The sequence below is a fragment of the Nuphar pumila genome, chromosome 4 (assembly GCF_984573655.1).
Source record: "Nuphar pumila chromosome 4, dmNupPumi1.hap1.1, whole genome shotgun sequence".
NCBI lineage: Eukaryota > Viridiplantae > Streptophyta > Magnoliopsida > Nymphaeales > Nymphaeaceae > Nuphar > Nuphar pumila.
Genome location: NC_143252.1, coordinates 131592383 through 131736561, shown reverse-complemented (window position 1 = coordinate 131736561; position 144179 = coordinate 131592383). Strand labels below are relative to the sequence as shown.

The 144179-nt window shown below is 37.4% G+C and overlaps 4 protein-coding genes across 10 annotated transcripts; 3 read left to right on the top strand and 1 right to left on the bottom strand.

The window, feature by feature from the left end:
* Positions 1-1561: 1561 nt before the first annotated feature.
* LOC149841094 (homeobox-leucine zipper protein HOX11-like) lies at positions 1562-3584 on the top strand. The gene is made up of 4 exons (XM_090003586.1): positions 1562-1889; positions 1992-2311; positions 2428-2507; positions 2987-3584. The coding sequence occupies exons 1-4, from the start codon at positions 1625-1627 to the stop codon at positions 3300-3302; spliced, it is 981 nt and encodes a 326-aa protein (XP_089859712.1). The 5' UTR covers positions 1562-1624; the 3' UTR covers positions 3303-3584.
* Positions 3585-8242: 4658 nt separating this feature from the next.
* On the bottom strand, positions 8243-18530 carry LOC149841093 (formate--tetrahydrofolate ligase). Its single transcript, XM_090004659.1, has 5 exons — positions 18333-18530; positions 18058-18204; positions 9215-10390; positions 8977-9123; positions 8243-8773 (listed from the first exon to the last, which is right to left on the bottom strand). The coding sequence occupies exons 1-5, from the start codon at positions 18492-18494 to the stop codon at positions 8498-8500; spliced, it is 1908 nt and encodes a 635-aa protein (XP_089860785.1). The 5' UTR covers positions 18495-18530; the 3' UTR covers positions 8243-8497.
* A 12726-nt stretch (positions 18531-31256) lies between these two features.
* On the top strand, positions 31257-97753 carry LOC149841092 (serine/threonine-protein kinase GRIK2-like). 7 transcript variants are annotated; one of them, XM_090004653.1, is made up of 13 exons: positions 31286-31431; positions 31534-31595; positions 31744-31962; positions 35833-35907; positions 35984-36028; positions 39861-39935; positions 67623-67710; positions 68056-68180; positions 70137-70232; positions 96741-96807; positions 96965-97080; positions 97174-97252; positions 97342-97753. In XM_090004653.1, the coding sequence occupies exons 3-13, from the start codon at positions 31759-31761 to the stop codon at positions 97455-97457; spliced, it is 1086 nt and encodes a 361-aa protein (XP_089860779.1). In that variant the 5' UTR covers positions 31286-31431; positions 31534-31595; positions 31744-31758; the 3' UTR covers positions 97458-97753. The 7 variants fall into 7 exon arrangements, with proteins under 7 accessions (XP_089860778.1, XP_089860782.1, XP_089860784.1 ...); XM_090004654.1 differs by having other exon boundaries at positions 31534-31640; XM_090004652.1 differs by lacking the exon at positions 31534-31595 and having other exon boundaries at positions 31257-31431.
* Positions 97754-103183: 5430 nt separating this feature from the next.
* LOC149841091 (thioredoxin-like 3-1, chloroplastic) lies at positions 103184-107214 on the top strand. The gene is made up of 5 exons (XM_090004660.1): positions 103184-103642; positions 103751-103825; positions 104049-104115; positions 106883-106900; positions 107025-107214. Exons 1-5 carry the CDS (start codon positions 103326-103328, stop codon positions 107121-107123), a joined length of 576 nt encoding a protein of 191 aa, XP_089860786.1. The 5' UTR covers positions 103184-103325; the 3' UTR covers positions 107124-107214.
* The last annotated feature ends 36965 nt before the right edge of the window (positions 107215-144179 follow it).

The window sequence follows — 144179 nt, the reverse complement described above, 5'->3', positions numbered from 1 at the left end:
GCCCTGGTCAATCCTCATCCTCATGAAAAGACTGTGTTTATTTTTTCCACATTCTGTTGAATTTGCCAAAAAAATAAATAAAATAAAGGTCTGCTTGGCACATTTGAAAGCTTTAGTTTTGCTGTTTAATAATAGTTATTTTCTCTATAAACTTTAAAGCAGCTTGACACGTGTCTCTCATTCTTCACACAAACTTGTAGTCCATACGTACCATACCCTGAGAGAAGACAACGTTATGAGTACGTAAGCCGTGGAACAGAGGGGAACTCGGCGATTCCTCGCCAACTCGTTCAATTGTAAAAAAAAATATAGACAAAGGATGGTTTTGTCATAAGAGGTGATCGCCGCCATGGACTCCTTGGGAAACTGATAAAGGATGAGACAAGAGGGAGATGACCGTGGAATTGATTGGTCATTTTGGTCAACATCAAACGGGGAGGGTGGTACGAAATTTCCCCTTCCTTTTCATTCTTTTCTGGACTTTGTTTCTTTCCCCATATTTACCGTGGTGAAAAAAGGTGGGGGTAGGAAAAACAATGTGGCCGTTAATTGGGAAGAATCGGCGGTGGTGTAGCCATTGAAGGGAGAAAGTGGGGAGGGTGACTTGTGGCATACGCGGGTGGGCATGAGCAATTACTGCGAATCCTTCCCCCATAATAAATGTTTCAGATTGCTCTCATTTTCCTGATTATTGTGTACCGGTGGGAAAAAACATTACGTTGATGACTGAGCGCGTTTTCCACTTTTCTATAGTTTCTTCTCCATTCCCACTTCATTTCTTCCCTTTCCCATTCAATCCAGGTTGACCTGTTTAGGAAATTACTGGACTAGCCAATTGGTCATGTGACTTGGTCCAACTTGGTTGGTTTGAAGGTCCTCCTTGAGTTTGATTTGGCCAAGTTTGATGACAACAAAATTTATGTCATTGATAGATTTTGAGTGTTTAATTAAGTTTCTTTTTTGCTTACTCGGTGAAAAAAACCTCAGATCTTCCTCGCTCATTGAGGAGTATACCTTGATTGGTTAAGTTATGACTAGAGTAGCTAAGGTAACAAGGTAAACATAATGGATCTACCTTAGGGTGCAGTGTAACAAACACTTAGTTTGACTGCAATTCTTGATTAAGAAGAACCGAGTACGAACCTATATAGCCATTCTAGTTCGAGATTACGACTGAACAAAGCTTGATCTGCATGTGGTTGTACAGACATATTAGTGCAAACCAAAGCATAAGCAAATCAAATCGCTTTCGGTCTCAAACCAGCTCAAGTCGCCATACCGGCAGACTACATGAGGAGAGACAGGGAGAGGGTAAACAGGTAAAATCCTGCAAAAAAAACAGGTGTATATTTTGTTTGGAGAATTCCATAATTTTTGCCACCTTTTGCAGGGAGCTGTCAAGTGGTTAATGTTATTGTCGGTCAAACTTTCTTTCACCGTCAGGGGTAAAAGGTTTCTGGGGTTGAAAAAAAGCAACAATGTAGATAAGATTGGATTCGTTTTGTTTTTTCACTCTTCGTAAAACCCCACGGTTCCTTTCCTCTCCAAAGTGTCTCTCTCTCTCGCTCGCTCGCTCGCTCGCGCGTGCGCGCTATCTCTCTGTGGATAATTTGGTTTCCGATCGATGATGGACTTAGCTCTAAGTTTGGGGGACTCTGCAAAGCCCCTGACCTTCATGGCGAAGACCACCCACAAAAGCTTGGAGTTTAAGATAGGCCTAACCATAGAGCAACAAGAAGAGGGTGCAGAAGAAGGAAGAGGAGATAAAGAAGACGACGAAGAAAGGAGGAGTTCAACCGTTCCTCCATTGCAACTCGAGCTTCTTCCTCTTCTGCCCGTCCCTAGACACCATCCTCACCAGACTGGTTTTTCATGGCCATCCTACGATGGTAAGAGATATGAATAGTATGCAGCTTTTGGTTGGAGACGAAGAAAATATTTTCCCTTCTCTCCTTTTTTTGTCAATTTTTTTGGTGGGTTTTGCGGTTTAGGGAATTGTGAGGCGGAGATGGCGTCGTCGAAGGGGGGGTTCGATGTGAATAGAGCGCCTTGTGGTGGCAGAGATGTGGAGGAGGAGGCTGCGGACTCTTCGCCGAACAGCACGGTTTCGTCGTTCCATATGGATTTCAGCATGTATCCAAGGAGCAGAATGGAAGGGGAAGCGGTGCATCACGATGGTGAAGCGGAAAGAGCGTCTTCTAGAGCGAGTGATGAAGAGGAGAACGGGTTAACCAGGAAGAAACTGAGGCTTTCAAAGGAACAATCAGCCTTTTTGGAAGAAAGTTTCAAAGAACACAATACTCTGAGTCCGGTATGGCTAGAAATCTGTTTTTTTTTTTCTAAATCATCCATTCATTTATTCCGGTTTTTTATTGAAGGTTTTCTGAACCATCTTTTTTTTTTTGGGGGGGGGGGATGTAATTTCAGAAGCAGAAACTTGCTTTAGCAAAGCAATTGAATCTGAGGCCTCGTCAAGTTGAAGTGTGGTTTCAGAATAGAAGAGCAAGGTAAGAAGGGTGTGCAAATGTGTACCTTTTGTTTTATTTTTTTTCGTATTAAAGCTTGAAAAGCTCCTATTTCAATTCTATGGTTGGGAAGTTTTAACAATAGTTCTCTATCGCTTCTTTTAAGATTGTTTTTTACTAAAAGAAGATCTGCCATATCATTTTTATGGCCTTTATGGTTTTTCCTTTTGTGGTGGTCCTGTGCTGCAATTGGCCATTTCATGAACTTTACATGCATGCGTATGTCATTTTCTCTATCTGCTTTGTCATTTGCAAGTGTTTATGCATGGTGCATGTGTGATGTGGAGCAATAATAAGCATGTAGCTATTATTATCGACACATCTTTTTTTGATGGTAATATCAGGAATTTATATGAAGTGATAATCAATCGCTTTTGTGATTGATTGAGCGTCTGGCTTTGGATTTCTTTGAATGGGGGCATTGATGGTTTATTAACTCCTTTGTTTGTATACAATTCAAGGACTAAGCTAAAGCAGACAGAAGTGGACTGTGAGTACCTAAAGAGGTGCTGCGAGACGCTAACAGAGGAGAACAGACGGCTACAGAAGGAGCTACAAGAGTTAAGGGCATTGAAGGCGTCTCACCCGTTTTACATGCAGTTGCCTGCCACGACGTTGACCATGTGCCCTTCTTGCGAGAGGATTGCATCTTCGGCGGATAAAAACAGTAACACCACAAACAAGGCAACAGCAGCAATGCCACCATCTGCCTTCCCTCTCTCTAACAATAATAAGCCTCGGTTTTACTTCTCTCAGCATCAGTCTGCTGCCTCTTAGTGTCCTTACAGTTTGCTTAGATGAGACAACACATCTCTTTCTCTCTCTCTCTGCGTGTGTAATATACTGATATTGATAGGGGAAAACGGGGTTTTGTAGAGTTTTGAGGGGATTGTTTTGTGTGTAGGGGATTGGGGGGATTTGTGAAGGAGGTGGGGGATGTTGAACCTTTTTCAGGAGACCGAGGAGGAATAGTGTGTGTATTGGATGTATTTGTCACATTTAATATCTTCTGCAGCTTATTTTAGGCATTATTATTCAAAGGGAAATACTCTTCAAGCTATATGTATTCTTCTGTTTCTCTGGTTTCACAGTACGTGTGGTTGTTTTGATATCCTTTTCGGTCCCCAGAGGGCGTGGTGTTGCTTTGCCAGCGGGCTTGTTTCCAAAGTTCCACCGACGCACACGCCTGGAGTAGGAAAAGTGTTGCATCGGGATGTTAATCACCCTTGACTAATGAATGTTATTTTCTGAGAATGCCGGCAAAACTCTGGTCACATTCAAAAGTGAAGGAAAATGAAAAAGTATGAGTTGGTGAAATGATATTACTGTATATGGCTAATATATTGCATCCAATAAGCTCACTGTCGGCGAAGTTTTCGCATTTAATCACGAGGCAATCAACATCTCGGCAATATACTTGTGACTACGAGTTTACACCAATGTTGTCAGTATCGATGCGAAATCGTCCGATACGATACTAACCTGAATAGGCTATTTTTAATAAATATAAAAATGCTTAAAATTAAATTTTTAATATTATTTTAATAGTTTTTAACACGGGTCACGTTCTTATTGACATAGAATATTTTTTAATTATTTTTTAGACGATTCAGAACGATTTACAAAGAATCAGTATCGGCCGATTCACGTGAATGGTTGGCCAAACGATACAGGATCGATTCTGATACTGACAACATTGGTTTGGTTTACACGCATCCTCCCCGTCTTGGTGAGAGAAATCATTTGATAAACTAAGAATTTGTTTTTAAAAAAATTCTTAAAACATATCAGGTTCTCTATACGTGTAAGTTGTATCTTCTCAATCAGAATTCATAGATGCATCCACAGTAGTTTTCAGCCTTGACAGAGAGAGCGCCCCAGGGCCAGAGGTTCTCTAAAGATGTTTGTGAGGCAGTGCATGACTTCTTTATCAAAGGAAAGATCCTGATCAGTATAAATTATTTTCATATTATTTTAATTCCCGAGAAAGAAGGGGCTTATTCCTTGTCTAAATTCTTACCCATTAGTACGCGTAATTTTTTATATAAAATTATTACTAAGATAATGGTTTCCAGAATGACTCCTATCCTCCAGCACATGAATTCCCAAAATCAAAGGGAGTTTTTTTTAAAAGGCTGTAATATTCAAGACAGTATTCTGGTGATCCATGAGCTAGTCACTTCTATGGCAGGGATCAAGGTCTTTTTAGTGTTATTCAAAACTGATTTGGCTAAGGACTATGATATAGTGGGCTAGTCATTTATTGAGGACACACTTCAGAGATTTGGCTTCAAGGACCTTTGGATTCACCATATCACATGGTGTATACCCACTCTCACCTAGTTGCTAGTTATGGGTAAATAGGTAGTATGCATGCCTAATAATTAGATTGTGTTAATTGTAGGTTAATTAGCATTTTAGATATGTTATGTGGCATAATAAATTTTGTTTTACGTTTTGTATGCTTGCCTTGAGAATTATGCTGCACGTTAAGTGTTCAGTAAAATGCTTAAGCGGAAAATTTTCAGATTTGAATGCATAATGGGCATGCTTGAAAATCAATTTTTAAGCAATGATTATGTGTGTTCAAAACTCAGTTTTGAAATGATTATTGTGTATATTTATGCTATGGTTTTGAGTGTGTCATTATATGCATCATAAATGTGTATAAACATGTACGATTGTGCATAGTTAAATGGGTTAGCATGCACTTCATATTTTCAGTTTTGAGGAAGTGCTCCTGCATAGATAATACTTATAATGAAATATAGTTATATGTACATATAAATTTCAATTTTTTATATATATAATGCTTAAATGATTGCTTTATTTGCCTATGTAAAATGGTATGCTGTGCAAAATAAGTGATACTTATTGCTAAGTATCGCGATGGCCACAAGCCTATGCACATTAAAAAAAATACAATAATTATAAAATTAAGCAACTAACATTGGTAAGTGTACATGATGAAACGCATCATGCAAATATTAAAAAGAGTTTAGAGTCATGCATAACATGATTTAAATGAATAGCAATTGAAATGTTTTTATTGTTATGGTACGAAGGGCATGCTTGACATGACTTTAGAATAGCGAAAATATGGAGTGTTTTATAGGTACAGTTGACATTACACATAAGCTAAGGGTTATGCCTGTGTTTGGGGTAAACCCAAGATTTTTGTGATGCACAAATCAAATGAATGATTGAATGAAATAAACAAGTGTGAAGCATGTCATGTATAGGAATATGACATGCATATTATATTATTAGTGTATGAATTAAGTATTTCATGCATCAAGGTATGTCGTATGATGTGAGCATGCTATGAATGAACCATGCATAAGGGCATGGATAAATTGCATCATGAATCATGCATGAGAGCACAGATTAACGATGATTTGTACCATGCATAAGAGCATAGATGAATTATGTCATGTATCATCTATAAGAGCAAAGATGAATTTGTATCATGCATAAGAGCATAGATAAATTATGTCATGTAAAATTTATAAGAGCATGGATAAAATAACATGTATCATGCGTAAGGGCATGCGGTGGTTAGGAAATAAAATCATGGCACTGGAATGTGACCTGTGACCTTAATAAAAGATAACTTAGGACTATGGGTCTTTATGAGGTGTTGGTAAATTCAAGCTCTTCGAGATGGCTGGGTTCATCCTGATTTCAACGAGATGGCTGAGTCTATCATGATCTTATGTCTTCCTTGGAGAGGAAAAGGCGGTACAAGCCTCATGGGACATTGAGAGTTTATAAAGGGCTAGAGGCATCTCTCGTCCCCATTCCGCAGAGGTTAAGGGGACAGGTCTACCAGTGAGTCTTAAGCGGTAACATCACAACTTTGCAGAATTAGGAATGCATGCTTGATTTTTATCCTAATGATATATCAGGTCAAGATTGATACAAGAACTACAAGTCCATCTCTCAACCACTGCACTGCAGGGTTGATCACTCGAGATATACCCAATTAAGTCTTTAAAGAAAATACTAAAACACATAACATAATCAACACTTTGATGGTTGTATCTGGGTTGCTATACCTTCTTTTGTAGCAGATGGGTTTAAATAATTCAAAAGAAACAGTGCATTAGATTCTTAGAATCACTTTTGTCATGTGCATAAACATAATGATGTAGATATGTAAATTGCTAATGTTTACGAATGTCATTGCATATGAGTATGCATGTAAATAAAAAGAACATGCATAATTTGTCAAGAGATTGATCAAATTATTTAAGTCAAGGAGTTGACTAACATACATATGAGATGCATTTGTGTGTGTGATACACACTAGAAAGGGTCATGTGAATTAACTTGTTCTTCTTATATGAAAATGAAAGAGTGCATATTAAGGCCATGAGAATTGACTTGTCATTCTTATTTTTGCACTTAATGAATGTGAATGTTATAAATTGATACATATTTGTATGTTATGTTTGCTTGAAAAGTGTGCACGTATAATATATGCTAGAATGGTCAAATGAGATTTGATCTATTTATTTATATGCAACTTATATATGCATGTGATAGGATTGTAATAGACTTGTATGTCTTGAATTGTTTGAAAAACATTATCTCACACTGAAATGGTCAATGAGACTTGACCTATTTTCTTTATGTAATTATATATGATATATTTGAATGTTTATTCATTATGTAAATAATTGCAAAGAGAATGAATGAACTATTGAGTGAATGATTGATTAAATGGAGATGTATGACAATAGATTTCTTTGACTCATATTGTGTTGATGAAAATCACTTTATGTTTGTACCAATGCAAACTTGATTGTATTCTTCAAGTTTTAGTTTTGAGTTTCATATGAACATGTATTAATGCCTTACAATATTACAAATATCATCAAAGAGTACTAACAATGAGGGACTGCTCGTGATGCACTCAAGGGCCACATTGTTACCTCCGTTGGAGATCTAGTCTTAGATTTTGTTTTTAAAAACTTATAAACCTTGTTAATATTTTGGATTAGGATGACATTATGGATGTTTTATTTTTATATATGCAAGTTGAAGTTTTATCTCATACGATAATATCCTTTCATTTTTTTTTTCTTTTGTGACCCGCCCAAAGTCTTAACCTTCTTGAGATAAATCGTTTTCGCACTATTATCTTTAAAGGTTGTTTCTGTTAAGACTTTTCATGTATAATAAAATCCAATTGAGTTGGATTATGAGTGGTCCCATACTAGACCTGATGTTAGGAGTGCGAGCTCACATTTGCACTCATACAGTTCGTCTAGCACTTGATACAGTTGCGATATAACCGTTATTAAACCCGTTGAAAAATTACATTTCAAAAAGTTTTAACCCGCCAATGTATTAAAAAAATTACCTTAAAATTTTAAAAAATGTCAAAGCTTTTTAAATGTTAGATTTTGAGGGCTTTACATCTACTCTCCCATGTGCAGTTTTCAAACATAGCCTCAGATTGAACATTGTTAATCATGCAGGTTTCCAATATGGCCTTTCCTTGCACATAGGAAAAGATGAAATTTCGGGCATCAACATTTTATGAACACGAGGAAAAGACACTTTATAGGAAAGAGTTTGATGACCTTATTGTTCATTTTCTTCAACGACAATGAACTTGGCGGGAGATCGAGTATCAAAAGAAACTAAATGGGCTTGGTGTTTAATGATGTGAGTTGCATTGCACATCTAGTTGGTGCATTTATTTGAACTGGAGGCAAAATTACTGTGATTAATTTGGTCAGCCGGTCCATAAACAATAGAATCTCATGTAATATGGACCTTGCTAGTTGGTACTCGGTACTATGACATCTTTGAACAACACACAGGGTGTAACTTAAAGCAAACTGTTGGAGAAGATAATAAGTGCACGTACTGCAGTTGCACCAGAAGATTGAGCCAGGCATGATCCTTTATTATGCTTAATCATGAAGGCAGTCCTCAAAACAAACAAAAGGAATGAAACCTCAAGAAAGACCACGAATTTGGCCGGTTGCAGTATCAATATCAATGTCAAAGAAGCAAGGTCTTGTTGGAAGACCAGGCATGGTGCTCATTGTTCCAACCAGAGGGTATATAAAGCCAGCACCTATACTTGCTCTGACATCTCTGATCGGCAGCACAAATCCATCAGGTGCCCCCTTCAGCGATGCATTGTGTGAAAATGAATACTGGGTTTTAGCCATACAGATGGGCAACTCAGAAAATCCTTGCCTGCTGTACATCTCAATCTGTTTCTCAGCCTATAGGAATGAAAGAATTCAAATCAACCAACAAATTCATAAAAATGTGCACTTAGAGAAGCAACCCAGAAAAGAAATATCATTTCTAAAAGCAGTGGAAAGGGATGAAAATGTGCTTTAAAATGGTATGGACTGAAGGCTCAGGTCCAACTGCATAAAGAAAGGCTTTACAGCAAGTATTAAAATAGGAAGACAAAAATTACCTGTTCCGAGTATTCAACACCTGCGGCTCCATAAGATCTTGCTATTGCCTCTATTTTCTCTTTGATGCTAGCATCCAAAGGGTATAGAAATTTCAGAGAAAGCTTGTGATTCTCACATGCCCTTTGCACTGCAATGCCAAGATCAACCTGCATATTTTCCGCAAATGATGACAATTAGGCTTCTCAATAGTATCAATACTCAATTTGGTTATATTAGTCAACAGAGAAAGTAACCAACCGCGCCTTTTCCTCCATGTGCATGGTGGGTGCACACAACTGCATCAAAGGCACCTGCAGCAAGTGCAGCATTTTGTACTGCTTTCAGTTCAGCCTCTGTATCAGTGGAGAATTTATTTATTGCAACCACAACGTTCACTCCATAAGCCTTTGTATTTGAAATATGCCTTGCAAGGTTAGCACAGCCGGCTTCAACAAGAGCCACATTTTCAGCTAAGTAGGCATGGTCCAGAGGCTTTCCAGCAACCACCTCAGGACCCCCACCGTGCATTTTCAGAGCCCTTATAGTTGCCACAACAATAGCACACTGAGGTGCCAACCCACTGTATCGACATTTTATGTTCATGAATTTCTCTGTACCAATATCAGCCCCAAAGCCTGCCTCTGTGACTACGAACCCACCTGGTCCAACCATTTTCAAAGCAATCTTATCCGCAACCACTGAAGAGTTTCCATGAGCAATATTGGCAAATGGCCCTGCATGGACAAGTACTGCAGTTCCTTCCAGTGTCTGCATGAGTGTGGGGTTGATGGCATCTTTCATCAGCACAGTTAGAGCACCTCCTATCCCAAGATCGTCAGCTGTGATGGGTTCACCTGACCGACTATTACCAATAACCATTCTACCCAGCCTCTCTCTCATATCTGCAAGGGAAGTTGTAAGTGCTAGAACTGCCATGATTTCACTTGCAACAGATATGTCAAACCCTGTTTCTCTCACCATTCCTTTCTCTTCAGGACCTTGTCCCACCGTAATCTTCCTCAGAAAACGGTCGTTGACATCCATAACTCTTCTCCATGTTATAGAATCTGGGTCAATGTCAAGTCTTGCAAACTTCCTCACTTCTTCAGGAGTAAGCTCGTCAGGATTGGCCTTAGTTATTCCCAACTTATTTAAGCGTCTAAACATCACATCAGCAAAACTCCTCTTTCCTTCTTTGTTTGGTGGGCACAATCGATTGAACAGAGCCTTGTCTGACTGGGATGCCTCATGGAAAATTCTAGTATCAATTGCAGCAGCAAGAAGGTTGTTTGCAGCAGTAATTGCATGAATATCTCCTGTTAAATGCAAATTGAACTCATCCATGGGAATCACTTGACTGTAGCCTCCGCCTGCAGCACCTCCTTTGATTCCAAATGTTGGCCCTTGGCTTGGTTGACGGAGGCAGGTTACAACCTAATAATCAAAATTTATAGAACCAAAAAATACAAATAAGAAAATGACTTGCTCATATCTTTGTATCTAAAAGCTTCAGACATGTCTAATTTAAACAAAGGTAATATCACAGTCAGTCAGACATGCCAGCAAGGATAAGCTAAACTTCAAAGCATAAGGTGCTTTTCAGCATAAATTTCTAATGTCTGCTTATGTTGCTGTTAAGAAAAAACCAAGGCATATCCCACACAATCCTTCTGTCTTCCTTATAGAACAAGATAAAAAAATAATTGTTTTCAAAAGAAGACCAGAATTTGATCTTATGACTAGCATCATTATAATGTTTTTATCTTCCAGATCAGCTGAACCTGTTTCATACGCAACCATGACACTCAACATGGACACATTCAATGTGCCTCATCTGACTTGAGACAATACTGAAAGAATTGTACGTGGATGTGAAGAAAAGGTTGTACACAACCAGACTCTCTCTCTCTCTCTCTCTCTCTCTCTCTCTCTCTCTCTCTCTCTCTCTCTCTCTCTCCCTGGGTGTGTACACGCATATGTGCATGCATTCATGCAAGTGCATACACGTGTGATTTATACATGGCATACCATTTTGTTTGTCTACCTAACAGCTAGAAGCAAGAACTAAAACTTCATATACATTTCAGATGATTCATTTACTGTTTTGTAGTAAAGTTCAGTCCTCTACGACAACCTGACCTATGTATATGCTGTAGTTATGTTTGATGCACACACACGACAACCTGACCTATGTATATGCTGTAGTTATGTTTGATGCACACACACGCACACGCATACAGGTCCACATGGCCATGTGGCCATAATTTAGGGATAGAAGTGTGGCCAGATCACTTAATGTAGTTAGACATATATCTTGCTGTACTCTTTTATAATCTAATTAAAGATAGCAAAAACTGAGTTGATTATATTTAAAAAAAACAAAAAAATTTATCACAATGAAATGATTTTTTTATAAACTATAGTTGAGATTCTTTTTAGATGCATTTCTGCTTTTATTAGCTGCACTAGGTCACAGGGGATCACAAGATGATGAAAGTTAAGATGTTTCTCATAGCTCAAGAGCATGCTGAAGGAACAATGCAGACAATGTTAAGAGGCTTGCAGTTAACGTTGCAAAGCAGTTGTAGCCATCTTCCAAGATGGAAGAGAAACATCCAAAATTATTGAAATCTGCACACATTTTAGGATATTGTTTTTCATCAGATCTAGATACTTAGTCATGACCAATAGCTAAGTCATAGGGATTCGGCCAACCAGGTGCCGCACCTGACGCGACGCAATGCGGGTGCACGTGCAGGTGCGGTCAACCCAACCCTGGGTGCAGTCAACGCACCCAGGGTAAAAAATGTCCAACGTTTGGACTTAAAAAAAAGAAGCCCAATAAAAAAAAGCTGAGAGGAGGATTAGGGCAAAAAAAAATTGCCCTAATCCTCCCGACCACTCGTTCAGACCTCTCCTCCCGACCTCGATTGTGCGATGACCCGACCCCGACGCCGGTGACGACCCAACCCCGATGTCGGCGATGACCAGTCTCCCTACCCCGACGCCGGCGACGACCTTGAACGACACTGTCCGGTACGCATTCTCTCTCTCTCATTCTCTCCTTCAATCTCTCTCATTTAGATGATGCAAAATCTGTATTTTAGATGATGAAAAAAATGAAATTTTAATTGATGCAAAACTTGTATTTTAGATTGATGAAAATTCTGTAATTTTAGGTGTTGAAAAATCTAGTTTTATTTATAGATGTTCACGTTGGGTTTTAAAGCAACGAGAATCAGATTTTTTTTTTTATAGAGGTTCACGTTGGGTTTTAGGAAAAAAAAAAACTTTGTTTGACAGATGCCCACGTTAGGGTTCAAATTCAAAAAAAAAAACATTGTTTGATAGGGATTGGAATGGGTTTTAGGATTCATGCAAAAATTCTATATTCCCTTTTTACCTATGTCACATGGGTGCGGGGATTTGGCACTTCCAAAAAACCTGGGTGTGGGGGTGCGGTAGGGGCAAAAATGTAATATATATATATATAAGGGGGGCACGGAGGTTCCCCCGGTGCGGGTCCGTCTGTCGGATCGGTTCTCGATACAGATCCAGGTTCTCCAGACCAGACCTGGAACCCAAATGGGTCTGAGTCAGGACCGACTCAACGAGATTCGGGCAGACTGATCCACCCAAAATGGGTTTGGATCGGGTCCCTCATTGGGTCAGAATACCCGATCTGACCTCGGTAATGAAATCACTTAAAACTTAAAGTTCGGTTTCTGAGAAACCGAACAATCAGTTTCTCAAAAATCAAAAGTCACCAAAAAAGGGCAAAAGGCCCTTCGGCCTCCTAGTTACTAGAAAAATCGTTGGTGAAGCTATCGATAAAATGGTGACACCCGACGAAAGAAACTCTCTGCTTGCCTGCGACGGTAGTCGGATTGCTGGCCAGAGCCAAAAAACACCAAGTGTTGAAACCCCAGCGAAGAACCCAACTGATGCACGGGTTTGGGGTTTCAGCCAGCAGTATTAGTCTGGTGACAAGGAAAATCCGATGACCATCCATAGCAGCCAACGACGCAGGCAAGGCCGCCAGTGATCCACGACAAAAAAACCCTTCCAACGAAGGGCATTGGCCACCCGATCCTGCTGACAGAAACCGAAAGTGCCACTTGCGAACGGTGGTACTCCAACTCTGCCAGCGACAGCGGTGAGGCCGCCGACGATTGTTGGCCCCCTCATCTCCCCGACGAAAGCCACAATGGGTAAAGGGTATAGCTTTTTTTATTGTGCATTCCACTGGCAGCCAAAAAACTGGACCGAAATGAACCTAGGTGCGGTCAACGCACCCAGGGTCGGGTTGACTGCACCCGCGTCGAGTCGCATCGACGCGGGTGCGGCACCCTGCTAGCCAAATCCCTGTTACATAGCTTTTTACCTATATGTTGTTCGTTATTTTACCGTGCACAGGTGCAATTTAATTGTTTCTCTGTATTGTGCACGTATGCATTGCTCCTGTAAATCTGGATATGCTGTGTGTTGGGATTTTCATGCATAGCAGTAGGTTGTTTGCTTATTTTTTTTCTGTTGGCTATGTATATCTGCTGTTATGCAAACCTGTATGTGTAGAGGTACACGTGTTTCCTCTAAAAATCCTATGTACCTGCATCATTGTTGTTGCATATTTACATACAATTTTTATGATGTATGTGTTTTAAATTTTTAATGAAGAGGTACGCGCGTTTTCTTTTTGTTGTGCACATGTATATGTGTTTTGGATGATGTCATGTACATGTAGTTTTTAGTGCCTATGTACATACGGTTTTGGTAACACTTGTACATGCAGGTTTTATTTAAGAACCCTTTCGGTATTTATTTATACGTACTACTACTATATTTTTTAGAACTTATTGTATATGTTATTGACTTTGCACTCAATATTTTTAATCTTGATCGTGTGCATAATTGATTTTAATATAACCTTTTTTTTGTTTTCAGGACAAAAATATCAGATAAAGGGAAAGGACTTGGGTCATCCACATCCCCACATGTGAGTTCTACTACTAGTGTTGTTGGTAGTTGTAGTAGGAGCATTGATTTAAGTTCTTTAGCTGCAATATGTGATGATGGAAGGCCACTATGGACACATGTAGATAAGCTTGCAAAAACTGGAGGAAGTGGTGGAAACAAGAGATTTCGATGCAAGCTTTGTGAAAGAGATTTTGTTGGGTCTTACATAAGAGTTAAGACTCATTTGTTGAAGATATCAAGACATGGCATTTCAGGATGAAGAAGAGTTGACGAGGCAATACGAAAACAATATAAGAAAATATAAGAAGAATATGAGAAGAGGAAGACAATGAGTGATTCCTGTGCAATTAGTGTGTCATTTTTAAGCCACCAAGAACATGCTAAAAAAAATGGATGTAGGAGGTAGAAGAAGATGAATGATACAAGCAGTATTCAATACATATGGAAGGTAGGAGATGGATAAAAAAGTAGGAAGGTGTTTTTATTCTAGTTCACTCTCATTTCATGCAGCTAGAAATCCTTATTAGAAGGATTTAGTTACTTCTTTGGCAAATTGTAATTTGAGTGGCTATATATCTCCAAGCTCAGAAAAACTACGAACCACACTTTTTGCAAAAGAGAGGACAAATATTGAGAGATTGCTAAAGATTAAAAAATATTCACAAGAGCAAAATGGAGTTTCCATTGTTTCTGATCAGTGGACAGATATTAAAAGGTGTCCACTAATCAATTTCATTGCTTCTTCGCTTAGTGGCCCAGTATTCTTGAAAACAGTTGATGCATCTGGAAAATAAAAATGTTTAGTATTTAAAGGGGTTGTTTATAGAAGTAATAAAAGAAGTGGGTGATCAGAAAGTATCATCATAGACAACGCTCCAGTTTGTAAAAGTGCAACATTGACTTTAAAGAGTGAGTATCATCATATTTTTTGGACTCTCTGTGTAGCACACAGTTTGAATCTGACCCTCAAGAGCATCTGCAACCCTAAAGAAGAAGAAAATTCACCCGCATATGCTCTATGTTCATGGATTGAGGAATTAGAAAAAAAATGTCAAAAGCATTAGAAATTTTGTTGTCAAGCATAATCATGCTAATGATATATTAATAGGCATTCTGACCTAAAATTATTGAAGGTCACTAAAACATGTTTTGCGTCCATCATTGTGATGGTAAAGAGGATTAAAGAAGTGAATAATGCTTTTGTTAGCATGGTGACTGATGAGAATTGGACATTCTATTATGTTGATGATGATGTCAAGGCTCAAAAAATTAAGAAATTCATTATTGATGATGAGTTTTGAGACATAGTTGTATATTTTCTTCAATTTACGCAACCTATTTGAAAAATGTTGAGAGAGGTTGATAAGGATGAGCCCATGCTTTACAAAGTTTATGAAATGTGGGATAATATGATTGAAAAAAATACAAGTTGTAGTTTTCAAGCATGAAGGAAAAAATCTTGCATTGGATGATTCAGAATTTTTTAACCATATTCATTTAGTTTTAGTCAGAAAATAGGATAAGAGCAGCACTCTTTTGCATTGCATGGCACATTCTCTTAATCCAAAAGGTAGTATTGGTCGTGTCCCTCCAAATTTAGACTCAGAGCTATCAAGGCATAGAAATATGTGTATGACAAGACTTTATCCAGAATCATATTCTAAATCAAGTCACACAAGAGTTTAAAAATTTTGCATCTTTGAGATTATATGGACAAACATTACTAGCAAGAGAGGAGGATAATATAGATCCTATTACATGGTGGTCAACATTTGGATCAGAAATACATCTTCTCCAACGTCTTGCATCGAGATTGTTATCCCAACCTGTTAGTTCATCCTGTTATGAAAGAAATTGGAGTACATATTCTCAAATCTACAACATAAAGAGAAACAAACTCACCAGCAAGCGTGCAGAGGATTTAGTATATGTTCATTCAAATTTTCGATTACTTTCGCGAACCAATGATGAATGCAGGTACTAATTTGCTCTCTTAGTTATTTGACTATTTCTTAGCTTTTTCATTTAAATATACTTGTATTTAACATTTTCAAAATTTTAAAATTTTTAATAATGCAGACAAGGATCATCCAAATTTTGGGATGTAAACCTAGAAGAGTGTGACTTAGAAGGATAACATGATTTCAACATTACAAACATGGATTTATCTGAGCCAAGTCTTCCTTCTTATGATGTATTTGATGATGAAGCAAAAAATTATTATGATCCATTACCTCATCGTCATATACATTGTGTAGGATATACTTTTGGTATGTAATTATGCATTTTTTGCTTCTTTTGTTAGTATACTATATAATTTACTTCTTTTTTGCTTTACTTATTTGATTGTTGCTATAATATATTTAGGTTTATTTAATTGTGGTGTTATTTTTTATGATGTAGAATAGAATTGTAGATTGTTAATTTGATTTATTGCATTCATGATGATGAATTGATTTGATGATATCATGATAATTGTTTTTTATTTCATTATTGTTACTATTGTTATTTGCTAACTGTTAAAACTTAAAAATTATATATATATATATATATATTTGCCGCACCCCCGCACCCATGTGACATAGACCAATAGATAATTGACACAGCCAACTATGCCACTGAAGTTATGAACTGATTCATATGACATGAGCTAACATTATTCTAACAATAACTACATAAAATTCTGTATGTAGTGCTAATATTTTTTTTTTATTGCAATCATCAAAGTCTTTATGATTGGATAGTCCTCTGAAGACTAACACCCTAGCTCTGTGTTTTTCCACAAAGGTTAGAAGAGAGGTTGGCCTACCAACCCATCAGGGACAAACTTATCATGGTTCGCTCGTTCCTCACTAGGGTTTTCTTCAAGCAAAATCGATATATTATCAAACAAGGCATAGAGAACATCGAGTTTATAGGTTCTACCATGTTCAGATGTGGTAACTACATTAGAGTTCATAAATATCAAAGAATTTGGTTTTTAAGTCAAAGAATAACCGATAACAACAATCTACTGGCTGCTAAGCCTAAAAGTCTCAATGAGTAATAGACATATTTTAGTAATTACAAAGAACTATAAATGTAGCATATATCAAGCATGCATTCAGAAACAGATTTAAAAACAAAACGCAGCCAAGAACTTTCAGTGTCACCTTAATTCTACACATCAGCAAGTGTAAATTCAAAAGTCCAAAACATTCATTTCTCCATATCTATGCCCAATTATGCAGCTAATCCAGCACTAAATTTACTGAATATGAAGACCATCAAATTATTAAGTTCTCTGAAAAGTTTCAGCAGCTCATTTTGACATATTTAGTCAATACAAGGCAAAGCATTGAGCAACATGGGATAACCTAAAATACAAACCGCTGATGCATTACACACACACACAATCCTAGAGGAACTGCGAGAGTGCTCGCTCAGGTTTTGGTCTCTTTCTTGGTCAAGTACATCGCTTAAGATCTTAAACTCGCACACTGAACATGGACAACCAACTAATCCTCAAGAAAAAAGAAAAAAAAAAGATTATCCTATAATACTGTAATACCACAACAATTGAACTCATCAAGACATAATCATGAGATTATCCAAATGTTTTCCTAAGAATCACAAGAACAGAACAGTAAAACTCTTTTAAAGTTTCTCTTTTTTAACCATTGAATTTATCCAGACATAATCATGAGATTATCCAAATATTGTCCTAAAAGTCCCAAGAAGAGAACAGTAAAGCTGTTTTAAAGTTTCTTTGTCCAAATTTGCCATGAAATGCAACATCCAAATGATGAATCTCTATCTTTGGTAAATATGAAAAACAGAATTCTCCCTTGTTGATCAAATCCCATTTGTGTACGACTTTTTCATGTCCACACATACAAGACATGTATCCACCTAAAGGTGAAGAAATGATGGTGAAAATTTTCTCAGGTGTGCGTCCCATGCTTCTCATATGATAGAAAGACTCAATTTCCCTCTCAAAATTCCTACCACTTCCAAATGTGTGGGCTAGAGAAAGTACATACAATAAAAAAGGAAAGGGAAAAAGGGAAGCTGTTCACTTTCTTCATACATCAAATAAAACGTTTATTTGGCATTATGCAGATCTATAAACGAAAAAAGGATACCTTCTTATCGAGAAAAGCCCCCAGAGCCTGACAAAGCCCCACTGTGGTGGTGGACTTTCCCTCTCCAAGAGGAGTTGGAGTGATCCCACCAACCACCACATAGTACCCATCTGATCCTTCAAGTTCATCAATTACAGATAAAAGTACCTAATAAAAGAAGAAGAAACACTGTCACAAGATAACAATTTCTCAGCATAAAAACGATCAGACTCGTACACATAACCATAGTGTGAACAAAGATAGAAGAATCTTGAGATGGGTAATGGGGAGCCAACCTTGGCCTTGTACTTCCCATAGAGATCATAGTGACGGGGGCTGAGATTGAGCTCACTGGCAATCTCAGAGATATCGAGAGGCCGCACAGAGTTGGCAATATCGATGTCAGCAGGCACTGGAGAGACAACCTCCAGCCTCCTAGTAGTCTTGGACGAACTCATTCTCTCTCTCTCTCTCTCTCTCTCTCTCTCTCTCAGATGCCAGTGAAGAAGAAGAGGAGAACCTGGCATTTATTAAACTCGGTCAAGATCCGAGCCAGCCCAAGGTGGGCCTAACTGGTTGTGGTTCATACACGGGTTGGTTGCTTCTTGCAAACCCAAACCCGTCTTGAGTTGGGCATCATGTCCCAAGTTGACTTGCGCTTCCGAACTCTTTAGAGCATATGTCTACTTTGGATCTCTAACCTTTTTTTGAAAGGCAAGCTGGGGTTAGGCGGACCCTTATCAGAACAACAGCCACCCGGCAGAGTGATTCGAACCTGGGTCTTCAGCTTGACACAAGACCCCGCTTACCACATGGGATACCACCTCGGTGGTGTTCGGATCTCTAACCTTACCCCCACCAAATCGTGCCAGACATTGTAAATTAAGGAACCGTTTGTGTATATGCAGCTCCACTATTACTGACCATTTATCTCAGCATTTTTCGATATGGAAACCATATTCATGCTAAGATGGATGGCTGTTAGGGAGGTTGCTGATGCGAACACATCTTGGAAAAGCTAAGATCTTAATCGGATCTTGACTTGGGGCCAATGTCACACCGGCGAACCCACCGGACACATCAGATCGTCGAGTCTGAGATCCGAGACAAACGTTCGATTATTGACTTTCCTAACTTGGTTTTGTAACAGCGGTGTTTGGTTGGTTAGCTTTTTTGTATGGAGTGGCAGGTGGACACGCACAGATCTCACGTGGCCTATTATGCTATAATATTATCTAAGAAGGCCCTCCAAGGCTTGTAAACCCCCAAAGTTGGTAGGGTGAGAGTCAATAAAATACAGCTCGTTCCAAACAGTAGACAGACAGTGTGCAATCACATTCCACACTTTAGTGCGCCCCTGATCTGCCCTCTTTTTCTGTTGGGCCCACAGCTGACAGGCTGTACTTCAGAGATGGAGATGGAGGGCAGTCATGTGTAGCGGTACACTCAATGATTGCACCTGATCTGCCCTCTTCCAAACATGGGGGTTGTTGATGTGGGCCCAGCCCTCTCACGTCCGCCTGCAACTTGCTGAATGATGGCCCGCATGAGTTGGAACGTTCTTTATTTCTAATGCTAGAGCAGATAAGGTTCAAAGATTCTTGAATTGAAAACTGTTCAAGGCACCTTAGATGTCATTGGTGTTAAAATGAACGGCACCAAATTTTGGATAAATCTTTGCCATCCATTTTCATTGCAATGGTAAATCTTTGGCCCTATTTAGATAGGAACCATTCTTTCCTACCAACGGGAACGTTGCAAGTTCAAATCCCAATGGTATCTTTGTAAAACTGGTAGGCCCTATTTAGATAGGAACCATTCTTTCCTACCAACGTCTGTCTAACCCCAGCTCACCTTTCAAAAAAAAAAAACATTCTTTCCTACATGTATAGGCCGTTTGTTTTGGACGGTTTTCAATCTTATGTTCTTTGGACTCAATGCATTCTTTTTCTTTTCTTTTTCTTTTTACGACAAAGGAACCCTCACTGAGAACCGGGTCACTAACGGGCCCGCTTCCCTGAAAGGTAAAACTCCGGGTTGAGGACACGACCACCCAATGCATTCTTTTTTTTATAGAGCCCCATAACACCCCTTGACCAATCGAAGGCATCATTCACAAACTAGGGTAAAGGATGCAAACGGCTTCGAATTCTGACATATCTCTTACACTCTAATAGCTAATGTTGGAAGCAAGCATTTCTTTCTCTACTTGAAAGTCTTGAGTATGCGCTGATCACAAAAAAAATAAAGGAAATTCCAGTAAAGGCAAGGCTTTCTACTTTTATCAATCTAATCAAATAAGATTATTGTTGATTATAAAAAAAAACGAAAAGGAGAGGTTATTATTCACGTTTATTACTAAGGATAAGGAATAGCAAAAGTGATATCTAGCTTTTAAAACGCAGCTAAAGATCTTTTTCGGCACTTATCAAGTGTCGCAGAAGTGCCAAGCAACGCTTTATAAAGTGTACCTCCAGATACGCTTCTGAAATGCTGTGTAGTGGTGATTTTGAAGTGTCACAAAAGCAAAATCAGCGGCACTTCTGAAGCACAAGTTTCCTTATAAAAAATAATTATTTTATATAATGCATATTATATATTATAATAGAGTTTTATAATATAGTTATGTTATATTAATATTCCAAACTATAATAATGCATGTTTATATGATGCATCTTGTACTATTGTATACTTTTTTATAGTATGTTTGTATTGTATTATTACAAACTATCATAACCAACGGGGGGACTCCATGTGGTTGGTAGGAGCTGTCAGTGCACGTCTCCATGTGGTGGGACATTGCAGGTTGAAAACCCCATAATGCGTTGAATAATATGCACTATTATATAAGACCACATTACTTTATCCATTTCAAGCATGAAAACATGTTTTTTAAACACTAATGAATCTAACAGCACACAAAAAGGACATTGATATATGTTCAATCCCAAACCCATTCTCAAATAGTACTATCATTTCTTTCAACGCGCAATGCTACAAGATCATGCATCCTTATTCATCTAGCAATTCACACATCAGCCAAAGTTATATCCTTGGAACAAACACCCTTTACATATTGTGGATCCCAAATTTTGAAAAAAACAAAATAGGTTTTTTCAAAAGAAAATCTAAAAAAATGAATCTTAAAACTCGATCCAAATTTGAAAGTTTGTGGGATCCTCTCTTCGAGTTGTGTGTCTTTCCTCTTTCGTTGAACAAGGATAAGTTGCACCAGAAGTTTGAAACCTTCAACACGAGCTTCAGCTTTGAGAGTGCACGTACTTCATATGCAGATCCTAAAAAAATGAGTTTGATGAAATGAGCCACCAAGACTCTAAAAAAAATGTAGAAACAAACACAATATGTGAAGGATAGGCAGTTATATACTTATAAAATAAATGAAATAAACATGAAAATAAAATTGAATCTCACTTCGGACTTAAGTAGCCCTTTCTATATTGATGATGAGCATGATGGACCTCGAGCAGTACTCTGGATAGGCACAGGCTCCGAAGATGGGTGAGATAGGGATCCGGGTTTTAGGCTAGGGTAAGTGAGAATAGCTCGGCTAGGTCTAGTTGTGCAAAACAATCGGCAGAGTATCACCAAGCTCCGAAGACTCCATATGCTAGAATAAGCGGGTGAACCCCTATTTACAATTTTCTTATTGAATCCAGACCCAATTCATGCAAACCTATGATCCATCCAAAGTTGACATGATAGGATCCTATTAGCTTGTGTTTGAATAGGTTCTTTTGATTGGTGAAGGGTCTTTTTAGCATAATTTTTGGAATTAAATAGGATCTCCACGGTTTAGAATTAAAAGATATTCTTTTTTTATTTTTAGAAGAATAAAGATAAGATCTAGGGATTTCTCTCCAAATGACATGTGTTTTTGGATCAGGAAAGGCACTGACGACAAATACTGCTAGCGACACATAGTACTGAGGACACATGTCCCTAACAATACTAAAAAACTCTTAACGACAATCCATATGTTGTTAGAAAAATAGTTGATGACACATTATGAGATCGGCTTACTATTGATGACAAAGCATGTATCGTTAGGAGATACCTAATGACACGTCTGGGAAAAGGCTAATTATTGACAACAATTCAAGAAAATTGCTAACGAGACATGATGTGTCGCTAGGAGTTGACAAATTGGTTTGGCTATAATTTTGGATTTCGATGTCAGATCAACTTGATTTTTGACTTATTGAAAAGTTGAGATTTTATGGTTTAATCTTTCTTTTTGGTCAAAAACCTTGAAGAAGAAATTTTAAAGACCAAAAATAAGATCAAAATTAACCTTGATTTGGAGTAAGCATAAAATATAAGATCTTTGATATGTGAAATGTCTTATTAAAAAATGAGGTGTCTACAAATGCCTATGTTTGTTACCGAGTGTGCTAAGCTTGATCAATAACAAAGAAGTAGAGACACTGGTTTTGAAAAGAACGAAAGATTGGCTCTACCAAAGTATTTTTAAAAAAGTCTTCCAAAAGACAAAGACATTGACGGTTGACAATGCAAGACGATAGTTGGAGGTGTGTACATATCTTAACACAAGGGTCTCTTTGTGATGTATGTCTATATACGCAAGGAGATCTTGTCAAACGTGGTTGGACCAAAGACAAAGCTAGTACTTTGTTTTGTATGAGGGCTTTTCCTTGAACTCAATAATTGTAAGTGGGAGGTATTTGCTAAGAGATGTTAAACAAAAAATGAAATAAGTGTCTTGTTGCTTGGAATCTCACGAAAGATGGTAAACAAGTTTTCAAAAGATAAAAACTTTTTAAAAAGATAAAGACATAGATAAGTTTTTTTGAGCAAAAGTATAAAAAAAAATAGAATTTTGAAATGATACCTGATTTAAAAATGCACTTTAGAGAGAAAGGTTTGGGTAGGAATAGTTAATGTGCTCGTCAATGAGCTTCATATTGCTCCATCAATCCATGGGACATCCTATGGACCTAATATCTATCTATTTATAGGATGATTCTAAAATATGATTGGGCAGACTTTTTCTAAGGGTTAATTGGCTTCTTGCAAAAAAACTGGTTAGAATAATGAATGAAATAAACATGAAATGACCACTAAAAAGGCTCCTTTGGGAGAAGGAATCATCTCAAAGATTCAACTATTGAGGACACATCATGTGTCGTTAGGAAATTGGTGACAACAATTTATGTGTCATTAGAAAACTGTTGACGACATCACAATTCCAGAGTTCTAATAGGATTGTGCTTCCTCTATTGACAACACTCTATTCAATTGCTGACAATACACTGGCCAATTGCTGACGACATATGATGTGTTAACATTTTCCTCAGGATTTTAAAAGGTTGAGGTTTTCCTGATGCTTTTAGATTGTCAAAAAATACTATTTTTGTCTTGTTTTTTTATGTTCACATGAGTTTTCTGCCTCCAGCAATGGTGAAGCTCAAGAAAGATAATGTTTTCCTGCATTTTGACATTTTCGGGTTGATACATGAGTACCACTAGATCGATAAGGGTGATCTGGTATGATATGGTTTCCTTCTTTTCTGCTTGCTCCCTCTGATTCTTCTCTTCTTGTATACCTTTCTATTGTGACGGAACATGAAGGACATTGTGGATTCTGGACCTCCTTCAGAATGGTTCGGCCTGTGGGCCATAAAATTTGTCCTTCTCTATAAGGTATATTTGGTGGAGTATCACCTTCACAGGGCACTTTGCTTGTGTCACTTTCAAGTAGACGGTCGGCCAAGCACTGCCCTCATGAAGAGTTGAAATCCTTGCACAAACACCTTATGTCAATACGGGAGAAAATCATTGCCCTTGATAAGTGCATCGAAATTATGGGGCTCTTTTCTTCTCCTTGAATGAGTCTATCCAAAATCAGTTATTATTGAAGTGCAAGCCTTATAATGAGCAAATAGATTTGAGGAATTTGACTTATGGAGCGCAATGGTCGAGGATGAGTCGTCATGAGGTTTCCCACCTGACTCTGAGGGCTCTATGGGAGGCCTACTAGGGTATCACCAACAGTCACAATTTGTTTAAGTAGTCTTGAACGTGCCTACTGGGTTGTTTTACCCTATGCTTGGTGGCATTCATCATCCTGTGGGAGACTCATGAAGTGATGGACTTCTAACATGTCCATCTCATAAATCACGGGTTCTGGCTTGGGAAACACCTTTCCCTGGGAATGAAAGCCTTGGTGTCCCTTTACCGAAGCTTGAGTATATTTGCTTATCGATGGGACAAGTGTTTATTAGGGACCAAGGTTTTGCTCAAGATTTGGTTCTATGAACACATTTCAGATATGTGATTGGGGCACACAATTACCATGAAGCACTTGAGCCAAAGAAATAGCAACTTCGTGGAGAATAAAAAATTGCAATCCTTGAAGACTTATTAGTTGCTACTGGATAGCTTGTAAGACGGCTCCATTACTTGAGATATCATGCATGTTGATATATATGGGAAGTCCAAGTTCATGAAGTTGTATGCTTGGAGGGTGTTTTTGTAATACCTAACAAATATTAGTGTTTTTTTCAATTTATGTAATATCTGAAAATTAGATTTTTAGGCATATTTTATGATTTTTTAGTTTGTGATTGCGTTTGTATCAAAATTTCAAAACGAATGGTCATCGTTTCATCAAATACAGTTGTATCAAGTTTGGATCATGTGTTGAAAGTTTCAGGGGTGTTTTGGTTAATTTTGGGTTGTTTTAAGGCTATTTTCATCCTAGAGGATATAGTCATCCAATCTAGAGTTGACCAGGTTAGTCCACTACATGAGAGACATATCTGAAATTATTAGCTTTGTTTGGATGGCATTATTGTAGTTTTGTCTTACAAAAATGGGTAGTTTTGGGCACTTTTAGCCATGATTATCTTTTGAGGGTATTTTGGTCTTTTAAGTCTAGGGTTGTCGCCCAGTCCAGCCAACCCCAACAAGTCAGATCTGCCAGGCTCAGTTGGGACCAACCAAGTGGTTGAGCCCTTTGGCCAAGGTATGGTCATAGTTTTTCTATAGCTAGGTTAGACCTATTTAGCCAAATGGGAGGCTAATTAGGGCCCAACATGGGTATTCTAGTTAGGGTATGGATAGATCTTGGTTGAATCCAATCCAGAGCCCAACCCAACCTGTTTTTTCCTTTTTTTAACCTTCAATGTTCCTCACCCTCTTCTTTTTCATGAAATGCTCTCTCTCTCTCTCTCTCTCTCTCATACGAACTCCCCTCACCCTCACGAGCTCACTTTTTTTCCTCCATTGTTCTTCTCTTAGAGTGGTGGCATGTGCTCCTCTTTCCACCCAACTTCCCTCTGTCCACCATTGTTGCTAAGTAGTGGTACTAAGTTGTTGTTGGTAGTGTTCGTTTGCACATGGAGAAGACGCGAGGAAGGACCAACCCAGGGTAGACCGACCCCTCTCATTTCCTCTTCCATTATTTTCTTGTCCTTGATTATTTCTCATAGTTGTTTGTCATTTTCTCGGTTTGGGCATCCTCAAGATGGAGGACAAGTTGCAGACTGAGTGTTGCTACAAGGGACGAGTGAGGTCTCGCTTGTTGCATTGTGGTCTTATACTTGTCTGATTTGCAAGCCAAGGTAAGAGCTTGATCTCTCTCGTAGTAGTAGTGGCATGCATAGGTATGATTGTGTGTTCAAAAATATATTTTCTGATATATAACGTTTTGAGAAGTATGAGTGTGTGTCATGTAGGTGCTCGACTTCTCTTCTCGTAGGTAGTGAACACAGTAGGACTTCAAGTAGTTATTTGTTGTGAGTTTTGTGAAAAACATGTTTTGAATGTTTTGATACGCTTGATGGAATCATTGTTTCAGTGATGATTTTAATTGTTGTTGTGTTTTATCAATTTGAAATACCCCTAGATATGTTGTGGTTGAGTTTTTTTTTGAGTTGTGAGCTTTAAACCCCAAGATTTTATAGTTCAGAAGGGATAGAACTGAACTTCAAGGTCTCAGGGATCGACTATTGTTGTTCAAGGGTCAACTCCTATGAAGACAACATGTTTTGTTGACTCGAGGGTCAACTTCCGTAGGTTAGAGGTCAACTCATTCAGCTTGTGCTCGTTTAGTGCTGTAGAGAGGCAGTGAGTTGACTCATTGTTGTGAGAAAGTTAACTCATTGGTTTTGACGAGTCAACTCTTGCACCATTGAGAGTTGACTTATTTGGTTATGAGTTGACTACTTAAGTGATGAGTCAACTTAAGAAAACTAGAGAGTCAACTCAAAAATGTTTTTTAAGTATAGTTTAGCTCGAGAGTAGACTCTTGAACCAGGAGAGTTGACTCCTAGGCATTGTTTGTATTTTGTTTGACTCAGAGTTGACTCTTGAGTGACTTATGTTTGGTTTTTTGTCGGTTAGACTTTGGTTTTGGTGAAACCAGCCCTCAGGAAATTGTGCATTGGTTGGTTGGGCCAGTGTTATTGTACTTTTTGATCTGTAGTCATGTTTTTCATGGATTTTCAATTTAACAATATGTTTTTATCAAGTATTTCCTTAAGTTATGTTTTAAGAACAAATAAATATATTTTTATAGCTATTGGAAAAAGTGTATATACAAATCTATATCATTTGCTATTATATAAAGTGTTTACAAACTGGTTTTCTGTAACTGTTCTATTAACTAAAATTTTTGTAGTTCTTTCTTGTTTCCAAAGTGTCTATAAATCTAACTTTGTACATGTTAGATGAACTAAATTTTTCTTTAGCTCATTCCTATTGCAAAGTGTGTTTAAAGATCTGGTTTCATACCCAATACATGAACTGAAATTCTATTTTAACTTGATAACCGTTTTTAAGAGTATTTTATTTGAAAGCAAGATTGTTGTTTTCAAGAAAACCCATGTTTTAAAGATAAAAATTTTAGAAACTGAATGTGCAATAAATTTCATGTGGTAATGGACGTGTGAGCATGTTTTTTGGTTTTACATGCTTCTAGTTGTATTGATGTTTTGGCTTTTGGGTAAAGGTTATGTTGGAAATAATATGTATTTGTTTTATGAATGAATTCTATGTTTGAATACTTGTTCGATATGAATCTTGGGTTAGAATATGCATATGTGTTAGCTTGTGTAGCCTAAGTTCATATCCATGTTATCATCACTTAAAATTTGTGTTAAACCTGTGATTGTTATGAAAAACATATGCGAAATTGTTTATAACATGTTTGAAATGAAGTTAAATGGGGCAAAACCACTGTTAGGTGGAGTTCTGCAGCTCATATGGGTGTTTTTGTGGAGAATCCCTATTCTGCAAAGGGTAGGAGTCAACCCTTGCTGAACAGGAGTTGACCCCTGCTATTTTGTAGATGGTGGGAAGCCCGAGGGTCGACTCACGTGATGATCTTGGGTGAACCCTGTTCCTGTGAGGGTTGATCCCTGCTATTTTGTGTTTTGCTTGAGGAAGACATGAGGGTTAACCACTATTATTTGGGATCGACTTTTAAGTTGTGTTTGTTAACCCTTGGTAGTCAGGGTCAACCATCGTTAAGCAAGAGTCAACTCCTTTTTCTGTGAGTTGATTCATAGTTTCAGAAGGGTCGACTTATAGGTATCGAATCTATGATTTTTTTGATGTTTTTGATGACTTTTCTTGAATATAAAACTTTTTGTTTTTAGCTTGACGGTTTGATGAAAATGGTGCGATTGAAAACCCCCAATTTTGATTAAAGTTTTTGCTAAACTTAAGATATTGAAAATGTTTGTTGTATTATTTGAAGGTTATAGACTTACATATACTTTGTAAATAAAAGTTTTTTGTAATATAGAAAGTTGTAAATCTAGTTTATTCTTTAGAAAAACTTCTGGAGCTTTAAATATTTGCGGACTTAGGTATGCTTTATAACGACTTATGAGATATGTATTTGTAGACTTTGTATGTTTTATAAAAATCTCTGAAATTAACATTTTTGTAGATTTTATGAGTTTTATAAATGTTTTTGGAATTCAAATTGTTTACAGATTTGATGTATTCTTTGGGAACATTTTTTAAAAATCTAGATAGTTGTAGATTATGCATTCTTATAAATGATTTATGAAATTTGTAGTATTTATCGAGTTGAGTTTTCTTTTAATAAATTTATGTGTTTCTTGACAATTTTGTTGAAATCTTTATGGTTGAAGAAGGTTTTGTACTTCTTGATGTTATGATGAGATTTTCATGATGAAAAGTTTCAGTATAGCTTGATGTTTGCATGTATTTACATGATTGAGATGAATGTTGTTCGAAGATTGGTCTTTGTTGAATTTTTGGTTGAATGGGAGCTACCTGACACTATGAAACACAAGAGTAGACTTCTACACTAGAGGGTGAACCCTTGGTTGTTTCACAGGTGATTGGGTCAACCCGAGGGTAGACTTCTACTTTTGAGGAGTCGACACTCGGGGTCCCTGATGTTGACTCTGACTCTAGGGAGTCGACTCCTAAGAATCCAAAGTTAACCTCTGAGATTTAAGAGTTGACCCTTTCTAAACAAAACAAACCTTTGTTCAAACATAGTGACCATCAAAGTTGCTAAGTCAAACTCTTCTTTAACATAATAGACCTCAAATCAGAAAGAGTTGTCCCCTAAGATTTGAGAGTTGATTGAGTCAATTCTTTTGCACCTGTATGGTTGTTTATGGTGGTTCGAACTCAGCCGAAGGATGTTAAGCCAAGTTCTTAGATAGATCAACCTTAAAACATGCCGATAGACTTGTGTTTGTTGTATTTAAGGATTGATATCATCAGTTTGTGTTCGATACCCCAAGGAGGAACCCAAATCATATTGAGATGCATGGTGCATATATTTTGACCTCTACCCTGACACTCAACCTTGCTTCTTATATTCTTTCAAAGTCAGTTGGTATGAGTGGTTCAGGTTCCACCCATCCCAGTCTAGATATTTGACATTCTGGGTATATCATGTCGCTTTTGCTTCCTACTTGCTAATTCACAAATTCAAGACTTCCTTACAGATACTGGTCATAATCATCCTCTTCTCTCAACTTCAAATTGATGAGTGCCCAATGTAGGTATGATTCCCATTCGATGATGTCAAGATCATCTTCAAATTGGTTGTCTTTCAATTGGTCATAATCTGCTTCCACCAAGGCTTGGCACACTAGATAGTTAGTTGATCCAAACACAGTATATCTTTATACATCCTGACCTCTTGTTGATTTTTATGACTTTCTTTTTGAGGACTTGTCGGTTCTTTCACCTCTTATACCAACTGATCTAGATATTGTTGGAGGTATTCTTCCCAGGTCCTTCCTCAGAGATCATGTTGGAGATTCTTTCAGACTTTCTTGACCCATCTATGGAACCTTACTCTGACCTCACATTCCAAATCGCATTACCCAAACCAATTTCAATATTTAATTTTGTGGTCAGAGTAGATTTCTTAAGGGTCAAGCTTGAAATTGTTTTAATTGTTTTAATTTATGCATTTAGTAAAATAGTTAGGATGATTAGGACTTGGTTAGGATGTCAGGTACTCTATTTAGTCGATTTTCTTAAACCGGTAACCCTTGACCACTAACATATACACACTCTCTCTCTCTCTCCGTAACATATACTAGACCATCTCATATGTCCCCAGGCATTCTTAGAACACTTAGACTAGGTTCTATACCTCAAACTATGTCAGTTTAGCTATCTGAGCCAAAAATGACCTCACCTGATTACCTGTTTTGGCCGTCGTTCACTGCAACAAAACCTATGACCTCTTCCCCATCGTGTTCACCAGGGACCAGACCCTAGGACACCTAACACACAAGTACCAAAGGCAAAACACCATATGTTCGATCCACTTGAATCTACAGGATTCTGGTTGAAGCACCCGTCAGTAGCAGATCCAAATATTCCTGCTAGTCCATCTCTCGATTCCAATGCCGGTGCATCCAGCACCGACTCGAAAAATTCTGCGGGTACAATACCCTTTAGCATCGTACATAATGTAGTTGATCCACAATTGACATCAAAACCTTGCTTTTATTCATACACATTTCACATAAAAGTATTGAGCTATAGCATCCTTTTCCTATCAAAAGTGAAAACAAACAAACAAGCAGGCAATGCAAATGGGAAAGCGTTAGCTTGTCATGTATCGGCCCAAACATTTCTCACCACCTTGAATCACTATACAACTCCTCTCAATGTAAAAAGGATTTTCATAAGCAAGCTGGGCTGATAAGATGTTTTTTGAACAGCTAGTGCACGTCACCCTGTGTTGGAACGTTCAGGTTCAAAACTGTGACCCTCAAATCGTCGGTATTGAGATCCTCTGTTTGATTTAAGGTCGGATCATTGTCCTCAGAGATCTGCAACAATCAAATGCATCCTGACTGTGCCAATTTTTTTCTACAGTTTTTTTTTTGAAAGGAATACACTGGTAGGGGTCCGCGCCTAACTTGCTTATCTAATAGAAGTTTTGTCAAATTATCAATAATTTTTTCTCCCCTCAAAAACACTTGCTTATTCGATTTATTTTTGCCAAAATTTCAATAGATTTTTGTCCCTCTCAAGAAAACTTGCCTATCCGGAAAAACTCAACAACTGATTTTGATGTTTGACAACCCAAACTGCGCCCCCCCCCCCCCCCCCCCCCCCCACATCCATCTTTCTTCTTATCATTGCTTCCTCTCGTATATGTGATAAACTCTCACCTCTTATCTGCCATATTTATAGTGATTTCGAATTCTTTGAAAAATAAGGCAAGATCTTTATTGTGTGATAAAATAAACTAGATCATTTTTAAAAAGAGTTTTTACACTCAACCAACTTTCGAAACTCACTCAAACCAATATTAAAGTAATATTTAAAAGTAGTGTTCACATGCTGCTCCAGACCAAACTATACTACACTCAAAAGTGAAGGCCAAAGGAGGAACAAAGTCTCTTAATAGAGACGTGAGGGGGGCCCTTGGCTTCAATGATATGCCAATACTTCCTATGTGCTAATCTATATATTTATTTTAAAACATTTTCTGCATTTATATATACTTATATTTTTATTTACTTATAATGTTTTAATATTTTATCAAGTATAATTTTAATAAGGTTTTATAAAAAATGAAAATATAAAGTATTTTTTATCGAAAAATTCCCCAAGTTCACACTCATATGAAGTTGTTCATAAGGGGATGTGGACAAGTGGACAAGAGCGCATGAACGTGGGAGGGACCTCTATTCTCTCCCGCTTTTTTAGGCATTAAAGAAACGACTGCCATCCCGACGATACATCGGCCTTCTCTCTCTCTCTCTCTCTCTCGTGACCAAGTTTCGTTCCTTTCGCACCGACCGACGCGCCATCTTGCGCCGGCCTGAACCCCCCATCTCTCTCTCTCGTCGTCGCCGTCATCCGCACGCCCCGAATCTGATACAGCGGAAGGTTCGCCGGAATATTCCTCTCTCTCTCTCTCTCTCCTTCCGCTTTATTCTTCGATCTTTCTGGCAACTCGTCACTTCGAACTTCCTGTCCTATTCCTTTTAGGGTTTTATGTGGTGTCGTTCGACCTCTTGGCCCGCTTTCTTGTTGTCTGTTTTGGCTTTTAGGTAAGTTTTTTTTTGCCTTTGTTTTCTTAACTAACAGGACAAAAGGTTTGTTGCGTTGCTTGTACCGCCTTCTCTTGCTGTTTTCTCTGTTGTTTTTTTTTTGATTACTGTATGGAAGGTGATTGAATGGGAAATTTATTGAATTTAGGGTGCGGATAGGGGGATGGGCTGCTGCAGTTGTTTGGGGTTTCTTCTGGAGCCGATAAAGTCGGTGAGGTCGTTTCATGGTGCTCCCGATGAGTTTCTCCTGACGGATGGCCCTGAAGATCCCGGGGGCGCCCTTGAACTCCAACAGAGGGCGATCAAATCTCGACCGATTTGCAGGGTGACCCCTGTCAAGGAAACCCGCCTTCTCAATTTGGACAAGGTAAGAAGACCATGTGGTTACAGACGGAGGGTTCCTTAGAACTCAGTGTGTTTATGTTCATTGGATTGGATTTGTTCATTTGATTGACCTCGAACATAATTTCCGACTAGAATTTCTATAGTCACACGTTTGATCTGCGTATAATGAAAATTCTAATCATAGTCGCACGTTTAATTGGCCTCTGAATACAATTATGACTATAATTTCAATAATTGTAATTTGATCGCGCATTCTCCCTTTCTGGATGAGCCTTTATGTTCATATTCTCCTACTTTGTGGGGCTAAAATTTTGGGGTTATATGGGGGAAGAAACACCCGCAGACGTGATGGTATGGAGATTACAGAGCTTGTGGACAATCATTGTGCTGTTGCCACTGTGATTCTTTATCACTACTAGTATTTATATTATCTACCTTTAATCTACAGCCTTACTGCATGTAACCACTTGCTACTATAACCAATGGCACCATAGAACCGCTAGTTTTTCTTTTCTTTTTTAATTTTTTCATTCCAACAGAACTTGACCAATGCCACCGTAGAACCACTAGTTTTTCTTATCTTTTTTAGTTTGTTTGTTACTCTTGTATTCTAGCCTAATTCTGTACTATAATTTCTAATAACCAACTAGTCGGAGCCAAAAGACTGCCAGTCTGGAAAGTCTACGCCGCAGGAAGTAATAAGCACTACATCATTTGCATTATCTGAAAGTCTAAAGGATTTCCTTCTGTGGGTGGTCGGTGCACATGCATGCGTGTGCGTGCACGTGTGTGTGCACCCATGTGTAGATATATTGCAGAGAGGGCAGTCTAGGACACATCTAATGTGTCTCACATGGGTTTCCGAACCAACTACGAAGAAGGTGTAACCAAAATAGTTTTTTCACACATCTTCAGCTATAAGATGAATATTAAGTAGGGATTTCTCTGTAGTAAAAAATTGATTACATTTATTAGAAAATCATGTCATTGTCTGGTGAGTTCATGGGGGAAATATCGGATTGGGTTGAACCAGATCTAGGGTCCAAGGAGTTGGACCAGCTGGGCTTGGTGGGGCCCACACATGGGGCGTCTTACCCCATTTTTAGCCATACTTGAGGGCTGTGAAGCCCTATTGAAGATGGGGTTAAGAGGGTGCTAAGAATATGAGTGAGAGGATATGAGGCTAGGCCATTTCTAGAGGTCAGAATTCCAGAAATAGCCTAGTTAACTTGGAGTCCAAAGAGGCTTAACTAAAATTAGGATCATTTTAATAATTTATGAAATTTGTGTATGGGTTTAATGAGGGTATCCTATGCCTGTAAAAGGGGCTTGTATTTCCATTGAGCATGAATGAAAATCAGAATTTCTCTCCCAATTCTCACATCTTTATCTCTCTCTCTAATTCTCGCCTCTCTCAATTTCTCTCCTCTTCCCTACCTCATATCTCCCTTTCTCTCTCTAAGGCTCACCCTCTTCTTTTATCTCTACTTAGGTCATGTGAAGCTTGGATTGGGTCTTCAGGTGCTGCCCAAGGTCCAACTTAGCCTTTGTGCTGCCAAGTTCGTGGAACCGATGTGATCAGACAACTCCAAGCTTCCTTGGCATAACAGACCTTATCCAGCGAGTTCAGCCTTGTGGGAAAGCCCTTCACGTTGTCCCTGAGGTCTGAGTCCCTTTCCCTAATCACCCAAACCTAGTTGAACCCGTGGTAATCCAGTTCTGCCTACCTAAACCCTGCAGTCCTTGTAAAAGCCGTTAGACTTTGAAAATCCTCTAGATCAAACCGTAGGAAGTCTGGTCTTGATTTTTGGACTTAAGGTGCTTCATAGTGTCCTTAGTCAGCTCTCCAACTTTGAGCATTGATTGAGTCCCCAGTGTCGAGAACCAAACTTTGCAAATCAGACTGCTTGAACCTTAACATACTTGCCCCTGTCCAGTCTTGAATTTTTCAGCACCTTTAAAAATCCGTAACTCTTTGCTCCTGTGTCCTTTGACCTTGAAATTTGAACCGAACCTACCTTAAGGTGTTGAAACCATCCCACCAAATTTGTAATTTTTCTGCTGCGACGATTGAAAGAACCCATTTTTCTCCCAGACTATGTCGACTTACCCCATCCCATGTCCGAACCGTTTGAAACCCATGGCCCAAGCACACATCAACAACAAAGGCGTACATGTATGACACAAATATCCAACTTAATCGCTTGACTGTACAGTGTTAAGAAATATTTTTATTAAGAATGTCAAGTCGAGATTTCTTGAAAATAATGTCAGCATGGTGATGGTTATTGATGTTTTGACATTAGTAGTCATCAAGTTCTTCATCACCATCTTGTGTAGCTATTGATGCTTGATTTAAATGCTTGGCCTCTTCTTCTTTTTTTTTCCTGTCAAGGCAACATGTTGATGTACCTGGACACTCCATTTTGTCCTTCGTACCCGTGTCAACATACGTATCCTCGTGTCGACACACGTCGACACTTGGACATGCCATTTTTCCTCCGTATGTACAAGTTTGTATTCAATTTGTAATTTATAATTATATTTTCAGTTTATAACCTCATATTTTCGGTATATAATATATATTTTATATATAACATATATTTAGATTATATTCAATTTATTTTGTATTTATGTGATATATATATATATATATATATATATATATATATATATATATGGCACTGATATCGGCTATAGTTTGAAAATATCATGAGAAATACAGATATTTTAAGGTAACCGATATTAAAGGTAATATCTCATGATATTTTTAAAATATCTCAAGAAGACAAAATATTGTGATATTTTTGGGATTTATTTTTTATTTTTTATTTTAAGTTTGCATTTCCTATTTTTTTGTTTCTTTTATATATTAAAACCTTTAAAACATGTTTCTTTATATTTTTGGAAGAAAAATAATGCAAAACTTATTATTTTCTTAGCTTTTTTGTTATTATTTATATATATATATTTCAATTTTTATACTCTCGAGATATTCTTGAGATTTATCAACTTTTGAAAATCTCTCCAAGAAAGACCCTCACCGAGAAATTACATTTTAACGATATAGGTGACTATGATATATATATACCGCATTTTTTGGAATTGCCGTGTCATACCCTTCGTACCTGTACCCAGGTGACATAGTTGGTGATTGCATTGGAGAGAATGTTGACAAAATGATTGGACCCAACAAAGCATGCCTCAAGCCTTTGATGTTCCATTTTATCAGAAATACTTGATTCTCTTTATAGATGTGGCTTTGCCCCTCTCTCCTAAAGCTTGATAATGATGCACCTGGATAGTTAGCACAATACTGCTTATCTCCTTCACTTCTAATATGGGAATCAAGGTGCACTTCCTCCATTTGTTGGGAAATTTGTATATGGAAAATTGCTTGTTGAATAATTTAGGTGTTTGTGCAATCTTATGTATCAAAGTCTGCATGGTATTTGAAGAATTCAAGGTTTCAAGTTTTTCTCCTTTTGAGATGACTTTGCAATGCCTACAATTGCTTAAGACTCTTTTGAGGTTGAATATTGTGGATGGCTTCCATCTTAGTAGGATCAATCTCAATGCCACCCTTATGAGCTTCAAAACCTCCAAATTTGCCAGCACAAAAACGAAATTTCTTGGATTCATCTTGGGGGAGAGCTGGGTTCTATTTTCCAAACCTGGTGTGATGAGAAGTCAAAGCACTACAATGCTATCTGACTCCTCATATAACACAGTCCCTGAATGTTTCAGTTGCTGGTACCATTGGAAAAATTGTGGAGCCATCCTTTTTCATTCTCTTCATTTATGGACTATGGAAGAACCCATCTGCAGATTTTCCTTTTTTGTTTCAAATTCTGTGCCCTAATTCATATGATGATTTTTTTTGTGTTTGTAGGATGACAATGGTAGAAAAATGATCAACGAGTATGTTCGAGAGCGTACATTACGTATAGGAAGCCTGTGCAAAGTGGTAATTGCATGCATAATGTTCTTTTTTAATTCAGTTCAAGAAGTGTTTTCCTTACATATATCATGCTGTTTAGTAGGTTTTATACCAAAGCACTAAAAAGGGGAAACAATATGCAGTTAAGGTGATTTTCCTACCTTCATATGATATATTTCTCAATGGCATTGTCTGTTATTGATGGTTTTAGTTCGTGTTTGAGCTTATGATCTTGTGATGTTTTGCTTGTGGCTTTACTTTTACAAGTGCTAAACTATGTCACAGGGATTCGGCCAGACAGGTGCCGCACCCGCGTCGACGCGACGCGATGCGGGTGCGGTCAACCTGACCCTGGGTGCGTTGACCACATTCAGGGTCATTTTGGTCCAATTTTTTGATTTTTTTTTTAAAAAAATTTGCCCTGTGAAATGGGCTGCGGAATTTAAAAAAAAAATTCTGCTGACAGCTGACCGCGCAGCGGGACCCGTCCCTTACTGGATTTTGATTTTCTTTAGAGTCGCCTATTCCCTGACGAGGACTTCCAGATTCTTCACCTCTCCCCACCCCTTGCTGGATCCCTGCAGGTAGTGATGAGAGAATGAAAGGACGGAACAACCGATGCCTGCTTGCTGCTACTGCTCTTGTTTTATAAAGGGGGCACTTGTGTCCACAACATCTGACGAGCTTTGTTGGCATCCCATGCTATTCCTGCCTCTAAACAATGAATTCACAACGTTGGTTAACTTGGAAATGATGATCCATCTTCCTCAAAAATTAAAACCAAAATTCAAGAGCCTTTTGAAGTCTTTCTCCTTCAACCATCCAGATCTTTCTTCGTCAAGGATTTTCTCTCTCCATAATAAATGATAATGGTGGTGGTAGCCTTGGTGGCTATTAGTATTCACTTTTCTGCTGATGAGATGGGTGCTCTAGCCGTAGCCTGGTGTAGACCTCTCTTTTCCACATGTCAAATCCAATAAATTTCTTTTAGCTGTCATCCAGAGTCCAGACTGGAGATCTGTGTGCAACTGTATATAAAATAAAATTTGAAGAACCCTAGGCAGTGGCGGTGGAGCCGTAGGCCTCGTGAAGACTCTCTCTCCAACAAACCACATCAAACCTTTCGCTTATATTTTTTTTTCGTGAAGACCAGGGAGTTTCAGACATGATTGAATCATGACAGTCAGCAGAATGCAACAGGCTGGGTCGATCAGATTGCCAATCCTTTTGGTTCATCAATTTTGTCCCGTTGCGCCAAAGTACACAACAAGCAGAATGTGGGTAACAAGTCTTCAAACAAACACACCAGCAAAAAAAAATTGGTTATAAGTCCTATATATATATATATATATATATATATATATATATTTTGCTGCACCCCCGCACCCGGGTTTTTTGGAAGTGCCGCATCCCCGCACCCGCACCCATGTGACAGGTGCTAAACTTAGTTGTGATTAGGCGGTGAGCCCCTAAAAAGGCCTAGGCAGTACCCCAAATAAAAAAAATTAAAGAAACATAAAAAACATAATAAGAAACATGTATACAACACAAAAAAAATAAAGAATAAGCAATAGACAAATAATATGTTGTTGAACACTGTAAATCCATTATATTACATAACCTTAACTTGCTCAAACAAATTAGGAATAGATTAACAATTGAATAAACAAACAATACAACTAACAATGTGAATAACAATACACAAAAAATAAAATCATGTATACAAAAAAATTAACAATAAACATAATACAAGCAATAGACAAATAATGTCTTCTTCTCAACAATCGACATAATACAAGCAATAGACAAATAATATGTTTTATTCTTCTTCTCAACAATAGACATAATACAAGCAATGGACAAATAACATGTCTTCTCCTTCTTCCTTCTCTTCTCCTCGAAGAAGAAAACAAATGATAAAAAAAAAATCTTCAAAAAAAAGAATAAAAAAAAGCCTAGGTGGTAATATAGGCCCCCCCACTGCCCAAACCTGGTCGACCATGCGGTGGGGCTGCGCTTAGGTCGCCTAGGCGCCGTCTTTGACAACTAAGGTGCTAAATGACTAAAAAACATTTCTTTTGATCCTTTCTTAAGAAGGGAGTGTGTCATGTCTGCTATTCATATTAATCATGGATACTAGAAGAGAATTTTCATAGATTCACTGCATATAAAGTTCTGGTTTGACATTCAGCTACCACCTACATCACATGGGTATGTGCCCAGGGGCCCCATACCCTTGTTGACACGGCTCAACTCAGGTGTGGGTGATGGGTACGTACCTGGTACTTTGTGTGTCTTGGTCGGGTCGATCCCAAACCCACTTTTTTTCCCTTTTATTTTTTTAGTTTAGTTTAACTGGTTTATAACCTAATCCAAACCCATATTTTATATTTTTTATACATATAGGTTTGGATCTTAATTCAATCCAAACCTGTACATACACACACATAGAGCTGTATCCTCCATACCCATACCCTCCTCTATACCTATGTGACGTAGGCTACCACTTAACAGATGAGGGCTGTTGCTCCTCCTCTGTTGTGTCCAGATGATTGTACTTGTAGTATCATGACTCATACCCATAATAGATGGTATGACCTGATACCTACTTAGTACATTTAAACTTGGTTTGAGCATCAAGCCAAATATAGATCTGACATAAGTTTTGGTTGAGATCTAGTCCTATATCACACAGATACTCTATTTTGGCCACCATAGTGTCCCTTTATATACTAGTCATATTGAAAACTTCATAAAAATGGCCATATCCCTGTATCCACAGTCGTCTCCATTATAACTCTAGATCCTTCATACTTTTTTTTCTAGGAAAGAGGTTTTATATTATTAGTTCAGGTTTGTTTTTACCCATTGGGATTTTATTTGAACTTGTCTAGTCTGGTTAGATGTTCTCATCTTTGGTCTGGAGACTGGACTGGACAAAGGTCCAATTAATTCCTAATCCATTGACCCATTGAAGCAACAACCCGGCACACCCCTTCCCACCAGTTTTTGCAGAATGGGTATGAGCAACCAGCCTATGATAACTTTGGGGGGTGGCGGTTCTGTATATGTGTAGAGGGGTGCAACGTCAAACATGCAAAGTGTTTGACGTTACGTCGGGTGTGTGCGCAATTAGCGGTGCATGCACAATAGTTAAAGAAAAAGACCTTTAGTGGCGGTCACCGACCCTCACTAAAGGGGTCCTTTTGGGTGAGATTTTGCATGATCGGATGCACATGCTTCATCTAATCCAGTTTGATTTGAGAAGCGTTTGATGATACACCCTCTCTCTCTCTCGCTATATATATAAGTTAATCATTAATATTTGCTACCGTCAGTTGTATTTACATTCGACTTAGCAAACCACATGTTTTTATTTTTTGTATTTTTTTCTCACATCTAACACCATAGATGTGATCTACATGTTTTTATTAGTGGGAACCAGCTTTTTTTACACCAGAATCCGACCTGTATACAGGTTTTTCAAATGATCCAAAAATCAACAGCTATGAATGCATTAATTTTTCCTGACTCATAAAAACATGTTTTTTCATTGAAAAAACATGATCCAAGGGTTAATTTCTACTAAATCGAGCATGCTGAACACATCTATGAGGTTAGATTGAGTCAAAACATTTCACATCATGAGATTCCAACTCGATTGTAGGTGCAATCGATTGCAACAAATATCTATATCTATATATATATGTATGTGTATGTGTGTCAAGTAAAATGTATCCTTGTCTGCTTGTATCAAAGCTAAGTATTTGTGGTTTAAGTTTGACAATGAAAAGGAGAGTATAAAGCATGTTGCCATAATCATGAACGTAACTAAACCATCCTTGGGTTATTCAAGTATAACACATGGAATATCCTCTCAAATGATTATTGATTTAGTACAATTTTACAGCAAGATGGTAACGGTAAGCCTTCTTCTTGGTGCTTGCTGTATTGAAATTGAATTTTGTTTGTTATGGCAGGCCTTCTACAAGTCCCGTTTATTGAAGTTGCGAGTGGCACCTTCTGAAACTGCTATGACTGATGTGTTAAGGGAGGTCCGTATGTTCATTGATTGTTTTCATCACTAGTTCATGGAGTATTTTACATGATTATTCCTTTTAAGTTTCAATGATTGTGATTTCTGCTTCTTAAAGCTAGTAAACTAATTTGGCTTAATACAACTCTTCTAAGTAACCTGTTGGAGAAATTTCCTCTGCATGCATTTGGAACTTTGGAATAGGGCATGACTGGTACACACTTTTTTTTTTGAGAGAGAAACACTTGGGGGTTGCCCTGGATTCTATTGATATGATAAAAAGCAATTACATCTTATCACCCAATGAGGGCAGCCAATCCAGTGGCTTATCCTTCTACAAGTGTAAAAAAAGAACATAACCCTTGGCCAATAATGGGCCCTTACGAGAAATACTATCAAAACAAAATCTACGGGAGAGAGATAATGCTGAAGATGAGTTTCCATGGCCCTCACAAGCAGTTGAAAGCACATTACACCTTCTCTTGCTGTTAGAAATCACCTACACTCGAGTCCCTATCGGGAACTCACTAAAATAATGGCAACAAACTTCTTCCCATGGCTGGCTATCGTGCAACGTTTCCATCTTCCAATGAAGAGAATACTTTCTTGGTCATAAGCTGCAAAAGCTATCAGATCAAATTTTAAGAATGAATCAGACCCAAATCTAAAAGTTTTTAGCTTCGGGTCACTCACCAAAAGAGGTTCTGCCACTAAAACTCCTCTAGCGAAAAGCCTCACCATCAACTCCAAATCGGCAGGCCACCGCCATCAAAGTATATTGCTTAGTACAAGCACAAACACAACACTATTAATGATTGTCTCTCTTCTAGGGTGCTCTACTTCGTGATAACATGCATTCCTTAAGCGCCAAATTCTCCTTAAAACCACATGGAAAACCACATCCCAACACCTTTTGAGTCATGATAAAGAAAACTGAATGGACATCCACCACATGAGTTCCGGAATAACATTTATGTGGGGGATTTTCCTTCTTTCAAACTTGCCACATATAGATTTCCATATACCTTGAGATATTCTGCACTTAAAAAATAAATGAGTATGACTCTCTTCCCTACAACACAATGGACACCTATTGGGAAGAGCTACTCTAAATACGTGAAGCCTATCCTGGGTCAATAACCACTTATAACATGCTAAATAGACCATCCAAAAAGCTCTCTAAGAAACCTTCTTTACCTAAACATATTTATGTCATTGATATGACAAAGCCTATGAATGAAATTCCATGTCTCTTTGAGAGACATATTCTGCTCTACAAATGCCTTTTCACCATAATTTATCCCTCCCTTGATCTGTATGAAATGATTAAAAGTGATGCCAAATACAATCCAATATAGGAAATGTGCATAAGCACATGATGCAAAAACTTCACGACCTTCTTGAACCGATACCTGCTTAAGATTAGATAAACATATTTTGTTTCTTTTTGAAATATGGTAAACAAGAGACCCATTCCAAAGGTCAGTCCAAAACTTCGTTTGGGACCCATTCAAAACCTTGCATGAGATGAAAATTTCAATATTTGACCATCTTCACGTAATACCTTTCCAAGCACCTGACCCTCCTAAAGAGTTAGCTCCCTAAAAACTTTTATTCTACAGGTATTTGACCCTCATGAAATCAACTTACATGGAGTTACTAAAGTAAATGTCCAGGGCTAATTTTTTCAGGTACGCCTTATTCAATTCTTCAATTTTCTGAATACCGATATCACCTTCCAGCTTTGGCTTACAAAAAACCTCCCATGGCATAAGGTGTAGACCAGTGTTGTTAAAAATGCGCCTCAAGGCGCAAAAAGCGCGCCTCGCCTCGAGGCGAGGGGCTTTTCGCCTTGAGGCGCACTTAAAAAGCGCAAAATCGCAAAACGTACGCCTTATGCGCCTTGAGGCGTACGCCTTGAGGCGAGGCACGCCTCAAAGTGAGGCGCGCATTAAGAAATCGGCTGGCTCGGACCCGAGTTCGACCCGGATCCGGGCCCGTATTCTCGAAAGATCGAGAACCTGTCTTTAAAAAAGACAGGCGCTTCGGGGCGAGGGAAAGCCCTCGCCCCTTCTCTCTCCACTCCGTCCCCTCTCGCCGTCGGCCACCACTCGCCGCCGGCCACCACTCTCCGTCGGCCACCACTCGCCGCCGGCCACCACCCGTCGCCGGTCATCGCCTCTTCCACCTTCTTCTTTCCTCTGCTGAGAAGGCATCGGCGACCCGCCGGCCACCACTCGCCATCGGCCAGCGACTCACCGCCACCGCCGTCCATTCCGGCGACCTCTGCGTTTTCCGGTGACAGGTAAGCTTCTTTGCTTCTTCTTCTCCGTGATGGGTCGACGAAGATCTATGTGTTTTTCCCCAACTTCTTCTTTTGTCATTTGTTCTTTGTGAAACCGTGTAACCTACTTTTATGGGGAACCCGGCTCCACTCATCCCTATATCATCCTCTGTGGTCATAACTTCCTCTGGGATCTCATTGGTACTAAGTTATTTTGATCAATCTGGCCCTATCGATGGGTTCAACAGGGTTGATTTAATAGAAATCAATCTTTTGATAGTGTTCTTTAACAAAAAAAAACATGATTTTCAATTTATTTTGACATTGTTCTTTAACAAAAAAACCATGTTTTTATTAATGGTTATTGATTTTTGAATCAACAAAAAGTCTTGCACATAAGTCGGATTCTGTCTATTCAAATGCCGATCTTCACTAAATGGATGATGTAGATCACATACACAGGGTCCAATTTGATGAAAACAACTTGCATCAGTGAGGTCCTAATGACAGGAATGGCGATATGGATGACTGGAACCTAAATGTGGTTATGGGTGCCATGCAAAACACAATGCTTGCTTCACTAAATGGAGGAAAAGAGGGATTGAAAGTGTGTTGTTATAGCCTGGCCACGAGCAGGCTGATGCCATGAAGGCCCTCAGAATGATGAAACCACGAGCAAGCCGATGCCATCGGCTTTTTGGATGTTAAAGAAAAAAAAAATCTGTGTATGTTTTTGTCTGTGAATTAGTATAAGTCTGAATTCTCTCTTCATGATATGAATTTTCAGTTTGTAGCTAAAAATTTAGAAGTTTGTTTCTTTGATTATTGTATGACAAGCAATATACTTCTGCCATACTTCTTGTTATGAATTGGATGTCTCTGAACTTCCAGGTGACAGATAATATTAGGGCCTTTGCTAATATGCATTTTGTTGTTAATGTTAGTTTTTTATTGAATGAATGCTCATATTTATGCAATTAGATACTTATATAGATCAAGTTGTTGCATTAATGTTACTTTTACATGTTAATCTCATATTTTTTTCGTATTTATTTGAGATTTTTTATTTCGTGTTGGTTGGCGCTTCATCAATAAAGCATTTCTTATTTATTTATGATTTTAGATAATTTTTATAATTTTTTTTAAGTTAATTTTTTTTTGAGGCTTACGCTTTGCGCCTCGAGGCTTACGCCTCGCCTTAGATTTTGGTGGAGCGCCTCACTACGCCTCAACACTTTTAACAACACTGGTGTGGACGTTTTCCAGAATCATAGTCCTGCCACAAGAAATTCTTAAAAAAAGTTTTCAATTGATTAATTACTTTCTTAGGCAATTTAAAAGAAAGGAGCAAAAAAAACTGGGATACTTAAAAGAGTATTTTGTATGAGTAAAATCCTTTCGGCATAAGACAACAATTTTGCATGCCAACATTCTATGCACTGCTGGACTTTAGAAATAGCTTGCTGGCATATATCTGCACTCAATTTGCCAATACACAGTGAAAGATCCAATATTTAATGGACAACTCATGCAACTGTCAACCAAGCATGTGGGATAACCAAACATCAAAATTTTGCTTAATATTAAAAGGAATAATGACAAATTTATTATCATTTACCCTCATACTAGTTGCGGTCTCAAACTCCTTTAGAATACCTTTGAGAATTCAAATTTGCTCTTCTATCGGTTTTGTAAAAAAGGAGAACATATAAGTGAGACATATGGAGATCATAATGAGAAAATCTGACAAATTTTGACTGATTTTAATCCATAATCATATTCAATCTTCTAGACAACCTTTCCATAACCATAAAAAATATGGAGAAATATGATCTCTTTGTCTAATGCTACGAGGACTCATGAATTTATTCTTAGGAACACCATTGATAACCACACGAAATGACGTTGTAGAAACACATAGCATCACACTTTGAACCCATGTAGGATGGAAGTCCAAAAAGAAGAGAGTTCTCCAAAAAATTCCAAAAGATTCTATCATAAGCTTTTAACATATCCAATTTTAAGCATAAATCATGGATTTTTAATCTAACAATGAAATCTACTACCTCATGCGCAAGCAAAATACCCTCACGAATATCCTTATTCCTTACCCCTAAGAAAAACACCTTGATTTTTTGAGATCACTCTCTTAAGAATACCCCTCATCCGATTAACCATGACCTTAGAAATGATATTATATGGGAAGTTGCATAAGGAGATGGGCTGAAAATCTTTCAACTCCTCCGCACCCGAAACCTTCGGTATAAGAGCTACAAGAGTAGAATTCACATTTTTAACAATATTCCCTTTAATAAAGAAATCCTTTTCTGTTGCAATAATGTCATCCCCTACGATATCCCAATACTTCGATAAAGCAGACCTGGGAAGCTATCCGGCCTTGGGGACTTTTCTCCATTTGCCTAAAAAACAACACTTCTAATCTCATCAGCTGAAACCAAAGCCAATAAAGCATCATTCTTTGATTGCGATGCAGCCAAGCCTCCTTGACATGGCATATAGTAATCTCTAGCCGCCCCTTCCGAAAGAAGACCCTGAAAAAACTTAAAACATTCATCTTCATTACGATGGTTATCAGTCACTATGTAACCATCTATCAACAATTTATTAATATTATTAAGCTGTCTCCTCCCCTTGATAGATGCTTTAAATAATCAAGCATCCCCCCCGCTAAACTCGTGATTTCTGTCTCCAATGAGATTCCTCATAGAGTAAAACCTTCTCCAGAAATCTTGCTTGAGGATAATCTCCTGCTAAATATCCTCATAGGTCGGGTTAAGTCTGTCTACTTTCTGCTTCACCACATGAAGTTGTTCACGCAGGTCATCAATCCTCCTTAAATTTTCCTATCTTGAACTTTCAAATAACTAATTAGGTTTTCACTTCATTGAGTTTATTAAGAACACAAATCATAGGGAAATTTGTTTAGGCTATATTCTAGTACTCTGAAAAAATCGTAATGCATTCAGGTTCATACAACCATCAAGAATAAAATTTAAACGGATACCTCTTCCTTTGATGCACTGCATATCCCATACCTTCATCATCAAACCACTGATATTTTATTAATCTTCTGTCAAGTTTGCAATGGACATTAAATCTACTTTTATAGTTATTTGTCCAAGTGAATCTGACATTAGGATCCCCAATCTCAAACAACCCCCTTGCTGAAATAAAGTCTTGAAAGTGGCCAACATAGTTAAGGCAACCCGGTCTTCTTTGAGGCATTTAGAACACAATTAAAATCCTTAATAACCCACGACTGAGCCTACACTTCCATTATGGCCAAAAAAGCTTAGAACTGCCGTAATCGATGTCTATAATGATTACTTAAATACACTTCAACAACTATAAATTTTTTATTTTTTACTTGATCAATCATCAAATACCAAATATATCCATCATTAACATGGATATTTTAACATTAAATTCTCAATGGATCCCAAATACACTCTATATACATGTGATCATCATAAGATAAAACATCATGAACCATATTAAAATCAACGTACCTGAATTTCAAAGACTTGAATCTCTTGAAAGAAATCATCGGTTCTATGATAAACGGTATAAGTGAACGAAGAGTTTTGCAACTCTCCATGAGCAGAGGTTTTTGCGGAACCTCTTAAATTCCAAGATAAAATCTTCATTGAATGTTGACTTTAGGTTTACCACCTCACCCCCTCGTGGACGAACACTTATGCCACCCACAACTGAGGGTTGCTTGACAGAGCTACCCTTTTTTGGTCTACCAGGCTTCCTCTTTGATTCAATAACCACATTACTCACCTTCCCCTCCACCAAAGACTCCTGAACAGTGCCCTAATCTTCTTGAGACAAAATAGATTGATTTTCGATAACTTCATCTATCAGTTCTTGATATACATCCTTGTTGTCACCCAATAAACGGGGACTATCATTGGCCGACTGGATGCAGTCCACTACATTGTTCATCTCATCAGCTACCTCCGCATCAACCTCAACTTCCTGATGGTCTTCCCAGGACTACCATCCTGATGGTTGACACTTGTATGAGCTTCCATATTAGTGTTATTGTTCTGGGTGGTCACCATAATATACTCACGAGAGAGAGATCTCACCTCATCCTCATCATCTTGCATGTCATTCAATGCAGCAAAGGAGTTAATGTTGCTATTATTCATTGTTTTGAAGTCCCATACCTTGGCTGTCCTCCGAGCTACACCATGATTCCTTCTGAGAACACTTTCTTGGGACTGGCGCCTAGAGCAGCGGTCTGGCACATGCATAATAAGTGACTGGAAAATCCCACAAATCCTCGTAGAGGACTCAATTCAATTTTGAGATCCCGCTGAACGAATCACCCAAGGTGATCGACATGGCTTCCACTTGATCAGAGTTAATCTGGACCTCTACTAGGAATTTGGCAAAGTGGAATCTAACCTGGGAAGATGTGCCATCATCTGTTGCAATCAATTTTTCATCCAACGTCTCTGCAGTTAAGCAAAACACATCATTACACCACATTGCAGAGGGAAGACCAAAAACGAAACCTGGGAATCCTTGCACCGTCTCACTGCTCCATCAATAGGGTCCTGCCTGCAACCATCCAAGGGCCTCTTCGAAGGACAAATAGCATATCCTTCTGACTATCAAACCAAACGAAGAACTTATTGTTCAGAAGAGAGGAAAATGATGGCTTCATGCACAATTTCCAACAGTTATAGAGCTTCACCACATAGAATTACCTCTCCATGGGACGCATAACCCACTTACACACCAGAGAATAAGAGAACCTTCCCCGTTTCTGATCATAGAATGATTAGAGAATATGAATTGATTTCTTACTGTTGTCATCAAGAGGGGGGCAACAAATCTGGATTCACTTTTATCGTGTTGCACCCCACGATCTGAGCCCAAGAACGAGGGATCTGAACTTCATTAATTTCATCCCTTGCGCCCTGCCAATCTAGACCCATGTTATCGACCCATGACAAGCCATCAAATCTTGCACCTGTGGGCTGGGGAACACTGTCTTGAACCACACGTTTAACACCACCTACACCATGGAGGCCATGGAGGGTATCGATCCTCACTGCCCTGCTGGGCGATAGAACCACTATCTACTCCCCATGGCCATCAGACCCCCCACTCGTGGGGTGGGGATCACCGTCCCCCACACTCTCAACACCTACACCATGGAGAGGCTCATTCCCGGTTGCCCGGCTTGGCGAGACAACTGTGTTCACAGTTTGCTCCCCATGCTCCTCAAACACACAATTGTGGTGCATAAGAAACTCCTCTTGATGCACCCACGTCTTCTTGACGCTGAGGCTGTGATGATCGTCATCACCACGCTCGGCATCATCATCCATGCCGTCTACCATCACGATGGCAAGCCGACTCCTGCTCGTAGGCCATTCGACCTTGCAACAATAGCAAGGGAGCAGCCCATGACACTGCCCAGCTTAACCCTCTATCTAAAAGGGAAAGCAACCAGTAGGAGGAACACATCGATAGGCTCTTCCCCCAGTATACAAATCTGGTGTAGATCGCCGGCACAAGGCCAACGATCACGTGGTCCGATCGACAGGGAAGGGAAAACCCTAGCTAACTGGTACAAACTTGTTCATGAAAATGAGAAGTTCCATGTTTTTGGTTTAACTAGCACTCAAGATAATCACTTCTCTTTCAATAAAATCTTATTAACATCTTAGAAAGCATGAAGGGAAAAGCCTATTTCATTTTTTTTGCAACAATATAAAAATGTAGAAGAGAAAGGACTAGACGATATAGAGGATCAATAGAAAGGATTTAGTTTGAATTGGGATTTTGCTACAGTATCACAAAATATTGAATATTGCTATTGCGCATAACATTAGGAAGAGTTTTTTACCATTTAATGGAGCAATATTTTTGAAAATATTGGTAACATTTGCTACAATCTGTCCATGTATGCATTGGGACATGCATACCTCTACTTATTAATATTAAATTGTAAATAATATTATTATGGAAGCTCTTACATGCTCCGATAAGCATGGTAGTAGTCCTGCGGAGGTTTCCCTTGTTCATGTTCAGGAAGTTGTGGAGGCTGCAGAGGTGGTTGCTGAGATGAATAACGTAGTGGACTGATAATCCTCTTTTATTGGGTGATAGCAAGGAGGCTGAACGAGTGGATGAGTGGATGATATCTTGGATAAGCTATTGGACAAAACTATTGTCTCATGAAGACTCCAAGGGAGAGGGTGATAATGATCAAAAGCGGGAACCTCGGGTGATTGCATAAGAGTCATCGGTGGATGGGAAGGTGAGTATTGTGGCTAGTGACAAAGAAAATCTGGTAGACCAAAGAAGGGTAGATCTTCATAGCAACCCATAGTTGTGTGTGTGGTGTTAGTGTTCGTCCACAAGAGGGTGGAGGTGGAAAACCAAAATCCAATATTTAATGAAGATTTTATCTTGGAATTTAAGAGGCTTTGAGAACGCCTTTGCTCATAGAGAGTTGCAAAACTCTATTCGTTCTCTGAGGCCGGAGATGATGTTTATCATCTAACCAATGATTTCTTTCAAGAGACTCAAGTCTTTGAAATTCAGATATGCTGATTTTAATCTCGTAGATAATGCTTTATCTGATGATGACTCATCATATCTATATTATGTGTTTTTGGGACCCATTGAGAATTGAACTCAAATATCCATGTGAATGATGGGTATATTTGGTGTCCGGTGGTGGATTATGCAAAAAATAAAAAAATTATGGTTGTTGGGTGTGTATCTTAGTAATCATTATGGGCTTCGTTTACAACAGTTCCAATCTATTTTGGCCATAATGGAAGCCTATGTTTAGTCGTGAGTTATTATTGGGGACTTTAATTGTGTTCTTAATGCCTCAGAGAAGACCGGGTTGCCTCTTAATATTCATTATGCTGGTCATTTCCAAGACTTTATATTAGCATGTGGTTTGTTTGATATTAGTGATCAAAATTTCATATTTACTTGGACGAACAACCAGAAGGGTCGATTTAATGTCCAATGCAAAAATTCTCATTGGTTCAATGATGTGGGTATGTGAAGCTCGTTGAAAGTCTTTTCTAGATCCATTGTTGATCATAGTATGTTAGATTTTTATTTTGAATCTGTGGTTCATCAAAGGAAAATGTATCCGTTTAAATTTTATTCTTGGTGGCTGTTTGAACTTGAGTGCATGAAGATTATTTCAGAGTGTTGGAATACGACCCAAACAGATTATCCTATGATTTGTGTCCTTGATAAACTCAATGAGGTAAAAATCAAACTAGCTATTTGGAGAAGATCCTAGATGGGGAAATTTGAGGAGAGGATTGTTGCTTTACGAGAACAACTTCATACAATGTAGCTGTGAGTGGATTGCTCTAACTTGGCCTATGAGGATATTGAGATTATCATCAATCAAGCTTATATAAGATTATCTCTAAGGTTATGGTTAACCGGATGAAGGGTATTCTTACAAGAGATTTCAAAAAATCAGAGTGCATTTTTCAAGGGTAAATATATTCGTGAGAGTATTTTGTTTGTGCATGAGGTAGTTGATTCCATTGCTCGATTAAAAATTCCTACTTTATGCTTAAAGTTGGATCTATCAAAAGCTTATGATAGAGTTTCTTGAAATTTTTTTGGAGTCGTATTCTTTTAGGTTTCCATCTTGTATGGGTTCAATGTGTGATGCTTTATGTTTCTACTGCTTTTTTCAGGTGGTTGTTAATGGGTTATTGGGAATAAATTCATGAGTTCTCATGGTATTAGACAAGGAGATCTCATCTTTCCTTATTTATTTTTGGTGGTTATGGAGAGGTTTTCTAGAAGATTGAATATGGACATCGATCAAAATCAGCTAGATATTATTAAATTTCCTCACTACGACTCTCATGTGTCTCACTTATTTTTTGCGGATGATATCTTATTTTGCAAGCCGATAGATGAGTAAATTCAAAATCTCAAAGGTATTCTAAAAGAGTTCGAGGCTATAGTTGGTATGAAGGTAAATGATAATAAATCTGTCATTATTCTTTTTAATATTGAGCAGAATATTGCAGGTTATTTATCCCACATGCTTGGTTGGCAGTTGAATGATTTGCTTGTATTGGTAAGATGAATGCATGTATATGTCAGCAGATTATTTCTAAAGTCCAACATTTCATTGAGTGTTAGCATGCAAAGTTTTTGTCTTACTTAGGAAGGATTTTACTCATCCAAAATACTCTTTAAGTATTTCAGTTTTTTGGCTTCTCTCTTTTAGAATGCCTAAGAAAATTATTAATCAATTGGAATCTCTTTTTAGGAATTTCTTGTGGTAGGATTCTAAAGTTAGCAAACGTCCTCACCTTGTATCATGGGATGTGCTTTGTAAGACAAAACTAGAAGGTGATATTGGTATTCGGAGAATAGAGGAATTGAATATAGCGTACTTGGCCAAATTAGCCTTGGACATTAACTTTAACAACTCCACGTGGGTTGACTTCACGAGGGCCAAATACTTTGTGGAATAAAAGTTTTTGGAGAGCTAATTCCTTACGAGGGTCTAGTGCTTGGAAAGGTATTATGTGGGGATAGTCGAATATTGAAATATTCATTTCATTCAAGGTGTTGGATGTGTCATAAATGAAGTTTTGGACTGACCCTTGGAAAGATTCGTCTCTCGTGTCTCTTATTTCAAAGAGAGACAAGTTGTGTTTATCTAATCTTAAGCGGGTCTCGATTCGGGAATGACTTGATGTTTTTGGGACATGTGCTTATGCTCCTTTTCCGGTGCTAGATGATATCTGGCATCGTTTTTATTCGTTTCATACAGTCCAAGGAATTAGTTATGGTGGAAGGGTACTTGTTGTGTTGAATGTGAATGTGTCTCTAGAAGAGATATATGGAATTCCATTCATAAGGATGCTTCATCATTCAGTGGCATAAATATGTTTATACTAAGAAGGTTTCTTCGAGAGCTTTGTGGGTGGTCTATTAGCATGTTATAAGTGGTTATTGACCCATGACAAGCTTCAAGTTTTTGGAGTTGCTATACCCAATAGGTGTCCACCCTTTTGCAGTGTAGAGGAGAACCACACTCATTTATCAAGGTATTTGAAAATACATGTGGCAAATTTAGAAGAAGAAGAGTTCCTACACGGATATTCCCTAACTCCTGTGGTGGATGTCCATTCAATTTTCTTTTTCATGGCTCAAAAGGTGTTGGGATGTGGCTTTATGGCAGGTTTGGCACCTAAGGAATGCATGTTATCATGAAGGAGAGTCCCCTAGAAGAGAGGTAATCATTAATAGGGTTTGGGCTTCTTGTTCAAATCAATTTTCTTGGATGGATTGACCTGTGGCTTTGGCTTTGGCAGTGAAACTCTTTGCTAGAGGAGGGTTGGTGGCTGATCCTTGTTTTGGGTGTGACCCAAATCTGATAACTTTCAGATTTGGGTCTGATTCATTTAGGGGGTTTGATATGATATCTTTTGCAGCCTATTCTTCAGATAGGATTCTATTCGTTGGAGGCATTAAACGTCATCATGATAGTAAGCCGGTGGAAGAAATCTGTTGCCATTATTTCAGTGAATTTTCGGCTGGGTCTCGTGTGCAGATGATGTCTAATAGCAAAATATGGTGCAATGTGATTTCAGCAGCGTGTGAGGGTCGTGGAAGTTTATCTATCGCATTATCCCTCTCCCGTGGATTTCATATTAATAGTATTCCTTGTGAGGACCCGATTTTGGCCATGGGTTATATTCTTTTGTTTTTGCATACTTGTAATTCTTTGTTTTGGAAGGATAAGCCACCGGATTGGCTACCCTCCTTGGGTGATCTTTTTATCATAGAATTCGGCGCCACCCCTCCCCCCAGCATTTATCTCTAAAAAAATTTGTAAATAATCAATTTTTAGGAATATTTTAAAAACAACTTTTAGTAATTTGTCTATCTAAATCAGGATAAGTGCATTATTTTCTTTTGGGAAAGTAAATCATACTTTCATCACTCAAATCATATATAGAGAACAACACAACTCAATCTAAGTACCCTACCCTAAGCTATCCAATGGAACATAGACCAATGTTAGGTTCCTTGCTTAAAGAGCCAAATATCCATTTGAATGCTGAAACGGATCAAGATTGATCCTCTCTATTTTTTCCAAGGCCCTTTTATTTCCTTCTAGCCTCCATGAAGAAAAAAACGCCTTTTCTAGATAAATCTTAATCTTCTTCCCCTATGACGCTATCACTTAAAAACTCGTTGGATTGACTCAGTGGCTCAATCTGGTCAATTGAAATCAACTATTCATGGGGTCTGACCAGGAATTTACAGATTCAGAAGCTATGTCACAGGTGCAGATACGAGTGCGGGTGCGGAGGGTTCGACAGCAATTTTAAAAAGACGTGTATGTGTGTGTGTGTAATATAGATAAAACTAGAGCTTTTCAGGTTAATCGAATCCACTTTCGGACAAAAAATGGACCTCAGTGCGGTTGACTTATCCTGACATAAAGGAAACTGTGTCCAAGTGTCATGTGGGTGCGACACGGGTGCATTGCCCTTTTAGAAGTGTCAATGTTACATAGTTCGGAGGGCAGTTCCCTCTTCCCTCTTTAGATAAAAGGCCATAGCTATAGACGATGCTTGGCTGATTCTGAGTCATAATATACATGTATATATGTAATGTACATATAATGATATATTACATATCCTCCCACATTATGGACCAGTAATATATCCTAAAGCTACATGATCAAAACCCTTTCCTAAGTAGCCCACATAGGAAAGTCTAAGAAAAAAAAATAGAGAAACAACTCGGCAGAGTGACTCTTTAATAAGTTCACCACAAGGAAGAAGGATCTATACCTTGTTACACACATCGTTTTGGCTCATCTCTCTTCAGAATCTGCATGTACCCCTTTGTTAGGTCTAGGAGAAGTACTAGGCACTTCCCAATGGCTCGAATAGGTTGGTTATGAGGGGAGGGAAATAGTCATTCTCCCTACATTATGACCGAGTCAGGCTATCTTTGTAAAGTCAGGAGCCTCTTCTCCCTAGCTTCCCAAAAACAACATTTCGACGTGCATGTGTTAAGCATATAGCAATCCCATGGTGGACTAATGCTTATTTAGGTCTCATGTTTAGTTAGTATTGATGTATCCAAGTGAACCCAGCAGCAACAACCTGCTTTTGCTTTTTCTACTATAGATTTCCTTGCTAAGATGATAAGAGAGTGCATGGAGTTTGTTACATGATGGGGAATCTATGTAACATGGACTCTTCTAACAGGGCAACACACCGGCGTCGCACTCGCACCCAGGCGGGTGCGACACTTGGACACAACTTTCTTTGTGTTAGGTGAGGTGAAGTTAACCACATTGAGGTCCATTTCTATCCAAAAGTAGATTCAGTTAACCCTCATCAAGTCCATTTTTATCTAATATTATATATATAAATACATAAATGCACACACATACATGTAGTGTTAACTTAAAACTGTTAAAAAATATATATATACCCTCCCCGCACCCAAGTTTTTTTAAAGTGCCGCATCGCCTCATCCTCATCCGTACCCGCACCCGCATCCACACCCGGACCTATGTGACATAGCCAGGAATATTCCATAATTATTGAGTGGCTGACATGTAGGGGATCAAAACACATCTGGAAATTTTTTTAATGCATTTTTCTTAAAGCGAGACAAGAATATGCGCAGAGGAAGCAAAAGCATGAAAAGGATGGTGATATGAACAAAGTCTGGTCCTCATTGTAGGCTAGTGTTGTGTCTATAGGTAGAGAAAGCTAACCTTTGTAGTGGTTATCCTTGGTAGGTAGTAGTTTATCAAGTAGTACCAGTATCATTTAAGTTGGGCATCTAATTGCATCAGAATTGGAAGCGGAGGATTCGGAAGTGCCCAAAGCTAGATTTTTTTTCTTTTTCTTTAGCTATAGCAGATTTCTCTTATCCCTTATCTTTTATACCAAATAATATGGAATTCTCTCCCAAAGATGAGGAACTCACTACTCCACCTCCCTTCTAATTGAGGAACTCACAATTATACAACCTCTCAAACCATGTGCAAGGAGCTCATCTAAGATAGTAAAGTGCTTTCATGAATCTAGAAACCTAAGCGACTGTAGGGTTGCAAATGGATCAGATATGGGATGGATTTTGCATGATTCAAACAGAGTCAAAGTTTTGTACAGTAGATCAGTATTGGAGTTTGGGTTCAAAGAAGATATGATAATGTAAAGTTTAATCTGGATCTGAAATATGTATGGCAATATTGGATCTGTTAAAGGAAGACCAAAATCAAGTTTTTTACATCTAAAATTCGCAAACTGATTGGATCAGATCTGAATCCAAACATAGATCCAAGACTAAAACGTTGATTGTTTTCCAATCCAAATCCAAAAATAATGCAAATCGATAAATCCGAACATGCTCTTGATACCCTTTCAGATCTGTCCATGTATAAATCTGTATATGTATTTGTAATATACCCATTATCATTAAGGGTATTTTTGTCTCAACACATATTTCATTATATAAAGGAGAAGGGCGTGACCTAAGAAAATCAAGACCCATTCAATTTTCAGTTCTTCTCCTTTTAGTTTTTGTCTTTCTCTTGTTTTCTCATTGACAGGGCACGGTTCCTGAGACAGGTTCTATCATGGTACCAGAGCACAAGCGAAAGTAAGACCCTGCAGATTCATTGACACTGCTGATAAAGTTTCAGGTTTGCCAATTCCCAGATTTCCTTTATTCTTTCTAAACCCTAATCTCATCTCTCCTAAAAGCCTATTTTCTTTAAACCAAGAATCCCTTTTTTCCCCTTCTATTCACCCAAGTGGTCGTTCTTGTCTCTTCTCTTTATTCCTCTTCTGTTTCCTGAACCAATATCCATCTGTTGTTAATCTGGTTGCTTCCTAACTTTTTCCAAATATCCTCTCATCATTATCTTCTCTGAAGAATACCAAGCCCTAGTTTTTCAAAAAAAAAAACTCTTCTTACAGTTCAGTCCTGCCGATTTCATTTGCAGCAACAACAAGCAGATCCAAATAAAAAAAGGATGAAATATAATAAAAAAAGGACGTCCTTTAAAAAAAGGGAAAAGTTTTAAAAGTCGAAAGCAAGAGGAAAATCATCCTTCCTCTCACGATCTAATTTTTCTGGTCGTTTCTGCAGCAACAGCAAAAAAAATGCTGCTGATGTCATATTTGGTTACCTGTGTTTCTAGTTGTTTTTCTTGCTTTTATTCTTTTCTTATTGTCCATTTTAATTGATCCTAGTAAAACCCCTTATTCTTCTTGCCATGGCCTCTTCTAGCCCAATTGACTTCTCCTTCTTAAGCCAACTAGTCACTGATAAATTGAATGAGACCAATTTTATCACCTAGAAAAAGCAAATTATACCCTTCATCAGCAGCCATGACCTGATGGGGCATCTCGATGGATCTGAAGTTCCTCCTGAATTCGTGTCTGAGATGCAAGTGAGAGCCAAAGAAGGTGAAGGTGTGAAAACAACCTTGTCGAAAAACCCAGCCTATTCTACCTGGCGAAAAAATGAACAGGATGTGGTTGCATACATCACAACAACGTTGTCGTAGGAGGTTTTACTGCACATCCCTACAGGAGTTTCTGCTCATGATTTGTGGAAGATTCTTCACAAGTGGTTTGAACATATATCAACACCAAAGATCTATCATCTCATGACATAATTTGGCTCGTTGCAGAGAGGAGACTCAAGTGTTGTTAAGTTCTTAAATAAAGTTAAGTTCATTTCAGATCAGTTGGCAATCCCTCCGTATGTGTCTATGTCTAATTCTCGTTACTATGTTCTCTTTATTGATGACTTTGCTAAGTATACCTGGATCTATTTTTAAAAAGCAAAGACCAAGTATTTGAAACCTTTAAAAGATTCAAGACCTATGTTGAAACCCAATTTAGTCGAAAAATCCTACGTTCCCATAGTGATGGTGGCAGTGTGTGATCATCGCAAAATTTTTCCTCTCGTAATATTCTCTCTCTTCCTTCTCTTTTCCTTTCTAATCCCTTATTTCCTCCTTTTGAAGGGAGAAGAATAAAAAGATGGAAAGAAAGAGAGAAGAGAAAAAGAAAAGAAAAGAAGAGAAGATGAACTCTTTTGCGGGTCTCACTTGACCTTAATTTTGAAAATATTTGGAATAACTCGCCTCCGTTTTGAAATATTTGCGGGAAAACTGGGAGACGGGATCCGCTCGTCGGTACGAGGTTCGACCGTTCCTGGCGCCTTTACCAGGGGTAATCGAACCAAGGGTCGAATTTATGCCTTTTGTTTTGCTAGGAATTTATCTAAGAATTTATCCTAAGTCTAAATGCACAAAGAATCATGCTTGTGCAAATACAAGAATGTATGCTCCTTTTGAAAATGATTTGAAAAATTCCCAAGTGTTTCTGAGATGAATCAGATAATGGAGTGAAGAAATGATTTCTAATTTTAAAACTTAAGATTTAAAGTTCTAAGTTTTTAGAATAATCAGAGCTTAGGAAAATAAATTTGGATCTTGAGAGAAATGATTTTGAAACTGAGATAAAAAAAAAGAGAAGAAAGGAAATTTCAAAGTCATAAAATGGACTTTGAATTTAGAAGTTTGAACTTGGATGAATATTTGGAATGGAATTGAATTCTAATTTTGAAGCTTTGAAATCAAAGTAAAATGTGGGAGATCTAAATAGAATTTTTGAGAAATAGAATTGATTTGAAAGTTGGAATTTCAAGATGAAATCCGAATCCAAGATCTGGATTCTGAATAGAGTTCAAAGTTGAATTTTGGATTTAGGATCCGAAATGGGAACTTGATTTGAAATCTGGAAATGAAATGGAATTGGTTTTAAGAATTGGAATGAAATTGGGTCCAAGATTTGAGATCCAAAGTGGAATTGGATTCTGGATCCTAGAATGGATTTGGATATGAAGCCTGAGATCCAAAGTAGAATTGGGTTTTGGATCCTAGAATGGATTTGGATCTGAAGTTTGAGATTCAAAGTAGAATTAGGTTCTGGATCCTAGAATGGATTTGGATCTGAAGTCTGAGATTCAAAGTAGAATTGGGTTCTGGATCCTAAATTGAATTTGGATCTGTAATCTGAGATCCAATGTAGATTGGATTCTGGATCCTAAAATGGAGTTTTGGATCTGAATCTGAGATCCAAGGTGAATTGGATTCTGGATCCTAAAATGGAGTTTTGGATCTGAATCTGAGATCTAAGGTGAATTGAATTCTGGATCCTAGAATGGATTTTGGATCTGATGTCTGAGATCCAAAAAGTGGAGATTGATACTTGGAAATCTGGATCCAAGTTGAGATTAGGATCTAACTTTGGATTTTTAGAATTTCAAAACTGAATTTCAAAGTCAAATCGGACTTTGAACTTGAATTTGGAATTTATAAAATGAATCAAATCGAATTTTAAACTTTGAATTTGATTTCAAAGTTTGGATTTTAAGAAATGAGATAGAATTGAAATAGGAATTTGAAGAAAAGATATTCACAATCACTTGTATTTTAAAAGGAATTTTTGAAAATATGATGCAATTCTATTCGAAATGATGAATGAATTTGAAGAATTTGAAAAGCTATTCCATTCTTTAAGTGAATCAAAATAAGATTGAAGATATAATACATTCTTGACTATGGTCATTGAATGTATTATATAATAATCTATATTTAAATTCCGGTGAAGAATGAAACACATTTTGTGCTTTTATAGAGTTTAACATGGAATTAACTCTCAATATACCCTGATTATGGCCATTGGTATATATTTTGAGCCAATTCTAAGTTAAACTCTAATAAAAGAATGAAATATTTGAAAATATGATGATTTTTGAAGAGGATCCAGTGTGGATCCAGTGTTATTTTATAAAAGATAAAAATCCTAAGTTTTGTTTACATCCTGACTATGGCCATTGATGTAAATCATCAACTTAGGATTAGTTACCTCTTACGAAATGGTGCACGTGCCATTCGTGTTGCCATTTGTGAGAATTTTGAGAGATAAAGGAAAAATGCATGAGAACAAGCAATTCATGATGTATACAATGTTCATTCATTCTATTTAAAACAAGAAATGTAAATTTTCATTAAGATCTAACTATTACAATATACCAAAATTGAATTTACAACTCCCAATGATGATATCTTCCACATATTCCCTGCAAAACAATTGATTAATATGAAAAGAAGAGAGAGATTGCACATATTATATAGATGTTAATGATAACATACTCATGTGCCAAGATATACATAATAGAAAGATGAGAAATGATATTAAACATGTATACATATATATATATATATGTATATCTATATGCATATATGTATAAATATATATGAACATATATAATATATATATATATATATATAAATATATATACATATATATATATATACATATATATACATATATATATATATATATATATGTATATAGGTGGAAATGTTAAATGTGAAGGGATTGTGGTGTTGATGAAGGATGATAGGTGTTGGGTGTTTCAGCAAGTAGGTGGTATATGCTTCAGCAAGTAGATGCTGTATTGTTGCCATGGGTGGTGACAAAAACATGGTAAGTAAAATGTGAAGGGATATAGCAGGGGATAGATAAGCAAAGCAAAAGGTGCACTGAAGGTGATAAGGGTATTGCAGGAAAAGGATTTCCTTGCAAGCTCTGCTGATTCCCGTGCCGATTCTAGGAATCTGACTCTCACAAGCAATTCCCCAAATGCTTTTAAGAAGAATCTGAAACTCAGATGGACTGACCCCCAAGTCCCCGGGCTATCAAACCTCAGACCAGCATGATGATGGAAATGACTACTGGTCGATATTAGAAGACTCTGAAAGCTGTGTTTCAATGTAGTAGACAATGAGATTAGTGGGAAGGAATTTATCTCTGAAATTGCCTTTGAACAACGTCTTCAGCTGCTTTGACTAGGATCCAATTTATCAGGATTTTGGTCTGAAGGGTTTCCAGTATAAACCAATCCTGCGACAGAGGAAACTTGTTGGGCAGCTACCATAGCATTTGAACTCTAATTCGCTTGGACCTTGCCATGGAAACCAAGCACCATCCTCATGTACATCATTCTTCAGCAGATAGGTGCTGTATGGGAAGCTGCAGAAAGTAGTGTTACTGCTATGCAGTAGGGCTGCTATTGTGCGAGATGATTTTAACATATACATGATAGGTGTGTAACGTTATTAACAGAAAAATCTCGAAGCATGATTACAGCAAACACAAGAAATGCTTGGCCTGAGACGCCCAACATCACTTCTCATTCCTGATGCAAGTTTTAAAAGGACCACCTACTATCTTTTTCTAAATGCCTTTGATGACCTACAAAGATGCCAATGACATACCTTGGCAATAAGTTCAGAATGACTGCTTTCCACAGGAAGCATGACTGCAATATATTCGGGTGGAGGAGCTGAGGAGGAGCACTGACCTGTTATATCGCAGGGTGCTGCAAGGTAAGACCGGAAACAAAGACGGGCATAAAACTCCAGACTTACCTCGACAAGTGGCATCCTGTGCCATAGAGTTGAATAGTAAGATCATTCACACTTTCAGGCCTTCCATCTTAGAACTCAAAACTGTCAAGATCACTATATTACAGAATTTTCATTGTGAATTGGTTTAGGGCTCATATACAATGTACAATGAATATGCAGGAAATCACAACTCAAAACTTTAATCAGTAAAGCATGTCTTAAGATGCACTAAAATCTAGTTTGCAACTAACACTTCAATGGATTTTCAGCAAAACTCAAAACCTGGTTTTGAAACCTCAATGAATCAAATGATCAGGATATCATATATCAAGCAAATATGATTTTAAAGCATGCAATAAGACTTTTTTTTTATAAGGATATCTTAATAGAAATGACATCATCGATTTGAGAGTTATATGAGGTGATCTTTTATTGCAAAATATTGATGCTGCTAGGAACAGAAATCTACATTACACAGGGGATGGAACAGTAAGGTCACTGATATATGCCTAAAAAAAAATGCTGATGGGAATGTCAACAGAAAAAAAAATGTGTGGTAGGCAAATGGAGATGATGTGGCATGAGTTTAACTTACTGAGTCTGGGATTACCTGCTGAGTCACCTTGATTCTTTGAACATACCCACCTGAAATACAGGATTTACTTTGAGGTTTCACCCTCCGGAATTAGGAGTCTGGATTTATGAGAGAATTCTGGGAACACCAAAATGCTAAGTCATTTCTTGCTTTTATGCCAGGGTGTTGGTACTGGTTAGAACTAAGAAGTGCACCAAAGAGGCCCTCTCGTTCCGATACAATTTCAGCAGGTACAAGTATCAACTGAGCAGATTCCTCATCATAACAATGAATATTTTGATGAGAACCTCAAGCAAATGGCCACCGAAAATCGTGAAAGAGCTATTGACGCTCAGTCTCTATAACTCAAGCAGTAGATTGCTTCTGATGATAATAAGATATTTCCTTATGCCTATAATCTCTACATAAAAAGAAAAACCATTTCCACTGAAGATGATATTATTAGAAATGAGTAGCCAATGGCAGGAGTCTGAATCCGATTTAACTGGTGCAGATCAGGCATAATATTTAGAAAATGTAATGCAAGCATCTATAGACATTGCACATGAGGATCATATACAAAGCAACAGCTAGATCAACAATGATATCGGACCAGAAAGATGCTTTTAGTACAAACTTCACTTACAGGAGCCTAGACAACAATTAGGCACATGCATAACCATCCATAGAAAATCTAAAGTTACATTAGGATGCTCATAGTGGACGAGTACTCCCTCCTGGACTCTCCTTGAAGAGACATAACACATTAAAAAAATCTCAATACACGCTAGGCATCGAATCTGTCAAACCCTTCTTCAGAACTTCACATGCAAACAACTGAAAGCAAACTTTCTTATTGCTGATTCTTGAATACCCATTCCTCTGCAATCAAACCCTTCTTCAGAAGTTCACATGTACCGAACCGAAAGTATACTTTCTCATTCCCGATTCATTAATGCCCGTTTCTCAGATCAAAAAGATGTAAATGCATGAACATAAACTAAAAGTATATATGAAGGAAAAAAGAAGAAAAGAAAAGAAATTAAATGGGTGATGATATTATAATAAAATCGAATAGGAAAAGTACCCAATCGTTTCCATCCAACAGATTTTAGAAAAAGAAACCATTGCTTATCAAATACAGGTAATGTAATGCACAACATAAAGCTAAAGGAGAAAAAAAAAAAACAAAAGACTAAACGCAGGAATTCAATGATATTAGTAAGAAATCACATACAATGGGTGATTATCGGGAAACAGGAGATCGGTGAATAATGAAAAAGATAAAAATAAAATAAAATAAAAAAAAATGTCAGAATCATAAGAATTCCGTTAATGTAGCAGCGTGATGGATTGATTTACCACAAGTAAACCAGTTTTTACCACTGATGCTTTCGTGGAGAAAAACGCAAGAAGAATGGGGAAAAACAAAAAGAAAAACAAAAGAAAAGAGGTAAAACAAAATAAGAACAAAAGAAAGGAATCATAAGGAAACTTGAAATGGAAAAGGGAAAGAGGGAGATGAGGCATTTACCTCTTGCTTCTTTTGCTGGGAGCCGAAGATCCTTTGATTGCTCGAAGGAGAGGATCCAAAGAAGGGAAAAGGGGAAACTGGTGCTGCTGTCGGCATCTCTTATTTGCAGGATTTTTAGGGCTTGAAAGAGGAAATCGAAGAGAAGGAGGGAGGAAGAAAATCGAGAAGAAGAAATGGGGAGGTGAAGAAGCGATCAAAGAGGGGAAAGAAGGATTGCTGAGGAAAGGGGAAGAAGAAGAAGAAGAAGAAGAAAGAGGGGTAATGAGGGAAGAAGATTGGGGTTCAGAAGAGGTGCTGATGCGTGAACATGGAGGGGTGAAAAGCGATGCCCGAAACATTCGCCTTTGTGCCTCTTTTAAGGAGGAAGGAGAAGCTTCGGGATTGAAATCGGTTGGAGATGATGGGTTGAGGCCAATGGCCGTGGCGATGGAGGGTTCGGGAGGTTTGTGAATGGAAGCCGAGAATGAGGGTTTGCGAAGGAGAGAATCGGGAGAGAGAGAGAGAGTGAAGAGAGAAATGGAGGGGGGGCGGCTATCTTTTCCTCTTTTTCCTTACGAAGGAAAAACCCTAAAAGGTTTTTGCAAAAGACCCCCTTCGGTTTTCAAATTTTTACGAAAAAGGGGCTTCCGAGGTCTTTAGCAAAAAAAAGAAAAATCGATTTTTACACTCATTTGGTTTTCTCATAATTTTCCCAATTTTTTTGGTTTTTGAGTTATCTTTCATTTTTTTTTGTATTTTTAGGATAAAATTCTAAAGTTTGTGAGAGAACAAAGATTAAAACTATTTTTTTTTGTGTTTTTGCAAAAAATATTTACAAAAGGGAATTTTCTTGAGAATTTAAAAGCTATTTTGAGAAAATTTCTTCAGAAATGGGTTTGGATCCGGATTTTGGGGAAATATGGATTTAAAGTACTGGATTCGGATCCGGGATTTAATTTTGAATATACCAACATGGAATTCAATTCAGAAAATCTGAAGAATGACTGAAATTTAGCTTTGAAATCACTTTGATCTTCTCAGAAAATAGAATCAGGGGCAAAAGGGTCATTTTTACAAAACTTTGAAAAATTTGGGGTGTTCACACAGTGGATATATGTCGGTAGCTTTTACCAAATTGTTGCATGAAAATGGTATTTTGCGTGAGGTATCTTGTCCAAAAACATCTCAACATATTGGGACAACTGAAAGGAAGCACATACACATAGTAGAGACTGCTTTAACTATGTTGACATAGTCAAAAGTAAAAAAAGACTTGTGGGGAGAAGCCTTTTCATACAACCGTGTATTGCATTAACCGTATGCCTCTCTCTAATCTTGAAGGATGGTCACCATACTATCTACTATTTGGCAAACAACTTGATTATTCCTTAATGCGTGTGTTTGGTAGTAAATGTTTTGTGCATATTGATAACTCTTTGTGTAATAAGTTGTCTCCAAGAGCGTAGGAATGCCAATTTATGGGTTATGATGATGAATATTTAGGATACACGTGCTTCAATCCATCCACTCAAAAGCTGGTCATATCCAGAGATGTCTTTCATGAGAATGATTCATTATCAGAGGTGGTTCCTCAAACAAATCAAATAAGCAGCCACAAGTTCTATTGGCCAGCTACCTTGAAACAGCCAAATCATTGCCATCCATTCAGCAAGATCAGTCTAGCAAATATCCTGACAATTTTCAGTTCTTTCCACATGTTTATGTCAGGAGAGGAAGAATGAGTGATAAGCAGCCCATGTCTAATCAGGAAGTGCAGCAGCCCTCTGCAATTCTAGAGTCAGAATCATCCCCAAATCATGTAGCAACAAGTGGTATAGTAACATCAACTACTCATGATCAACTCAGAAGGTCTATGCATTCCAGGCATCCTCCAGAAAAATGGGTGAGTTATGATTCATTTTTCAACAGAATTTCAGCTTTTTGCCACAAATATACTAACTGAAGCTGAGCCCAAAAATTACCATGAAGCTGCCCAAAGTACCTGTTGGATTGAGGCCATGAACGAAGGGATTTATGCTCTCCATGAATGTGATACTTGGAAAGTTGTCCCACTTACAAAGAATAAAAATATTGTTCAATGCTGCTGGGTATATAAGATCAAATATAAGGCAAATAGAAGCATAGAGAGGTACAAAACACGACTTGTTGCAAAAGGATACACCCAGGAATATGGTTTAGATTTTGATAAAAATTTCACTCCAGTCGTGACAATGGGTACCATCCGTGTTGTTTTATCCCTTGCGGCCATGAATAGATGGAAGATTAGCCAGTTAGATGTAAAGAATGCCTTCCTTCATGATGTCCGCAATGAGAAAGTTTACATAGAGTATCCACCTGGATATTTAGAAGCGGATCCATCCACTACAGTCCTTAAATTGAAGAAAGCACCATATGGTCTAAAACAAGCATTAAGGGCCTGGTTTGAAACATTCAGTTAGAATCTTTGTGCCTTGCGGTTGTCCAATAGTTAGTGTGATTACTCTCTATTTTTGCATTATGATCAACTGCATATTACTATTGTTTTAGTATATGTTGATGACATTATCATTACGGGCAGTGATGTGTCACGTATTGAGGTGTTGAAGAGTGTTCTTGGCATGAAGTTTCATATGAAAGACTTGGTTCACTTGAGATACTTCCTGGGTGTGGAGATAGACTATACTGAAAATTCTATGACTCCTGTACAACAAAAGTATGCACTTGATCTACTCACTAGATTTGGAATGAAGGATTTTAAACCGGGTTCAACGCCAATCTCCACCAATACCAAATTGGTGGATGACATACCTAATGATCAAGAACTTGAAGAGCCACGTGTGTTCAGAAACCTAGTGGGTGCCTTGCAATAATTAACGTTTACACGCCCATATTTAATTTTTGCAGTAAATCAAATATCCCAATTTATGCATGCACTTATACAAAGTCATATGGAGGCAGCCTAGAGGATTTTGCGCTATATCAGAGGCACTATTATGAATGGATTAGTTTATCAATGTGGTGTCAAATCCAATGATATACCATTAACTGTGCTGGCTTATTTTGATTCAGATTGGGCAGGAGATCCTTCTATTAGAAGGTCAGTTACGGGTTATGGAGTTTTCCTTGGTGACCATTTGATTTCTTGGGTAAGTAGAAAACAACGCACAATAGTAAGATCAAGTACCGAAGCTGAATATAGATCCACGACGTCCATAACCTCGGAAGTCTTGTGGATTAGACATCTCTTCACAACATTACATAAGCCCATTAGTATGTCTTTGCTTTTTTGTGACAATCGAAGTGCAGTTGCAATTTCCTCCAATCCCGTTCAACACTGTAAGATGAATCATGTTGAATTGGATCAACATTTTTTCGAGAGAAGATTGAGAGTCAAGAGATTCAACCTCTATTTATTAAAGGCGAAGATCAAATAGCGGTTCTCTTTACGAAGCCACTTTCAGTTGCTCAGTATTGGCATCTCAAGGGCAAACTGTCCATGGTGCTTTCTACCCCAAGTACAGTTTGAGGGGGCATGTTAGAAATATGAGCACATTGACAGGGGCATTTCTGTTCATGTATAAATCTGTATATGTATTTGTAATATACCCATTATCATTAAGGGTATTTTTGTCTCAACACATATTTTATTATATAAAGGAGAAGGGCGTGACCTAAGAAAATCACGACCCATTCAGTTTTCAGTTCTTCTCCTTTTAGTTTTTGGCTTTCTCTTGTTTTCTCCTTGACAGGGCATGGTTCCCGAGGCAGGTTCTATCAGATTCTTTTGCAAAACACCTCTTTAGTGCTTGCACCATGGTTGATCTCTCACAAAACGCTTTTCTAGGGCTTGGTTTGGGGATATACTTATCAAAAACACCTTCTTAGGGTTGGTTTTGGGTAGATCTCTCAAAGAAACACCTTCTAGGTCTTAATTTCGGATAAAACCTTAATTTTTTAGGGTTATTTGATAAAATGTAGAGATGAGGTATTTTTCGAGTTTTAAGTGTTGAAAATGGGGGGTCAAAACGACCTCTTTTAGCTTAATGCACCCCTCTACTGACATACTCTCTGGCAGTCAGAAAATGGCATGCAACCACTTTTTTGGAGGGAGGAGTGCATTGACTCATAAGATATGAGCTATATTGTACGATACAATACAATATCGGCCCAACCCATATATACAGTAATACACCTGATAATCTTGTTTCTATGATTTTTGTGGTTGATCATTAGTTCATGAACTGACACAATGACATTCCCTCTCGTATTGTACAATATGATGCAATTTTTCTGAGTTCAATGGCCCCAATCACACTTTGTTCATGCTTGGCTCAATATGTTAAGCAAGCTGCTTATGACTTGACTTGCCAATCAGGTTATGAGTTTGAAGGAGCTTCAACTGAGTTGAGTTGAGATAGTTCCTTTCCTAGCCAGACCTACGAGGAACCAACCTAACCAATTCAAACCATTCACCTGTAATCTCTTGATAAAGCATGGAATGAATGACCTCCAATTTCCATCCTGGTATTTACTTAATCTGTACTTTTAAATCTTGAAGTATTTTACACCATCCTTTCCAAATATTTGGATCATCGTTCCATGTAGGTTTCTTGACATGGAAAATGAGCCAACCCATATTTACCTTTAGCAACAGCAACCACTATCTGTCTTCATGAGTTTACAACCACCAAGAATGCTTCCAATCTGCTGATGCCTTAGTCCCTCCAAAATAATGAGGAAGAGAAACCTTTCCTAGGAGACTAAGGGGTCGTTTATTTCACCTAATTTACACATGAAAATGGGGGTTTATGTATGAAACCCTCCGTTTTCGTACGCAGGTTAAACAAACATGCCAACTCCATTTTCCTGTGGGGCCCACAATCATCATGAGTTTCTTTTCATGTTGACCACACATTTACTACTTAAATTCATGCCCCCCTGTGAATGGATTTATGTATGCATTTTTTCACACATGGGATGGCCTTCCCATCATGGGATGCCTTTCCAGTGAAGTTTTTTTCTTATTGGTGGGAATGAAACAAACGACCCCTAAGTGAATATCCTTGACCAATGTGTTCCTTCCTGAGAGAGAGAGAGAGAGAGAGAGAGAGAGAGAGAGAGAGAGAGAGAGAGAGAGAGAGAGAGAGAGAGAGAGAGAGAGAGAGAGAGAGAGAGGTACATGTATGGATGATTGATGTGTCTTGGTTGACCCATGATCCAAGAGTTCCATGCCTTGTGTCCTATTACCCTACATTTTTTAAAGTAAAAATAATCCTAAAACCTTGTGCAACTGTGCGATTGAATAATGTGACTCTCAACAGCCAATGTCCTCTTCAAGATTTTGTGGTTATTCCGCATGAGAAAATAATGTAGCAAGATTTTTCTCTATCCGAGTAACTATGAACAACAGGCAGCCCATGCTGCTTTTGGAGCTTGGTCACAAAATTATTTCCTTCGTCTTTTGTTATTGAAAGAATTAAAAAAGTTCTTTAGAAAATACAAAAATTTCAGGGAGTGGTGGGTTGGATGAGTCGGAGTTATATTCATGATATTTCCAATACTAAATCTTTCTGTTGCCTGGTATCAATAACCTTGATGGAACAGTTACTTAGAGCACCTAATTTGACTCTTTGCTTTAATTGAATGGATGAAGGCATAAATTGTTTTCTTAACGCTTAGGAAGTATACTAAACTTAAATGATAAGTCTGAAGGATAAAAAGGAATGATGACCTCTTCATCCATTCTTTGTGCAATTGTTAAATGAAGTTGGTGGCATGTACTCATCAGTTTGTTTATCCTTTTTTCAGGTTTCAATCATGAAAATGGTGGAACATCCCAATATAATTAATCTTATTGAGGTGATTGATGACCCAGACCAAGATCACTTCTATATGGGTACCAATTAGCATGATATCTCTTTTAGAGGGTTTTCTCCCATAATTTCCTTGGTTTTTAACTCCTGTTCTTTTTTTTGCTGTATTTAAGAATCCTTTTCTCAAGACCCGAGGGGGTAGCGTAGTTGAAATGAGCCTCGACTGCTAGACGGGCAGTCAGGGTTCAATTCCTGCAGGCGTTATTCCCCTTGCGTAAGCCGAAGCTGGTGGCTCCCTGGGGTCAAGGGGTGCACCCGGGTTTACACCCCTCTGGAGTGGTTTTCCTGTTCCTATATGGAAAAAAGAATCCTTTTCTCCTCATGATATATTTGTATCCAAGAAAGGTGTTTTTTTGTTTCCAATGTAGTTCTCGAGTACGTAGAAGGAGATTGTATTTGTGAGGGATCTGGTCCACCTGGTGGAATTGGCGAGGATACTGCCAGGGAATACTTTAGAGATATTGTTGCAGGGCTGATGTATCTCCATGCTCATGTGAGTTATCTTATTTACTTTGGGGTTTTATTTCATTAAAGTACTAGGATAAAATTGTGATAATTGCTGCTGCTTTTTGTTCTGGATAACTGTTTTCTTCTGAAAGCTGAATCCTGTCAACAGCCTAAGGCTTTGTGTCATAGAACCTAGAAAACTTTTTAGATATATCTCGCATGTGATTGTGTCAGACACATAAATTATTACTTTCATGGTCATGAACTAATGAGCTGCTGTGTTGGTTGCAATTGTCTGCAATGATGTGTATATAAAGCTTGATTAGATACTGTTAGTCATACTATTTCTAATGTCACAAAAAAATTTGTCGTTTAATATTAGCAGTATCAAGTGTACATGATGAAGATACTTCTGGCCTTTATGTGGTTACTCTCTAATTGATGATAAAAATTTATTCTCATATATTTTTCTTTTGAGAGGAAGGAAAAACTTTCATTAAAGACAATGTGTGACAAGTCACCCAAGGAGTGCGAAGGAGACACTGAAGGAATTATTCTCATTTGTTCATTTGCATTAAAAGATATTGACAATCACACCTGTTTATGTGGATCAAACAGAAATATGGTTGCTAAGTGTTAGGAGCAATTGCAGTATATATGATTTCACTAAGCTGGCCTCTGTTTAGTGATGCAGCATGTCTTTTGATTCATTACACATTTTGCAAAATCTAATGCTGAAAATGTCATGGTAAGTGTTTGAGATTTCATGCTCTTGCGATGAATTTGCAAATAAAATTCTCAACCTCGGCTTTGTGATATTTTTAGCATACATTTGATGTTTCCCTTTCTTTTTTGCTTTGGAAATAAAAAATTATAATTTTCAGGAAATCACCATTTGGTCACACCACACCTAATTTTTTATAGCACCTACTCCCACGATTATATATGTATATGTATATGGTGATCAATGAGTTGAAAGTTGAAACTCATGTGCAAGTTGTTCTGACACAATCTAACCCTGCAGATGTGTTGAGCATAGTCAATTTGTTATAGATCGACCCTTGGATTGTGTTATTTTGACATAAAAACATCTTTTTTAACTTGTGAAAATTTGGTGCATTTCTAACCGTTAATTTTTTAATGACCAAAAAATCCAGTACGCACACTAGATTTCGGTGATTTAAAAGTTGTTCCCCACCAAATAGACCATGTAGATCATATCTGTAAGGTTTGATACACTTTTAAAAACACGAACAATAAGATATTGCTTGTTTCAACTCATTGATACTGTATGCACATCCGCACCAGAGACCTAGCCTACATACATATACACACACACACACACTTGTTTCAACTCATTGATACTGTATGCACATCCGCACCAGAGACCTAGCCTATATATATATATATATATATATATATAAGTGGGGTAGGGAGATGAAGAAAAAGAAATAAAGAAGAGTAAAAGGGAAATGGGAGAGAACTGGAAGAGAGAAGTGTAGGAGAGGGTCATAGCTGCAAGTGTTGATGAATCTTTTCCAGATTCAACCTGACAAAAAGCTGAAAATTATTTCTGCTGTACTTATGTAGAAAAAGGAGTCAGTGAAATGATTTAAGTTAAATGTTTAAAGATTGCTAATCTTTAAATTATGGGAAATGGTCAATTGCATCAGAAATTCAAGAGCCACATTTTTTAAAAATAAATGCAAATAAATTTTCAAAGTATAATTGTGACTGATAATCCATGTACTAATTCTCTGGCTATATCTCTGATTTGAATATCATTGCAAAATAATTTCATTGCAATATAACAAGGAGAAAAATGGCTTTCATAATTTCATTATAGTGACTTGATAAAAGCAAGATATTTTCACAAACTGAAATACCTATGGTAAACTTTAAATTTAGGATCCTTGTGGAAATGAATCTCTTGTGGTTTATCTCCTTTGGTTTATATGCCATGCCACGTTGGTGCTAGCTAAAGAACTTTTATGATTTGCAGAACATTGTACATGGGGACATAAAACCTGAAAATCTGTTGGTCACAAGCAGTGGCAGGGTGAAGATTGCTGATTTTGGTGTTAGTCATGTTGTTGAGGTAACATTAACACTGTATATTTGATGGGCCTTAAAGCGCATGAACTTTAACCTATTCAACAGCTGAAAGCAAGGTTTTAAAACTCGCCGAGTCAACTCGGTGACTCGGCTCGGTTCGGCCCTCCAGCGAGTCAACCCGGCAGGGTAAACTCGGCTTGCCTTGTCTCGGCCTTGATTCGGCCTGACTCGGCCGAGTTCTGGGATGTTTGAAATTTGATTTTTGGGGTATTTTAAAATAACAGTTTAATAATAAATAATAAATTACAAGACAAACCAGTTCAAAGATACAATAATCTATCAATCTTTATGTGTTGATTAAACATATTGGCAAAAAAAATGATTCAAAGATCTAACAAAAAAGTGAAGCATACACATATCGGTGCTTGTACTTCATGTTCTGGTGTTGGGCGCCTTTGAGTGTTGTTTTATGAACACATATCATATCCTTCATTGTATATAAAAATACATTTTTGTACAAAGTCTGTATTTGCTTATCTTCATATTCTTGTGAATTTCTCTATTTGCAATCTTAAATACACCTCTCACTTTATGCACTCATATCATATCCTTCATTGTATATACAAATATATTCTTGTACAAAGTTTGAAATTTTGTATCTTTATATTTTTGTGAATTTCTTTTTTTTTCAATCTTAAATATACCTGCACCCACACCTGTGCATAACAATCTGTACCCTGGCATCCTTATTTTTTGACAGAAACACCCATATCATACCAGCTGTGCTGATCTTGTACAGTATGCTTGTACATGTATCCATGTGACAGCATTTCCCTTGGTCATAATTGGAATTTCTTCTAGTGATTCATTCTCTTATTGTTGTTTTACCTTGTTGCAAGTAATTCAATCTGGCTTTTTATGCAAGATGATGTGTTGCTGTTCTCATTGAGGTGAGATCACTAGAAAGGAAAGCTAACAAAAGCTAGGGTGTCTTCTGGAGAAGTTTAGCTGAAATTCCTAAACCATTCGATTTAGAAACTTGAGTTTAAGTATGTTTCTAGACTCAGTTACATGGGGCCTTCATTGAATACCAAAGACATGCAAATGAAAATTGCTCAGTCCCTCCTTTGTCCTGCCTCTTCTAACCATTTCTTCCAACCTAGAGGTTCTAGCTGGGGACAATCAATATTCATCTAGCTAAACCTGAGTCAAATATGAGCATCATGCTTTGGCTCAATAAGCTAATCACCTTTGAATTTAAGGTATTCATTAATGTCCTTTTTATTTCTATTTATCTTTTGCTGTAGTTGTATTATGGTTCATCAGCTTCTTCATGTAACTTGATCTTTCCATGTGACCTTGTTATGAAGAAGTTTGCACTTTTTCTACTCTCTGAACTTGCAATTTTTTATTCTGTCAACTCTTTAGACTATATGTTTACTGAAAAACATGGTTTGAGACAAATTATATATTGTTTTTCTTTTAAAATCAAAAGTTAACAAAACCCGGTCCGAGTCACCGAGTTGACCTGCCGAGTCGCAAGTCAATAAAGAACGAGTCGAGTCCCGAGTCATGGGTTTTAAAACCTTGGCTGAAAGGCATTTCTTCTGCAGTAAATGTTACCTTGATTGTTTATTTTTTGTTCTCTAACTGCATTTTCTAAAGTGCAAACAATAAGTCCAATGGCCAATATTGGTTGCATGTATGTTGCAAATGTTTTCATGGATAAGTGAAACTATTGCCCCATTAATTAGAACTGAAGTTTTTTAAGCATGGGCACAATGGTGAGACATCTCCATATGAAGCTGATGATTGCTCAAGCATTGTTTTCTGGGAGAAAATATCCATAAGGAGCTACACTTTGTTCTTGTCCTAGGAGCCTCATGTTGTGACATGGAACTATTGTGTTAGGCAGATGCCCTATTATGACTTGAGGGTTCAGATCTAGATTCAAAAGCAGATTCAAGATCTAAACTTAGATTCAGATTCATATTCAAATCCGGTCCAGATTCTAGGATTCTTCTTGTTTTCGGGATCTGGAACAGGATTATTACTGGTGATATGGTTTATTTGAATTAGGATTGTAACTAATGTGATTGTTGACAATGTTTTACGTATCATTACTATTTAGAATATTGATACGACACCCACTCGTATCGCGATACGAGTGCGTATCATAGCTATATCATATGTATCGTACGATATGTGCTTGTATCGTACGATACAGGGTCAACACTCTTAAAAAATGACCAAGTTGTAATTTTTCGGTTTTGGGTTTTAAAGACCTCTTGAGGGCCGACTCCTTCATTTGTGTAGAAGCCATTATAGAGGTATCCACGCACCCTAGGACTCATGAGAGCGATTTGAGGGCCGATCCGTGCGCAAGGGAGAGGGTTTTTACGGTTTGCTGAAGTAAAAATGAATTTTCATCATTTTTTCACTCAAGGAAGTCAATTTAGGAAGTTGGATCCATGAAAATTAAAGATTTATATCAAGGTAGAAATTAGGTTGTACACTCCAACAATGACATCAGATGATCTGACATGACAATGCGGCACTCAAGTAATGAGTGAAAACCAATTGAAAATTGAGTGCAACTATTACCATAATAATTTTTTATATAATATGAAAGTATTGAGTCTTATGCTGGGTTACCATAAGCGCCATAGGACATGGGGAAGTGTGCTTCCCGGAAGCGCAAAATGTGACACTTCCGAAATGTGTTGGGAAGCGCCAAAAATAAAAATAAAAATGGAAAGCGCGCTTTTCAATTTAGGGGAAGCTCGCTTTCCCTTATTTTTTCATTTTTTTGTGTTTCATTTTTATTTTTCTTTCTTTTTCCTCTTTTTTCGCTTCCCCCTCTTTTTTCCCTCGCTTCCTCGGTCGTTTTCGGTTCTCTTCTCTTCTCGGTTTCGAGACGATTCCTGATTCGCTTCTAAGTCGTCCCACGATTTTCGCTTCCTAAAATTGTGGAAGTGCCTCGCTTCCCCCTTCCGCTTCCTGTTCCCGCTTTCTCGACTGACAACTCTGGTCTTATGACATGTTCTTAATTGCAAGATATTTAATATTTTGCATTATTCTTGTGAGATAGTTGATGTTTGATGATGTCTTATGCTGATCGTAGAGACATGAATGCTTCATATGTGATTTTTTGGTTGTATTTTGTTTAATTCATCATTGTTTCATGTGATATGATTTTTTTAGAATTTTTGCTATTTTTTTTTCAGATTTTTCTTAATTTTTTAGATTTTTTTGTTACAAATTTATGATATTTTACGATACGATACTGTCTTAATTTGGGCCCGATCGATACAGGTAACGATACGATATTTACAACCTTGGTTGATAATATAATTAATATTTACTATAATTATTATTTAATTGCAATCACTAATATTGCCGATATGTAGAAAATATCACCATATTATCAGCAATTTAAGCTAAGCCAATAATATCAGAAAAATATTGTGATATTTTAAAATATTCTACAAATCAAAATATCGTGGTAACATCACGATATTCCCATGATATTTTTGAAAAAAATCTTTTTTTTAATATATTTTAGGCCCAGATTTTGCATTTTTGTATTCTAAAACTTTTCAAACATATTTCCTTATATTTTTGCAAGAAAATTGTTGCAAAACCCTATTATTTTCTTATCTTTCTTATTATTTTTTATATTTTTCAATTTTTTAAACTCCCACGATTTTTGTTGAGAAAAATCACTTAGTAAGTGTTCTTTATCCGAGCGTCCCTTCTTCTCTTGCTTACAATAAAAACTTTTTTAGTATTAGAGGCAATAGTTATGCCTGTCTTTGATCCTAGAGACCTTAACCTTCTCTTCCTTCAATTTTCTATCTTCCTCATTTCTTTAATTTCCTCTCTATTTCTATTCTCTCTTATTATCCTTCTCTTGTCTTCTTCTTTGACATTCTTATTTCCCTTTTTTTTTTCCATTCTTTTCATTTCACTATAATATCTGCTTTGACTTCTTGATTGCTTAAAGTGGACTTTATCTAATCTGACTATCAACTTTGATCATTCGATTTGATCATGGCACACACTTAATCTCTTTAATCAGGATTGTATATTGATAATAGTGCACACTATCTCTGATTTGGTCATTATTCTTGAATAAGCATGTTAGATTTGCCTTGTTGATTTGATATTACTTTCAGAACTGATTCTTGAATTTGACCTGTTTCACTTCTGATTGGGATAGGGCCTACGTGTGTCAATCTCCTTTACGCTCGCTCAGACCATGTTCTCGTTAATTTTTCAGATATGCCATGCATTCTTTTCTTCTATAGCTTTTAACATGATAATCTAGATCTGGATTTGGATTCAAACATAGTTTTTGATCCAAATTCAAACCCAAATCCAGATCCACACCCAGAACAGGTGTTGACAAGTGGCTGCTAATTTTCCCTTTCTCTTCCTCTCCCTATAATGGCACAGGTGATCATGTAAATACAATCCTTTTCCAACATTTTCTGCTTTGCCTCAATTGCCTCTGTTGCTATTAATGTTATCTAGTTCTTCACATTCCTCCGTCTTTTGTCAGCTGCTTCAATCCCTCAACTTGATTCCCCTAAAGTCAAGCTGACTATTATTCTAACTATTTTGCATGGAAAGGGATGCTGGTCCCATATGTCAGACATTTGAGATTACAAGTTCGTGTCAATGGCTCCTCTGCATTTCATTCCTATTGAAGAAACAAGAAGGTGATGAGCATAGAGAAGTCACTGTGGCACCCCATCCAACTTTTGAAGAATATATGGTGCACGACCAAGGGTTGATTGGTTGGACTCAGTGTTATTGAAAGCGTGCCTCAAGGCGCAAAAAGCGCGCCTCGCCTCAAGGCGAGGGGCTTTGTGCCTTGAGGTGCAGACATAAGGCGCAAAAGCCCTGAGGCGCACGCCTCATACGCCTTGAGGTGCACGCCTCAGGGCGAGGCGCACCTCAAGGTGAGGCGTACGCGCCTCACCTTGTTTTGGTAAATTTATATTTTTCATCCATTTTACATTGAAATTTGAGGATCTCAGTTGGAACTCGGGTCTGGCCCATGTATGGTATGAAAGTTCACAAACCATATCATATATTAATTGGACCCTTTGGGTCTGACCCGGATTCTTTTTTAACCTTTTTATTTATCATCAAACCCAAACCATTGACACCCCTAGGTGAAAGGTGCTTGCCTGAATCAACTTGATTGATTGAACTTGAAAGGCAAAGTTCTTGAATTAAGTTTTGAGCCTGAAGTGGACCTTGTTGGGGCATTTGCACAAGAGCTCCAAACCAAACCAGTTTTTGTCCTTTTAAATCTCTTTTTTTTTCTTAATTAGCCATGGAGAAGCTGCTGCTATAACTTTGACCTGAGTCATTGTCTGCAGTATAAAGCTGCACGAGTGCTCTTCATCTTACCATTGAGGATAGTTTCTCATTTTCTTGTCATTGCCAAACAAAATAATGAATAGAGAAGAGTTTGTCTTTCTATGTTGTTCTATTGTAAATGATTATCAGTTTTTTAGTATATTTTAACTTTTGTTGGTTAATCTCATATATATTTTCAGTTATTTCAGTTATGTAATTAGTTTTTGTTAGGCATGGGCGACAACCCTAAACCTAAACAAATCGGGTCTGATCCATAAGAAACCGGGTCTCAAACATAAGCCCAAGAAAAAAATTTCTTTGTGGTGGGGGGTGGGGGCTGCCCCCCTGTAACCCCCCACCAGGGGAGAGCCCCCTGACCCCCCCCTTCTGTAAGGGCAAAAACTCTGAATCAGGTTCCACAACTCATCAGTTTCTTAATATATTTTAACTTTTGTTGATTAATCTCATATATTTTCCAGTTATGTAATCAGTTTTTTAGTTACTTTTATATGTTAATCTCATATTTTTTAGAATAATCTCATATATTTTAACTTTTGTTGGTTAATCTCATATATTTTCCAGTTATGTAATCAGTTTATTAGTATATTTTAACTTTTTTTTGGTTATTCTCATATATTTTCCAGTTATGTAATTAGTTTTTAGTTACTTTTATATGTTAATCTCATATTTTTTAGTACTTATTTGAGATTTTCTATTTCTTATTGATTGTTATTTAATCAATAAAGCATTTCTTTCTTTATTTGTATTTTTAGATATTTTTTATAATATTTTTTAAGTTTTCAATTTTTTTTGAGGCTTACGCCTCGCCTCGGTTTTTGGTCGAGCGCCTCGCTACGCCTCAACGCTTTTCACAACACTGCTTGATAGGCTGTGAATTCACCATTTGAGGGCAGTTGGGCTGTGAATGGCAAAGCAGCTGAATCATTTATATGGAAATCTAGCAAGTCCATGTTTTATCTTTTTTTATCAATAGGGATGTCAATATTGGGCACCAACCTTACGTCATTGTAGTGCTGGAACTCCTAACTCTTTTTATATTTTTGGTAATTTTGGTTATATTAACTTTGGTGCTTCAAGCCATGGCTCATGACTGAACAAAGGTTTTATCTTCTGCAGAGTTGAACCTCACCAAGAACTCTCCTTGTAGCACTGATAAGCGCAACTTAGTTTTTTTTTTCATCACCTCAATAGGTTACTCACATAGAAGGTTCCTTCCTCTCTACAATCCCATTACAAACCAGAGGATGTTAAAAAAGCTTTTACTTTAGTGTGAATTCTGTTAAAATGTAAACAGCACATATATAATAATAATATTATTATTATATATTTATGTATTTATACTTTTTTATTTTTTTGTAATCTTTTTTTTTGTTTTTGGTATCTAGTTCTATTAGAACTAGATACATCTAGTTTGGTCAAGTTCCGATTGGAACTTGACCAACTTTCTAGCTGTTGGAACTAGTCCAATGGCTAGAATTCTAGCCGTTGGACTAGTTCCAACAGCTAGAAAGGGAGAGCTCCTTATGAGCTCTCCTTAATACTTTTGTATAAATAGGGGTGCATCCCCTTGTGTAATTCATTCCTCTAAATGCTTTTTAAGCATTTTGCTCTCATAAATAAAGTGTTATTTATTTTTATGTTTTTTCATTTATACCCTTTTATGGGTCTTGTCTAAAGTATCTTTTAGATACTTCCTTTTGAGTAGATTCAAGTGATTTCGTGGATCCTACCATTTCATTACATGGTATCAAAGCTACGAAACTCTTAGATCTTGAAAAGCTCTCGCCTCGATTTTCGTGCCTTTTGTGTAAAGGTGTGTTATCACCTTGTTATTATAAAAAGTGTTTCGTCACTTGCAAAGGAGTGTTTCATCACTTGCCAAAAGAGTGTTTTATCACTCTTCTATCGACTACAAGATCCATTTGGAGAAAAGGACTTGAGCAACAACATTGTATTGTATCCCTTTCTCCCTTTTTCTCTATTTTTTCGTTTTTTCTCCTCTCTTCACACCCTTTAATTGATGGATGACCATGATAAGGTCACCATCGTACCCATGAAGTTGAATGATACTAATTATGTGATGTGGGCTTCAATTATGAAGCACCACATATGGGGAAAAGGCTTACGGGGAATAGTGGATGGTTTCGATTCAGAACCTAAACTATCTCTCACAAAAAAAGAGGGTGATAAGGAAGTCCCTCTAACGGAAGAGGAGAAGACTAAGGCTCTAGACTCTTATGAAAAGAAATGGAAAGAGTGGAGGATGGGGCATGCAAAGATAATGCCATGACTTATTAATAGCGTAGACATTAAAAAATGTTCTAGCCTCGCTAAATTTGAACATGCCGATAAGGCATGGGAATACCTCAAAAATATGTATTCCCTTAAAGATATTGCCCATGTGTGTAATTTTTAAGAAAAAGTTCGGACATTAACTCAAAATAACAAAACTATTCGTGAATATTATAATGAGTTGTCCGAACTTTGGGAAGAGTTGGCTATTCTAGAGCCAAAATGACATTGCACCGAATATATCGAGCTTCGTAAAAAACAACTCGATATTGAACACTTTTACCAATTTGTGAATGGATTAAGGTTGGAATATGAATCCACCAAATCGGCTTTACTTAATCGTGGTAAAATCCCTACTATTGTGGATACTATTGAAGAACTAACTGTGGAGGAAAATCGTCTTAGAAAGAGTACTCCAAAAGTTGATGATGATTCAATTCTAGCTGTGTTTAGACCAGGGAATCATACTCGCACTTATAGGCTGCCTCATTTTGAGCGACAAAGTGATGAGTTTGACAAAAGAAAAGTTATTTGTCACCACTGTCATGAACTAGGGCACTATAGGCCTCAATGTCCGAAGCTAAAAAGGAGAGACGAAAAGAATGTTGCATCTGTTGAAACCGAGCCAAAAGATCAAGATGCATCTGTTTTCATGGCTCAACTGATGGAGATTCTTCAACCTCTTCTCAAAGGGGTATCTTCTTCAACTGAAGCCTCAACTGGAGCGGCAATTGCATCTGTATCCGGTCCAGGTGACTTCCCTTGGTTCTTAGATTCTGGTGCTTCATTTCATATGACTCCAAATGCTAGATGTTTATCTGAATGTCTTAAAAATAACTAAAGTATATCAAAAGTCTTTACAGCAGATGAAACATCTCTTGAAATAAAAGAAATAGGATGTTTTGAAAGTTTTCAAAAATCCATTTTTTTTGAATTCCAGAAGTTAGATATATCCCAAAATTAAATTTGAACCTTTTATCTGTTTTGATGGATGTGTGGAAATACAATAAAAGATAAGATTCGAAACGAGGAGATACGTAAGAAGGCAGGCGTTAGATGAGAGAGAATCGTTTACGGTGGTTTGGACATATTCAACGAAGGCCTAATGATGCTCCAGTTAGAAGGATGGAGAAATGAGAAAATATATTAGTTAAAAGAGGTCGGGGTAGGCCTAAGAAGACTTGAATGAAAATGATAGGAAAGGATATGAATGCTTTGAACCTCACCGACGACATGACTTTGGATAGAAATGATTGGAGAAGGATTCATGTGGAAGACCCAAAATGATTTTCTTATTTGGTTCATATCGCCGACCCCAATTATTTTGGGATGAAGGCGTAGTTGTTGTTGTATCTGTTTCACAAATTTCTGATTATGGATGTAATATATCCTTCTCTTCTGATGGCTACTGGATACAGGATCGCCAGTCAGGGAAGCTGATTGGGGAAGGCCATAGAGAAGGAGGACTATATTACATAGACTTTTTGAAACTACCAAAGAATGTATTTTATTTAAATGTTCATAAATTAGAAACAAAATTATGGCACAAAAGACTTGGCCATCCATATATGTCAAAAATCCAATACTTTCCAAGTTTGGGAAAATTTTGTAAATCTGAAAATTTTGCTTGTAAAGACTGCATTCTTGGTAAAATAAAAAGATTACCTTATTCTAGGAGAACCTTTGTCTCTACAAAACCTCTTGAGTTAATAGATTCAGATGTTTGGGGACCCGCACCAGTTATCTCTAAAGGTGGTTATGCGTATTATGTCATCTTTGTTGATGACTTTTCTAGACACACTTGGATTTATTTTCTTAAACATAAATCCAAAGTTTTTGCTCACTTTCAAATATTTTATAAAATGATCACAAACAAATTTAAAAGTAATATTTTCATTTTTCGCACCGATTCATGGGGAGAATTTATGTCTGAAGAATTTAAAAACTATCTTAATCTATATGGCATTACTCATCAACGATCATGCCCACACACCCCTCAACAAAATGGTCTTTCAGAACGAAATCATCGCCACATTATGGAAACCACTTGGACTTTGTTAATTGCAAGTCAGGTTCCAAAAGGTTTTTGGGCTGAAGCCGCTCTAACTGCGACCTATCTCATCAATAGAATCCCGTCTTCTTTATTAAAAAATATATCTCGAATTGAAAAACTTTATGCTTTAGCTTTAAACTACTCTAGATCAAGAGTTTTTGGTTGCAAATGTTTTGTATTTACAAACAAAAATGATAAATTCTCATCTCGTGCAATCCCATGTGCCTTTTTAGGATATGCTGAAAATAAAAAAGGCTACAGGTGCTATGATCTTTAAAATGACAAATTATATGTATCAAGAAATGTGTCTTTTCTAGAAAAAGAAAGTTCTTTTGAAAGTGAAAAATCCAAAGATACTACTGAATATTCCTTTTTAATCAATTTAACTTCAAAATTCAATGAAGAAGATTTTGAATATAACTTTGACAATGATCAAAGTCCTATTATTTTTGAAAATGATAGCGAAGACCAAACCAGTAGGGACGTTGCTCTGCAATATTCAAGGCGAAGAGTTAGAGAGCAACACCCACCGTGTGCATTAGAAAGGTTTTCTAAAGTTCTCCCTCGTAGGACTTCTAGAATTTCTCGACCTCTTGAAAAATTTGTCTCTTACGAATCTTTTTCATCCTCGTATAGGGCAGTCCTTGCATTAATTCAATCCTATGTTGAACCTTCCTCTTATTCTGAAGCCAAAAACCATGAAGAATGGGTTGAAGCTATGAAAAAAGAATTGGATGCATTCAAGACCTTCCTCTCGGAAAGAAACCTATGGGCTGTAGATGGATCTATAAAGTCAAAACCAAAAGTGATGGGACCCTAGAAAGATATAAGGCACAACTCGTAGCCAAAGGTTATGCTCAAGAGTATGACATTAACTACGAAGAAACCTTTGCCCCTGTGGCCCGTATGACCACAGTTAGAACTTTAATTGCTTTGACTTTTATCAAAAAATGACCTATATTTCAAATGGATGTCAAAAATGCTTTCTTAAATGAGAGTCTTGTTGAAAAAGTCTGCATGGAAGCTCCGCCTGGTATTAGTATTCTTAAGGGTAAACCACTTCGTCTTGAGAAGGCCCTTTATGGCCTCAAACATGCACCAAAAGCCTGGTATAACAGATTTAGTCATGTTATAACTGATATTGGATTTCATTCTTGTTTGACTGACACTGCCTTGTATATTAATCTATCTGATGCAGGTATCATCATCCTTCTTCTTTATATGGATGATATGATCATCACTGAAGGCGACAAACATGGAGTTACCAATATTAAAACTCTTCTTAAAACTCATTTTGAAATGTCTGATTTAGGATTATTGAGATACTTTTTAGGAATAAAAGTTGCTTATTCCCTTCGTGGGTATTTGATATCTTAATCTAAATTTACTTTTGATATTGTTTCCAGGTTTGACATTACAAATGATAAGTGTTGAAGGAAAGATTAGATACACCGAATCCTAGGTAGAGAGAGAGAGAGAGAAGGGAGTGAGAGAGAGTGAGAGAGAGAGAGAGACGGCTGCACAAGAAAAACTCGTTAACTTAATTAGGGCAGCTACTCTCTATGTTAAATAGATAGAGGCCTACAAGAATAAATTACATCTAAGTCCATTATTAAATTAAAATTTCAAATAACCTCTAATCTAAGAAGGCTTAAACATAAAACCACCTATTCTCAACACTCCCCCTCAAGCTGGAGCATAGATATCAATCATGCTCAGCTTGTCACAACATTTTAAGAAATTTGGTCTAGCAAGAGGCTTTATAAACATATCTGCAACTTGGTCTTATGACTTTAGATATTTGGTGGTGATATGACCAGCTTGAACCATATCTCTTACATAGTGGCAATCAACCTCAATGTGCTTTGTTCTCTCATGAAAGACATGATTGTTCGCTATATATGTTGCAGCCTTGTTATCACACATCATGGTCATAGGAGAGGAAACCTTCACCTGAAGATCATGAAGAATAGTACGAACCCACATCAATTCAGCAGTTGTTTGGGCCATAGCCCGATATTCTGATTCTGCACTCGACCTAGAAACCACATTTTGTTTCTTACTTCTCCAAGAAATCAAGTTGTCTCCCAGAAACACACAGAATCCTGTGGTAGATTTTCTATCCACTACAGATCCTGCATAGTCAGCATCAGAATAGGCCACTATCTCCAGAGTTCCACCTTTCCTGAACAATAACCCCTTTTCAGGAGAAGATTTTAGATATCTGAGAATCATTATAGCTGTATTCCAGTGTACCTCAGTTGGTTTGTCCATAAACTAGCTAACTTTGCTTACTGCTAAAGCAATATCCGGCCTGGTCACAGTTACATACAGTAGCTTCCCTACTAGGGAGCAATAGCTTTTGCTATCAACCGGTTTTGACCCTTCTTCAAACAACTGAACTTTATGGTTCATGGGAATATTTGCTGGTTTAGCTCCCAACATTCCCGTTTCCTTTAATAAGTCAAGAACATACTTCCATTGAGACAAAACCATCCTTTCACGGCTCCTGGCAACTTCTATACCCAGAAAATATCTAAGTGAACCAAGGTCTTTTGTAACAAAGTGTTTTTGAAGATGAGCCTTTGTGGCTTCAATAGCTTTCACATCATCTCCTGTAAGAATGATGTCATCTACATTTACCACCATAACAACTATGCCAGAATTAGTTTTCTTGATAAATAGTGTATGATCTGCTGCTGACCTATTAAAGCCAAAGCGTGACATCACTTTAAACAACTTTTGAAACCATGCACGAGGACTTTGTTTCAAGCCATAAATCGCCTTTCTCAATCTACACACCTTCTTACACTCCCCCTCAACCTCGAATCCTGGAGGTTGTTGCATATAAACGGTCTCAGATAGATCCCCATATAGAAATGCATTTTTCACATCTAATTGGTACAAGCTCCAACCATGCTGAACAACTACTGAGAGAACAAGACGAATGATACCCATCCGTGCAACAGGAGAAAAAGTTTCAAAGAAATCAATACCATATGTCTGAGTATACCCTTTTGCTACTAATTTGGCCTTATACCTTTCAATAGGACCATCAAATTTGTACTTTATTGTATATACCCATTTACATCCAACAATGTCAGCATCTGCTGGGGAATCAACTAGATCCCAGGTATGCTGAGATACTAAAGCATCCATTTCTTCTTGCATGGCCAGCTTCCAGCGGTTATCAAGCTCTGCCTGTTGATAGTTCAGAGGAATAGTTTCAGCAGATAAGGCTGAAATAAAGGTTTTCATCTGACTGCCAATTCTGGCATCAGAGACAAAATGAGATATGGGATATAAGGTACATTGTCGTGTCCCCTTGCGTAGAGCAATAGGCCTGTTATCATCATCATGAAGATCACTATTGTCAGTAGAACTTACCTCAGGGGAAGAAGAAGATGAAGGCTCTTGCGGAGGTGGAGCTCTACGCACATATACCAATGGAGGATTATTAAATCTGGAAGAGGATGAAGTTTGGTTCGGTAATGAGGGCACATTGTAGCTTGAGCAACTAATTTATCAGGGTCAGGGCCAAGTTTGTGTACAAAACAAACACATCCAAATATTTTTGGTGAGAAAGAAAAGAGTGAGGCATTAGGTTTTAGGATATGTAATGGAATTTGATCACCCACAGAAGACGAAGGCATGCGGTTGATCAGATAGCAAGCAGTGGTAATCGCATCACCCCAGTATAACGCAAGAACATTAGATTGAATCATAATGGTCCGGGCAACATCAAGCAGGTGCCTATGTTTTCGCTCAGCCACCCCCATTTTGTTGAGATGAATAGGCACATGAAGTTTGGGGTTGAATGCCATGATCTTGGTAAAATTGTAATAGACCTTTTGATTTAAACTCAAGAGCATTATCAGTGCGAACAATCTTGACAATAGATTTAAACTGAGTTTTTATTTCAAGAATTAAGGATTTGATAATACTTGGAACTTCAGATCGTTCTTTTATTAAAAACACCCATGACAACTTAGAGAAATCATCAACAATAACAAGATAGTAACGACACTGAGTCCTAGTAGGAATCTTATTAGGACCCCATACATCTGCATGAAGAAGTTCAAAAACTTTATTACTAGACTGACTCTGACTCGAAGAGAACGAACTTCAATGATGCTTGCCCAACTGACATGCTTCACACTGACGTGATGTAGTGGAAGGAATTTGAGGAAAGACCGAACAAAGCTTTGACAATGAAGGATGACCAAGGCGACGATGCCACTGAACATGACTGAATGAGTGTTCCACTGCACCATGAACATTACCCACTGGATGATGTAGGTAGTAGACTCCATTTTCTTCATAGCCTCCACCAATCTTCTTCCCCGTCAGCAAATCCTGAAAATGACAACCCATCGGATCAAATATTACTCTACAGTTTTGTTCTTTTGTAAGGCAACTAACAGAGAGTAAACTTTGAGGAAAGTTTGGAGCATGAAGCACATTTTGCAACTGTAAGGAGGAGGATATGGAAATATTTCCCTGACCAACAACCGACGAGGAACTCCCATCGGCTAATGAGACTCCTCGATGAGCAGTAATATCCTTGAGATCTGAAAACACAAGTGAATTTCCACACAAATGTCTGGATGCACCAGAATCAATAATCCACTTACTGTCAGTCGGATGAAGATGATTTCCGGTTGAATAGGCAACACCAGCTACAGGAGGGGTGAAACTCAAAGGACGAAGAGCTATCAGCTCATCATATTCAGCACGACTGTGGGTGATACTACTGTCACTTGCAGAGATATTATCCTGTACATTTGTTGCCTCGAGAGTAGTAACATTTGCTTTAGGAGTATATGACTTTGATGAAGAAGGTGTTGGCCGACCATGCTTATCCCAGCAACGATCTTCTAAATGTCCAGATTTTCCACAGAATGTACATTGAAGCTTTTCTCTGCCTCCCATACCTCGTCCACGGCCTCGTCCTCTGATATTCTAAAAATTTCCACGCCCATAACCAGATGAGACAACTAGAGCAGATGACTGAGTCACAGGCTGAGATTGTGGAAGAGAGATTGCAAGTCTACTTAGATGATTGTATGCATCAGCAAAAATAGGTACATCTGAACCAGTCAACATTTGGACTTTCGCAACAGAGAATTCTGACGATAAACCTGTAAGAAACCGATCAACCATAGTTTGTTCTTGATGATCCTTTTGTTTCGAACAACAGAGAGGTCTGTGAGCATTAAGTCTTTCAAACGCAGATTTGACGGAGGCATAGTACTGGGCCAAGGTCTGATCTCCCTGCTGTAAATTATATATCTCCTGCTCAACTTGCAGGATACGACTCACATTAGTCTCTTGTGAGTACGTATCTCGAAGATTGTCCCACATCTGTTTGGCTGTATTATAGTAAATTAAACCATCTGCAATAGGTGGTTCAACACTATTCATGATCCACGACATAACTATGTCATTATCTTCATCCCAAGTAACATATTTTCCCATTTTGTCAGTGGGTTCGTCTTCCAACAAGATATGTTTTCTACGATGTCCAGATACCGACATCATAAAAGTTCTGGACCACCTGGCATAGTTAGTTTCATTCAACCTTACAGAAGAACCGTACGAAAAGGGATTGGCAAATGCCTTATACTCCCCAATATGTTCCATTTTGGAATCACATTTTGAAGTTTCAGCCATACTGAAGATATAATTTTATTTCAGCAGAGATAAAAATCTGGACAGGCTTCAAGCAACACAGGGGATAGCAGGGGATAGCGTGTGACACTCACACATCAACTGATACGACAATCAGCAGCTGTTCACACACACACAAAAAAGACCACGACAGTAATGAACAACAACCCTCAACAAGAATAATTTTTTTTTCCAGCACAACAGGGCATCAAGCCTGCAGTTTCCACGACAATAATGAACAACAACCCACAAACATGAATGATAATTTAATTTTTTTTTTCAGCACAGCAGGGAATCACTCGTGCTGTTTCCATATTCTGGAATAAACTACCAACTGAAATGAAACAACCAACAAAGATCCAGTGAATCACGACCAACGATAATGTGCAGACGCAGAAAATAAATCACGATAGCTGCTGCTCCCAGACAAATATAGCTCGACAGCCAACAAGAATGCCAGTTCTTCAGGGCACGGTTAAAAACAAATCAGTCATTTTTTCAATCACAAGCAACAACACAACAAGTGAGATTGTTGTTTCTCCCAATCAGTAGGAAATCACGAAAAAAAGTATCACGACAAATGGGATAGCTGCTGTGCCCAAACAGCAGGACATCACTGCAGGAGATCACGACAAATGAGATTGTTGCGGCTTCCAAACAGCAGGAAATCATGGCAGGAAAACTCGGCAGCAGAAAATCACGGCAGGAAATCCAGAAAATCACGGCAGGAACAAAACATCTGCTCCCTTAGATCTGATGACAGATCTTGGTCATCAAATCCTTGATCTGTGATCAGATCTTACACAGAATAAGAACTACTGACCTGATTTGAAGATATAATTTTTTTTCGTTGGTGTAGATCATTTGAAGATTGATCACGATCGACGATCACGCTCCCACGATCGGCTGCTCTGATATCATGTTGAAGGAAAGATTAGATACACCGAACCCTAGGTAGAGAGAGAGAAGGGAGAGAGAGAGAGTGAGAGTGAGAGAGAGAGAGAGACAGCTGCACAAGAAAAACTCGTTAACTTAATTAGGGCAGCTACTCTCTATGTTAAATAGAGAGAGGCCTAAAAGAATAAATTACATCTAAGTCCATTATTAAATTAAAATTTCAAATAACCTCTAATCTAAGAAGACTTAAACATAAAACCACCTATTCTCAACAATAAGAAGGTGGACACTCCAGAAGTGGTCAATGTTAAAATGAAAATTGATGATGGAGAGCGTCTTGATGATCCCACTCCGTTCAAACAACTTGTTGAAGCACTTTTCTATCTCTCCATCACTCGGCCAGACATAGCACATGTTGTACACACAGCTAGCCAGTTTCAACATGCTCCAACTTATGTTCACATGAGAGTGATTTTACGTATTATTAGATATTTAAAGAGTTCTCTCTCACGAGGACTCTTCTTGTCTGCATATTCACCATTAGATTTAATTGCTTATACTGATGCTGACTGGGGAGGTGATCCTAATAATAGGCACTCAACCACTGGTTTCTGTGTATTTTTAGGTAAATCTCTAATATCATGGAGGTGAAAGAAGCAACAGAAGGTTTCTCTTTCCTCCACTGAAGCTGAATATAGAGTCATGACAACCACCACAATGGAAGTTGTTTGGCTCAGGCGACTGCTCACTGATATGGGAGCTGAAGCAACACAGGCCTTACGAATGTGTTGTGACAACAAGAGTGCAATCTACATCGCAAGCAACTAGACTTTTCATGAGCGCACCAAACACATTGAGATGGATTGTCACTATGTCAGAGAAGAGTACTTGCACGGAACCATTGATCTGCCATATGTGATGTCAGAATACCAATTAGCAGAATTCTTCACTAAGCCTCTCGCGGCTCCCAGATTTCACTTTCTCTTAGACAAAATTTCGCTCATTGTACCGTAAGTTTGAGGGAGAGTGTTAAAATGTAAACAACACATATATAATAATAATAATAATATTATTATTATTATTATTATTATATTTTTGTATTTATACTTTTTTATTTTTTTTGTTTGTTTTTGGTATCTAGTTCTTTTAGAACTAGATACATCTAGTTTGGTCAAGTTTCGGTTGGAACTTGACCAACTTTCTAGCTGTTGGAACTAGTCCCACAACTAGAATTCTAGCCGTTGGACTAGTTTCAACAGCTAGAATGAGCTCTCCTTAATACTCTTGTATAAATAGGGGTGCATCCCCTTGTGTAATTCATTCCTTTAAATGCTTTTTAAGCATTTTGCTCTCATAAATAAAGTGTTATTTATTTTCATGCTTTTCCATTTATACCCTTTTATGGGTCTTGTCTAAAGTATCTTTTAGATACTTCATTTTGAGTAGATTTAGGTGCATTCGTGGAGCCTACCATTTCATTAAAAATTCTTCCAAGATGCAAATAACTTTTCTCCTTTGAAGGTTTCAGAAATCTCCTATGTCTGGCTAATGCCTTCTTTCACCCGACCACCAAAGCCCAAGATCTTGTCACTGTGTAGGAACTCAAACGGATTGGATATAGATCAGATCATGGTGTTAAAAATGTATATATACATATGTATATGTATTATGTGCATACATATGTATACATATATGTATATATATAGAGAGATGTAACTAAGATAGTAACTAGGTTAGGATAGTTTAGTTTTTACTTTTTTGTTCAGTTTGAACTAGTCAACATTTGTTGACTAGTCAACCAAAAGAGACGTTGGGGAGGTTCAATGACTCTATTTAGAGCCGTTGGGCCTCTCCCAACGTCTCTTTGGAGTCCCTCATATATAGGGGTGTAACCCTTCCCATTTGTAATGCTTTTTGCATGGATTTATATTAATAAAATGTAATTCTTTAGCATCTTGTGTTGGCCCCTTTAGTGGGTTTTGTGTGTTCACTTTGGTATTTTGGTGGACTTTGTTGTGGCTCTTTTGTGTGTCCACTTCGGTGATTTGGTGAATATAGTTGGAGACTCTCATTTCCTTACATGTTTTCAGAGCTTGATGATCAAGATGAATTTATTTTCAATGCATTGGGAAGCGTGCTACTCAAAATGTAAAAGTGTTGAAGCTTTTTTGCAATTTCTATTCAAGTGCTTGTGAGATCGTGAATATGTCTCAAGTAAAAGATTGGTGGTGCTTGGTGGAGGAGTGTTTGTGCTCTTTATCGGTGGTACTTGCTTGGTGGTGGAGTGCTCGTGATTTTCGTCTTGCTTTTCTCTTTCTTTTTCTTCCTCTTCTCTATTCTGTTCTTTTGTCTTCTTTAGCTTTTGTAAAAATGGATGACAATGAAAATGTCACCGTAAAACCCATCAAACTCGATGACTCAAATTATGTAACATGTGTAATGAAACAAGTGGAAATACAAATAACAAACCCATAAAGGGATTACAACAAACAAAAGAGATTGCACAAGCAATAGTCCACTATGGGACATTACAGCATTCAAATGAGAACAATCACCAAGGTACAATATGTGCATACAAGAGCCACAAAGGGCATGCACAACACAAAAAAATATAGATCTTCACTTATGAAAATGCTTAGAAAGCATTACAAATACAAGGGAGGGAGTGCCTTTAAAGAGGCACTCCAAGACAATAGGGGCTGGTCCAACTAGCCATTGGACCAGATCCAACAATTACATTCAATAAAAAAAAGGAAAAAGAAAAATAGAAAAGAAAGAAGACAAAAATGTGTCGGTCCCTAGTGGACTGACAGCTATTACATTGGTGAAAAAACTGAAATACCCTGATGAGTATTTCAGTTTACATACATAAAGCATACTTATATATATATATAATTTAACACTCCTCAAACTTATAGTGTAATCATCGAAAGTTTGCTAAGAAATATAAATCAAGGTGAAGCCAAAGCTTTAGTGAAGAAATCTGCCAGCTGACATTCTCAAGTTACATAGTGTCAATCCATCTTTATATGCTTGGTTCGTTTGTGAAAGGTATGATTGCTTACAATGTAAATAACACTCTTATTGTCATAGCACATCTTCGAAGAGCTGGAGATGACAACCCATATCTTTAAGTAGACTTCTTAACCAAATAATCTCCATAGTTGTTGCCATGACACAATATCCAGCTTCGGTGGATGACAAAGATACCTTCTGTTGCTTCTTATACCGCCAAGATATAAGAGTATTCTAAAAGCACACAGAAACCAGTAGTTGAGAATATCATTAAGATTACCTCTCCAATCTACATAAGTACAAGTTGTTAGAGTTAAAGAGGAAAAGGATGATAGAAATAACCCTTTAGTTATAGAACTTTTGATATATCTAACAATTTGCAGAACCACACTCATATGCACCGTAGATGGGGCATGCTGAAATTGACTGGTCGAATGTACCACATGAGCAATGTTTGGTCTTGTGATGGATACGTAGGTCAAAGATTTAATCAGTTGCCGATATGGAGTTGGATATTCAAGACGAGTTCTATCTTCTAATCTTAATTTTGCATTTACTACTTCCGGTGTGTCCACCTTAACATCAGAGATTCCAGATTTAACAACAGTGTTGGCTACCAACTTCATTTGAGACAAGATATATCCTCTAGGTGAATAAACCACTTCAATACCTAAGAAATATCTCAAAAAATCAAGGTCATACATATCAAAATATTTTTAATTTCACTGATTTTATTTTTGTCACTTCTTGTGATGATCGTATCATCAACATACAATAGAAGAATAACAATGTCATATCTTTGACAAAAAGAGTAGTGTCAGTATAACAAGATTTATAACTTAGGTTTAACATAACGTTGCTAAACCTATCATACCAAGCTTTCGGAGCTTACTTAAGCCCATATAAAGCTTTTCTTAACCGAAGATTTTTTCCCTTGACGATTTCAAAACCGGGAGGAGGATCCATGTACACTACCTCATTTAGATACCCATTTAAAAAGGCATCCTTGACATTTAGTTGATAGATAGACCATTTTCTAATAGAAGCTAAGGCAATTAGTGTTCTAACACTAGTCATGCAAGCTACAAGAGCAAAGGTTTCTTCATAGTTTATTCCATACTCTTGAAAATAGCCTTTGGCTACTAACCTAACCTTATATCTTTCTATACATCCTGTAGTTTTTTTTCTTATAAATAATGCTTGGATTTTCTTATTCGCTTTCTCTAAGTGCTCATAATTCTATCAATCAATTTAGGAATTTCTTTAGGCTCTTTGTAGGTTGAGGGTTTATAAAAAGAGTGGATAGCCATCATACAAGCTCTATATCTAGGTGAAAAGTTTTCATATGACAAATCTTTCAGGATGTTTAGAAGTTCTACTAGATTTTCTAATACTAGTTTCTCCTAGATTTTGATTTTGAGAATACTTATCTAGTGCACATGGAGGGTGTTCAACAGTTCTTCTATAATAGCCTTGAATATCCTGATTCTGGGTATCTTCCTTGGAAACCCCAGAGTCATCAACATGCATATCATCAATATGAATAAATTCATTAGAAGCTTTCTGCACCAACAAATCAAATAAAAGGAATACTCAAGATCATCCTTAGTCTTATCAAAATAAAAGCCATTTTCATTTTCGAGAAGGTTAACATTTCTTTAAACATATATTTTGTCATTTTTCTTATTATAGCATCTATACCCTTTTTGGTTATTTGCATAACCAAGAAAACACACATTCAATGACTTTGGGGGATAATGTCTCTTTTTTCAATAAGTACGAAATATTTACATAAAAAAATTCTTAGAAATTTTAAATCTGGAGAAGTTTGATAAAGTTTTTCAAGTGGGGATATGTTTTATCAAGAGGATGAAGGCATTTGGTTAATAAGATATACCGCGGTTAAGACACTTTCAGCCCAAAAATATTTTGGAACATTTTTGGAGATAAGCAAAGTTCTCGTAGTTTCAATGATATGACGATGCTTTCTCCCATCTAAACCACTTTGTTGAGGGGTATTTGGACAAGAGTTTTGATGTGAAATTCCATTTTCTTTCAATTAATTTTTAAAAACATTAGACAAATATTCTCTCCCTGAGTCTGATTGAAAAATGATACAATTAATTTGAAATTGATTTTGCACAATTTGTGAAATTCTTTGAAACAAGAGAATACATCGGTTTTTTGCCTAAGGAAATGGATCCAAGTATACCTAGTATAGTCATCAATAAATACAACATAATAGGAGAGCCCTCTTTTCGACATGATCGGAGTCGGTCCCCATACGTCCGAATGCACAAGTTCAAAAGGTTTGGTAGACATAAATGTTCTAGAGCCAAAAAGAATTTTATTCATTTTTCCAAGAATACATTAATTACATATGAACTCTTTGGGACAAGAATCTTCTAAAAACAGAAAAAGAGCTAACTTAGATATATTAAGATGACCTAATCTTTGATGCCACACAAAAATATCTTTTTTCTTAACAAAATTACAAAATGATTCTTTAGGAAGATGAAAAAGTCCATGTAGTGGAGATTTTCCATCCTATGTCCTTCCCCAATTAGCTTCCTTGACTGACGATCCTGCACCCAACATTTTTTTGATGAGAAGGAGACCTCATACCCATAATCCAAAATATGAGAAACGGATAATAAATTTAAATTGAGTTTTGGAACAACTCTAACTTTAGAAATTTGATTTTTTTTGAAATATTTAAAAACGTTCCAATACTTTTAATTTCTAAATTGGTTTCATCGGCCGTAAAAACACAAGAATTATAAAAGGATTTTGTGCATTCAGATATAAGGGATTCTAAAGGAGTCATGTGAAAGGAGGTACCAGAGTTAAGAATGCAAGAAAGTGTACATGGAGGAGAGGAAGTAGATACGGCGACACTGGAAGTAGATGTGGAGGAGTTCTTAAGGAATAGTTGGAATGCCTCTGTTAGATGTTTAATAGAGTCCTTAAATTTTCCTTTCTTGGTACCTTGACCACCTTTTTTAGGTGGTGTTTCTTCAACGATTGCTACATTTTTTTTTGAGCTTGGGACAATTCGTCCGGCCTAATGTGTCTCACTTCTTGGCAAAAATGACAAATAACTCATCTTCTTCCTCCATGGTTATGTGTTCCTCATCCATTGTTATTTTTTCAAAATTGAGGTTTATGTGCTTTGACATTGTTATCGGGTCCTAACATTACAAGAACCTCCTCACTTTCCTTAGTCATGCCAAGTTGGGTTTCAGGTTGGTATATATCTCTAAGAGCATCATCAATAGAGGTAGTTTCGGTCCTATGTAAGATATTGGACCTAACTTGCTCAAACTCGGGTCTTAATCCAAATAAAAAAGAAAACAAATGTTCTTTCTCAAGTTACTTTTGCCTCATTTCAATAGCGGGACTTTCCCACTTAGGCTCAAGCAAAGCTAATTCGTCCCAAAGAGGTGAGAGGGTACCATTAGTAATCTCTCACACTCTTATCACCTCGTTTAATTATATGAATTTTCTTTTGAACAAAATATTTTCATGCCATATATTTTTGCACGCACATTTTCTTGAGAAAACTCCAAGCCTCACATGCTTTTTTTAATTTAACTATACTTGCCGCAATTTTGAGTTCCATACTATTAAGGAATCCATAACCCTAATGGCTATGGGAATACCATTTAGTTTGCTGATGCCTCCTCAGCTAAACCCGTCTCTATTTGATAAGAATTGATATGATTCCTATAAGGTTCCTCAGAATGAAATTCAATAGGGTCTATAGAGACCATGTTTTCATCCATAGGATCCCAAGAGCTTGAATTAATCAAAAGTTTGATTTTATCTGAACTATTCATTAGAATTTGGGCATTTTCGGCTTCCCAATTCTCCACCTTGTTGAGATGATCTTTGAGTGCTTTCTCTCTTGCCCTTTTACCGTATATTTTGGTGAGACTGAGTTGTGGTTCACATGAAGTATCACTTACATGTCCCCATAACTTCTTTCCCTTGATATGATGCTCCATAGTTGTGGCCCACGTCAAATAATTGAAGTCATTTAGCTTGAATGCAACCACCATCATGGATTTTTTTTCCGCCCATCTTGATAAAAAAAAGTTTGTAGAAGTTTCTTCCCTTGCAATCACGATCTTTGGAGAAGAGACTTTCCTTGTAATCACGATCTTTAGAGAAGTCTTACACAATCACAAGAGTCGTTAACTCTGATACCATGTCCTACAACACCAATTATCATTCTACTATTAAAATGTCTCCATTCGAAGCCCTGTATGGATATCCACCCCCTAGTCCTATTACATATGAACATAGAAGTTCTCAAGTGGTAGAGGTTGATCATACTCTACGAAGTCGAGATGAAATCATTAGAGTATTGAAACATAATATTGCGAGAGCACAAGAAAGAATGATAATCCAACACAATAAAGGAAGAAAGGACCGAGTGTTTGAAATACATGAGTGGGTATGGTTGAAAAAGACATGGGCACATAAGCAACGAAGCATGCATTCACAGAAAAAATACATCGTGTTTTTCATGTCTCACAGTTGAAGCCACATCATGGGGAAATTCCTCAAGAGAGTTTAACATTGGAGGAGGGGTTACAACCTCTAAGAATTATAAGAAGTATGCTAAGAAAGAAAGGTAATCAACGGGTAAGAAGACTCCAAATTGAGTGGGAAAAATCGGTGTCATGGATGGAAGAAGAGTTCTTCAAACAATATCCAAGATTTACCTTTGAGGACAAAGGATAGGCGGAGCATGGTGGACTGATGCGACCCATAGTGAAACCGTGCGGGTTTGAGTTGGGCGGTTGTATCGGTCAACGCAGCCATGCAAGCGCAGCGATGCAGCTGAAGGTTGCATTTGCAAGCATGGGGTTTTTGCTTTGTACATTGTATGCGGCCAACACAACTTGCCACTTCAGCTGAGTATCAACAGGGACATTTGGCCAGCGAGATGCACAATTGTTAGTGCGCCACATCAGAATGTCCAGATTCATTGTAAGGGAGCCTTGGGCGCCACTTCAGCTGGGCGGATTCAATGAATGTGTGCCTTGGCCAGTTGAGACCACTTGTGTTAGTTAGAAAACAACTATGGTTTTTTACAATCTGGTTTCTGGTTTTGTTCAGCCTATAAATAAGGCTCATGTCCATCAAATTGTATCTTTTGGAAATCATTTGAATGAAATTGGACTTCGGTGTTTAGAAGAGAGTAAACTCTTGGTGCCATTGTGCATTCGGTTCCCTTATTTAGGGAAATTCGGGATTGATGTTCAACATTCATCCTTGGGCCAATTCTAGTTAGTTTCAAGTTGACTGAGTCGGATTCGACCTTGATCAAGTGCTTTGAGCCTAGATCGGGTTCATCGCACGTCCGACGAATTGCGGATTGCCTTCTACAATACGTTGAAGCGAAGATGTCAAGAGCGCAACTCTCATTCCGAACAATCGATGAGTTCTTGACTTCTCACAGTTTAATTTCAGTTTGATTCGGCACGAACGTTCACTACTTGCTATTCTCTTTGTGTCGCGCCTTCTAGAACGAGCAACTTCGACTGTTGCACACGAGGAGCGCTTCTGCCGCAGTAGGAGGCTTTTGTCAATCTAACCCCAGGCGTAGGGAGGCTTTTCGGCCAGAGATCGCCTACTGTCAGGAGCAGTGAAGGCTGATTGCCTTCAAACTTGTGCAACAACCGTGAAGGTTTCCCACAGGCCCAGGATCATGTTGATCATTTGCATTTGACGCATTCTGCCTGTGCGTCAGAGCATCTGTGCCGCGACATCAACTGCTCCTTCATCTGCGCGGCCTAGCCGCAACACCACACCTCAGCCTTGCTCACTCAATATCATCTGCCGCTTCATCGCTAAGCAACACACGATCGCCATACGCTTCTCGCGCTACGCACTCTGCGCAACGTCGGAGCGTCACCTTCAACTGCAGTGAACATCGCCTAGTGCGCCACACGCACCGCAGCATCCGCTCACCGCAGCACGCACAACCTCCTCTCCCGTGCACAACAACATCATCTGCACGCGCACTTCAATAGCGCACCTTCTCATCTGCATGCACACTTCATCCATGCACCTACTTCATCCACCTAGGCGCCAACAAGCATCAACATTGTCTTGAGCAGTGCTCTCCTCTGTCGTGCAACATACCTACACACTCTTGTGTGCCTCACGGCCGGCATTTGTCGAGTGGTGACTTCACCATACGGGTGGAGAACCTCCCCCAGCTACAATGCGCGGCACTGTGTAAGCTGCCCTGCGTGACAGCAGTGAATTGAGTGTGGCTGTTTGCAGCCAAGGCTGGCTGTGGCCTGATTTTGTGAGCTTGATTAAGAGCAGCTTTTGTAACTCCTAAGCTAAGCTTGTAACCTAGCCTAAGGCTAGACGAAACCCTTAACTACCCTGTAATAGTGTAGTGTTTAGTGGAGACTCAAACACAAACACACACTCACAAGTGGCGCCGCAAACGAGATCCCGAAAGAGAGAGGAGCATAGAAATATTGCTCTACAACATCAAACTTCCGCGCTAAGGGATTTGAGAGACCTCGATCAAGGTCCTTTGCCTTCAAAAATGGATCCTAAAACTAAGGTCCCACCAGTGCTCAGCAAGCACGGCACTGGAGATGCTGCTGGAGAGGAGGCACCACTGCTGCTGCTGCAGGTGAAGTCGGAGTCCGGGATGGGATCTGGACAATGTGCTTGAAGGAGGAGAAATCGATGATGGGATGCTCTGGCTTAAACGAAAGATGCCCTAACTCGACCTGGATACCCAGCACATTTTTTTTGTTTTTTGGCAGAAACTTTGACTAGGGAAAAAGCTGATGGGGTGGGGATTGCCCCCCCCCCCCCACACACACACACATTTTTAGATAAAATCCCCCGAATTTAGGGGAGAATTTATTGCGCGTTCGACATGTGCATGGGCCCCACCCTGAAATCGGTTAAAAGGTCCGTGGGGACTGTTTATCTCTGCTATCAAACGCCCCCTAAGGGTTGTACATCTGCTTCATATGTTTTTTAGACATCTGCTCTTTTCCCAGGCGCTACCAGCCAATTTTCCTAGATGTTGCTTGTACTTCTTGCTTGTTGTCGATGAAACTTACCGTTTTGTGATTTAAATTTATAAATATTTACCTTTCTTATTTGATCACTATATGCTATTGTTAAGTAAAACTACCATAAGCATTTTAGAAGTGTTTTAATTTTGACTTTTACTGCCTTTAGGATGATAATGATGAACTCCGGAGGTCACCAGGAACACCTGTCTTCACAGCACCAGAATGCTGCTCAGGTATGGGGCTTCAACTGCACAATGTAATTTCCTGGTATCGCATGCTATCAACTGCTTAAAATTTAAACATTTTAATCAATTAAAAATGCTAATATTTTAATCACTTGAAAATGCTAATATTTTAACCATCTAAGTATTTATATTGGTGCATTAATAGGCTTAACATACCAGGGTAAAGCTGCCGATACATGGGCTCTTGGTGTCACGCTATACTGTATGCTCCTAGGTCGTTGTCCCTTTATTGGTGACACACTCCAAGAAACATTTGACAAGGTGTTAATTTTGTTCTCAAGATTCTTGAATCTGAACTTGTTGCATCTTTTTATACTTGCTCACTGACATTTTAGACTGTCCTCCATCCATCAGATCGTTAATGATCCTTTGCCTATTCCTGATGAAATTAACCCCGAGCTGAAGGATTTACTCGAAGGACTTCTCTGCAAAGGCCAGTTTCTTTGACTTCCCCCACTATGGGGCACCAGCTTTGGTAATTCATACTGATGTAGGTTTTGTAATGTTCAAGATTTGTTTCAGATCCGAAGCAGAGATTTACGTTGAGCTCTGTCGTAGACCACCCCTGGGTTGTGAAAGGTTATGGACCAATTCCACGGGGAATGTGCAGGTGCAAGCTAGAAGTTTGCATATTATGATGCACGCCGATGACTAGTCGGCGGCCAAAGGCATAATAGCATTTTGACAAGTGAGCGTTGTCCTTGTAAATTCCTTGGGAGAAACTGATGATTGTTTCCTGTTGTACCGGTGATCAGAGGTGGCATACAGCGAGCTAGTAAGAATGTGCGCTAACATCAAAATGGAGCTGCTAGAGCCATAGGGACAATTCCTTATTTAAAGCAATCTGTTATGATTTTTTTTTGTTCGTTTTTTTAAAGTGTATTGATAACTTTGCAGCTCGTTTCGCTATAATGGAAGGGATATTTCAGATTTATATCCTTTCAAGCAAGAGAAAAGTCGTCAAATTATTCATGGACTTTCATGATATATTTGGAATCATGAATCATGTGAAACAGAAGCTGATTTTCATGGTACATTGGTCAAAGTCTCGTGATTACATTATCTTTCCTGTATTGTTTACTTGTAACTATTAAATATCTTCATAAAAATCTATCAGTATCGGACGGGCTGAGCATACCGTTGAACCTAAACTTTGGTACTGACCTTATTACATGAGGTCCAGTTTGAATCTGATGTGTGTGTGTGGTGTGTGTGCGCTCACGTCAAGCTACCTTCCCACTTTTTATAACGTCATCTATGAAGAATAGTGCATCCATTGGGTCGGATTTTTTCTTCATATATATAAAAAAAAAACTGAGGCCAGATCCAATCTTGGATGTAAAAACCAAATCAGAAACAATATACATTTTAAAGTTTCAGAAAATGATCGTACTATCCATAAAAGTTGGTCCATTTATGCAAATGCCTACTAATTCACCAGAATTCTCTGCTTTTCTGAAAACGCCAAAGATCATTTTACCCCAATCCTGTGACGTTCGCAATAGGATGTTGTGGATGTTCTACCCAAAGTGGATTTGCACTTTTACGAGGAATACCAGCGGATGTCTTGAGGTCAGCATAGCTTGCAGGTTTATTCTTCCTAAGGTATTAGTGCAAATGTAAGTAGGTACACATAAAAATAACTGTAAATCTCCTTTTTAGGTGTATCTCATTCTTTAATTCAAATATGTCTGTGCATATTTAGTGTGCATCTCTCTAAAGAGATTCACAACTTGTTTCAGTTGATGTTATATGTTGCACAAATAATATTGTAGTACTTGCGGACCTCTTCTTTGTAAGGTTTTAGTACGGATGTTAGAAGGTATGTGCAAAATAACTCAATAACTCTGAATCTTCTTTTTGGATGGATCTCATTCTTTAATTCAAGTATGTTGTTCAATGCATATTTAGTGTATTTCTTCAAAGAGATTCATAGCTTGTTTCAACTTATGTTAGAAGTTTCACATGCTATTTTCGTACTTGTGAGCCTCTTCTTTGTAAGGTTTTAGTGTGTCAGTAAGTATGCTCAAAATAACAATAACTGCAAATTTCCTTTTTGGGTGAATCTCATTCATTAATTCGAGTACCAGTCATTTTCATGATAATTGAGTGAATGTTTAGGGTTTCATTTGAAGATTTTATCTCCTATTATCTCCCCTGCATCCCTCTATTCTTTTTTTGTGAATTTCTCACTGTCGTATGAGTTTTTCAAGTATTGTGCAGTGTTAGAAAGCGGTACAATGATAGAACCGCATGTCTCATCCCACGTATCTTTGTGTTTGGGTGAAAGACACATTGCTTCATGTTCCAGCGAGGTGCTTTATCAAGAGGCACAATAGAGTATGGAGTGCTCTATTCGCTCAAGCTCTCAATGATTCTCCTTCCTTCATTGCTCTCCTTGACTCTCCGTCAATTCATGTTTCTTCAACATTGGATTACATTTCAACCCCCTCCAACTCAAGATCAAGATCCTGCAACTTGTCTCAAAGATCCCACCACCCACCAAGATTGTCTTACGATCATTATGATTGTGCAATGATCAACATCTTGTCTTGTTGTCGTTCTAAGTGCAAGAATGGTTTTCAATTTCGATTGATTGACCGTTCGTTGTCCATATTCCTAGATCAGAATGTCCTTAAAGGATTGAGGAAATGATTTAACTAACGGTGGTTGGTGAACTTTGATTTGCAGTAGGACAACCCAACATCAGTGTTATCCATGTCTCATTTGGGTACATCGATGACATGGAGAAAGTGAAGGACCCAATGCACATGGTCAACGATATCATGTTCTTATTCAGGAACCAAGTGGAGAAATTTGTCTCAACCCTTTTTCGTTCCATGACTTTGAGTTGATCTTGAATGTAATTTTTGGAAAGATGAGATTTTTAAGCAAACATGTCATTGGTGGAAAATACCTCTTCTCAATAGCAATTGTATTAATAAGAATAGTGCTAGGGTATGCTTTGACCTTGAGCCCCCCTCTGCATTTCTCCCATTGTGAATTGTAGGAGAGGTGTTACAATTTCCAACATTCCTCTATGGGTAGAAGAAGGGGACTTAACAACCATTTCATGGAGGCCCGCCCACAAAAACTATCCTCCTTCGCTCCCTAACTATGATTCAGGAGGCAACAATTAGCTTAGCCGGGGTGTGTGTGTGTGTGTGTGGGGGGGGGGGGGGGGGGGGTAGGGGTCATGAGGAGGAGGATATGAATGAGAAAGTGATTGTTTTTGCATAGGACATTACCAAAATCATTGGATAGTTTGGAATTCACTCACTTATTCATAGGACATTACGAGAATCATTGTATATGAGGAGATGTGCTTCTATTAGTCTTAGATGTGATCATTTTCACATAAGAGGTTAGCATAAACATTAAATCATTTTGAATTCACTCAATCATTTATACGAAGTTAGCAACTATTAAATGTGTAGCTGAGAAGATGCACATCTATTAGTTTCGGATGTGATTCTTTTTTCATATAAAGATAACCAAATCATTGAATCATTTTGAATTCACTCACTAGTTCATAAGTATTTAAAAACTATTAAACACGTACTTGAGGAGATCTACATCTATTTGTCTAAGATGTGATGGTATTTAATAGGTTATCTCTCAAAATGAAACTTCTATTTTAATCTGAATCTGAACTCAAAATTCAACCAATATATATGAATTTAGAGTCAGATTTGAATCAAATTTGAAGAGGTGGTAATATTGGATCCGAAAAAAATAAAAACAAAAGAAGCTATTTACATGTGAAAAATGCATTCTGGTCAGATATTGATTCAGATCAACCCCATATCTAACTTAAAATGCAATATCAAATCTATCCCAAATCGAAAAGTGAACCAATTGAACATATCTAAATCTCTCCTGAATCCACGTTCAGATTTTACATAAAAACCATATCCAAAAAATTAAGTTGGATGCAAATATGAATCCACATTAGGATTTTACTAAAAGAAACCATATCTTAAAAGAATCCATATTGGTGGTTTTTCTTTCTTTATGTGCTGGCTAAAAAAACCCTAATTCTAACTAATGTTGTTCTTTTCTTGTACCTTGCGGCCCTTCACAAATGCATATTCCTCTTTCAGGTGGTGATGCAAGAACTTTGGATGCACAAAGCATTATGACAACTTTTTCCTCTGCTTGGATAACCCTATCAGCCATTACTTTGCCTTGCAGCAACTCTGCAACCATTACTTTGCCCCTGGAAATTTAGTGTAAAAGGTGAGTCCATATGTTATGTTGCATTTCTTTATTCATTGATTCTTTTGATTATTTATGCTTAGTTGATTGTTTATTTATTGGTTCTTTTGATTATTTGGACCGGCATGGCATGCTCTTTATTTTTTTTCCTTTTTGTTGAATGAATGCAACAAATCATAAATCATTTGGATGATGGGGTTATGCAAGATTTTAGAAGAGCGTGTGAGGTGTTTGTGGGGCTGGTGTAGGCAATTGATAATGGACTCTGAAAGGTTTAAAACCATTTTGATAATGGCTGGTGTAGGCAATTCTTCTGATCTTCTGTGCACTTGTGTGCATTGAAGTTTCCTTTTGTTGAGTAATGGCACCAACCAATAATTTTTTATTCTCAGGAGCACCACCGACTTCTTTGGTAACCAAAACCATGTATTCATAAGGAGTTTCATCATACACTTGTTCTTGTACGGCTAGTTCTCTCCTCTCATGTTGCCGCTCCATATTTCCCAACAACTCAAAAACACAACTTGTGTCTCCACTTGCTGTCATTTGGAGACGAACTTCAAGGTTCACATTTGTTGAGGCCTTAACGTTCAAATGCACCTTGCAGCATTTGGCTAAGCTACTATCTAGTTAAAAAATCTATACGTGTGGCCATGGCATAGCCGGCCTTTCCATCTACTAAGACAATTCTATACAAACATAAACATTTAATGGATCAACCAATCATTTAGCGATTTTTTATGAAATAGGATACACATCCTACAAAAAAAATGTGTTTGCAATGCCTATTCATTTAAATGTCCCCCCGTCACGAAGAACATTAAATGTGAAAACAATAAAATAACATAAAAATAATAACTTGGCTTTCAGATGCATTAGATGGACGAGTCAAGGTTTTTGTTGAATTCTTTCTAACAAAAATATGAGCCTTTTCATAATGATTTTTTAACCAACTAAGGTTAGGGAACCTGGGTCAAAAGGTGCCATTGAAGAAGAAGAAGCAATGCAAGAAACAATGATTCACATTCAATTTAAACAAATTTCATTTTAAAAAATATGTGAATAATGTGCTTACCAACCAAAAACTCACAGTCAATGTGCTGTCAGAGTGCTGAAAGAGAGACAAACTTCACACAGAAAATTTGATGGGTTCGCTGGTAAGAGGAACAATAGAGATTGGGAAAATCAACACTGATAATCAGAATGGAGATTGAGACCACAAAGCCACCATATAACAAAATCCTAAGCAATTGTGAAAGTTCGAATGATGAATGTCTTTGTCTAAGGGTTAGTGTATATATAACATCACATTTAAGACTAATACATGTAGATCTTTGAGACTAATATATGCGCATCTCCTCAGCTACACGATTAATAGCTATTATCTTCATATGAACAAGTGAGTGATTAAGAATGATTGAATAAATATGCTAACCTCTTACTAAATACCATCACATTCAGGACTAACAAATGCACATATTTTCAACTACACATTTAATAGCTGTTGAGCTCTTATGAACGAGTGAGTGAATTCAGAACGATCCAATGAATCTACTAACCTTCTATTAAATACCATCATATAAAAAACTAATAGATAACCATTGCTTTAACTACACATTTAATAGCCCCCGACCTCGTACAAATGACTGAGTGAATTTAGAATGATCCAATGAATATGTTAACCTTGTATTGAATACCATTACATTCGGACTCATAGACGTGCATCTTCTCAGCTACACGTTTAGTAGTTGCTGTCCTCCTCTGAACGAGTGTGAGTGAATTCACCACGATTTAATGACTGTGCTAACCTCATATTAAATATCAACATTAGAGACTACTAAATGCAAATATCAATAATGACTGTTCTGAAACAAGTTGTTAATCTCACACGGGAGATGCATACTTCGGAACATCTGCGTTGTTAATCTCACATGACCTCCAAAAAATCTGCGTTGTATATATTAGCGTTGTATCCTTCGGAACACTGGTCCAGATATTTCCGGGGCACTCTTTGGCTCATTCAATTGTTGACTGGGCCCACTTCGTCTGCACAGTCTCGTTTGCGAAGTTGAGAGCCTTTTCTCTCGTGCCCTTGAGATAAGCCTTTCCCTTTCCTTCCTCCTCTCAATCTTCACCATCAACAATTTCCAATCTCTCCCCCTCATCTCTTTAATCACTCATACCACCATCAACCACTCTATATTCCCTACCAGTATAGTGAAAAAAATGCTCCCCTCTTGTGATTCAAGAGCCCCTTTGGCCATATAGCTCGGGCACTAGAACAACAAATGGCGGTTTTGACAGCAAACCCTCATCTGTTCTGCAGAGATCTGTATTACAGAGACCAGTCATTAGCAAATAGTGGGTACCCATCGTCATCATCATCTTCTCCTTCTTCTTCCGGGCTGCTGTCCCTCCCTAGTCTGGTGAACAGCACAAGGGAAAGGAGGAGGAAACGATGGAGGAGGGGAGCGGGGGCACATCCCTTCTGGCCGGAGGTGTGGAGTTCTGCTTCGATCGAAATGGAGCCCATCACAGGAATGGATGAGTTCGACCAAGCTCTTCAGCAAGCGAAGGAGGCCTCCCAGCCAATTGTTGTTGATTGGTTCGTTTATTCCTTTTTTTTTCTCTCTCTCGGTCTGCTTTTCCCTTGATATTTCTTCTCTTTTTTTCGTCCGTTGATTTCGAGAGATGAATTGATGGTGGTTGACAGGATGGCTGCTTGGTGCCGGAAATGTATATATCTAAGGCCTAAATTGGAGAAACTAGCGTCGGAGTATCACCGCAGGTCTCTCTCTCTCTCTCTGCATATATAGTCGCTATTTTTGATAAAAATGCCTAGATTTTATTTCAGATAAAAAAAAACAAGCTTTAAGTTGATCTTTTCCAAATATGATGCTTGTATGTATGTAGTTGAACCGTGCAGTCTTCTGTTTCGTTCTTCATCTTTCTCAAACATGAAACTTATATGTATGCAGTTGACCCTTTTCTTTTCTCTTTATTTCTCATAGAGTTAAGTTCTACTGTGTGGATGTCAATAATGTTCCCCAGGCACTGGTGAAGCGCGGAAACATCTCTGTATGTTCAATTTTTTTCCTCATTCTCTTAGTCCATGCTATTGTTACCTGAAGCTTTTAGCTACATGGGAAGTTCGCTTTCGCTTTGGAAGCATGAAACTCCTCGCTTGCCTCAATGTGTAGGAGAAGCTTTTGAAATCTGCTTCCTAAATATGATAAAATCGATTCTCTTGTGGGCGAAGCTAGCTTCTTCCTGGTTTCTCAAATCGATTTCCTTCCACTTCTTTATTGTTTCTCTTTCGCTTTTCACTGACTTTCTCTATTTTTTATATTAAAAAATAATATTTTTTTATAGCAAGCTTTCATATTAGTTTTATATCTTCTGCTTGTGCTCATGTCATTTACAGGGATGGCAGTAGACCCGGGCGGGGGACAAGGTCTCCACTCCCCCCCCCCCCCCGCCCCGTTTTTTAAAATTTAACCTTCATCTCCAGTCCATCCCCGTGGCGGGGGAGACTTTGGACCTCCACTCCCGCCCCCATCTCAAAATAATAATCCCCATCCCCCACCCCCGCCTCGTCCCCTTCCCCGTCCCCGTGAAGATTGCATTTTTCTTGTCATTTTTAATAAAAAAATATGTAATGTCCAAAAATATTTGCTTCTTTGTTTGATCAAGTGCATGGTAACTTATTTTTAAACTTTGATTTTTTAAGGTCTTCAAGATGCTTTCCCATTCCTCTATATTGTTCTTGTAAAAAAACAGTGACCTAATACTTCAAGTGTTAAAGCCCACAACTTTCTGAGATAATTTTTTCAAAAAAATTGAGTTTATTTTTAGTCAAACGCTACCATATTTGCTAATTGAGAGTAGAAAACAAATTTTAAATAATGTGATCATGACTTTATGAAAGCTTTTTAAGATTTTCAGTGAAAAACAACCCACAAAATACCAGAATTTCATTACTTGAAAATTTTTATATTTATGTCAAGAAAAAGATGATCTAACAAACTATGCAGATTTGGTTGAAGCAATTAACGGGAAAAGCAAAACAGTAGTAGTTCCACCATAATCTGAACCTAGAACAAATAAAAATCAGATAAAAAAAAGTTTTTTTATGTGCAACCTCAACCAAAAGATGGTGAATGGTTAATGAATAATCATTGTCACGCTCAATAACAAATTTCGATATCATCATTGATTACACCAACATAAAAAAACCAGACAAGAAAACTTTAGGTCGCAGTTGGTTGCACACATTTATCGTACCAACAAATAGAAATCTTGATCCAATGCAATTTTAAAGAAAATGGGTGCACCCAGATTGACCCTTCAAAATCCTACAGATGATAGTGCATGTTATAGATTCATCACTCTCTTACAAATTTGATTGGGTTTAACTATCATGTCTTCCCAATTCAGTACCCTAAATTGAAAAAAGATTTAACGTACAAAATGAAGAAACTCACACAAAGAAATAGAAAAAGGCGAAACAAAAAAAGAGTGAGATACAGTAATCCTTTCAAATGTACAGAACTCAGGGCTTATGACTGCAGCTTCTCAAAGATGATATAAAAGAAGAGAACTAAAATTTACCTTCTCTCTCTCCTTTGGGCGGCGACCGTGAGTAGGGATACAGTATTTTGTCTGATAAGATTTAGGGTTAAGGTTAGTAAGTTAGTAGTATATATAAACATGGTTGTTTTGTAATTGTATTACTTAACTTAAGGTATTTTAGTGATATTATTAATGGAGCGGGGCGGGGGAAAGGGTAAGTCCATCCCCGCATGGGGATGAATTTTAACCTTCATCCCCACCTCTATCCCCGTTTCATTCCCTTCATCCCCGGTCCAAACGGGGCGAGGCGGGGCGGAGCCCCGTTGTCCCCCCGGTCCACTGCCATCCCTAGTCATTTCTTATTTTATTTGCTTCCACGCACTTCATTGCTTTCTATGTGCTTCCTTTTCATTTTTGTATGACAATTGCTTCCCTGCCCCCGCTTTCGCTTCACGTATCGTATAGCTTCTCGTATCCAATTTGTTTATGCTAACTATGGTCCATGCATAATCTGATGGAAGCATGGGCAGCACTTGTATGCTGACTGTGTTGTTATGGCCTTGGACATCTATGGCAAGTTTGCCCAATCACTTATGATGAGCGAAGCATTCTGGCCAGGTTCAGGCTGATGTTTGTACCCTGTTTTGAGCTACACAAGCAAGCGATTTACAAGTACCAAGCTCGAACACAGCTTGGACCCCGTCTTTTTTTTTTTTATTAATGAAAAAGGAAAACCTTGCTGAGAACCGGTCAATGGGCTCTCTCCATGCAAGGTAAGCATCACATGTGGTAAGCGGGGTCCTGTGCAAGCTGAAGGCCCAGGTTCGAATCCCTCTGCCACTGGGCTTAAGAGATATCTAGGGGTCTGCCAAACCCCAGCTTGCCTTTCAAAACAAAAAAATGTAAAACAACTAAAGAAGAAGCGACACCTGTCTTGGTTTTGGGGGACTCGCAGCTGCTTTGAGTGCCAAACAAAACCGGTGTCGTGTCCTGTGTTGGTGTTTTACATTAACCTTGTAAAACCCATTTTACCTGATCCACTCTTGGGCTACGCATCTCAAGCTTATCGAACATAACGAGTTCGGTGGCCTATAGGCCCCAATTGCCATTCAACAAAACAGGCGTTGAAAATTGGTTGTAGCTTGATCCACCATAATAAAAGTGATGGGTTTTCAAGGAACTGGCATGTATCAGAACAATATGCTTTTGTATTCCATAGACTAACTCCCTCTATTTGGTGATGTTTTTCATGTATCTATGCTTGTGAATGCAGAAAATGCCAACCATTCAGGTAATTTCCAAATGGACTGTCCATAATATACATTGCCTTCTAAGTTTGCCTTTTGTCTTTTTGATATCCGAATGCTTTTGGTTTTTTATGCTCATAAATTCATTAAGTAAGATGGTATATGCAGTTGTGGAAAGATGAGGAAATGAAAGAGGAGGTAATTGGGGGACATAAAGCATGGCTGGTGGTTGATGAAGTCCGTGAAATGATTCAGAAGCACATATGATATTGCTCCTTTCCCCATATTTCTTGTTCTTCCCATTGTTGTGATAATTGTAGCATAAATCTTTTCTATAGGAAATAATTGCTTGACTACCCATTTCTACTTGAAAAGCATGCCCCTGCACCTATGTGCTGCTACATGTAAACGCAAAAATTGATATCCACTGTTCTTTAGAGTCTGAAACACCATGCATAGATGGTGCACGTGTTCATCCATGTTCTGGCTGTAAACAATGATGTCGTTCAGATATACGACAACAAACCGATCGAGATAGAGATAGAATATCCAGTTCATTAACTTAGAAAAAGTTACAAGAGCATTCGTCAAGCCAAAGGGCATCACCAAAAACTCAAAGGCGCCATTGCATAACACATGTGGTCTTGGCCTCGTCTCCTTCCGTAATCCTGACTTGTCAATGTCCCGATCGCAAATCCAATTTTGAGAAAACTCGAGCTCCCCCAAATGGTCGAACAAATCGGCAATTAGGAGCAAGGGATATTTGTTCTTTATAGTCAACTTGTTGAGTGCCCTATAATCTACATATAGCCTTTTGAACCCATCATGCTTGGTTTGAAACAACACAGGGGCCACAAAGGGTACCTTCGATGGTTGGATGATTCTAGCACCTAACATTTCATCCAGTTGTCTTCTAAGCTCTTTCAGTTTGGACAAGGCCATCTTGTACGACAACATGATAGGAGGTCTTGCACTTGGCACCAACTTTATTCTATGATCAACTTTTCTTCACGGTGGTAAGTTTTTTGGCAACTCATGGGGCATTGTCTCCCAAAATTTTTCCAATACTGCAACGATTGGTGACAACACATTATCAAGAGGCTTTCCTTCTTCTTTCTCTCGCACTGCTACAAAAAATGTTTGATCACCTTGTTGGAAACCCTTCTTAATTTGTAAGGCAGAAACCATGCAGACGTTCGATGTTGATGATGTTGAAGCGAGGATCATGCATGGGGACTTCTCATCCATGAAGTTGGCTACATCCAGGTGTGACATTGGCACAACTTTACTCGTTCGTAGGAACTCTATACCCAAGATTACCTTGAAATCGTCCAACAGAGCAATTAGGAAGTCTATTATGCCAATCCATTGCCCAACCCCGACTGCTACATTCCTAGATACTCCCAAGATGGGTTGCACGACCGAGTTTACCACCTTCATGTGATTGACTTTCCGATTCCATTGCAAGCCCAATCTTCTAGCTTCCTCTTGAGCAATGAAGTTGTGAATAGCCCCCATATCGACTATTGCACTAGTAGCCCTTCTGTTGATAGTCACCGCCAAGTGCATCAATTCCTTTTTAACTGTGGACGTTGTAGAGGTGGACCCCTCTAATGCGTTCACCCTCTATAGAGCCCCCATTTTGATTTCCTCTTTCGTGGGTCCTTCTTCAACTTTAATAGCATTAGCGGTCCTTCTTCTTGTATTCCCTTGTTTTTCTTGAATTCTTTGATTCTAGTTGGGGTAATCTCGTGTGAAATGATTTTTATTACAGTATCAACATCAGAGATTTGGGGGTACTGGTTTATTTCCTAAGAGTCCTTCTGGCCATGTTTGATTCTGATTTCTTTGGTCACGAGGAGGTGGTCGATATTGATTACCCCCTTAGCCACCATCTCAGACATATCTTTTATATCGAGCATTGCGGATGAGTATGCAACTACATATTCTTGAATGGTCCCCGTATGCCTCAAGGCTATCAGCTTGTCGCGAGCAATCTTCTCGGCTTTATGCGAAAGAAATTATTCTCTCATTTTCTTTTTGAAGTCGTCCCATGACTCAATCATTACTCTTCCACGTTCCATGCTTCGATATTGTGTCCTCCACCATATGGTATCACCATCTATTAGGTACCTAGTCGCAGTACGAATCCGATCAACATCGTCTTCGATCTCAGCCTGATTGAAGAATTGTTCCACGTCCCACAACTAGTTTTCCAAGATCTTGGCGTCTCTTTCACCTTTGAACTTTGTTGGCTCAACCAACTTTATTTTGGGCCTTTCTCGTTGGATCATTATTGTGTTTCCACCATTTGCATTGTTTCCTGGGTTTCCAGCAATGGCCATGCCACTAATTCTATTTCCCAACAACCATTCTAAGACTCCGTATCTTTCCCAGAGTTCCCACATTTCAGTCTCTTGTGTACCAACTGATCTGTTAGTTCATGGACTGTGGCCCTCATCTCTTCAACCTCATGCCTTACATCACCATCTAACTTTTTGAAATCATAATGTGCCCTTTCAACCGCGTTGGTACATGCACAAACATCTCCTGACAATTATGTTACTCTTTTCTCAACCTTGGTCACTCGTTTCTCTATAGGGCTGACCATTTCTTCTAGGAGGGACATCTTTGCCGCCTCCGTTGTAAGTTTTTCCTTCTCTACCCTTTTTCATTAGTGGCCTTTTCCAAGGAGTTTCTCTAATTCTGAATCTATTATCGAACTCAAACAACTGACAAGGGTTTCGATAAATACCCCTCTTTCCTTCCTCCAGTTCTTGAGTAGACTCTTGTACCAATTGTGTCAGGCTTATTTGGAAGCATTGTCCAACACTTGGTGATCTCGACCAGGTCAGCCTTACGAGTCAAGGAAGCCAACACACAAACACCCCATATAAGGATGCATAGTCACAACAAGAGTGCGGGCGTAGTCTCACAAACACGTGTGCACACAATCATAGAGAGTGAGATAGAGAGAGAAAGCAACAACTTTTTTTAACAACTTGAAGATTTACAAAGATATAGAGAGGAGGAGGGACCCGTTACCATTTTTGTATAGGGAGGATCTTAGGCCAGATGCCATTTATGAGCACTATAAAGTGGAGGTATTTACGCCAAGAGAAAAAGGTAAAAGCATGGGGAACAATAACAATGTTTTAGATTAACCATCATGACTAAAGCGTTTCAATATTTTGAAAGGAGAATGCATATTATTTAACGAAGAAACTCTACCTGCTTTGAAAGTTTCGCTGGTAAATATGTATTTGAGTTTTTTGTGTGTAAAATAATTGATATACTCTTGGTGATGGCACATTTCATCATTATTGAGGATTTAGAGGAAATAGGTTTTCTTGGGGACCAAGATGATGAAGGGTGCATGAAGCCCACACCCGCCCGCATGCCCACGTCAATGTGGGATGCACGGACGGGCGGGACAGCGCATCCCGTGCATCCACGCGGGATGCTTTTTCCTGTCCAGTGCTGTTCTGCCCCTCTCCATGGAGCAACGTGGTAGTGTGGGTGCTTTATGAAAAAAGAGGATTTTCCATCTGCACGATCCTGGGATGTTCTCAGACAGGACAGGACAGGACAGGACAGGACACACATTCCTTGCCATCTCCTGTCCGCAAATCAAATGCCCCCTTAGAGTTTATCTCATTAAGGCACAATTTTCTGAGTTATTAATAGATAATCCACAGGGTTAATTCGCAAACTATATAACCGTTTTAGTGGACTTAGCAGTAGCTGTCTGCATTTGGGAGTTGGAAGGATTTATGAAATCGTTAGCATTTTCCGCAATTATGGAGCTTAAGGTTCTGTTTAAGAGGCTTATAAAAAAAGCTCTGTTTGAGAGATTGTAGCTGGGATGGGACTTGAGGATCTGGGTTTAAATTTTGGTCAAACCATTGTTTGGGAAAATGATATTGAGAAGGTAGTTTATCGAAATGCAAAAGGAGGTGTACCGGTCTCTTCTATGCATTTGTACTCAAAACTGGAATTGGTGATTACCACATCTTGGAGGTGGTAGTTGCCAACTCCAGGATCTGATGGCTTCCCACTTTTCCAAATCCATAAACTCCGAACAGAGCCTAAAATGCACTCTTCTTCCACATTGGGATTGGCCAAGATCACCACATGCTTATTACTTGCTCTCTTATACCTTAGGGCGTTAGTTCTAGGAATATTACAAGTACTTAAACCAATGGTTTTATGTGTATTTACAACTATGGTTCATGCTAAGCTATTCACGGGAAGTGTGTTTGAACAACATTATCAAAATAAAAACTCATACAAATCATGCAAGAGAAGATGATCAAGAGTGGGATGATCAATGCAATTGTAATTGAGATGGATTCTGCATCGCTCTGGTCCTAATAGGTTGCAGTTTTTGAACAATTATTGCATTTAATTTGTATTTTAATCTTAGATTTTTCTTCCACTCTATGCTTTAAGCCTATTTTTAGAAATTTAGGTATTCCACTCGGTTGAGGTTTTTTATGAAATTTATTGTTTTTGCAACCGTTCAAGTTGAGATTGACAGAACTAGGTTGGAAAGTGGGGTTAGCTGGGCTAGTCAGGCCTAATCTTGCAAAACTTGAGCCCATTATTTACCTAGCGAGCCAAGCTCAAGGTCTCGAGTTCGAACAAGCTGAGCTTGAACTTGGTTGGATTACTTAGATATAGATGGAGCATGGAACAAATAGACAGAACTAAAGGAGGAGAGCCAACCAACGGGGGCTCCGCTTGTCTGGTAGAAGCAGCTAGTGCACGTCACCTTCTGTTGGGATGTTGCAGGTTCAAAACCCACTGGTATAGTTGTATAACTGGTAAGGGTCTGCCTGAACCCAGCTTGCCATTCAAAAAACAAAAAAACAAAATTAGAGGAGACCCCTGCATAAACTGAGATTAATTATAGCTAATAAAATGTATAAAGAAACAATTAGACCATTGGAGTGGATAATGCTTACAGGACTCTTGGCGGTGTGATGAACAAAGAATTAAAGGGCCTAAATTTATTTGATAACTTTTAATATCTCTGGCATGACTTAGGCTATGTTTGGGAGTAGTAGTTGGGAACGGTGATGGGGGATTCATCAAATCCCAAGCATCTTTGTTGCTTGGAGTCACCATTTTGGGAGGGGAGACCAGATGAGAGCAGTGTTGGAAAGGGAGTTGGTGTTATAAACAGGAAGATTTCATAAACGTCCTCAGGAGGAGGTTGTCAAATCCACCGATTTAATCACTGCTCCCAACAACGGCTCCCAAACAGGGCCTTGTTGGATTTGAAAATTCTCACCCTTAGGCAGTTAATAAATGAAAATCCACAGTAGAACTGAAGTTGAAGATGAGTAATGCCCTCTTCGTATTAAACTCCTAGAGTTACCATTGGAACTTTGGATGATTAACTTAATGTATGTAATTTTGTTGCATGTTCACACTTTTGATATGGAGAGAACACTATTTGTTAAGGTTTGTACTTTGTAGTGAGAACTGTCATGGTTTACAACAAAGATAGAAATAGAAAACAAAGTGGAAAATGTCGCGGTATTTACAGCAGGTCACAGTATGAATTGATGGTGATAGTTATTCTAGACTCACAGGGTCACATGCAATTAATGTTGCAGAAAAATAGTTTGATAGATTATGAGTCGTTGATATTTAAAGCCCATAAATAACCTACTTACATGTCATAAACACATGATTTAAAATACTTTTCTTACAAAAAAAACCATGTAGATCACATCTGTAGGGTCCAAAAAAATACAAAATAAAGGTGATTTTTAGTCAATAATTCTACACCTTCCAACTTTGTTAGTACTAAATGTTTACCTCTCTCTCTCTCTCTCTCTCTCTCTCTATATATATATATATATATATATAGTGAGTGGTAGTTGTGCAACCCGTATAACTACCGATGGGATGCGTGTGATCGTCCATCACAGGGCATGATGGATGGTCATAGTCGAAAAAGCATAAAAAAGGGCAAAAACATGAATTTGCACATTTTTTGCCACTTTAGTAGCAGTTTTCGACTGCCGCCAAAGGTCCCAGTTTCATTAGGACCTTTAGGGCTTGTTTGATGCCTTGTCTAAGATTGGACAAAACGAATGAACATAACAAACATAACTCATGTTCTGACTGTTATGTAACAATTGTACTAAGGCCAGCATTTGTTTCGATTATACAAGAAGTTGGGCTCCTCGTGTCCAATGTTTGTTTTTACGCTGTGTGTGGAGAACATAAACACACACAGATAATGGGTCAAATAACTCCATTTTAGATAGTATGACTCGATCTGCCCAACCATATGAGTATTTTAACATGTTTATTATGGATTTTAGCCTCAAATATGGATCTCGAATTGAATCTAAAAACTAAAAAATGTTTAAAATTTAAGTAATTTGAGAAAAAATAAGAATTCCTATTTTTTTGATATGTAAATGCTTTAATCAATGTCATATTACATCTAATTATGAAAGTTTGTGTAATGACCCCAACTCATACCCAAGAAAAAGTGCAATTTTTTTTTTAAATCAATTGCAAAAAGTTTTCCAAAAACCTGGGGCCTCTATAGTTCTATTTCACATCCACAAAACCAAAAGGGATCTTACACGCCATCCTTCCAACCAAACCCAAACTAAATCAACTTTATTAATTTAAAATCAAATAGTCTGACAAGTGCAAAATAAAAGAAAATCAGAGTAAGTCAAAAGTAAGTGAAAAGACTAGAGCCACGTTGTCCCTAAGTGATATGTCCAGCAGTCGTGATGTACTCAGAGCTCTACCAGAACAATGCCCTCTCACTGGGTACCTGAGGTTGCAAGATATAAAAATATGGGTATCATAACCAAAATTCTGAGTATAAGTTTCTCTAGTAAACAAATAAGTATAAAGAGTACAGATAGGATGCATACAACAATTTGAAGTAATACAACTAGAATAATTGCAAAATATTAACTAAGCAGTAGGAATAATCCATCATGCAACAATATATAATATATTTAATGAATTATGCAAGACAAGTAAAGATGCAAGCAAAATGCATGATCTAATGTATAACATGAAAATGCATGAACACATTATTATCTTTAATCAAGCCCTCTTTCATATGCATGTTCCTATTAGGATGCACACACATTTAAATTTCCGCTTTTTATTATTATCATTGCCCGTTGATACTCAAGACATGTAAAAATTCTTGAGGTCAAGTATAGTTCTCAGGGTAATTTAACACACAAGTTGTATTTTATTATTGGGTTATAAATTTAGCCCTCGATCAATATCAAGAAACAACACAATCCACTAGAACATTAAAAAACAACATATAATGTCCTGACATTAGAGAAAACAACATCCACAAGTGCCACTTCTTGGTATACCAAAACAACAGTTGTGTCTACACACCACCCCCAGACAAAGTGATAGAAACTCCCTAAATCTGTGACCAGAAGCAAGAACCTCAATATCGGGTTCAGGGCAACAACATCACACATAAAGTTTTTGTATCGTCTCGATTTTCCTAAAACTACAACTCTAAGAGTCCCGTACTCTCGACGAGATATCTCAAAAAGTATATTACATTGTTCTTTTTCTTTGTATTATTATTAATAGTTGTTGTATTAATTTTCAATTCAGTATGCCAAATTAATATCACAAGTTCGGATTTCCAAATGCGAGGCTCATCACAGAACTGCAGCCCGTGGAAAAATACAGAACAATGCAATATAGAGAAAAAATGTCAAATATGATTTTTGTGATGCATAAACACAAGTAGAGGAGCAATCCAAGCTCCAGGCTCACCAAGCTCGCGATGATCCATCGATCATCGATACATCATATGAAAAAATCGTAACAATCATGCTATGAATGCAATGATGTCAACCTGCTTTTAATATGCATACTCATATATGTCGAATAACAATGTGTGTGGAATACAACATTCATGTGCATGTGCTTTCATATAATCATTACACAAGCGTGCCTTTATTCATGAATCAACTCAATTTGAAACAAGTGAACATTCATGTAGTTATGCTCATGCAAAATACATATCAATTTCATGTATGCACATGCCCTTGAACAAGCCTTGTAATAGCATAATGCTTAACGTGTTACATCAAGTCTAAGCATATTAACACATTTGATCTTAACATGTATTGAAATCAAAATATATGCACATAAATTAATATGCATATTCAAATTTAAAATTTCAGATTTAAGCAACCATAAGGTGAATATATATATATATATATATATATATATATATATATATATATTGAAGTAGGTCAATAGCCTCCGACCTCGTTGATTGGGGGTTCAAACCCAACCCAGCTGAACCTGATCAGCTAGGTGTGACCGACTACTCACCTGTCACAACCACAAAAGGGTTTTAAAACCCTTTTAAGGGTCTACACACAGCAGGGTCTGACTGACAACCCCAAAGGTTTAAAAAAAAACTTCTAAACATTTCATTTTAAACCCCCTTTTTTTTGTGAAAACCCTGCCCAACCGAAAACAACGAATGCTTACACAAAAATATAGTTTTAAAACACTTCAAATAGGTCAAATTACACCTCAAACAGTTTGAAATAAATATATTTAGTTTATTTTTTTTATAACTTAGGACAACATGTATATGAAACCTCACACTTCTCATATGCAGATTTATACCTCTTTACATGAGCAATGTATACATATGCAGTTTTGAGAACAATCATATGAATATGTCCATACACAATGCTTACATATGTAAATTTAAACAAAAGTATGCATGTGTATGCATATTTACTCTAATATATGCATGTACGAACAATCTCAGATTTAGGCATGACAGATTTCGTACATTGAATGTGCTTCCATATGCACGTTAACATGCAACATGTGAGGTATACATTATCATGCATGATCAAAACAAGTATACTACAAACATGCCCATCCATACTTTTATTTAAGTATACATGTTCAGATTCCTTAATATGACATGCATGCATAAACATATTTTTTTTCACATGCCTACATGCACCCAACAACTTGTACATTATGGAAATCATAAGAATAGAATCTACTACAAAACAAGTGCTTAAAAGCCATCTTTAGCATGAAATAAAAATCTATTTCAGCAAAAAGATACCATATAAAAAAATTTTATTGGAGAAAAGAATAAAAGAATCACGCATACATCCATGGAAATCAATATCAATCAAAAGAAACTTCTAAATAAACGCATTTACCACCAATAAAAATTCTTTTTTAGCATATACAAAAATTTTATTGCATGAAAGAATAAAAATAATTAAGAGTACAACCATGGAGAAAGATCCATGCATCATCCTCCATATGTTTTTGCAAAAAACATAGATAAAAACACTATTTCCATGGATTTTCATCGAATTATTGCATGAAAATCCAATCTATATCAATTTCTCACTTGTTTTAAGAGAGAAAATCCACATCTTTGATGTAGATCACCCAAAAAATAGTGGTGAAAACTCAAAAATATGGATGGATGGATGGAGGAAAATAGCTCTCCTCCTCCTCTTTTTCCTCTCTTTCTCTCTTCTCTACTTTTTTTTCCTCTCTCTTTTCTCTTTCTTTCCTTTTTTTTTGATGTTTAAATAGGCCAAGAGGGAGGTGATGCCCTCTCCCTTCTCCAGCCTCTTTTAGATGGGTTTGAGAAGATGTTACTCTTTTGAGGACTCTCTCTCTTTCTAAAAATTTTCAACTCTTTCAAAACTTGACTTTTCAAAGTTTCCAAATTTTTAGAAGTCCTTTATAAAACCTACTCTAGCATTCTTAGGCATGTACAAGGACTCCATTTAGAAGTCCTTTTCAACCCTAATTAAAATTTTGGCATTAATAATAATCTAAAAGCTTCCAAAAATATCCAAATTAACTTAGGAGACTTCTCAACCTTATTTAACCCACATTAAAGTTTGTTATTGAATTTAAAGCTAGAAAATGTTGGGCATGGATTTGGATTTGGATTTGGATTTGGATCCAGATCCATTTCTAAAAATCCAAATAAATTTTGAACTGAACCAATCTAGATTAATATGGGTCTTGTATAGAGTCAAGATCCATATTAATTTGGATCAAATCCATCGGATTCACTCTGATACAACTCTGGATACAAACCAATAAACTGCTCATTTTTTGAAAAATGTGTTTTCTCGGACAACCAAAACTCAAATTCAAAAAAGTGAGATCTGTTGTGCTCGACATGTCGAGACACATCCAATGACATATTACACAAATATCAAATTCTGAATTTTGCCTGAAAATAACTTGAATTTTGCCCAGATTTTGCTTGAATTTAAAAGTCAAAAATTAAACTTTTTCTCACATTTTGATTGGCTAGTCTCGACCTAGCTGTCGAGACCTAGGCCAAGCTCAGACTCAAAAGCATCGATTAAAAATTGAGGTTGAAATGATTTTTCTATCAGACTTAGCCAAAATTTTGAAAAACCAGAAAATTACTAAGAAAATACGTGGTATTATAGTTTATCATAAAAATATCAAACCCTAAAATCAAATTAACTATAAAAATCAAATTATCAAACTTTATTAAATCATAAAACCTTAAAATGAAAGAAAATAAATCATAAATAAACCAAAAAACCCCTAAACTATAAGAAAAATAAACCATAAAATTAAATAAAAAAAATCATAATTCAAACCCTGATAAAAAAAATCATCTCTTATCAAATAAAAAAAAAGCCATAATCAAATTTACTATAAAAAGTCTTAATTAAAAAAAATTGATTCAAAGTCCTAATCATAGAAAAAAACTCCAATCAAATCAAAGAAAATCCTAATCAAATTAACTATAAAAACCCCTAATTTAAAAAATTTAATTCAAATCCCTAATCATAGAAAATCAAATAAAAATTCCTGATCAAATTAACTACAAAAAGCCCTAATTTAAGAAATTTGATTGAAATCTATAATCAATGAAAATCAAAGAAAAAAACCCAAATCAATGAAAATAAAAGAAAAAACTCTTAATTAATGAAAATCAATGAAAAAAACTAATCAAATCCCTAAGAATGAAGAATGAAGAATGAAGAATGAAGAATGAAGAATGAAGAATGAAGAATGAAGAATGAAGAATGAAGAATGAAGAATGAAGAATGATGAACAACAACGAAAAAGAAGAATGGAGAACGAAGATCAAAGAAGAAGAAGAATGTAGAACAAAGAACGAAGAAGGGGAGAGACATTGAGAGAGAGGAACAAAGAAGGAGAAGAAAGAAGAAAACGGGGAAGCTAGAGAGTCTAACAAAGAAAAGGGGAAGAAACAAATTTTTATCCTAGAAACGCACATATGTTAGCTTTCAAACTCAATTTATAGATCTCAAAAATTCATCTGGATCATTGAGATCTAGTATGATCTTTGAACCTTGTCCAAATAAAGAAAACTGAATTAAACTTGTAACTTTCTGACCTATTTCAAAACTAAATTATTTTTGACCATTTAAAAACCTTAAAAAATCTAGAAAATTTTTGTTTTGCATACCAGATTCCCCATACCAGACAACCAAACCCAAAGCTCCCCTTAAACCCTAGCCTACCTTGCTGCACCACCTAAACTTTGGACTAGCAACGTCCTGTCCGGCAGGCAAACAACACTTGACTTGAAGGGTGCAGTCAAGATGGATTCATCGTGGTGCAATATAGATGATTAGATAAATTCACCACTGTGCAAGATAGACGATGCCATGCAAGATTTAGTGAAGAGGCTAAGTGAATATGTTGAGCAAAGAAAAAGAATGTTTATGGACTGGATCATTTATTTCTTTTGTTGTTCTTTGTAAGACCATGTGAAAATTATCAGAAAATAGATCTAGTTTTCATGATGCAAATCTTGCATTATTCTTCAAAGAAGGCATGACTGAAGCACAACCCCCCAATGCCCATTGTGGATGCAACATAACACATCAAGAGATTGATTCAGTTGTGGGCAAAATGAGTGTTGATCTGTCCTTGCTGACTATTGCCTCTACCGAGCATCCAGACTAGTTAGTTAAGGGCATCACCCATTCAATGTCTGACTCGCAAAGCCCATCTCTGTTATTGTTCATGCGTACGATCGCTTGTAAATAGGTTGTGACGGTCGTGTCACAATGTTTTCATAGAGCAACCACACAACCGACATACCCCTGCATTGTAGTAGCTTCTTGCGCTTACGCACTCCTACATTGCTATAATGTTCTATGGCATGCACGTCCTTGCGTTGCCACTATGCCCTATGCTCATGCATCCCTTGTCACCATTTTTCACCCTACTGTAGCGACGGGTCATCATTGTAGCACGTTGTTGGTGATGCTACAATAACCCATTGAACACAATGTGTTAAGGGCGACGTTTGATATAATTGACAAGCAATTACTTGAGCAGCATCAAAGTTGCCACTTAGATGGTTGGCTCACGGCGAAGGAAGAATATCCTATCTTGGTATTTGATCTAGGAGGGGAGGTTGATTAAGTGGATACTTGGGAGGAAGAGGAAAACTAGGTAACAACTCATCATCTAGAGATCTTGCTACAAGGGCAATGCGAGTTTGAGATTGGTGGTTTGTTACATACCCTTTTCTTGTAATACCCTAAGATTTTTAACCCAAAAAACAAGTAATTTTTTTTCAATCTTCAGCAAAAACCTTTTTAACTTCATGTTAAAAACCTTAGGCAGGTCGCAGATCACTCAATAACAATAAAGCTGAATTTAATATATATAACATTAAACATTTAAAATATTTCATTCCCAATAAACATAGTACTGTGAATTCATAATACACAATAATATTTTCCCAAAATGAATAATAATGTTATCCAAAATTTAGTTCTTGAGAAAGAAAAATAATTGGTTTTTTGACACCGCCGCAACATCCCACGTCTATCCTAGTAGACTATTCATCAAATGAAATTTTATAGGAGTCAATATCAACAACCCCTGTAGGAATACAATGGCTAAACATACATGTATAGAAGCAGTCATGCATAAAACAACATTCTTTTTATACATGTATAATAAAAAAAATCAATCATCAGTGCATAAACATATCACCAAATAATTGTAACACATAACTTTAAATCATATGCATGATCATTTAAATTATGCATGACTTGCCAGTGCAAACGAAACACTCATCTTAGGCATAAGTAGCTTACAATTCGTTTATTTATATTTTTTTTCTTAGATGATGCATGCGATACTTTATACATGCACAATACACTCTCTTTCACAATACTATGTAGGTATAATACATACAATATCCAAATTAGAGGTATGACCCAGGGAGTATATCTAATCAATTTGTATCTTATTACCCTAACCCTACACTATTTCTTCAGCCGTAGGTGAGGGACAATTCTATCGAGAGAGAGACCTCAACCCTCAACTTGATTTATCAGAATTTAATTTCAGCTGAAACATTCTCACTACCACCCCACGGTATTGGTGGTAGCTATTTCCTCTCTCTATGTCTAGGGAAGCAACCCTCTGTGCTTAACAATACCCCACAAAGCCTAATGTATCACTTACTCTATCATGGCAAGCCATAAGAGAATTAATATACATATATCTTGTTATTTAATTAATTCTCTTAACATACATGCTTAAACCTTACGTAATCAAATACAAAATCAATAGGTCTCACCCCCCATAGGGCATATGCATGTATGATTTTAATTAACAAATCAAAAGATTATCGATGACCACTTTGGGGCACTAACACATACCACTCCGGTTTACCATGCACAAGGTCATGAGCCACCTGTCTGGGATCAAACATTAAATGGATTTCATATAAAAAAAGAAGTTACATATTACATTTTCATCATGGTGCAATTTTAACATCATGCAAGATATACATGCATCATTCAATCATGCTAATACATTTATAAAATTCTGTTTTTTTTTAACTACACTCATGCTTGCAATAAATATGATTACTCAATTACAATCAACTTAAACAAATCAGTTTCCCTATAATTCTCAATAAATCAGATTTACAAGTATTCAACAAATATATATAATGCAGGACTAACCAAGTGTAGGAAAAAATCATGTGTAAGGAAACCACAGCGAGTATATATATATATATATATATATATATATATATATATATATATATATATATATATATATATATATATATATATATATATAATTGCATCCATCTTAAAATGTAGACCATAGACCATAGGCCAACCCGCAAATCGTTCTCATAAACAAAAACAAACGTAGATCAACAACTTGATTCAATTTTATAAAACACTGATTTGTTTCATAAAAAAATGCATAAATGTGAATAATAGGCAAAATGACCTGATCTATATCCAAGGCAAAAACACTCGGGTCTGATTATGCCCATATATATATATAGCAACGTCAAGACCTGACTACATGAATAATGCATATTACTCATTAAAGAAAATGTATATCAGAAAAAAAAATGCCTACTCACTAGCATGGGGCATCACGAGCCTGAACTGTTATGCATAGGGAAGAACCATAAACTGACCATGGTAAAAGAACGCACAATTCTAAAACATAGGCAAAACACGTAGTCTGGAAATTAAATTGTGTGCCAAGCACACCATTTTGTGTTGGGTATAGCCCTATCCCTCCATTAATGATGTGGGGAAGTGGAATAGCCACCCACTGCTTCCCATTAGCTCAGAAGAAGTTGAAGGGCTATCCCTATCCCTCCATTAATGATTTTGAGAAGTGGAATAGCCACCCATTGCTTCTCATTAATGTAGAAGAAGTTGAAGGGCCAAAACCCCTACGGTTTCTGAAATGAGTCTAGAAGGCTCTATGCCATCTATAAAAAGGGGTGCAGTGGCTGTGAGCAAGAGTAGAGTACTGTGAGCAGAGTGGCTGTGTGTAGAGAGAAAAGAAGTAGAAGAGAGAAAGTAGAGAGAAGAAGAGGAGGGGAGAAGGTTTGTCACCATGCATTGATCCTCAGAGAGAGGTGTTGGTTGTGGTGTGGGTTTTGACTCGGGTTGTGCACCTGGAAGGTAATCTTGTATCCCTCTCTTCCTGTGATTTCTTTGCTGTTATTTTCTTTAGTTTACTCTCTAGATTGTACTCTCTACTCTTATTATAGTGGATTATTCTCTCTGTGCCATGTGGATGTAGGTCGTGTTGATCGAACCACGTAAACCCTTGTGTTGTGATTTGATTATGCCTTTGTTAGATCCTATATTGCTTTCATGAATATTTTTGTTATCTTCATTACTCTATAAGTGGTATCAAAGCTAGTTCGTAGAAAGTCATGTCTTCTAAGTCAGTTAGCTCCAAGTTTGAGGTGGAGAGGTTTGATGGCAAATGAAACTTCTCCTTATGACAAAGAAGAGTGAATGCTCTACTTGCATAGCAAGGGTTGCACACGGCCCTTGTTGAGAAGGCGAATAAGCCAGAAACCATGAACGATGATGAATGTGATGATCTTGACTTGAGGGCCGCTGGTGTGATTGAGTTGTGTCTATCAGATAAAGTCATGTGTAACGTGATAGAAGAGAGGACAATGACGAGATTGTGGTTGCGGCTAAAGAGCCTGTATATGACCAAGAACTTGTCCAACAAGTTACACCTCAAGAAACAACTTTATAGTCTTTGTATAAAGGAAGGTACTCCCATTCTTGACCATCTGAGTGTGTTTAATAAGATTATTGTTGGTCTGTTTAGTTTGGATGTTAAACTTGAAGATGATGATAAAGCTTTGTTGTTACTAACCTTATTGTCCCCATCCTATGAGCATCTTGTGACAACCATAATTTATGGAAAAGAAACATTGGATATGGAAGAGGTCACATGTATCCTCATTTCAAATAAAATTAGGAGAAGACTATCACCGAATGAGGATTCTGGTGAAGGATTGATGGTGAGTTTATCCAAAGGCAGGGTCGTTCAAAGGACAGAAAAAATGACTGCAGATATAGGAGGGAGTCCCGGTCAAGGAAGGACATCACTTGCTACAATTGTGAAAAGAAAGGTCACTTTCAGAACCAGTGCAAAGAGCCAAAGAAAAATTAGAAAAAGGGAAAAGAGACAGAATCATCAAAAACCAAAGAAGATACCACAACCACAATTGAATGTGAGCTTGTGATTTTGTCTACTACTAATGATCCATATATTTGTGTGTGTCATGATAAAGATTGGGTCATAGATACAAGAGTCTTGTATCATGCTACACCACAGAAAGAGTATTTCAGTACATACAAGACCAGTAATATTGGTGTTGTCAGAATGGAAAACACAAGAACATCAGAAATTATAGGGATTAGAGATCTTCATCTCCAGACCAGTCTTGGGTACATGTTGGTGCTCAAGGATATCAGACATATTCTAGACTTAATGTTGAATTTGCTTTCAGTAGGAAAACTTGATGAAGAGGGCAAAAGCAGTGTTTTCAGCCAAAGACAGTGGAAACTCAGTAGCGGATTATTGGTTTAGGCCAAAGGAAAGAGATGTACTCTTTACAAGATGCAAGGCAAGGTATGCAAGGGACAGTTGAATACAACTGATGACTCTTCTATTGATTTATGACAGAGTCGATTAGGCCACATGAGTGAAAAGAGCTTGTAGATTCTTGCTAAGGGGGAGCAACTTCTAGAGTTAAAAGGTACACATCTAAACCTGTGTGTTTACTACTTAGCTGGTAAGCAACATAGAGTATCTTTTGTTAGAAATATTTTTCATAGAAAATCTCTCATTCTGAAGCGAGTTTATACTGATGTTTGTTGTCCTCTGAGAAAAAAAACTATTTATGGTTTTACTGATGTAAAAACTTTCAGTGGTGTACTTTATTTTGTTACTTTTATAAATGACTTCTTCAGGAAGGTTTGGGCATACTCTCTAAAAATAAAGGATCAGGTTCTTGATGTATTCAAGCAATTCTATGCTATGGTTGAGAGGAAAACAAGAAAATAACTGAATTGCATCAGGTCAGATAATAGTGGTGAGTACACAGGTTCATTCCTTGAATATTATAAAATTCATGGAATTCACCATGAGTTGACAGTTCCAGGTACCCCTCAGCACAATGCAGTTGCAGAAAGGATGGACCGTACAATTGCAAAAAGAATCAGGTGTATGCTTACGCAGTCCAAGCTACCAAAGAAATTCTAGGGTGAGGCTTTAAGGACAACAGTTGATGCGATCAACTTGTCTCTTGCTCATGCCTTAGCAAATGATGTTACAGATAGGGTGTGGTCAGGAAAGGATGTGTTCTACAAGCACCTGATAGTATTTGGATATAGAGCATTTGCATATATTCCCAAGGAGGAGAGGTTCAAGCTTGATGATAAGATGAGGCAATGCATTTTTCTGGGATATGGTGATGCTGAATTCGGCTACAGGCTATGGAATTTAGAGAATCAGAAGATATTCAGATCCAAAGACATGGTATTCTTTGAAGACCAGACAATTAAAGATATCAAGAAAGAGGTGCCTATTCAAACTTCTACAAGTGAATCTATCCACTTGGATCTAGTTACTCCTCCAGTGGCACAAGTTGAAGGAAGAGCAATTAAAGAAGATAATGCAGAGGCTGATGTTGATTTACTTGCAGGCCATGTTGAGCAGGAAGAAGTTGGAGAGCAACCTCCTCCAGAACCCCAACTGAGAAGATCTTCCAGAGAGTCACAACCTTTCAGAAGGTATTCTCCACATGAGTATGTGATGCTTATTAATGCAGGAGAACCAGAGAGTTACCAGGAAGCACATGAGTGTGAACAGAAAGAGCAGTGGCTAATAGCTATGCATGATGAGATGGATGCATTGCATAAGAACCACACTTATGACCTGGTGGAACTGCCAGAAGGCAGAAAGGCCTTGAAGAACAAATGGGTTTTCAAATTAAAGACTCAAGAACCATTGTTCTCAACCAAAGTACAAAGCTAGATTGGTTGTGAAAGGCTTTGGTCAAAAGCAAGGTATTGCTTTTGAAGAGATTTTTTCTCTTGTTGTTAAAATGTCTTTTATTCGTGTTGCTCTAGGTATTGGTACTAGCCTGGACTTGAAGATTGAGAAGCTAGATATGAAGACTGCTTTCCTCCATGGTGATTTAGAGGAGGAGATATATATGGAGCAACTAGAAGGCTTCAAAGTCAAAGGTAAAAAAAATCTTGTCTGCAGGTTGAAAAAAGAGCTTGTATGGGCTGAAACAAGCTCCAAGATAATGGTACAAGAAATTTGATTTATTTATGACTAAAAATGGATACAAAAAATCAGATTCAGATCATTATGTCTACATAAAATGGTTCAGTGAGAATTTAGTTATTTTCTTGTTATATGTTGATGATATGCTTATCCTTAGGAAAGACATGTCTATAATTGACAGGCTCAAGAAGGAACTGAGTAAGACCTTTGCAATGAAGGACATGTGACCAGCAAAAAAAATATTGGGTATACAGATCTCTCATGATAGAAAAACCAAGAAGATATGGTTATCACAGGAGAAGTACATCGAAAAGGTGTTGGGCAAGTTCAGTATGAACAATGAAAAGCCAGTTAGTTCTTTTTTTGTAGGTCACTTTAAGCTGAACTCAGATCAGAGTCCATCAAGTGATGAGGAGAAGGAGAAAATGAAGAAAGTTCCTTATGCTTTAGCAGTCAGAAGCTTGATGTACGTAATGGTATGTACGAGACCAGACATCGCATATGCAGTAGGTGTTGCTAGCAGATTTCTTGCAAATCCAGAAAAAGAGCATTGAGCAACAGTAAAGTGGATCTTTAGATATCTTAGAGGGAGCTCCAAAGTTTGTTTAAGCTTTGAGGGTGGACCACCTGTCTTGACAGGTTGCACAGATATAGATATGGTTAGAGATATTGATACAAGGAAGTCCACATCAAGTTTTGTACTCACTTTTGCAGGAGGAGTTATGTCATGGCAGTCAAAATTGTAAATGTGTATTGCTTTGTCTATTACTGAGGCAGAGTACATTGCGCTTACAGAAGCTTGCAAAGAGATGTTGTTGATGAAAAGATTTTTGAAGGAGTTGGGTTTTGAGCAAGAAAAGTACTTGGTGTACTGGGACAGTCAGAGTGCCATTCATCTCGCCAAGAATCTTAGTTTTCACTCAAAATCAAAGCATATAGATATTAGGTACCATTGGATTCGAGATGTGTTTGAGAAAGATTTGCTTCATCTTGCAAAGATCTCCACAAATGATAATGGCGTATATATGTTGACAAAGGCCTCATCGATGGAGAAACAGAATACATGTCGGTAGCTGGCCGACATGGACTCCAATTGATTAGATATATTGAAGTACCTCTTGGGATGGAGGGGGAGATTGTTGGGTCTAGCCCTATCCCTCCATTAATGATGTTGGGAAGTGGAATAGTCACCCATTGCTTCCCATTAATTTAGGAGAAGTTGAAGGGCCAACCCTATCCCTCCATTAATGATGTGGGAAAGTGGAATAGCCACCCACTACTTCCCATTAATGCATAAGAAGTTGAAGTGCCAAAACCCCTTCAATTTCTGAAATGAGTCTAGAAGGCTATATGCTATCTATAAAAGGGGTGCAGTGGCTATGATCAAGAGTAGAGTATTGTGATCAGAGTGGAAGTGTGCAAAGAGAAAGGAAGTAGAAGATAGAGAGTAGAGAGAAGAAGAGAAGGGAAGAAGGTTCATCACCATGCATTGATCCTCAGAAAGAGGTGTTGGTTGTGGTGTGAGTTTTGACTCAGGTTGTGCACCTGTAAGGTAATCTTGTATCTCTCTCTTCCTGTGATTCCTTTATTGTTATTCTTTTTAGTTTTGGGCAAGCTATTGAATGTTGTACTCTTTACATTATACTCTCTACTCTTATTATAGTGAATTATTTTCTCTGTGCCCTATGGATGTAGGTCGTGTTGACCGAACCACGTAAACCCTTGTGTTGTGATTTGATTGTGCCTTTTTTGGATCCTATATTGCTTCCGCAAATATTTTTGTTATCTTCATTACTATATATATATATATATATATATATATATAACAATGCAGATCAGTATATATAACGATGCATATCAGTCTGTTTAAAAAAAAATGCTCAATAGTTTCACAACAAAAACACAGACCATCATGCTTAAATAAAAACACATGGTATGATCATATAAAAAAAATGCAGGTGCCTGTGTATACAAAGCGCAGGGGCTAAGTTTATCTGAGTGTATAGCAGTGTGTACAAGGGTCCATATGTGCTCAGAAATAGCTATTTGCAGGAAGTTGATGTGTGCAGGGAAATATATATACTTGCAGGAAATTTGCAAAACATCACAAGATGCAAAAAGTGCTGAAATTCACAATGTATAGAACATTATAGAACAATACAAAGTGCGGCTCTGTGTGTGTGGTTCCTGTCCATGCACACACAGGGAAAATGTAGCACACACATAGGAAAAATGCACACACAAGTATGTGTGGCAACATTGGAATGCAAGTCTCTGTGTATGTGTTCACGCGTAGTGAACACACATAAATCTGCATATAAATATATATCAATGCATAGGTCTGAATATATCTAAGACACATAGTGTTGATCACAAGCAAAGTCGTAAAAAGAAAAAAAATCTGATCATAGTGAAACACATAATCTAATCATAATAGAAATAAAAAATCTGATCATAGTGACAACGAAAAATCTGATCATGATAGAACACAAACTCTGATCATAATGGGCTCAAAATTGGCTCATAACAGAAACCAAAAGTTTAGATCATATTAAAAACACAAACCAACTTTAAAAAATTTTTTAAATATATATATATATAGCGCAATTACGATTTCCTCCCCTCTTTTTATCTCATACACCAAAACAAGAAATCCCTAGCATAAAGAGAACCTTGTTCACAAAACTACATGCTCAGCCACCATAAACCTACCTCAAGAATTTGGTTTTAAACCTTTAGATCTTTTTCTTTCTTAGTGAACCACACCTCCCACCATTCCAACAATACCTTCAAGGTCGATGGAGACTCCACACATAGGGAAAGGCACAAGGGATGGAGGAGGTTAAAGAGAAAAGAGGGAGTAGGCTGGGTAGGGAGAAGGAGATAAAGAGAGAAATAAGGAGTGGGGAGGGTGGCACGTGATGGGTATGAGAGAGATTTATGAGAGAGGGGAGTTATGCAAGAAATGAATCCTAAATCTGCATGGAATCTAAATAAATATCTAAATCCAATTAGCTATAATTGGATCCTCAATTGTATTGAATAAAATATACACGGGATCCATTACTAAAGTATCCAGATCCAATAAAAAAACACTGAGTTCCCAGTTAAGGATTTAAATAGAATTTTATTTTTAATTCTATCCTAAACAATAAATCAAACACGATATAGTCTATTCTTTAGGGAATTTAATGGCTACTTATGATAATTTACCCCTCCCTAAGGAAATTTCATCCACAAAATTCAGTTACGGTTATATACCAAATAATTTTGGAAACTTCGCTTTCATCTCTTCCATCGACTTTCAAGTGCATTCCTCTATTTTGTGGTGTTGCCATTACACTTTTACCAAGAGAATAGTCTTCTTCTGTAATACCTATTCTCGTAGGTCAAGAATCTTCATAGGTCGCTCTTCGATCATAAGATCTTTTCGTATCTCAAGATCCTTGTACTGTATGACATGATTCAGGTCAGGTACGTACTTCTTTAACATGGAAACATGAAATATGTTATGAATACTCAAAAACTGGGAAGAAAGTTTCACTCTATACATTGTTCCTCAAATCTTTTTGAGAATCTCAAAGGGTCCAACATATCTCGGGCTGAGCTTGCCCTTCTTTTTGAAACAAAATAAACTTTTCGTTCGTAAAACTTTGATGAACACATGATCACCTATAGCAAAGGCATGTTTTCATCATCTCTAGTCAGCATAATTCTTCTGAATCAACTACACCTGATCAGTATAGTGTTGAAGCAAAATTGATGATTCTATAGTTCGATCACCAACTTTATTCCAACAAACCGAAGATCTGTAGGGTCACCTGTATAGGGCCTCATACAGAGCCATACTAATATTCGAATGATAACTATTATTAGAAGCAAATATTGTCAATTTCATATGTTTGCTTTAGCCACCCTTTCATTCAAGTACACACGCATGTAGCATGTAATTCACTGTCTGAATCATTCTTTCTAATTGTCTGTCTGTCTGAGGGTGAAAGGCTATACTAAACTTGAGTTTCCTTCCAAAATCCTTCTGTAGCTGACCTCAAAACTTCAAAGTGAATCTTAGATCTCTATTAGAAATAATTGACAATAGAACTCTGTGTAGTCTAACAATCACATCTATATACAGGTCTGCAAGACTTTCCAAAGTCTGCTTTGCCCTAATCAGTAGAAAGTGTGTCAACTTCGTCAGACAATCAACAATAACTCAGATTGCATCGTATTAATGCATAGTCTTAGGCAAACCTACCACAAAGTCCATGGTAATGCCTTCTCATTTATACTGGAGTATCTCCATATTCTGCATCGTGCCTTCATGTCTCTAATGTTCAATCTTGATATGTTGACAACACTAAACACTTTGAAATGTATTTCACAATTTCACGTTTTATTCTATTTCACCATAAGTTCTGTTGTAAGTCCTTATACATCTTAGTACTACCAGGGTGGATGGTAAACTTAGACCTATGGGTATCATCAAACAATTCCTTTCTCAATTATGGATATTTAGGTACCCATAACCTATGTCCAAACCATATACTGCCAAATTCTTCTAAGTGTAAGGCCTCTTCATCTTGTCAAAAACCTGCTATGATCTTGGGAAAATTTGGATCATCTTTCTACTGAACTATGATTTGGTCCATGATACCTGTCTGAAGAGCCATGCTAGTTATCGTAATTTTGTCGAAATCAGAGTTAAATGGTTTCCATGCAATAAAATCCTTCATAAGCTTCCACTCACTGCTTATAACACAAAATAAGCCCCCTGCCTTTTTGCTTAAGGCATTTGCAGCAATATTAGCTTTTTTTAGGTGGTAAGATATCGAGAAATCACAATCTTTTAAAAATTCTAACTACCTTCGTTGTCTCGTATTCATGTCCTTCTAAGAAAAAATATACTTTAAGTTCTTGTGGTCAGAGAATACCTCAAATTACTCTCTATACATATAGTGTCATCATATCTTAAGAGCAAATACTACTACTTATAGCTCCAGATTATGAGTAGAGTAATCACACTCATGCACCTTCAACTGATGAGATGCATATGCCTCTACCTTACCATGTTGTATTAGAACACATCCTAGGCCTGTTCTCAAAGCATCACTATATAGAACAAATCCTCCATAACCTGATGGAAGTGTAAGTACATACTAAAGTAAGCTTTTTCTTTAACTCTTGAAAGTTTTTTTTGTATTGCTGAGTCCATTCAAATTTAATTCCTTTGCGAAGCAATTTAGTAATAGGAGTTGCTATCTTTGATAAATTCTGAATAAATCTTCTGTAATATCTGGCAAGTCCTAGGAAGCTATGAATGTCTGAGACATTCTTTGGTTACTTCTAATCCAAAATTGCTTATACGTATCAAGATATCTGAAATCTATTTATAAAAATCTAAATAAAAAATTGAATTAAGAATTTTAATCTTAATTTCTCAAAATTATTAGTAAAATAATTACCTCAGCGGGATCCATAAATACTCCATCCTTTGAGATCATGTGTCCCAAAATATAACCTACTCTAACCAAAATTCATACTTAGAAAATTTGGCATACAACTTATGTTTTTTAAGTGTCTTCAGAACAATCCGTAGATGGTCTTTATGATCTTCTTCGCTTTTTGAATAAATTAGGATATCATCAATAAATACGTTATAAAAAAAGATCAAGGAATGGCCAAAATATCTTGTTTATTAAATCCATGAATGCTGCTAGTGCATTAATTAGCCCAAAAGGCATTGTCAAAAACTCATAATGGCCATAACATGTTCTGAGTATCATCTTCTGTACATCAGATTCTCTAATCTTTAATTGATGGTAGCCGGATCCGAGATCTATCTTTGAGAAGACCTTCACATCTTGAAGCCTGATCAAATAAATCATCTATAAGTGGAAGAGGGTACTTATTTTTAGTAGTCACGTGATTCAACAAACGATAGTCAATGCACAAATATATTGATTCATCCTTCTTCTTGACAATGAGCAGAGGTGTACCCCACGGTGATACACATAGACAAATAAATCCTTTATTGATAAGTTCCTGCAGCTACTTCTTTAATTCTTCTAACTCCGTAAGTGCCATTCGATAAATAGCCTTAGAGATTGAGATCGTACCAGGCACCAACTCTACAGTAAAATCAATCTCCCTCACATGAGGTAATCCTGGTAGATCATCAGGAAACACATTTGTAAATTTTCCTACCACGTCTATGTCTTCCATAGGGGTCATACTGGGTTCCACTAAGGAAACATTGGCCAGAAAGACCTCACACCCCATCTCAACGTAACGTTGAGCCTTCAGTGATAAAATCATCCTTTCCTTCTTCACTGACTTACTGGCTTTGTATTCCATGATAGGTTGATCGGGAAGTATAAAATGTATGTCTTTTGTGACAATCCATATAAGCGTAGTACTTGTATAGCCTGTCCATTCCTAAAATTATGTTGTACCCAATCTTGTCTAATACAATTAGGTTGAGAAAAAGGTTTTGACCCACAATAATGACCTTCACATTGGGCAAATAGTTTCAAAAAATGGTTCTATCGCTCGACGGTGTGTGAACTTTCAAAATATAACCCATAGTAATGGGTGACAAGTCCAACAGACTAGCAAATCATTTGGAAACAAAAGAGTGTGTCACACCTATATCATATAACACCTTAGCATCAAACTTGGCAATAAGGATGATACCTTCTATGACATTAGCATCTTTCTTTAGCTCTCTTTTAGTAGTCGCATAGACACATTCCGTAGCTCTCTTCTGTCCCAGTTGTTGGGGCTGCTATTGTCGTTGTTGGGGTTGTTGCTGACTTCTAGGTGTTGCATTCTGCTCATTCTATGCCAATCTCTTGGGACATTCTCTAATGAAGTGTCTCATCTCACCGTAGTGTAGGCACACTCTGGTGTCTCTGTAGCACTGGCCTTTATGGTGCCTCTTGTACTTCGGAAAAGTATCATTCTATGGAGGCTATTGGGTGTTGCCACCTTATTGAACATGTGCCTTCTTGGTTGGCAGTGCTCCACTCTGGCCTGCATTAAAACTTTGAGGCTTCTTCTTGTCATTGCAAGTCTTCTAGAACCTACTGATTTGAGCCTTTTTGGAAGACTCTCAGTCTTTCTGCAACAAGTAAACATTAACTACACACTGCATAAGATTAAATTATGACTTAATCAAAAAATAATGTTTTTTTCACTTGAAGTACAATAGCCATCTCGATGGTCTGGTTCAGGTCCTGTGGTCGACTAGTGAGGACTTTAGTTCTCACCCCATCTTATAGCCCATGAATATACTTCTTGGCAAGGGCTTCATCCATGGTGTAGGTGTGTGGGCAGTGCTTCTCCAAATGTTAGAATTTGCTCGTATACTCTGCCACCTTCATGTTGCCCTGCTTGAGAACCAAGAACTCTTGCATCTTGTGATCTCGAGTTTACTGAGGGAAGTAGGTGTCAAAGAACACCTCAGAAAACTGCACCCAGGTAAGCACCCACAACTTCTCGAGTGTATATCGCACTTTCAGTACGTTCTTTCACCTGCTCTAAGTGTCTCCCTTCAAGTGATAGTTTCCAAATGTAACCTTCTTGTTCTTGGGGACCTCCAATATCTCAAAGATCTCTCCTATCACACGAACCCACTCTTCCAAAACATCTAGGTCTTTTTTCCTATGAAGGACAAGGGATCCATCTCCATAAAATGCTTGTAGTTTGGTTCATGATTCCCTCTGTTGTTGTGACTGTTGCCAGTGTCATTACCATTACTCTTGTTATTGACAAGGTTCTAGTATGCCTGAGTCAAAGTTTTGAGAGCACCCAATATAAAATCTCTCTCAGCGGCCCAACCCTGAGGCAGTTGTCTAACCATCTAATTTCAAAGAAAATTTATGTAAGTTCTTTGTCTTTTGACATTAAACCCATGTGATGTCCCTATTACTTGATCTAAGTTCTTATTTTCACAAATTCAAATATTTACAATACCAGCCATCACAATTTTAATAATTAACAAAACTAAAACTCACTTACCGAGAGTTGTCGGTCTGCTGGACATATCAAGAGCCAATATTTTCTTTCTGCTGTGATGCTCCAAGATTTTTATCCCAAAAAACATTTTATATATATATATATATATATATATTTCAATCATCAGCGAAAACCTTTTTTACTTCTAGTTAATAACCTTAGGCAGGTTACATATCACTCAATAATAATAAGGCTAAATTTAATGTGGATGACATTAAACATTTAAAATACTTCAATATCAATAAACAGAGTATTGTGAATCTATAATACACAATAATATTTTCCCAAAACAAACAATAATGTTATCCAAAATTCAGTTATCGGGAAAGGAAAATAACTGGCTCTTTGACGTCATCGTAGCATCCTGCATCCACTTTAGTAGGCTATTCATCATCTGAAATTTTATAAGGGTCAATATCAACAGCCTTATAGGAATACAATGGCTAAACATACATATATGAAAGTAGGCATACATGAAACAACATTCTTTTTTGCACGTACAATAAAAAAATCAATCATCAGTGCATAAACATATCACCAAATATTTGTAACACATAATTATAAATCATATGCATGATCATTTAAATTATGCATAACTTACCAGTGCAAGCAAAACATCCATCTTAGGCATGAGTAGCTTACAATTCTTTTATTTATATTTTCTTTATTAGATGATCCATGCGACACTTCATAATGTATAATACACTTTCATTTCTCTTTCACAATACTCTATGGGTATAACACATACAATATCCAAATTAAAGGCATGACCCAATGGTATATTCAATCAATTTGTATCTTATTACTCTAACCCTGCAGATTTTAGCAAAAACATTCTTACTGCTACCCAGCGGTATCAGTGATAGCTATTCCCTCTCTCTGTGGTTGGGGATACAAACCATCCATGCTTAACAATAACCTACATAGCCTAGTGTACTGCTTACACTCTCATTGTAAGGCAAAAGAGAATTAACATATACATATTTTGTTATTTAATTAATTCTTTTGACATACATGCTTAAACCTTAAGTAATCAAATACAAAATCAATGGGTCCCCTCATAAGGCATAAGCACATATGATTTAAATTAACCAATCAAAAGATTATCAACACCCACTTTGGGGCACTAATACATATAAATCCGGTTGACCATACACAAGGTCATAAGCCACCTGTCCGGGCTTGAACATTCAATGGATTTCATATATAAAAAAAAACAATTACATATTGCATTTTTATCATGGTGCAATTTTAACAACATCATTCAATCGTCATCATGCTAATACATTTATAAAGTTCTGATTTTTTTAATTGTACTCGTTCTTGCAATAAATCTAATTACTCAACTACAATCAACTTGAACAAATCGGTTTTCTTGTAAATCAAAACAAATCAGATTTGCAGGTATTCATTGAATATATATATATATATATATATATATATATATATATATATATATATATTACATTTTGCATCCACCTCAAAATGAAGACCATATGTGAACCCTCAAATCATTCTCATAAACAAAAACAAACAAAGATCAACAACCCAATTCAATTTTTATAAAACACCAATAAGTTTCATAGAAAAATGCATAAATGTGAATAATAGGCAAAACGGCCAGACCTGTATCCAAGGCAAAAATGCTCAGGTCTGGTTATATCCATATATGTACATAGCAACGTCAAGACCTGATTACATGAAGAACACATATCAGTCTTTAAAGAAAACACATATTAGAGGAAAAAGAAAACACCTACTCACTAGCATGAGGCATCACAAGCCTGAACTGTTATGCATAGGGAAGAGCCATAAACTGACCATGGTAAAAGAATGCACAATTCTGAAACATAGGCAAAACACATCGTTTGGAAATTAAATTGCACCAAGCGCATAATTCTGGATTTTATATATATATATATATATATATATATATATATATATATATATATATATATATATATATAACAACACAGATCGGTCTCTTTTAAAACAAATGCCCAACAATTTCACAACAAAAACACAACCAATCTTGCTTGAATAAAAACACAAGGTCTGATCATATAAAAAAATGCAGGTGCCTTCGTATATACAAACACAGGGGCTGGGTTTATGTGAGTGTATAGCAGTGTGTGCAGGGGGCCCCATACGTGCTCAGGAATAGCTATATGCAGGAAAATATATATTTGCAGGAAGTTGATGTGTGCAGGAAAATCTATATATAATTGCAGGAAATTTGCGGAACATCACAAGATGCAAAGAAGTGCTAAAATTCACAATGTGCAAAAAATTACAAAATGTAACAAAGTGTGGCTCTGTGTGTGTGTGGTTCTTTGTCCACACACACGCATAAAGAAAAAATTATAGATATGTTGCAGTTCCTGCACACACATGGGAAAAATGCACAATTTTGATTGTGGTTCCTATACACACATATATTCAAATCTGTGTATGCACACAAGTATGTGTAGCGACATTGGAATGCATGTCTGTGTGTGTGTTCATGCATAGTGAACACATAAATCTGTTGGGTTTCCCTCATTTGTGGGATCCATTGGTTTGATACACATTCAGTATCGCTGCTGAATTTCAAGCACGATGTCTGATCTTCTTGAGGATGATTTTCGTATTCGCTGGATAGAGATTTGTAGAAGTCCTCTCAGCTGAATGACGATTCAGCTGTTCAGAGTTTGAGGATCAACAATTTGTCAATAACGATTTGGCAAAGAGTGCTTTAACCTGAATAACGATTTGCGGTATCGCTGCATAGTGATTTATGGTATCACTGATAGCGATTTGTAATAGTCGTTGGATAGTGATTTGTGGTATCACTACATATTGATTTGTGGTATCATTGGATAGCGATTTGTAGTAGTCGTTGGATAGCGATTTGTGGCTTCAGGTGGATAGTGATTTGTGCTAATACACTTTAGGTGCATTGTAAGTTGTGCAAGACGTTTAGTCTTTCACATTAAATACATATCTTATCATCTATTTAAGGGATTGATGAGAAAGCAAAAAAAAGCAGAAGAGAGCGAAAAGGTGTGAGAAACTCTTTTTAGGGCACTGAAAGGGTGGGGGTGAACAAAAGCAAGAAGTGTTGGTAGACTTCTTTCAGGACAACTTCGTCAAGCTGGTTCTTCAGATCATTCATTCTTTGTTCCTCAGTGAGGTATATCCTTTTGTTCATTTCATTACACCTTTAGTGTTTGTAAGGCTTATGCTTTTTGGCCACTCTGTAATCTCTGTTTGAAGAAAGTGAAAGTTGTTGACCTATTGGTCGCCATGGACGTACCTCAGTTGAGAGGGAACCACGTAAATTGTTGTATGCCGTTTTGTTTCTGTTGTTGATTTGTTTTGGTTTTAATTCTTCCACTGTCATTGCTTTATTGTTTCCATTGATTCACACTTGTGGGGAGACCCGGTATGTCCGTTTTAACCCCAACAAAATCCGCATATATATATATATATATATATATATATATATATATATATATATATATATATATATATATATATATATATATATCAATGCATAAGTTTGAATATATCTAAGACACAATGCTGATCACACACAAAGTCACAAAAAGAAAAAAAAATCTGATTATAGTGAAACACGTAATCTGATCATAACAGAAACAAAAAATCTAATCATAATAGAAATGAAAAATCTGATGATGGTGACAAGGAAAAATCTGATCATGATAGAATGCAAAATCTGATCATAATCGGCTCATAACGGAAACCAAAAATTCAGATCATATTAAAAATGCAAACCAGTTTTTGAAATATATATGTATATATATATAGATATATATATATATAGAGAGAGAGAGAGAAAGAGAGAGGTGCGAAATCCATAGGTACTAAATCCATGGTCACATTGATGGACGGCCAACGCAAACAAAACAAAAAATCATATTTTTAACGAGTTTTTCCACCAAAGGGGCGTTAGTAGCAACAAAATTGCCGCCACTAATGCTCTGGCCGAAAAAATGAGCATTAACAGTGATCAAATTAGCGATGATTTTTGTGGCCGCTAATACTCATTTGAGCATTAGCGGTGGTAAATTCGTCGCCACTAATGCCCCTTTTGGCGAAAAAGCTCATCATTTTGATGTTTTTTTTTGCGCCTGACCATCCATCAATGTGCGTGATGGACGACCAGCGTGATTGACCACCGATTTAGTATCTAAGCATTTCACAACTACCAACTTTCTTTTATATATATATATATATATATATATATATATATATATATATAAAGAACGCAATTATGATTTTCCCCTTTTTTTAGCTCATACACCAAAACAAGAAATCCCTAGCATGAAGAGAACCTTGTTCACGAAACCTGGATCTATGCATACATGTTAAGTCACCATAAACCTACCTCAAGAAATTGGTTTTAAACCCTTAGATCTTCTTCTTTCTTAGTGAACCACACCTCCCACCGTTCCAGCAGACTACTGTTGCACTCTCCTATCTCGAAGTTTCAAATAGCAGCAATTAGGGATACCAATGAGTTGGATTTTATTCAATATTCTACCGACTCCAACTCCTTTTAATCGGATTTGTAAGCCAAAACTGTATCCAATTATAATCAGGTTCAGATATGGTTTTGATTTTTGTTACCAAATTCAATAGATATCTAAATCCGATTATATGTAATAAACCGGATTTGGTACTAGTTTTTTTTTGCATCTAAATCTCAATCAGAATCTGATGGATGGCCCCTGTTACATAATTTTTTTGGTTCTTGTGTCCAATAACAGCGCCAAAGGTACGGTGTTTATGGAAGAAGGAAACTATCGTCATCATCATCATCGTGAAAAATCAACACTTCTACGCAACCATGTAAATAAATATACAGAGGCGAATTGCTTGCATCCAAAGTTTGGATAAGAGAAATTTTTTAAACCACACATAAAAGGTCAGTTTGAATTTGGATAAACACCAAACCCGGTGACGTGCCAGATGCAAGACCACCTGTTCGTTTGCTCTGATCATCACGTGGCAATCAAAATCATTGACCTCTTCCCTCCTACCTAAACTATGAACTTAGTTCACATACACACACACTGTTAGGCCCGTTGTGTGACAAAAATCGACCATATTTTATTTAAAAATATCATGAAAAAAACAATAGATTAGTCACCGTTTTAAACGATTGAATAATTGAGATATCATCGTTTGAACAAATAAAAAATCATAACAATATTTGCAGTTAAATGAGTAAATTCTGAAAAAAATGGCTTATTTATTTTTTAGTTAATATATTTTTATCAATAAAAAAAAATCAATTTCTCTCACTAGAATTTAGCTTTGTTTTTTAAACTTTCGGTGCAGTGGACCGAGCCTTTCTACAAAGCCGCCATGCGCAGAATAGTTTAATTTGGTTGGGAGGATGGGATGGGCGCACGACAAGTGATGCAGATATGATCAAACCATCACGCCATGTGTGAATTTAACGCGTCAACGCTTATCCAGCCAATGGAGTAACGCGTCTGCGTCTGCAAAGTAGACCAACTAGCCCAGCCCAAACAAACAAGGAAACCAACACGAAGAACAAGAAGAAGAGAGCAAAGGAAGAAAGAAAAGTTTTCTAAACTTGGTTGTTAATTGGAACAATCCCTGACCGTCGAAAGACAAATCAACGATTGGATGCAGGTAAGGTTGGGGGGGAGGGGAGGCCTTGGTCACAGTCAATATGTGGCCTTCTCAAACTCCTATAAATGACAATTAGCAACCTAACAAAGGCAAAGCCCCCACCAATCTCCTCTGAAGTCTTCTAGCTAGCTAGCAAGAGAGCTCATCAATCGCAATTCTGAGAGAGAGAGAGAGAGAGAGGCAAGATGGCTGCTGAGGGATTATCTGCCGGCGATGTTCTGGTGAGAGTGGGCATGTTCATTGCCGTGCAGGCACTGGTCTATCTCATCCTCACCAAATCTTCCGATGTCTTCAAGAGGCGAACCTCGTCCTTCCGGACCGTCCGATCAGTCAGCATACGCAGAATCCTGGCCGCTCTCTCGGATCATCCTCACGATGAGCCGTCCCCCACGGCGCGCTTGACCACTCAGCCGAGCATGTGATTTCGGATCCCTGTCTAGACTTACATGTATCTCTGCTTTAGATTGGAAGGGCCCTGCCTTCTCTATGATTCTCTGTTTGTCTTTTACTATTCTTTGATTGGTTTGACTCCTGCATTGATTGGATTGGGATTTCTTTCCTAGATTGCAAGTTAATGAATAGTTATCCATTCATTTAGCAGTATGTTTTGTTTTCCTCGTTAGCCAAACATGGTATCTTCTATTCTTTTGTGATCCAACGTGTGTGTGAGAGAGAGAGGTAACGGTGTTGCTGTTACTACAATTCACATAAAACTTGTGTTGAACCGAAAAAGGGAGGACAATACATAGCGAGCTAAAGAAAAAAATGGTTTACAATTACATTGCTTTTCGGCTAAGCTAATTTTACTGCACGAAGTTTGAATCCCGGGTTGTGCTCTGTTCATGGACAAAAATCTCGTTCTTGGGAAAATCTCGATCGGCGAGGAAAATCTGGCATTATTTTAAAACTTTTGGTTTTCTGGAAAATGTCAGCATATATAAAATTACAAGATCTATATACAAAATATGAATAAAAATATAAATAATCAAAAAACAAAAAACTGTCTTTAGTTCGATAAAAATGTGATATTTTCAAATAAGAGATATTTTGAAAATGTCATGTTTTTCACTTGCATTGTATCACCTTTTGAAAATCCCACCATAAAATTAAGTTACTTAAAAAAATACGAAGATATTTGTTACTATAGCTCTGTTTACTTGGAAGTTGAAACTGGCTAAATTGAACGGAGAGGGAATGTGATTCTCAATGATAAATCACTTATCCGGCTAGTGAATTCCGCAGAGTTGATGGATACTTCATGATAGCAGAGTGCTTCACTTTTGATGAAAATTTGGAGACAAAAGAATGGAGTGGGTGGCCAAGAATTTTGTCTTTGATAGCCCTAGGATACAAAATAATTTTATTATCTGGCAGAACTGATCTAATGGTTGCAGTCCACAAATTTTTTAATGGTAGAAATCATACACACCATACCTCAGAAAGTGAGGGACTTTTTGTATAGTTGTAATGGAGTCGTTGTACAGAAACCCAAATTTAATTCTAACAACATAGCTCGTCGGCTAAGTTAGCGAAAGTAGAATTCAGAAATGTTGGAAGGATCATCCCCTTGTTCCCTTTAATGGGGAGATTAACTCTGTAATGATTATTTTTCATTGAATTAAAATCTTGTAATCCGCAGAGTTGAGCTGGTAGCAATGATGCCATTAATTAGCTACACATCCTTTCCTGAATAATGATTGCATAGATTACTAGATTTCTGTTCTGTTTGTTGAAGGTGCTCTCCTTCAACTGTTCTTTTGTCTACTCATTTCAAGTCATTTAACTCAGATTCACATTTTTTATGCAGCGGCACTGCATGCTTGGCAAGCATGAAGCTGCACTACTGCTGACCATCTATCTCAACATTTCTCGAGATGGAAACCACACCCATCTCAAGAAACGCCAAGATGGATGGCTGTAAAACAGGTTGATGCTGCAAATAATGTGAACATTTTAACTTAAGCCGGCATCCTATCAAGACTAGACTGAAAACTAGATCTTAACCAGCAATTGGACGAGTAGGAACTGATAGCCAAGCAAAATTCAAGGCCAAGGGTTAAGATGGTGTTGAATATTCTGCATCTTGAAGTTTAGGAGTAGAGATGATTGAACATTCTGCCAAGGATGCCTACACATTCAGGGGCGGTTACCGCCATATTTGTATATGACATTATATTCCATCACCACCACACAGTCCACTTGATGGAGGTGTATGTGGGCCTCACTCTCACATATGTCATAGTTTTGAGGTGAGATGAGCCGTTGGGTTTGAATATATCTTAGATCCAAATTGATCTAAGATTCCTGAATCTCTAGCTAGATGGAGGAGGTTGGGACAAAGATACATGGATTTTAGATCCGCGTGGGTAACTTTTCACTGCATTATAGCTCCTCAGTTTTACCCCTTTTCCCTTTTGAAGATTGAATATCAAACATGAGATCATGAATCCAATATTGTAACTTATTTTGTAAATAAACATGAGATATAAAATTTTCGTTGAGTTTCTAAGATTTGAGATCATAGTACCTAAAATCACATTGAATCTAAGAGTTTGACTATCATCCATTGCGATTGCTGCAGCATACATCTGGTCTTTGTAGATACACTCGTATGAGTGCACCAACCAATCGTCAGATTTGACCATGCCGACTCCATATATGGGGTCAGATTTGATATTAAAACCACCATGGTGGTTACCATGTGGTCAGCTGTGTCTTGTGTCAAGCTAAAGGCCCAGAATCGAATCTCTCCGCTGGTGCATGAGGGCTGCATTTTTTTTATAATGGTTGGTACACACCTAAGGCTAGGTGGTCGTGTCCTCAACCTCGTTCTTGGTGAGGGTTTTCTTTTGTCATTAAAAAAGAAATTTGATATTAAAAAAACTTGCATCAATGCAATCCCAAAACGATGGTGATGACAGAGCAGATGAGTGGAACTGAGTTGATTATAAGACCGTTTGTGTGTAGAATGAATCAGAGATTTGAGGTAAACTGATGAAAAACTAGATGGCTTGATTTACGAGAAAATCGAGATGACTTGATTTATGAAAAAACTATGTTACGCTACTCTGATGCACATAAATCGAAAGAAAGTAAGAAAAACATGAGCAAATTGCATAAAATTCAGGAAAATAACAAATTAATCATCCAACCTCTTATCTAAACTTTCAAAAATGCCTATAATGAGTATTCATAGGAAAACACCATAAACCTTATGTCTACTTTATGAGATGGATCTATTACATAAAAATATTCAATTCTAAAAAATTAAAATAAAAACCTCAAACTAAATTGGATTCAAATGGATCTTTATAGACCCAGCTCTTTGGTTTCGTTATTGCATCATTCTCTCCAGGTTGGAGAAGATTTGCCCTCAAGTTTGGATCTCACTTGTGCTTTTTTCAATCTTGTTTTTGCCTTGTGGGTTATGGGCCTACAATACGGAACCAGATCCTTACCGCACAACAAACTGAGTAGACCAAGCAGGATCTGCTCCAATATGTATCTGAAATAATCCTCGACTGCATCTTTTTTAAGATCTAGATCAAGTGAATCAAATAAATCTAATGCTGGTTTGATTTAACCTGAAGTAGTCCATGAACAAACAATATCAATCTTTGGTTCCATTATCTCATGTTGCACATGTTGTTGCACCCTAAACAGGCTCTGGTTTTGGCAGGTTTGGTTTAGGTGAGGTGGGTGTGGGTGTGGGTGGAGTTTGACTCTTGATAGGAGGTAATGAATGGACTGGTTCTTTTGGGATTGGCTTCAATAGATTTGGGTTTAGGCCTAGAGTGAATTGGTCTTCGATCCAGTTTTTACTAGGCTTTGAAGGGAGATTTGGATATGGTTTCAATTTTGCTTCGAGATCCAAGGCACCTTGAAAAGCTTGTTCTAAGTAGGGGTGGCAATTTCTGACACGACCCGCCAACCCGACCCCCCAACCCGCCTCCAACACTAGAAGATGAAGTGGGTGTGGACCCCTCCGACACAGTCTTCTCAGTGACCATATTATATTAAAAAAAATTAGAATTTTCTACAATAACAAAACAAAGAATATAGCTAAACAGGCGAGCAATAGAGATATAGGACATAAGCTATTGAAAAAGCATTACAAAAGACAAATAGAATAGCCTATTGACAATGCAAAAACTTGAATCATTAGAAAAACAAAAAAAATCAAATTGTGTTTCCAACATACCATGTATATACACAACATATAAACAACCAAACTGGAGGATAGAGGCATATGAATCGTTGAAACAAAATGGAATGGACTATTGAACATGCAAAGATAACTTGAAAACCATATAATTCTTTCATAAAATCACTAACTCATGCCAATTGTGCAAAAAAATAATTGATTCAAGCTATTGTTTCAAAAAAATAACTGGTTCAACAGTTAAAGATGTGCTTACCAAAAAAATCACCTTCGATGATTCTAAAATACTCGAGAATGAAGTGTTGTTGATGAATCACCAAAAATACTTGTGAAAAAGTCACCGACAGAAAGCAGGTTGGAGATCACTAGTTGGGAACCACAAAGAATCCTAGTTTATGCAAAAATAGCCTTAAGGTGCAGACAATATGTTTTTATACTCAATCGTTTAGGAGTATGACCTTCATAAGGTATATATGTTGATCATTACATATATGCGACTTTAGTCTAGTATTGCAAAGTTACGTGGTTTAGTTTAACTTCACATATATCTTTATGCGAACTTCATGAGGTATATACAAATTAAGCATGTCAGGCTACGAGGTTGGATTTAACAGGAGATTCACACCTTTTTTTATGTGAATTTTGTATTATATATGCAAACTTAGTTAAGTATTTGTGAAGTTTTGATGTTTGGGTTTAACAAGATGTTCGCAAATATGATTATATGAACTTTGTGATGTCTGCAAAAAAAATGTATGGACCTCCTTTTAAGTAGGAGTTTGCAATACACGATAAGCGGAAAGATACACCCCACAAACTTCATGAGTTTTGCATGTAAAAAGGCCCTAACAAAGTTGGTTATTTATGATTTTGGACATGGGTGTATTTCAGAAAATGTGGGGCATTTCAAAAAACTTGTTTTTTTCGTACAATACAATCATTTTTCAATATCAAAACAAGTCCTTTTTTTATTAGGATAGATAACTGACAATCCCAAATTTGTACAAACTACCACAACTTTTAGATAAAGTGATAGATAACAAAGGAAGGTAAAATAGAGGGTGTTCTATCTTCTCGCTAGATAAAGTATTATTCCAAGATTTATCATTTTTTGTAAAAGATCATTGATGCAACTTTTTCAATAAAGCATTTTAAAAATATATTTTCAATAAAAACGTTTGTGCAAACCGTGCATCAAATAATAAAAACCGTCTCACATGAGTGGTGGAGTCTGGGTCGAACTCAGGGAATGAAAAATACTTTGTATTCAAACACATAATCTAAACTACGCTTTATTGCCTTGAAAAATAAAA

Bases quoted from the DNA above. Each gene is read 5' to 3' on its own strand.
- LOC149841091 (XM_090004660.1), top strand. From the start codon at position 103,326: ATGGCGGTTTTGACAGCAAACCCTCATCTGTTCTGCAGAGATCTGTAT. The intron at 103,643-103,750 runs GTTCGTTTATTC...GGTGGTTGACAG, and splicing joins CAGCCAATTGTTGTTGATTG to GATGGCTGCTTGGTGCCGGA. The intron at 103,826-104,048 runs GTCTCTCTCTCT...TATTTCTCATAG, and splicing joins GCGTCGGAGTATCACCGCAG to AGTTAAGTTCTACTGTGTGG.
- LOC149841094 (XM_090003586.1), top strand. From the start codon at position 1,625: ATGATGGACTTAGCTCTAAGTTTGGGGGACTCTGCAAAGCCCCTGACC. The intron at 2,312-2,427 runs GTATGGCTAGAA...ATGTAATTTCAG, and splicing joins AACACAATACTCTGAGTCCG to AAGCAGAAACTTGCTTTAGC. The intron at 2,508-2,986 runs GTAAGAAGGGTG...ATACAATTCAAG, and splicing joins TTTCAGAATAGAAGAGCAAG to GACTAAGCTAAAGCAGACAG.
- LOC149841092 (XM_090004652.1), top strand. From the start codon at position 31,759: ATGGGCTGCTGCAGTTGTTTGGGGTTTCTTCTGGAGCCGATAAAGTCG. The intron at 70,233-96,740 runs GTAACATTAACA...TACTGCCTTTAG, and splicing joins GTGTTAGTCATGTTGTTGAG to GATGATAATGATGAACTCCG. The intron at 96,808-96,964 runs GTATGGGGCTTC...GTGCATTAATAG, and splicing joins AGCACCAGAATGCTGCTCAG to GCTTAACATACCAGGGTAAA.
- LOC149841093 (XM_090004659.1), bottom strand. From the start codon at position 18,494: ATGAGTTCGTCCAAGACTACTAGGAGGCTGGAGGTTGTCTCTCCAGTG. The intron at 18,205-18,332 runs GTTGGCTCCCCA...TTCTTTTATTAG, and splicing joins ATGGGAAGTACAAGGCCAAG to GTACTTTTATCTGTAATTGA. The intron at 9,124-9,214 runs GTTGGTTACTTT...GAAAATATGCAG, and splicing joins CACATGGAGGAAAAGGCGCG to GTTGATCTTGGCATTGCAGT.